Here is a 144,179-nt window from a genome sequence, read left to right on the forward strand (position 1 = left end):
GTAATCCCCAAGCACAAGTTGAGAAAACAGCACATTTTTTACATACACTAATTGTGAGTGCTGGCACAATAATTGGCACTAGGGAAATATCTTTCCCAACATCTGCACATAATAGAAGCCCGAGGACAAGATAAGCACCTCACATTGTTGATGCTTTAAATATTGCTATGTTAGTGCAAACTATGGAGTATGAATCAATCAATCAATCAATCAATCAATCAAAAAAAGTATAGAGCGTGCTACTCACCTGTGAGAGTCAAAAAGGCGCTAGTGGTGGGGGTTGAGGGGGGTTACTGTTCGAACAGCCATTTCTTGAGGTTTTTTCTGAAGAGTAGGAAGTCTTTGGTTTTGCGGAGGTTGGTGGGGAGGGAGTTCCAGGTTGTGGGGGCGAGGTAGGAGGTTCGATGCGGGTGACTGTAGCTAGTGCGAGGTTGGCTGATCGAAGGTTCCGGGTGGGAGGGTGTAAGTAGTTCACTCTTTCGTTGAGGTAGGTCGGGCCAGTGTTGTGGAGGGATTTGTGTGCGTGGATGAGGATCTTGAAAGTGATTCTCTTGTCTATGGGGAGCCAGTGAAGGGATTTGAGGTGTGGTGAGATTTGTTTGTGGTGGGGAGGCCAAGTGTGGTGCCGGTGTAGAGGGCGTTACCGTAGTCAAGTCCACTGCTGATGAGTGCATGGGTGACTGTCTTCCTGGTCTCTGGGGGAATCCATTTGAAGAATTTTGTTTGAGTGCGGAGTGTGTGAAAGCAGGAGGAGGTTAGTGCATTGATTTGTTGTGTCATGGAGAGGGAGGGGTCCAGGATGATGCTGAGGTTGCGTGCGTAGTTTGCGGGGGGTGTGCGGGGCCTAGGGTGGTGGGCCACCAGGAGTCGTCCCATATGGTTTTGTTGGGGCCGAAGATGATGATCTTGGTTTTGTTGGAGTTAAGCTTGAGGTGGTTAGTTGTCATCCAGTTGGGGGTGTCAAGGAGAGCAGCTTGTAGGTTGGTTTTGGCGGTGGTGGGGTTGCGGGTGAGGGAGAGGATGATTTGGGTGTCATCTGCGTAGGAGAGGATAGTGATTCCGTGTGGTTGGAGGTTGTTGGCCAGGGGGATCATGTATGTTGAAGAGTGTGGGGCTGAGGGAGGACCCTTGGGGGACTCCGCAGATGATCTTGGTAGCAGTGGAGTGGAATGGTGGAAGGCGGACTCTCTGGGTCCGGTCGGTGCAGAAGGAGGTGTGCCAGTCTAAGGCTTTGTGGTGAATTCCTATGTTGTGGAGGCGTGCACGGAGTGTGCGGTGGCAGACAGTGTCAAAGGCTGCGGAGAGGTCTAGGAGGATGAGTGCGACGGTCTCTCCTTTGTCAACTTTGGTCCTGATGTCGTCAGTGCATGCGATGAGGGCAGTTTCCGTGCTGTGGTTCTTGCGGAACCCGGATTGTGAGGGGTCGAGAGTGTTGTTCTCTTTGAGGAAGTGGGATAGGCGGGCGTTGAAAGTTTCTCGGCAACCTTGGCGGGGAAAGGGAGGAGGGAGATGGGGCGATAGTTGGAGAGGATCTCCGGGTCGGCTTTGTTTTTTTTTAGGAGAGCAGTGATTTCCGCGTGCTTCCAGGGGTCTGGGTAGGTGGCGGAGTAGAAAGAGGAGTTGATTATGTCACGGATCATGGGGGCGATGGTTGGGCTGGCTTTGTTGTAGATGCAATATGGACAGAGGTCGGAGGGGGATCTGGAGTGGATGGAGTTCATGGTTTTTTCGGTTTCTTCATGTGTGGTGGGGGCCCAGGTGGTGAGTGTGGTGGAGGGGTCATGCGTGGGGGTTGAGTTGGGTAAGTGAGGGGTGTGTGTGGTGGGTGTGTGTGGTATGAAGCTGTTGTGGCTGTCCAGGATTTTGTGGTGGAAGTGGTTCGAGAGGGCGTCACATAGGGGCTGTGTGTGTGGGGTCTATGTTCCTGGCTTTGGGTTTGGCTAGCTCTTTAATGATGGTGAAGAGTTCCTTGCTGTTTTGAGAGTTGTTGTCAAGGCGTGTCTTGCAGTGATCTCTTTTGGCGGTGTGTATGAATTGGTGATGGGTGCTGATGGTGGCTTTGAGGGTGGAGAAGTTGGTTGTAGAGGGTTCTTGTCGCCGTATTTTCTCCGCTTGGCGGCATTTGCGCTTGGAGTCTTGGAGTTCGGGGGTGATCCATGGGGCGTTCTTGATGTTGCGGGTGGCGATGTGTTTTCTGAGGGGGGCTAATGTGTCTGCGCAGGTAGTGATCCATTTAGAGAGGTTGTGTGCTCCTGTGTTGGGGTCGTTGGTGTGGGGGGAAGGTTGTGAGCCAGTTGGAAGTTCAGGTGTTCTGTGGGGATCTTGTCCCACATGCAGTAGGGTGTGGTGTGTTGATGGTTGTGTGTGGGGGGTTTGGTGAAGGAGAAGTGGACGCAGTGGTGGTCATTCCAGAGGAGTTTGGTGGTGTGGGTGTAGGCTATGTCTTGGCTTGAGGTGAAAATTGCATCAAGCGTGTTTCCTGCTGAGTGGGTGGGTGTGGTTACCAGTTGTTTGAGTCCGAGGTTGGTGAGGTAGTCTATGAGGGAGGTAGAATTGTGGTCTTGAAGGTTCTCCAAGTGAAAGTTGAAATCACCGAGGAGGATGTAGTCTGTGGAGGTGAGGGCGTGCGAGCTGATGGTGTCGGCGATGGTGTCGCAGAAGGTGGGGTGTGGTCCTGGTGGTCTGTAGATTAGTGTGGAGGGTGGAGCTGTTGTTAATGTGGATTAGAAAGTGCATGTGTTCTGTGTTGTCGATAGTGTCTTGGAAGCTAGTGGTCACTTTGGTGGTGTCCCTGTGTAGGATGGCTATGCCACCACCTGGCCTGTTGAGGCAGTCTTTGAGTTGGAGTTTGTATCCCTTGGGGGTGGCGATGGCTATGTCGGGTTCTGAGGAGGGGTTGGTCCAGGTTTCCATGAGGAAGGCGATGTCAGGTGAGTGTGATGTGATGAGGTCCCAGAGTTCTATGGCATGTTTGTGAAGGGAGCGGGTGTTGAGGAGCAGGCAGTTGAAGTGGTTGTGGTGGGTGGTGTTGGTGTGGTGCATGAGGGTGTTGTTGCGGGGTGTGTTCTGGTTGTGGGGTGGTGTGCTGCGGGCTGGGTGGTGGGGGCAGAACAGGTATGTATTGCGTTGGGGCTGTTGTGTTTGTTGTCGGGGGGTCGCTATGGTTGGTGTGTGGTGTGAGGGATGAGGAGCAGGAGAAGTGACAGGTGTGGCAGGTGAAGGGGCCATGAGTGTGTGTGGGGCTGGAGAGGGTGCAGGTGGGGCGAAGGCCTGGGTTGAGTGAGTGGAGAGTGAGGGAGGAGTAGACTTGCCTGAGGGGGCCGGGGGGACTGGCGCTGGGCTCGATCTTGGCGCAGATGAGCGCAGACAGGCTTGCATTTGGTGTGCCTTTGGCACACCAGCGGCGCATCTGCACTGCCATAAATAAGGAAGAGGGAGGGAGTGGCAGCTGGGAGGAGGGAGGTCTGGGCGAATGGGAAGGCTGGTGGGGTGGGTCCGCAGGGATTAGCAGTGGCAGGAAAAAACAAATGGAAAATGGACGGTGAGAAGGTGGGGGAGGCGGGAGGGGCCGCAGGGACGCAGCGGCAAAAGCAAAAGAGAGAAAAAAAAGAAAACGGACGCTGAGGAGGTGGGAGGAGGCGGGAGGGGCCGCGGGGACGCAGCGGCAAGGGAGAGAGGAAAAAAGGAAAATGGACGGTGAGGAGGTGGGGGGAGGGGCCACGGGGATGCAGCGGGAATGGCAAAAGAGAGGAAAAAAGGAAAATGGACAGTGAGGAGGTGGGGGGAGGTGGGAGGTGCAGCGGGGATGCAGCAGCGGGGATTTTCAGCAAAAAGGGAACGGCCAAGTGGAGGCAGGGCAGGGCGGCAGACAGAGGAGCGACCAAGGGTTGCTCCTTGTTGCCGCGGCTGCCATAAATGGGGAGGGGGAGGGAGTGGCAGCTGGTAGAAGGGAGGTCTGGGTGAATGGCAAGGCTGGGGGGGTGGGGCCGCAGGGATTAGCAGCGGTGGGAAAAAACAAATGGAAAATGGATGGTGAGGAGGTGGGGGGAGGTGGGAGGGGCCGCGGGGACACAGCGGCAAGGGCAAAACAGAGGAAAAAGGAAAATGGACGGTGAGGAGGTGGAGGGAGGTGGGAGGGGCCGTGGGGACGCAGTGGCAAGGGCTAAAGAGAGGAAAAAAGGAAAATGGACGCTGAGGAGGTGGGGGAGGCGGGAGGTGGCGGAGGGAGGCAGCGGCAAGGGAAAGAGAGAGGAAAAAAGGAAAATGGACGGTAAGGAGGTGTGGGAAAGCGGGAGAGGCCATGGGGATGCAGCGGCAAGGGAAAGAGAGAGGAAAAAAGGAAAATGACGGTGAGGAGGTGGGGGATGCGGGAGGGGCCACAGGGACGCAGCAGCAAGGGCAAAGGAGAGGAAAAAAGTAAAATGGACAGTGAGGAGGTGGGGGAGGCGGGAGGGGCCGTGGGGACACAGCAGCGGGGATTTTCAGCAAAAAAGGGAACGGCCAAGTGGAGGCAGCGCCGGCGGCGGAGCGAGGAGCGACCAAGGGTTAAACTAAACAACGAAGGATGAAACAACACCTCTTCATTGATTATACAGATGTCAGCAACCTCACAGCACCTGGAGCATTCCACGTGCGAGCATATCTGCACATGATAGAAACCCAAGGGCAAGGTGCGCACCTCACAGTGTTGATGCCTCAAATATTGCTGTGTTAGTGCAAACTGTGGAGCATGAAGGACTCAACAACACCTCTTTGTCGATTATGCAGATGTCGGCAACCTCACAGCACCTGCAGCATGCCACGTGCGAACATTTTTCAACAAAGTTGATAAAATGGAGGAGCCCCTAGGGCCTCCTTGAACCACATTAGCATCATTTCTCCTACACTAATGTGTCCCAACGAGGTCAAAATTGCAGCGTCAAATTTACAAAGTGGCGCAATGAATGCATTGGACCACTTTGTAACCCTTTGCACTATATTATGCCTGCCCCAGGCATAATGTATACAAAGGGGGCATTCCCCCATTAGGGGGGCCGAAAAAATTATGCAAAGAAATCAAATCTTTGTGCCATTTTTTTCTTCACTTCTAATGCCTGCTCAGAGGAGGCGTTAAAAGGAGGCAGACCGTTGTTTACAGTGGGCCTCAATGGGCTTTGCAGAATTAGCATCAACATTTTTTACGCTAATCCCGCAAAGCTCCGAACTAGCGTCAAACATTTTGACGCTAGTGATAACGCGTCCCTTTCTAGTTAATTTATTCACTCTGGGACTTGCGTTAGGCCAATGAATCTTTTGACCCTGATTGAAGACACCTTAGGACGAGACAACTAATCAACATGTCAATCAACAAGTCAATAACGTTATCAATAAGACATGAAAATCACCATGACCTTACAATCATGAATAACCACACCAGTTTAGTATGATTTTATGATGTTATTCCCTATCGATTACAATTCTACTAGTAAGTTTATTAGTCTCAAAACCATAAAACACATCAGCATTGTCATAATATGGCAACTCAAATAAGATTTCAACAAGGCAAAGGTCACAAACATTAGAACATAGCACGATGTCAACATGAATTAACCTTAGCAGAGTATCATTAGTGCATCATTCAACAAAGCATTGATTCAGTCATTTGTCTACTTGCGTCCGTTTTAGTGAACCCCTTAACTAACCTCGAATTAGCATTGGCACATGCGGCTTCATGCAAAACAATTTGGTAACACCAATTTGGAAAACATCTAACTATGGTCTCTGTCAAAAGAAGCAGTTGGTACCTAGAAAGGAAAGGCAAACAGACAATTACAATCTCATCATCATATAGTTACCCTCCATAATGGGTCAGCCTACAGAGTCTGTCTTCGTCCTCAGGACATCAGTTGATTTGCCATCAGCCAAGGAATTCAGCAAGACGGGTAAGAAGGGACGCTTCCCTCATAAGGAGGAAAAGTATATAACGGGCAAGATAAGGGCGAGGTCTCTAGGCAGAGTGACAAAGTGTCTGGGTCATAACAAAAGTTTGCAATGGCATCTCCTAATGGATCCTCGTGTCAAAGGTTTTTATCCCTTTTCTGTCGTACATTCCCCCAAGTTCCGATTGGATAGAGTTGGCACCCCATATCTTCATCCAATGGGTTTCCAGTGTTACTATCACATTTTGTCACCCCATAACAGTTCTCACGTAGTTTATTGGTTCTTGTGATTGACGTCTCCAGCAGGTAGAATGTCCGCTATGATTTCATACTCTCATGGTCCTCTCGCATTTTCAGTCAGTAGGTCCATTGTCTGTACCGGTTTAGGCGACCTTGTACCTGTAACTAGTCTACAGTGTTGCATTCAGCAAAAATGTTTCTCTGAGCAAGTCGATTTTCATGGGAACGGATATACTATGGTTACACTCATCTTCTAGCTTTGGTAAACTACGAGTACATGTCCTTCAACAAGACAGCACACAGCACGTTAGAAAAACACATTTAATATGAAACCGGGCAGCTAGGCCACAACTCATGCTAACTAAAGCCTAATGATTTATTAGCAAAACTTTAACACATACCTTTAATATTAGTGCAAAATCATACATTAACATATCATGATGTCATTATTAGTCAGTTTCATTAATCCCCGTATACATTGGCGGCCACTCCCCGTGGGCACATTTCAAGCGCATGTTTAGCAAAAGCACATTAAAACATTTTCTATGCGGCATCATTATGCATTAGTTCATAAACATTTTATGTTAATTTTTTAATATAAGAGCTACGCTCCCTCACTAGTATCCTAACTACCGCCATGGTGCGCCATATCTTAGATACAGCTCACACATGATGGAGTTAGGGGGTCACTAAGAGGAGCAAGGTAAGTGGCGCTGCACTGGGTGCAGCGCCATTTTTCTTAACTTTTCTGGCCCTAATCTTAAGGAACCAAAAGCAACCAAGTTATTTTCAAGTCAGCAGTTGGCTCTGCTTTCTGCTCTTCAGTTGTCTAAGCAAAATACAGTAAGCCGGAAAAAGAACTTGTCATGATAACGCAATTTTTGGCCTTAGCTCCGGTTTAGGGTTTAGGTACTGATGGCACTGTCTGATTTACGCCTTGATTAAGTAATAAATCAGCCGACGCTGTACAGAGAAAGAGGGTGATCAAAACCATATGACGGAGAGTTAGACCTAGCCGGATTAAAAGTAGCTTGTTTAAAGTTTTGGAAGAAGTACAATAATTTCCATTTCTATTTTGTGCTCCTTTTGACCTTGCAGCTGAAACAACACTAAAGTGAATGCTCAAGGACAGTAATGAATCAGAAGAGAGAGATGTATTAGCCCTGGCTATAAATATGCAACAAAATATTGAAATATCCATATATCTATTTATTAGCGCGTTGGCAATAGCATCTCTCTAGTTTATTATGCACACAAAATACTTTTTAATAGCAGGACCGGACTGGCCTACCATTTTTTTTGCTGGGGAACTGCCGGCCAAGTTCCTACTTAGACAGCGCTTCTAGGTAAAGAAAGCAAAAACAAACGTTTTTTAAAGTATACTTTAAGACTATTGTTTTTTGCATTGTTTATTTAGAAGCGCTGCAAACGGGGATGTGGCCGGCAGGTCCACAGCAACAAAAGCAGCCCCCACGACATTGAAATTGGCCCACTAAAATGCCAGGTAACCAGTCTTATAGAGACTATAACTTTGGCCTTCTTCATCAATCCTTACCTAGGACCTGATGTATCGTTTGGCTGAGCACAAAATAGCAGGGGCCTCATTTACGTGCCCCTAGCGGCACACAGCACCACCAGATCGTCATTTTTTTTCACGCTCCAGCGGCACGGTGAGCCAGCCTTATTTACAAGGCCACACAAAGCCACTTTGCATGGCTTTTTATAGCCTTGTAAATATGGCCCCCTTTCATGAATAACACCGCTTGAAAGGGGTGCTCCATGTGTGTTGCTGAGGGTATTCCCACGCAACACCCATGAAATCAGATGCATTCCCAGATTTACAAGGCTAGGACTGTCAGATTCCACTTCAAGGGTGTTGTTAAAGTGGTGCAAAGGAGAGAAATAACATTATTTCGCCCTGTTTTTCCTCTTTTACGTGTGCTGCATTATGCAAAGCATCCTTGCACTTTCAAAATGACGCAGTGCAGCACAGCAAGCTGGATTGCAGCACCACGCTGCTCCATTTCTTTGTAAATGAGCCCGAGGTGCAAATTGCTCACCTACATTTTGCAAATTGCCCAGCATTTTTCGAAGTGACTGGTGTACTAATCAGTCGCTTACCAAATTGTGAATTTTCAGGAAACTGAAAAACCTCATACCTAATTAATAGTAGTTACCAGGAAGCAGATTGTGACCCCAGGTGAGTGACTGAGAATGGGGGAATGGAAGCCTGCAAGGAACAACAGACTTGTATTTTTGAGTGGGTTTTCATGATAGGTTCACTTAGCAGTTTTGTAAAGCAGCCAGAGTTCCTTAAAGGAACATATTGTACAAAAAAATATATATTTACCTGTTTAGAATGATATTGGGAACTAATGGAATGGTCTACTGGGCCACTGTTTGCTCTTGCCAATGCCAGCAGTGATCAGTCCCTAATGGTAAACTCTTCCATGGGCTCCCCCCTTTCGTAGTTATAGACCAATGATACGTATAATTTTGACACAAATTGGACAAGAAAGTCTTATCAGGCCCGCTCCTATTTCTGAGTCGTAAGCGGTTGCAATACTTTTCCAAATTGTAAATGGGATTGTTTGCATAGTAAAGCACACCCTTGCAGTCAAAAAACCTGTATTTTGCAAGTATTGCAACCACAACATTTTCTTCTACATGACACCTCAAAGTTGGTAAAACAGAAATCACATGCTTTCACATTTAAATCATCAAACACTTTTGTCAAAAACATGTGAAACCCACAGACCATCATTTTCCAGATACTGGCATATCATCAATAAATTTTATATTTTGTTCTAGTGCTTTCCTCACAAACCCTTCCAAAAGGTTTTTCAGGGTGTATAACATTGCATAGCCATCTCCTGGAGAAAGGTCTGTGGATTCCACCCTGGCCATTTGCCCATTCACTTGTTGTGACAAAGTAGTTCATTAGCTGGGGTGCATTGGTGTCTACCACAAGTAATAAAGTCAGTATTATATCCAGTCAAAGGCTTCAGTAATTTAAACCTAAGGTCAATCCCTGATAGCTAATGAGCAGAGCAGCTAGGTTTAATTTTGAAAAAATGTGTAAAACATTTAGAAGTACCAAAACAGTTAAAAAGTCAATAAGGTAACACAATAAAAATACCACTCCAATTTACAAAAAATTGAGGATAACTTAATGAGCAAAATAACACCAAAACGACAAAAATACAATAATAAAAAACAGAAATATGAGTTTTAGAAGATTTAAGAGAAAATATCACCATTAAAGCCCTAGATCCTATTGCAAGGCAACTGGTTGGAGTAGACTGCGAACTAGGGGACATATTTTGCTTGTTTTGTGCCGAATCTGCATCATTTTTTTACACAAATTTGGTGCAAAACTAATACTTATACTTTGGCGCTGGACCCGTCTAGTGCCAAATTTATGGAGTAAAAGTCATTTTTTGGACTTGGAAACCTACCTTGCCTTAATGAGATGCAAGGTAGGCGTTCCTGTGCATAAAAATGACTCTATGGCCTTAACGCCATATTTATCCCCTGTGCTAAAATCAGGGACAGGGGGAGGATGGGTCAAATAATGGTGTGAAGCTTGCTTTGCCTCATTATGTAACTCCTGGGTCAGGGCAGGCGTTAGGGGACCTGTGGGCCTATGTCCATGGTGGAACTCCATGGAATAAGCCCACAGGTGCCCTCCCTAGGGACTCCCCCCACCCACACCTGAGGGACAGTGGAGGATGGGGGACCCCATCTCAGGTAAGTATAGGTAAGTACGGACAAGTATTTATTTATTTTTAAAGTGCCATTGGGAGCCCTGAAATGGGACCCCCCTACATGGCCTTGGGTGCAGAGGCCATGCCCAGGGGACCCTGGTCACCTGTGCTGTCCATTTGGGTGGTGGGCATGACTGCTTTCTTTCTTTCTTAAGACAAGAGTCATGTGGTATGGATGGTTTTACATCAGAAAATTACCCTAGGCTGGTTAGAGTAATTTTTTTTTTACTCTGACCTGCCTAAAATCATTTTTGGGTGCAAAACCCCCTTCTCCCATACAGCCATCCCCACCCAGCTAATGTCATTTCTTTTGACGTTAGCCTACCCTTAGCACCGGCTTGCACCATTCCATAAATATGGTGCCTGGCTGGTGCTCAGAAATGGTGCAAGCCGATGCTGAACTTTTTGGTGCAAAACTGCATTAGTGCAGTTTTTTACCGAAAAATATAAATATGCCCCCAGGTGTGATTTCAGGCTGACCACGAAGTAGAGGGGAGTTAGATACTTCAACTAGGTTCAGCCTGGTCAAAGGTTTTACTGCAGGATTTAGGGGCAGAATTATGAAAAGTGGTGCTGCACCTAGTGTGACACCACATTTCTTGCGCCCCTTAGCGCCCCCTAATACCACCACATGTGCACTGTATTTAAAGTACAGCGCACCATGGTGGTAATCAGGGTTAGTAGCGTCATTTTTTTTTACGTTAGTCTGTTGCTTTGCAGGATTAGCATAAAAAATGTTGACGCTAATCCTGCAAAGGACCCAGAGGCCCATTGAAAACAATGGGAGCATCACTTTAATGCCTGCTCGTAGCAGGCATTAAAAAAGCCCATAAAAGTTATGCAAATAAATCTTTTAGATTACTCTGCACTATTGTTTCAGCCCCCCTAGTGCTGGAACGCCCCCTCACATACATTATGCCTTCCACAGGAATAATGTGCTGCAATGGGTTACAAAGTGGCACAATGCAAGCATTGCACCACTTTATAAATATGGCACCACGTGTTTGGCCTTGCAACGCCACATTAGCGTAAAACAAATTACACTAATGTGGCATTGGAATGCCGTCCAAATCTTTCAGTGGGTCAAGATAGTACACTGTATCCGAGGAGGACTCCACAACGTCAGATAGGTGTTGGATGGGGCCCTTGTGAAGCCATTGGCTTTGACAGGAAATGTTCCAGGGAGGAATTTTTAATTTTGCACCCATAATAGTCCTCTTGCCAGCCAGATAATTTTGATGAATGAAAACTACTGAATGCTCCCATACCCATGGCAGAGAAATCCCATGGTGAGGAGACCTATCTCTTTTGTATTTTCGCAAGGATAATCTGGCTCCTGGATTTTGTTTTTTTTAAAATAAAAAGTAAACAGTTTGATGGAAGGCTCTGTCATGTTGACCGTGAACTAAACTTAAAAAAAACATTGACAGGAACCATTGTGATGGATGTTCCTGCCAAACCTTTACAAATGTCTGGCAGCTTGGTGGTCATTTCTAAGTTTGGAGGGGGGAGTAGTCTTGACCTGGAGGACGTTAAATCCTCTCCCAGGCCAACAAAGATTACTCCGTCTGTCATCTTATAGATCAGGCCTTTAGTCTCAGCTCAGATTCCTCCAGTAAGGCAAGGGTGATGACTGTGTCTGATGATGGATCCATGAATCCGAGGTCCTACTGAATGGATTTGATGCTGGGGAGAAGCCATGATAGGGGCAAACCTGTTTCGTCAGCCCAGTGATTTCACAATTTTGGCACATCGACATGGCAAGTTTGTTTCATCCCTCCACAGCCAGGGGTACCAGGACCTCTGCAACAATACATGGGGACAACACTCACTCCAAGAGAGGCCATCTGAATGGTCCAAGTCCGGTTAGGTCCAGTTGGTACTTTTCAGGTGGGCACTTCATGAAAATGGCCTCTTGCAGCTTGTTGTGGCTCTGTAACCAAAATGGAAGATAGCCAATGACCCTTGGAGCAGGTTCAGTCCTTCAGGGCTCCCCTCAAGAATCAGCAGTCTAGCCCACATCTGGTATTCCTCAGGTCCAGCAATGTTTTGAAAAAGTTGTCTTGGGTGGCAAATCTATGACTGCATTAGTTTGTGGGTGGGGTAACAGCTGGTTCCTTCCCAGACAGTAGGGTAACAATTCCTAGGGGTAACCCTACCCATTTTTGCAGCAGTTCCTTTGTGCCCTACTTCAAATAACCCCTCAGTACCCCTCACTCAATAAATCCAAGGAGGAAAAGCCTTTTTTTCCCTGTGTCCTCCAAGAGGTGTAAATAGAGTAATCACACAATCAGGTTTTCATACCTCATCTGGGCTATTCACCAGCTGGGTGACAGTTGGAGGCTGACGCAAATTAACCTTCAAGAGGTTTAGGCATGGAAAAAGTAACTTTCTAAATGATCATTTTCTTAGAAATCCAATGTCACCATTGAGTTGGGCCTTTAATAAATATTACAAAGAGTTGTTTAAACCTGTGTGTAGTTAGCCCTTTGCCTGAAATAGCAGAAACAAAATTGAATATTGCTTTCCAACATTTCTATATGGGCCAATCAGCCCTTCATCTGTACAAATAGATTTTGTTTTCCCATCACAGTGAGGCATGTTTTTCAATGTCCACATGTCCTACTTTTAAATATTATGTGGCACGTCTTGTGGGCAGCGGGGCCTATGTTAGACCTGACATTCTTAGAGTGATATTCACCCAAACATTTGTGTTTACTCCTCCTGTTTGCAGATTTCTTTTTGTTGGCTTTAGAACGCTGTGCGCTTTATGACTGCTAACCAGTCCTAAAGTGCCTGTGCTCTCACCTTTATACATGATAAGATTGGACTGAACCTATTTGGCACATTTAATTTACTGGTAGGTCCCTAGTAAAGTGGTACCACATATACCCAGGTTTTGTAAATTTAAAGCTACTAGCCTGCATTAAAAGCATGCAGCACTCATTGTGCCACACAGTCAGTCAGTCAGTAACATTATTGTGTAATTACTTAATGTTATTGCAAAAATACAAAAGAATAAAATAGAAATAAAACCAAAAATAGTATTTATATAAAGTGTGCAATCAAAATGCATACCATCATAACAAACAATCTTCTACCCATGTATAAAACAAGGTAAAGTGCACACCTTCATTGTGAATCATCTACTAGCAATGTATAAAATAATGATAAACTACCCTACTGTCAGGAGCTATCACATTGCAGTATACTAACAAGACATGTTATAAACAATGTAAAAGAGCAAGATAAAAACACGTAATCCAGATACATACACTCATTACGAATCATCTGCAGGATCAACACACATGTATTTTAACTATATACCAGATAATGTATGACACAGCAGAGAGACTAAAGTATCCTCTACCAGTCCTAATTCATTTTGGGCTTACCACGAAGTCAATAATATATGAGTATTAGGCATTTCATTATTGGAACTCTATTTTTGAGTGAAGGCACCCCCAGTCACTGACCCATGCTGTTCCTGCTTCTCCCAGAGAGCCTTGTCAGCTTCAGCTAAAAACTTACCAAAGCTGGCAAGTTCTATAGGGACTACCTTTGTGAACATACACTTTGGGGACTCTTTACTTCTTCTCAACCCGTGTTTCAAAAAGAAATGTTTTAGAAATGAGCGCTTCTGTATAGAAAGTCCCAGACAGCAGCATACTGGATGAACAACTGGTTTTGTATCATAGTTACACAATCTGCATCGTTTCTGAGAGCCGTGTGAGGACTTCCAAGGGCCTCGATACTCCCGTTTGGGAAGAGTTAAGAGCCACATCTGCAATATGCTTTGGAACACACAGGCACCCAATGCCAGCTTTAGGAATGGTTGGTAGCTGGTGTCCACATGTGACTTCACGTGACCATCTGCGCCTCTAATATTCCTGATACAAGCAATGTCACGTTCCCTTGAGGCCCGCGCCCTATGCTCTTTTAAAATTTTGTTTAGCAGGGCCATCTTGAAAAGGGAAATCCTGCTCGTAAGTTGGAACCAGATCAAAGGATTTCTCCACACTCCTTAAATACCTGGCCCAGTTGCTTGAATTATCTGTGAAAATTGCTTTCAGAGTCCCGCACAGAAGGGCAGTGTTGGCCCTGCAAACAAAGTAATAGAATTTAATTACATCCTTTTCCATTCTATCTACATCCTCACCAAGGCAAATTCCAGGTGTATCACTGTCTGCCTTGTAGGTCTTGGGATCTGAACTATTTTCTAATACGCTTTTAGATGGCAATTCTCGAGTGGCATGGTGAGCCTGCAAGGGTATGCAAGATGGCTGTAGGTAATTGTTGTCAATAGTTGGGCCCTAATACCTCTCCTAATTGCCTCTGCAGTTGGAGATGTAAGCCTGTGGTAGAGTTTGGACAGGGTATAGGTAATTTTCTCTACTTTCCATGCCAACTCTGCTGCCTGATATGAGGTTTTGCCAGTGTTTGATTTCCAAACTCCAAGGTAATTATATTTAGTTGCCATTTGTAATGGGCCAAGGTTCCATTCCATCAGTTGTTTTTTGGTTGAATGTCAAAGATCAGGACCTTAGTCTTAGCCACATTTGCCCGCAAAGTGTGTTTTAGGTTTTAACAGTGAAATATATCCAAACCCCTTTTTAACCCTATCCGAGTCTGGGTGAGCAGGACCATGTCATCAGCATTCTGAATTATAGGGAGAGTTGTTTGACCCAGTCTAGGTGGGGGATGTTTTCCCCTTAAGCAGCACCACCCCCAGGTCAGCAGTCTAAAGAATGAAAAAAGTGGGGGTAATATCACAGTCTTGTTTTAAACCTCTATTGGGGTAAATTTTCTCTGTTGCATGCATTTGAAATATCTTGATTTGTACCTATGTGTCTGTATATGAAGCAATTATGGCCTCCAGCAGCTTTTTGGGTATCCCCCAGTCAGCCAGTTTTTTTTCCAGAGGGTGTTACATTCAACTCTATGAAAAGCAGCAATATAATCTCTAAAGCAGGCAAAAAGTGGAGGGGACAAAAACTTCTGTGCCTTGGCGCCCAAGTATGAGAGAGGAAGTACATTAACCATAGTGGAAGAGTTGGATCTGAACCCGGTCTGATACATGGATATGATGTTATTTTCCGTAATCCAGTTTTCAAGCTCTTGTAAAAGACCTTTTGCAAAAGCCTTGCCATCAACATCCAACAGCAATATTAGCCTATAGTTTGCAGGTCCAATAATGTCCCCCTTTTTTTGAATTGGATGTAGGATCAACCCCTTCCAAGCCTCTGGTAACACAGACATGTATGGACATTTCTTTAATAGGGCTGTCATGGGCACAACCCAGAAATCAAGGTCACCCTGGAAAATGCTCCCCAGAAGGCCATTTGGTACGGGTGCCCCATCACAACAGATGCTCCTAAGGATATTTTGTACTGACTCTGCTGCAATCTTTAAGGAGTTGTTGTTAAGGCCATCTAATGCATGTTACAACATTGAAATGCTTTGAGCGTCTGCATTGTCAAAATCCACATATAGTTTCACAACAATGGCTTTCCAAATCCCAGGCAGAGACCATGCTATCCTTACTGGTAGATGTATGAATCAGGGTGTTGACATAACCCCAGAATTATCTGCTTTTTCTGGGCAACAACAACACATATATTTGTTTCCAGAGTTCCTCTGATTTTAGTTATCAGGTTAATTTTTTATGTTCTTTCCTTGCCTGCTTCATAACGGCTTCCAAGTTGTTTTGTTTTTCCTGTGTAGTGATTCAGCCTTTCTGCACACTTTTTTTCAACTCTGGTGCTCCCAGGAGACAGGAAGTGTGTGGGCCCCACTTCTTTTAACCCTTAGCTGCCAATGCTGACTGGAGCCGGTAAGCACATTGTAGAGCGCAATAACCATAGTGCCCCACTGGTCTACCACCTGGCTTGTCCTGTTTTCAAACTTTAGAGAACCATGAGCTAATTTCCTTTGCACATACTTGTAGGACCAGTCGAGACCCCATTTGATCTGTTTTATCAGTGGACCTAGATAGTGGCTTCCTACTAGTTGTAAAGAACTGATGCTTCATTGCCCTGGGACTGATCTCAATTAAAGAGGGTTATTACCACTTTCGGTTCTGCAAATTACCTGATGGCTTAAACATCTAGCCCACAAGAATGTATTTTTAAAGATGTAATCTATTGTGGAGATGTTTTTAAAGTCTGTGTAAGTGTGCCGACTACGATTTAATTATAATTGGTCTTTCTTAAACCAAACTCCTTCAGGATTTTTTCTAGGGCTGTTCTTATGGGATCCCCTGGGAGCCTGGCCTCTTGAACCAGGTTACAAAGATTAAAGTTTCCTGCCTCCACACATTTGTGATTCAGGTGCTCATAAAGAAATTCCTTTATCAGAGATAAAATATGTCTAACATTTGCCTGTTTTTCCTTCTCCCAGCAAGGGCTGATGTACAAATTTATAATTGAAACCAGGGTTATTTTATCATTAAATACCAGGCCATATATGCTCACAGCTTGAACGTCCCAAGATGATTTGTCCCAGACCTCTACTTTAACAACTAGATCTAATTTTACATATGTTGCAAGGCCTACTATGTGTCTGCCAAAAAACGTTTTCTTGTGTGCTGGAATCTGAGTTGTTAGGAAGCAAGAAATCAAGGAATGGGTAGAGACACAAAATGTCAGTGTTATTTAAAAAATCCCTGATGTTAGGACTTGCAATGAGACAAGAAAGGCCTACTGCATACCAGCTTACTAGTTTAATCATACATCTGTTATTATTAAATTATGATCCTTTATGGCTAAAGATACGGTCTTACTTTAATAGTCATTGTGCCACTCACTAAAGTAGCCTTTTAAAATATGTCTCTGTTCTGACACTGCAACCTATGTTATTGTTTTAAACTGTCATTTTGATCTGGAAAAGCAAACCTTTTGCCAGACTTAAACCTTCCTATTTAATATGTATAAGTCACCCCTAGAGGAGGTCCTCAATCCTATAGCGCAAGGTTCCCTGTATTTAAAAAGTAGGGCATGTCTGCTGAGGTTGTACATGTCTTGTAGTGAAAAACTCCTAAGGTCATTTTTTATTGCTGCAAGGCCTATCCCTCACACTGACTAACACTGGGATACCTTATCAGACTTAATAGGTTTTAGAAATGAGGTTTCTGGTTGGCTAGAGTTTGCACCTAAGCCAGGCAGAACACAGCACTCTAGTCAGGGCGAGTAAGTTATACACAAAAGATAACCTGTTCTCACCCCCTAGTAGCTTGGTGCAGAGCAGTCAGTCTTATCCCCAGAGGTCATGTGCAAAGTGATTGTATAACATACTCACAACAGTGACACAAATAATACACCTCAAATGAGATTCCACCAGATTATATAAAAATATGTATCCATATTGTATATATATATATATATATCACAAGACCAAAAGTGTCATAGAACAAAGTCCCTGGCCTATGGTACAATGACTGGTAGGGTACTCATAGTCCTAACATGACATCCATCACAGTATCAGATCATGTAGTAGAGTACATACGAATCATCCTAGGGTGCAACCCATAGACTACTAGATGTCACTATAAACATCCTAAAATGTTATACATCACAGCATCAGACCATGTAGTACAGTGTATCTAAATCTTCCTAAGGTACAACCCTCACATTACTATATGTCACTATAAACACATGAATCAGTAATTATCCCACTAGTACATATGTTGCAGCGTGCTTGCACTCATATTAGGGGCTAAAATATACTCAGGGTTTCCAAAGTAGGGCATGGAGTGGCCTCCTGTCTACTGGTAGTAATCCGCTAAATTCACACGGGTTGTAGCACACCTGTGCTCTTAGTGTCAACCAATGCACCAGAGCAGGGGCATCCTGCAAGGTCGCAACCCACAAGATTATGACACGGACACCAAGGCTCCCATGGTTTGACTCTGGGGGAAAGGCACCCACGCACACAAAGAGTAACGGGTAGATCCCCCGGTATTCCCACCTCCCAAAACCACAAAGGCAGGAGTTGAGGATGCTGCCCACACTCTCTCTGTAGCCAGGGGCACCTTCTGGACCGTATCCTTCTACTGTTGAGTAGGGTCACACAGCAACCTTTCCTCTTTTCCTCTGCGGCCTCAACAAGGTCGGGAGTCCGGGTTAGCCAGGCGTTATAATCCTGATGCGGGCTTCTCTCGAGAAGATGGCATTGGCACGAACACCAACCTCTAGATTCCCTCAGCTTTCGGAAATGCTATCTACGGTTTGCAAGCTCTGCCCTTCGCGTCCCTCCTGGCAGTGGCGGGCCTCACCAGGGGGACTCTTGAGGAGCTACAGTCTTCTTATGGCCAGCAGGTGTGGACCCAGGGTCAGCGGTCATGTCTCCCCCTCTTAAGGGGTAAGGGTGGCACACTGGAAAGGGATTTCTCCTGAGACATGGCAGCTGGGTAAAGTCTGGTCAAGCTGTAGCTCGGGGAGTGTGGGTCCCACTGCCTCAGGACTCACAACACAGATGCTTGCTAAGATCACATAAACCCCAGCGCTCAGGGACCAAGTGGCAGACTTGGAGCACATGCCAGTCCCAGCTGAGTATACAAGGTTCAAAGAAAAAAGAGCAACCAGGGCACTCCAAAATAATAAGTCCAAGATGAGTAAATTCGCAGAAGATACTTTAATCCTTTGTAATGGGTAGTCGAATGGAAGCTCAAAGATATTCAAGTCCACATACTAGAACAGGTATATACGAGTTTAGAAACAGCCAACACGTGTTTCGTCCTCACAGACTTTTTCAAGGCTGGAAACAGAGACAAATGGGAACTATTTACAAATAATGACACTACCATCCGGTAGGTACAATAAAGAAAGATGTATCATATTAAAGTTAAAAATAAACAGCAATTTTTTTTTGCATAGGTTGAATTAGCCTTTTGGCGTGCATGGATAGTCAAAATAGAGATGACCCATTGTATTAAGACGTAGCACACAAAAGAATGCCACCCTATATAGAATTGGTGGGTATAGGGAGGAGGTGAGAAAGAAAATATTTTTTTTACATTTTTTTAGTTAATTTTTTTATAAATAATGAAGAGTAGGGATGCAGAGGGCCAACACAGGAGAAATAGGTGCAGTGAGGGATGTGCTTATTAACCACAGGGGTAAAGATATTGGCATCGTGCACATACTATATGTATAGGTGAGACAAACGGTGCCCGTGGAGACGTTGATTTACCTCAAAAACTACCATTTGAGTATCTAGAGTACTTCTGTTAAAACTCCAATGGTGATACTTTATCTGAGGAGGAGAGCCAAAGAAAAAAGGGTGGGAACATTGTGATTATGGACAGAACGGACTACGTATCCGAACTGGATCGTCAACTGTCAGATTGTACTGCATACCTCAAACTCACTTCCAACCCCATGCCGGGGGTGAATAGGTGCATTCTACAGAAACTACAAGCTTTCCTGAATCTTGACCTGATATCAGATATGGAGTTTAAATACCTGTATAACAACACGCCTACCACACCATGCATCTATATTCTACCAAAGATACATAAAACAGGCTTGTTTCCCACGGGCAGACCTATCATTTCTGGCGTTGGCTCCCCCACAGAGAAATTGTCAGAATACATAGATATCTTCCTACAGCCTTTTGTCCAGAACTTACCCTCTTACATCAGGGACACGAAAGACCTATTGTGTAAAATTGCGGACTATGACTGGACTGAGGGCCACTACCTAGTTACCTTAGATGTTACTTCATTATACACAAGCATCCCGAGAATAGAGGGTCTTACTGCTATCCAACATTTTCTGGACACTAGAGATGCCTCCCTACTAGACCATACAAATATGCTTATGGACCTGATAAGTATGGTCCTAGACAATAACATCTTCCTGCACAATGGAGGCTGGTATCGCCAGTTACAAGGAGTGGCCATGGGGGCCAAATTTTCTCCATCGTATGCCAATCTATATATGGGATACCTGGAAAAAACACATGTGTGGCGTTCCTGCCCTCCACTCCTGACACAACACATTCTATACTGGGGCAGATATATCGATGACATTTTAGTTTTTTGGTCAGGCGATGCACCTTCACTTATAGCTTTCACGGAGCACCTAAACAACAATACCTTCAATATCAAGTTTACTCATGAGGCCAGTCAATCTTTCATCAATTTTCTGGATCTCACTATTTACATTGAGCATGGAAAAATCTGTACTAAACTGTTTAGAAAGCCTACGGCATGCAATGCTATTTTGCACGCCACTAGCTCACATCCAAAGCCCCAAATCAATGCTATTCCTTATGGGGAAAGTACAAGGATCCATCGTAACTGAAGTGAGGAGCAGGTATTCCAAGAAGAATTGCGCAACATGGAACTACGTTTCAGACATAGAGGCTACCACCCACAGACCCTTAACAAAGCCTGCAACAAGATCATGAAAATCAAACGCCCTAACTTACTTACCAACACTAAGAAGAACAGTTCACAAGAACGTATTTCTCTTGTTATCCAACATAGTGCACTTAGCTCCCAAATTTATAAAACTGTACTCAAACATTGGTCTTTGCTACTAACAGACGATACATAAAAAAATGGTCTTACTGCAAAACCCAGCATCATTTACAAGAGGGGCACCACCCTACGTGACCAGTTATGTCACAGTTTCATGCCACCTGAGCTTAGGGACACTTGGCTGCCTAAACTGCCACCAGGCACTTACAGATGTGGACACTGTAACATTTGTGGGTATATTAAAGACAAGACAGTGAGGTTCCAGTTCAACAACCAGATTACACATGAACTAAAACACTTTATCAATTGCAACACAAGTTTTGTGGTGTATTGCATTGTCTGCACATGTTGGCTCATCTATGTTGGAAGCACCATTCGACCACTAAAAGAGCGAATTCAAGAACACCTGAGAGCCATTCGGTCATCCAACATCAACTATCCCTTTGCGACTCACTATAATGAGACCCATGGGCACAGAGAAGTCTTGGACATCTATATCCATGGTATTGACTCTCTTAACAAGACGCCTCGAGGAGGCAACCGTACTTTGGCCTTAAGATGCCTTGAGAGCAGGTGGATTATTAAACTACGAGGGGTTGAACAGGGCCTTAACATCCACAAGGACCTTCATGTATTTCTCTAAATACAGATGCCTTGCATTTTCCGTTTCTCCTGAATGCACCCTCACTATGTGATCAGGGACATCTCTGTCCATAATGATATAATTTGGGACTTAGCTACTTTTTGCTTATTCCATAATGAAGAAAAAAACAGTAATTATGCACTTAGTAATACACCATTATGTTAGAATTTTGCTACCCATGTTTAACCTTTTTCTTTCCCCTCTCTTCTCTTATATTACATGACTGTATATGTCAAATAGTATGCATTATATTGTACATAATGTTGTCCTATTCAAAAGTCTACTTACCTCTTTTTGTACTATATTCTGATTGCCCTTAATATCCCTCACATCATGCTCAACGTCAGTATCATATATTAGTGTTGTACAAACCTATGTCCCACGTTTAAGGGTTACACGCCGATTTGTGTTTTATTTTCGATTGATTTTCATGCCATGCATATTGTGCTCAGTGTCCTATACTTTTTCTCACCTTTGTAGTAATGTTACAACCTTCCATACGTTCACCTTGTATGCCCTTCCTTCTAAAAACTTATATAAAAAAACCTTTCTTAAAAATAACAACTCAGGTAAAGGGATCTCCTCAACATCACTCTTTATCTCTGTGCACATTTCAAATATTGGGGGCTTTTTTACTCCAGCACTTTGGTTCACGCTATTTCAGTAAACTACATGTAGTCTTGTCCACACTGCAGCTCGGGCACACTCTAATATGGCGCCCATGTAGTGCCTTGGAATACGAGTGTTTTTTGCTCGTTTTCCGCCTTTAAAGTTTTAGTCCTTCCTCTATGTTCTAGAGTGCGCGCATATAGACGCCGACACTCTACGGGAATTGTCTTCTCATAGAACACGGCAGCGTTATCATGTGCTGCGAGTAACTATACACACCGGTTTTTCCTGACTCCCGGATTCTTGGGGCAGTACAGGTAAGGGAGAAGGCTGTCTGCCTTTCTCCTCTAGTTCGCACACAGTAGCTTTTATTATGATTACGGGAGGCGTTAACATGGAGGGCATCTCCATTCTTTCACCTTGTTCCCAGTAGTTTTATGCTATATTTTTTTCTGGTGAACAACTAGTTTAATTAAACTGCTTCCCCAAGTCTGTTGGACTTTCCGTTACTATGTGAGATACCACTTTCATGGTTTTGCTCACTCGTACCAACAGCTTTTGTTTTTACATACACTTTTCCCAATTTGCCTCACGTGTCAGCTTACTTACCCCGTTTTTTCGGCGCTTAGCCCTTTCCTTATATGGAATGTCTTAACGCAGCTAGTATAGGGCCCCTTTCACTGTATAGTCATTATTAATCACTCCTATTATACCATTGATGGTTCTTTCTGAACTTTTTTCACGCTTTTTATGGGGTTTTTCTGTTTTCTCGGTTTAAATCTACAGGCTGGGTCTACTTAGACCTGTCAGACAGTGTTTTCCTACACTAAGGATACACTCCAGGATACAGGACTTTTGCTTTAGAAGAATACCTGTCCCCTTTGCATAAGGGACGTATGTATACCTTGTTGGACTACTCAGTGTGTTGGTAGGTTTATTACCACTTTCCCCCTCCTCTTTTTTCTTATGTTTTTCTTATTGCTTCACCCGCAGAATAGAGAATAATTTTTTAGTAACAGTGCGTTTTTTTCTTTGGCTCTCCTCCTCAGATAAAGTATCACCATTGGAGTTTTAACAGAAGTACTCTAGATACTCAAATGGTAGTTTTTGAGGTAAATCAACGTCTCCACGGGCACCGTTTGTCTCACCTATATATATAGTATGTGCACGATGCCAATATCTTTACCCCTGTGGTTAATAAGCAAACCCCTCACTGTACCTATTTCTCCTGTGTTGGCCCTCTGCATCCCTACTCTTCATTATTTATAAAAAAATTAACTAAAACAATTTAAAAAAAACTTCTTTCTCACCTCCTCCCTATACCCACCGATTCTATATTGGGTGGCATTCTTTTGTGTGCTACGTCTTAATACAATGGGTTATCTCTATTTTGACTATCCATGCACGCCGAAAGGCTAATTCACCCTATGCAAAAAAAAATTGCTGTTTATTTTTAACTTTAATATGATACATCTTTCTTTTTTGTACCTACCGGATGGTAGTGTCATTATTTGTAAATAGTTCCCATTTGTCTCTGTTTCCAGCCTTGAATAAATCAGTGAGGACGAAACACGTGTTGGCTGTTTCTAAACTCGTATATACCTGTTCTAGTATGTGGACTTGAATATCTTTGAGCTTCCATTCGACTACCCATTACCAAGGATTAAAGTATCTTCTGCAAATTTACTCATCTTGGACTTATTATTTTGGAGTGCCCTGGTTGCTCTTTTTTCTTGCATTCTGTACTTTACAACACATGACATAGGTGGTTCGGCTTTCCGCCTCTGTTTGTGTGCATCTCGAAACCCTTGGTGGTTGGGTTTCCTGCACCAGGCTGGCACCCGTCACAAGACTTATTTATGATATGTTACTTTGGAGCTCTTTGTTTCAGATGTGCGACGGTTAGCATCAACCACCTTTTTCAGGAACGTTGACTTTTGGAGTATACAAGGTGATGTGCTGATTACAGGAAAGGGCAAAATCAAGAACTCACCGTGTGCTGATCATAAGGATGGGACAGATGAAGCACGCACCATGTGCTGGGATAAGTGTGACAGAGGGAGGCCGGGCTCAGAGACCCACAGACAATTCTGGGGTAGCCACCAGTCCAAGGGGGGAACATTTAGGGGCATTGCCTGGTGACCCTCAATCAAGGAGCAGGTGGCAGCAGGGCAACAAGCAAAAAAGCAAACCAGTGAGTCCTTTATGCCACCCAGCAGGTAGACGGCAGCAGGGCAACAGCAGAAGAGCAGTCCAGTTGAGTCCTTTAGGGCAGCACATCAATCCATCTGACAGAGGGTCAGTCACAATTTCAAAGTACTCTAAAAACGTGAGGTCAGAGCCCCTGTACTCATACTCAAAAATGTCTTTGTTCAGGGGGTGACTTCAAATAACACTTTCAAGTGGTACACAACCCCTTTCAATCCAATCCTGGCACCAGACATCAGTAGGGGGTAATTCAGCCCATTGTGTGAGGGCAGGACACAGCCTATTGACATATAAGGTGTGAGCAACCCTCCCTCTCCCAGCCCAGGATGACTATCAGCATGTAGATGACTCTTCTGTCACACCCAGCCCCTCCTGTCTTGTGGCTGTCTGGAACGTATGCACCAAGTGGAGCTGCTACTCTGTCCTAGACATAAATTGGAGTCAGGCTGCAAAGCAGTTCAGGTTATAAGCACAAAGAAATGCCCACTTTCTAAAAATGGTATTTCTAAAACTGTAATCCAAATACATCAGCAAGCAGGATTTCTCACTTCCATTCCAAACATATCAAACATGCCCACGCTGCTCCTTCCAGATCAGAAATTACCACTTAACCATATATAAGGGAATTCCCAATGCTTTGCTATGAGTGGAGCAGCCCTCATAGTAGTGAAAAACGAAGTAGTCTGTTTGTCACTACCAGGACATAAACAACATACAAATATATATCCTACCTTTTACATACATGGCACCCAGTTCATAGGGCTATCTAGGGCCTACCTTAGGGGTGACTTAGGTGAAGTAAAAATTGAGTTTAGGCCTTGACAATTGGTTTGAATTGCCAAGTCAATGTGGCAGTAAACACAGGCACTGGAGTGACAGGCCTGAAACAAGTTTGAAAGGCTCCTTCAGTGGGTGGTGCAATCAGAGCTGCAGGCCCACTAGCAACAGACTCTGGGTATATGGTATACCACTTTAAAGAGGACTTACATGTAAATTAAATAGGCCAAACAGGTGTAAGCCAATCACACAAAGTATTACAAGAGAGAGTACATGCACTTTAGCATTGTTTAGCAGTGGTAAAGTGTCCAAAGTCCTAAAGCCAACAATAAGAGGGTCAGAAAAATAGGATGAGAAAAGCAAAAGGTTTTGGGATGACCGAGCAGAAAAGGCCATTTCCACCAATAAGTGATAATGATTGGGAACAGATAGAGATATGGAGTTTGCACTCAAATAGTGGTAATTTTAAATCTGCTTTAATGGTTACAGTCAGACTTTAAGTCACAATTCTGAAAATGCTACTTTCTGAAAATTGGAATACTCTTGCCCTACCTATGTGTGCCTTCTCCTAGTGTGCAGGGTGAAATGACTGTGAATGGCTCTGAAATTAAGGTTTGTGTGTTCCTTCCAGACAGTGACACAAAAGGGGGCTAGGTGTGGCAGGATAGGCCATACTGGCAGGATGGCTGGGGCAGAGCTGTGCCTTGCCCCTCTTACACTTCAAAGGGCTTGCCTCCAGCACATACAAGGGAAACTAACCCTGGTCTTTTCACCCCAGACTTCTTTGAATCTTGACAGGGGAAGGAACGAACTTTCCAGGGCCAGATGTGGGGTTAGTAAAGAGAATTTCTCCACTCCAAAGGCTGGCACAAGGTATAACTATTGGACCTCCAGAGCACAGTACACTCCTGGACCTTAGGACATTACAGGAGAAGGACTGCCTTACCCTAAGAGGTCTGCCCTGGTTCTATTAGTCGTCTACTCCACTGCCCTAGGATTGCCTTGTTCTCTGAGAAGACTGGACCTGCTCCTTTTAGCCCAAACTAACCTGAGTGACTCCAAGGGCGAGTTGGCTGACCTCTTGTCTGCGCTACAGGGACACAACAAGATCCAAAGGCCCTTCTGCAACTGCCGAGCTGATCTACTGCACTGGACCTGCCTGGACCTGCAAATGGATCTGCCCTACGCGATGCCGGCATCTACTGGTGTGAGTTTCTTATTTACTTATTATGGCTGGGATCAGTTGAGCTCCTCCTGTAAAGAAAAGTGAAATGGTGAATTTTTGTCTCTTCAGAAATCCAAATAGACCTGTTTGTGCCGAGACTCTGCTAGTCTGAGGAACCCAACTCTTAAACTGAATGAGCGAAGGTGAACCTGACTCTTCTTTTTATAGCGAACAACAGTGACACCCAGAAACATGAGATTTTCACTTTGCCCTACAGCAGTGACAGCCTGTGGTGACTGCCAGCACGAAGCACCTGCAACAACCATTTATGACGCCCTATCAGATCTTCATGCTACAGCTATGACCATGCATGAGTCCCAGCAGTATTCCAGTGTGCTGAGTCTAAACACCAGTGTTAGACCTGACAGCCTTACGGTGGTCTTCCCCCAAACGTTTTGCCTGTTTGCCTCACATTTTAGCAGATTTCTTTTTGCTGGCCGTAGGACTCTGACTACTTTACCATTGCTGACCAGTGCTAAAGTGCATGTGCTCTCTCCCCTAAACATGGTTTGATTAATACGTCCACAATTGACATATTTAATTTACTTATAAGCCCCTAAGTAAAGTGCACTACATGTGCCCTTGGTCTGTAAATTACATGCTACTAGTGGGACCGCAGCACTGCTTGTGCCATTCACTCAATTGACCCTCAAACATGCCTCGGGCCTGCCATTATAGAGCCAGTATGTGCAGTTTACACTGCCATGTCTACTTGACCTTTAAAACCTCTTGCTGAGACGTAAGTTTTAATTTTATTGCATACGTCACTTGTTAGAAATGGGGTCTTTGGTTGGCAGTCAGGTTACCCCCTGTCCAAGCAAGGACCCTCACTCTAGTCAGGGTAAAGGAGAAGCACACCTGGTTAACCCCCAACCCCTTCTTGGTAGCTTGGTATGAGCAGGCAGGCTGAACTCAGAAGCAATGTGTACAGTATTTGTACCAACACACACAGTAATTCAGTGAGAGTACTACAAAATGGACTCCACACCAGTTTAGAAAAATAGGCCAAAACAGCAAAAATACAATATACACAAGTCAAGATATGAATTTTCAAAAGAATAAGAGTCTTTTACACAAAGTACATAAATCTGCATGGGCGAGTGTGCGTCTGAAAAGTCAGTGATGCACTGATTACTTACTCTCAAGGGAGGCTGTGTGTCGTTTCTTCTCCGGTCGGGTCGGCGATGTGTCGTTTTTCTCCCTTACATGGAAGTGAGACGTCAATTTCCAGGTGGGGCACCTCGGTGCCCAGGGATAATGCATGAGAAATCCGTTTGCACGGTGTTAGAAAACACCGTTGCGTAGGGTTTGCGTCGTTATCAGCAGCCCGCAAGCGGGTGTTGTGCATCAATTCTCCAGCTGTGATGCATTGGTCTCCCAGCTGTGATGCAGGTGGAGCGTTGATTTTAGCAGCAAAGCAGGCTGCACATTGTTTATCAACCGCTTTACAGATGGTGCATTTAAAATTTCCCCAAACAGTATTCTGTGCATGGATTCAGCTCTTCTTCCAACTTCACATTTCAAGGGCCCAGGGACTGGATAGGGCACCTCTTGGCAAGGCAGGAGTCTCAACAGAGAGTCCAGGTGCTTGAAGAGAAAGTCTTTGATGGCCCTGGAACCTCAAAGCAGGAGGCAAGCTAATTTCAGGCCCTTGGAGATTCTTCCCAAGCAGGAATGCACAACAAAGTCCAGTCTTTGTCCCCTTTCACAGGCAGAAGCAGCAACTGCAGGATAGCCCAACAAAGCACAGTCACAGGCAGGGGCAGAAGTTCTCCTCAGCTCTTCAGCGCTTCTCCTTCATAGAGGTTCCTCTTGAATCCAGAAGAGATGTAAAGTCTGGGGTTTTGGGTCCACTACTTATACCTCTTTCTGCCTTTGAAGTAGGCAAACATCAAAGGAAAGACTTGCCCATGCCAGGCCCCAGACATACACCAGGAGGTTGGAGACTGCATTGTGTGAGGGCAGGCACAGCCCATTCAGGTGTAAGTGACCACTCCTCCCTCCACTCTACTCAGATGGCTCAACAGGATATGCAGGCTATACCTCAGCTCCCTTTATATCACTGTCTAGAGGAGATTCACAAACAGCCCAAGTATCAAACTTACCCAGACAGGGAATCCACAAACAGGCAGAGTCACAGAATGGTTTCAGCAAGAAAATGTTCAGTTTCTAAAAGTGGCATTTCAAACTGACAATTTAAAAACCAACTTTACCAAAAGATGTATTTTTAAATTATGAGAGATACCAAACACCCATGTTATGTCTGCTCCCAAAGGGAAACTGTACCTTAAAGTTATTTAAAGGCAGCCTCCAAGTTAACCTATGAGAGAGATAGGCCTTGCAACAGTGAAAAGCTAATTTAGCAGTATTTCACTGTTAGGACATGTAAAACACATCAGTACATTTCCCATGTTTAAGTAACATACACTGCACCCTGCCCATGGGACTACCTAGGGCCTACCTTAGGGGTGCCTTACATGTATAAAAGGGGAAGGTTAGGCATGGCAAGTGGGTACATTTGCCAAGTCAAATTGCCAGTGCAAGACTGCACACACACACACACTGCAGTGGCAGGTCTGAGACATGTTTTCAGGACTACTCATGTGGGTAGCACAACCAGTGCTGCAGGCCCACTAGTAGCATTTAATTTACAGGCCCTGGGCACCTCTAGTGCACTGTACTAGGGATTTACCAGTAAATCAATTATGCCAATCATGGATAAACCAATGACATGCACATTTTGTATTGCAGCTCTTGCCCTTTAGCACTGGATAGCAGTGGTAAAGCGCCCAGAGTAACAAAACAGCAAAAACAGAGTCCAGCACACATCAACAACCTGGGAAACAGAGGCAAAAAGTTAGGGGGAGACCAAGCCAAGGATGCCAAGTCTAACACAGGGCAATTTGTCAATACCCAGATGTTAAGTCAAATGTGCTGAGATATTTTGCAGCCCCTAACCAGTCAATGAGTTCATCTGCTCAGGGGATGGGGTATGTTTCAGTCTTAGTGACCGCATTGAGTCCCTGGTAATCCGCACAGAACCTGAGTTCTGGAGTAACACCAGGAGCAGCAGCCTTTGGGACCAAGACCACAGGTCTGGCCTAAGGGCTACTGGACTACTCAATAAACCCAAAAGCTAACATTTTGGATACCTCATCCTTAATGTTGGCCCTAACCTTGTCATTCACTCTGTAAACCTTATGTTTAACAGGAGGACTGTCCCCAGTGTCCACATCATGTGTATACAAATGAGTGAGCCCTGGTATCAAGGAAAATGGAGGGGAAAACTGTCCCAATACTTGGTGACAGTCCCTCTGTTGCTCTGGGCTCAGGGAGGGGGAGAGGTTCACACCCTACACTGAACCATCTTTCTCTTTGGCAGACAGGAGGTCAGGAAGAGGCTCACTCTCTTCCTCCACCTCATCATCTGTTGCCAATAGCATTGTTACCTCCGTCCAATCAAAATAAGGCTTGAGGCGGTTGACATGTAGGACCCTCAAAGGGTTCCTGGGAGTTCGCAAGTTCACCAGATAGGTGACATCACTCTTGCACTCCACTATCTCAAATGGCCCAGTCCACTTATCTTGGAGAGCCCTCGGCTCTACTGGGGCCATCACCCAACCTTCAGGCCAGGCTGCAACTCCACCATTGTGGCATTCTGGTTGTACCAGCATTTCGTATCTTCCTGGCTTGCTTCCAAGTTCTCTTGGGCGAGCTTCATGAGGCGAGCTGCCTGGTTCCTAAAAGACAGCATGTAACTGAATACATCCTGGGGGGGCTAATGGAGGCTTTCTCCAAGCTTTCCCTAACCAGACTCAAAGGTCCCCTGACAGGGTGGCCATACAGGAACTCAAGGGGGCTAAATCCAAGACCCTTTTGCGGCACCTCCCTGTAGGCAAACAGAAGGCATAGCAAGAGGTTGCCCCACTTATGCCTCAAGGGCTCTGATAACCCCAAGATCATGCCCTTCAAGGTGCGGTTGAATCTCTCAACCTGATCATTACGTGGGGGTGGTAAGTAGTGTTGAACTTATATGTCACCCCACACTCCTTCCACCGAGACTTCATATAAGTTGATATGAAGTTGTTACTCCTATCAGATACAACCTTCTTGGGGAAGCCCTTGCGGGTAAAACCCCCCATCAAAGCATGTCTCACCACAGGGGAGGTGATTGACCTCAAAGGAATGGCTTCTGGGTACCGGGTGGCATGGTCCACCAAGACCAGGATGAACCTGTTGCCCATGGCTGTCTTGGGATCCAGAGTCCCAACAATTTCAATACCAACCCTCTCAAAGGGGGTGCTGACAACAGGGAAAGGGTGGAGGGGAAACTTACATTTACCCCCTCTCTTGCCACTTGCCTGACAAGTTTGCCAAGACCTATGGTGTACATCTGAGTGCCTCCACATTTGGGGCCAGTAAACGTTGTTGACAAGCCACTCAAAGGTCTTGTTCTGCCCCAAATGACCAGCTAAATTCACATCATGAGCTAGACCAAGTAGGAAGGCCCTGAAGCACTGGCGTATCACCAGCACACAGGCTGACCCAGGTTCAGCAACCTTAGGCTCACTATAGAGGAGGCCATCCTACCAGTAGATCAAGTGTGATCCAGACTCTTTGCCAGACCCATGGTCTGCAGCCTGCTACTGCAGACCCTCCAGTGTAAGGCATGTTTTCTGTGCTGCACAGAACACTTCCCTGGTGGGTCCCCCTTCCTGCTGCCACTGAGTCAGCTCATGGACCTCCCCAAGCTCAGCCACATGTTTCCCTGTAGGCTCCACGGTTTCCTCCTCAGGTTCAGCCTCCTCCTGGACCGTGGGAACGTCTGGAGCTGATTTCCCGTACCACTTGCCCTTCCTCCTAGCAGAAACCTGAGCCACTCTTTCAGGCCCCAGGGTATCCTGATTACCCTGACGGGCTGCCATCGACCGGGTGGACACACCCACCCACCCAGGCAGACCCAACATCTCCACATGAGACCTGTGTTCCACCTCCTTCCAAGGGGCATCCTCCAGGTCATTGCCAAGCAGACAATCTACATGCACGGTTGGACTCACAGCTACTGTTAAGGCACCTGAGACCCCACCCATTCAAAGGGAACCTGCGCCACTCTTCACAGGCGCTCTGAGTTGTCTACCGCAACTACTTGGTGAACTACATGGGGATCTATCTGCTCTTCAGACACCAGGTGACTTCTCACTGTAATCATACTGGCATCTCTGGACCACCTACTGTCCCCTGGTGAGACAATGCTCATCTCAGCTGGCTCCCACCCACCTGGAACCAACTCCTCTCCAAGCGCTACACTGGCCAAACCCTGTGACCAAGCACCAGTGGGTGTCTGTGTCCACTTGGGACATTTGGGGTCCCCCTCACATGACACACCTGGTCACCTGCATACCATTTACAGGCCACACCTCAGCAGATTTCGCTTCGGAAAACCAAGACTTCTTTTCAACTGGGGGCTGGGAATCCTAACCCTGGGAACTAACTTGGGGCCCTTTAGAGAGCTTTCCCTGTTTACTCTTCCCCCATTATTCTTCTGAGAGGGACTCTGCCCACCCTTGGCATGGTCTCCCCATGTCTCTTGGACCCTGGTGCTCTCCGAACAGTCCGCTTCCTGCATAAGCGTCCTGGGGTCAATCAGCTTGCTGTCAATCAGGTGCTGGCACAGGTCTGGAAAACAAAGACTAAACAAATGCTCCCAATCAAATTGTACAGCATCTCAAAAGTTGTTACCTTACTGCCCTTCACCCAACCATCCAGTGACCTGCAAAAAGAGTCACCACATTCCAAACAGGTTTGGGAATCCTTCTTTTGGTAAGACCTAAACATGTCCTTGTATGCTCAGGGGTGAGACCATTCCTTGTGAGTAGGGTGTCCTTCATGATATAATAAGTATCCCCCTGAGGATTTCCTAAGGATGTCAGAGTATCCATCTTGTCTACCTCAAAGTGCTTCCAAAGGCCCACCCCCCAATGTGCTTCAGGGACCAGATTAATGTGGAGAGCAGACTCTAGCAAAAACAGAGTCCAGCACACAGTCAAAACATGGGAAGCAGAGGAAAAAAGACAGGGGAGCCCATGCCAATGATGCCAGGTCTAACACCACTCTTATGGAAGGCACTTGGTAGCCAATAGGGCATGGTGCAATGTAATTAAAAGGCAGGACATATCATTTTAAGTTCTACATGTCATGGTAATGAAAAACCTTGTTTTTCACTACTGTGAGGCCCACACCTCTCATAGGAAAACATTTGGGACTTCTTCTTACATTTAAGAAGCTGTGATTCCTAATTGAGAAGGAGTAGATAGGTCATGTTTAGTAGCTATAGAATTGTAATAATAAATCCACTTTAATGGTAAAATCAGATTTACTGCTACAATTTCGAAAATTACACTTTTTCAAAAGTTGGCATTTTCATGCACTTATCCCCGTGAGCCTGCTGCCTGTCTCCCATACACGTCTGGGATAGGTGGCAGCTGGACTTTGTGCATTCCTTCCAGATAGCCACACACAAAAGGAGCTTAGATGTGACTGATGGGCCATCAACATCATGTTGGCCCATCCTGGGCAGAATGGGTGGGAGGAGCATAAACTTACACCTGAATGGGCGGCACCCTGCTTTAAAACAAAAGGCTGCTCAACCACCTGCAGTGAGTCTGGAGCCAGGGCAGGAATAAAGGATCTTTGTGCACTTCAAATACCCTTCTTTGATGGAACCCCTACTTCAAAGGCACAAAGGAGTATAAGTACTGGACATCTGACCCTGGCTATGCCAGGAAGAAGAACTGCTGTGCTGCTACAAGGACTGTCCCTCTGGGCTCTGTGTAGAAGAACTGCTTTTCTGCTGTGCTATACTGCTGCCTGCTGCTCTCTGCCCTGCTGAGGAAAAACTGGACCCATCTCACTTGAACCAAGAGTGACACCATGGGCTTGCTGGCTTGCCTCCTTTTCTTCTGAAGTCTCATGGACACAAAACACTTTGATCTATCATCACCTACAGCACCTGGACTTTGCTTGCTGCACGTCTTGCCCTGTCAAGTGGTGCCAATCAAATCTTGGGCCCATGGAAGTGGGAAATAAAGTGCTGCATCTGCCAGAACCTGTGCATCAACACCATTGCGCTGATCAGTACTGACACATTGCCTACTGCGAGATCGATGTATCACTGCTGTTTCAGGGACTGGCCATGCACACCACACTTGGAACTACCTCATCACCTCCAGAACCATAGCTTCGGAACCAACTCATAACTGCCACTGTGTGGAGAAGATAAATGCATCCCCTTCCAGCATGAATTTACCCGGTTCATCACATTCAGAACCGCCACACTCGGAACCGGCGTTTTGCTCAACAGAACCGATTCAGCGCTTCCATTAAATAGACAAATCTGTCACAAAATCCAAACTGCATTAGGCTCATTGATGTATCTTGTCCTGTAACCAAGGTAAAGGTACTTTTGCTCATCGTGCCCTGCGTGGGACTTGTAGCCAGCCTGCGCTCCATCACAGACGGCCTGAACTCTTGACTTTGTCTCTGTCCAATGCCACCAGAAACCCCAATAGACACACACAGCTTCTAAGTGCTATTCTCACACAGTCTATAAAAAATAATATCTTGATTCCTAATTATTGGATTTTTGTTGTTTTGGTCTTGTTTTATTGATGAAAATAAATTCTGTTTTTTAACGTGGTGTGGAATAGTTTGTGGTGATTTCACTGTGTTACTGTTTGAAATGCTGCACAAATACTTTACACATTACCTCTAAAGTTAAGCCTGCCTGCTCTGTGCTAAGACGAGCACAAAGGGCGAGCACAGTTTAATTTATAGTGTTTAGCTGACTGACCCTGACTAGGACTGCAGTTCCTGTTCATTCAGGGTGCACATCCCTGACAACTAGAAACACCATTTTTAACAAGCAGCATCAAAAAAGTCAGCCAAAAATGGGGGTGGCCACATTTATAGGAGTATTTTCTCACAGTTCTAATCTTGTACAACTAATTGTCTGACACCAGCTTAGCTGATTTTTGTTTAATTTTTGAAGTCAGTAAACTATGATCCTGGGGAAAGCTGAATCACATGAAGACCAAGTCATTATCACACAAATATGTGAGCAGATTTTGAATGCTGTGAATTTAGTGTCTGCAATAAAAGCTGGAATTTGTGCAATGCATTGCGAACTTGTAAGCATCAATGTATTTTTCTGACCCAGAAGTGTATAGGCTTGATCTTTTGAGAGGATTCATTAAAATATTAATGCAGAGTCATATTTTTGTGAATCTAAAAATATAGGTCCAGATTGATGAAACTTTTAAGTGGTTAGAAGCCATGAAATTCACTAAAAATGTGGATTTGCAGCCACTAAAATATTTATTCTGTAAACTAAACCCATTTGAGGTATCAGTAAAGTTGAATAGCAATTCAGAAGGGGTGTGTTGTGGCCATCCCCTCCAAACTTCAAATCTGGGGCATTTGTATTAGTGGTTTACACCCTAATAGCAGTTGCAAACCATTGAAAAGGTACCAATACTACCCCCCAGTAGGGATGGTAATGATTTGCAATAGTAAAAGGGCCGGGTCCCATTAGTGAATTGGGGGAAATCAAGGAGGGAGTAAGCAGTGAGTACTAATTAGGTTGGTTGGACTGCGACAGGACAGGGACTCTGTGGACTTTAAAGGCATCTTGTTGAAGTCTCTCCCACTTCAAAGGACCCACTGAGTATAAGAACTGGACCTCAGACACTACCAAATCAGTACATCTCCGGAGTTGTGGCTACTCTGCAAGGAAGAAGGACTTCTGTGCTGCTGAAAGGACTCTCACTGTGTTGAACTCTGTTGGACTCCTGCTCGGCTTTGCTGACCTGTGGCTCACTGTCTTCTTTGCCTGGTAGTGAGAAAGATTGGACCTGAATCTCTCCAAACCAGACCCAAAGTGACTCCCAGGGCTTGGTGGCTTGCCTCCTGTTCTTCTGAAGTCTCAGGGACATCACAGACTTCTCTTCATCCTGCAACAGCATCTGGACTTTGCTTGCTGTCATTTTTGCCCTGCAAAGTGGTGCCAATCCAGGGCTGGGCCCTTGGAAGTGGGCATAAAGTGTTGCAACTGCCAGAACCTGTGCATCAATGCTGTTGCACCAATTGGAACCGGTGCATCTCCATCTACACCAACGCATTGGTTCTGCTGCTTAGATCAAGGACACTGCATCAATGTTGACTTATTGATGTTGCTATGAGGATCGGAAGCATGGGTCTGCTGACTGCGCAACACATTGTCTCCATTCCCGATGCATCATCGACTTTGCGCAGCTTGGAACCAATGCAACACCTGCATCTTTGTTATTTTCAATTTTATCTCGTCTCACTAACATTGATTCACATACTTGGTGGGGCGTCATTTTTCTATTCTAACTCCAGTCCTACATATACTGGGGGAAGTATTTGTAAACGGGGAAGGGACATATATTTAGTAATCTAAGTGCAGTTGTTATAGACATTGGAGAATGTGCATATATTTCTAACTCCAGTCTTTGTAACACTGGATTAAGTAGAATTACTTGGAGTGAGGTTCGATTTCCTACACTAACTACAAATCTATGATCAATGCATGAAAAATGCATAGAAGTGGGGAGTCAGGCATATTTGCTGCTTTAATTCCATTCCTACAAATATGTGGGATAGTCTATCTATATTGGGGAGTTTCACATTTATCTTCTTAACTCTAGCCCAACTAGAACTGGGTAGAATGATATACTAGAGGAAAGACATATTTACTAGTCTTAGTCCAGTATTACAAACTTTGGGGAAACCACATATATGTGGGGGTAAGAAGTCTGTCCTAAACGTGCATCCGTTTGGGGAATGACAAATTTACTATTCTCCAGTCCTAAAATCATTGGTGAATGGTCATATGTTTGGAGCACATACTATGCTAATTGTAGTCCTACTAACATATTTAGAGGAAGATGCCTTAGTATTCACATTTTATTCCCATAATTATTAATTATTAAGAGAAGTACATAAGATTTGAGGGGGGTACATATTAACTATTCTAGCCCCAAACCCCACAACCTTTGGGAAAAATGTATATAAACGGGGGACAGTGTGCTATATTAACAAGCAGTCCTACCAACTTTGGGGAAAGGACATATATTGGGGGGCAGGATTACTATTCTAACTCAAATTCCTCTCCATTACTATTTTAACTCTAGTCCTACATACACTGTGTATTATTTGGGGGATTGGAATAACTATTCTAAACTCTAATCCCACCAGTAGTGCTTAAAGTGCATTAATTTGAGGATGCCAGATATGCTATTCTAACTCGAATCCCACTATCCCACTAGCATTGGGAAAAATACTTGCAAATGGGGGGAGAGCAGATAGTCTAAATACATCCCTACAATTATTGGGAAACATGCATGCATTTGGGGGTAACCATATTAATTATTATTCTAGCTTTAGGCCTATAAACATTTAGGGGGATGCATATATTTTAGGGAGTCAAATGTACTTTTCTAAGTCCAATCATTTTAACATTGAGGAAAGAAATACGTATTGGGAGGATAGCATATTTGCTATTCTAACGTTGGTCCCACAACCACTGGGGCAACTGCATGCATTTGGGGTGCCAAATTTACTACTGTAGCTCGAGTCCAACTATCATTTGAGAAAGGGCATATACTTGGTGATAAATCTGATTTACTATTCTAACTCCAATACCAATTTCATTTTCGAAAGTGCATATATTTTGGGGATGATATGTTTACTATTCTAACTCTAGTTCTACAAACATTGTGGAAAGTGCATATATTGGGCAAAATATTTGCAGGATTCATAGTTACTATGTTAACTGAACTTCTACAACCATTGGTGAAATGGCATATAAATTGGGGTTGGGGCATTTACTATTCTAACTTCAATCCTACCAACATTGGGATAAGTGCATATATTAGGGGTGTCAATTTAGCTATTCAAGCTCCAGACCGGATAACATTAAAGAAAGGGCATCTAGTGGTGGGGGGGAAATTAACTATTGTAACTCCAATCCTACGAATACTGGGGAAAGCACACCTTTATGGGAGGTGCACATTTACTATCACAACTGAAGCACTACAAACTTTGCGGAAAGTGCTTAGAACTTTCTGGAGGGGGCGCATTTACTATTCTATCTCCAATCCTACCAGCAAAGGGGTAAGTGCGTGCATCAGGGATTTAAATTTTACTATTCTAAATCCTGACCCACTAACAATATAAACATTGCATATAGCTGCTGTGGAAGACAGTTTTACTATTTTAACTCCAGTCCTACAAATACTGGGGAAAGCTTTTCTATTTGGGGGGGTTCGCAGCATTTATTTTTCTAACTCCAGTCTTACAAGCTGTGGGGAAAGTGCATATATTTGGGTGTCAGACAAACTATTCTAACTCAATTCTTACTATCATTGTGGAAAGGACATGTATTCGGAAAAGGACATATTTACTACGCTAACCCAAATCTAAGAAATATTGGGAACAGTGCATGTAATGGTACATGTAACTCTTGTGGGTTTGCATGTACCATTTACTGTTCTAACTCCAGTTCAATAAACACTGGGGACAGAGAGACATCATGCAATGTCATTTGAATTAAGACAAATTAGCCACAGAATCACTGAATATAGTTTGTGTATAACAGAATGATAAGACAGGACAAATGCTGTGTCCTCTTTTTTTAAGCTATAAGAAATCAGCCCTAACATTCCAGATCAACGCTCTCTTCTCCCTTACCATTTCTTTCAAGAGAGAAGTAGTCATGAGTGAGATGAAAGATAGTGAGCCTAACGTGATACAAGTAGTATAGAGTGATTTCAAAAATGCACACTAGGTGCAGTGGATGTAAATGCCAGTGACCAGGGGATGGTGAAGGCATTAATGAGACTCATTGCTATAGCTGTCTACAAAAGTCAGCTATTGTCTTTTTCTCCCTTCCCGATTTCCTTCTGTCTCACCTGTGTACCCATCATATGGCCCGAAGAAGACATAAGAGGGTGTTGGGATCTACATTGCCTGTGCAGAAAGAAACATTCAAGAGCTTAGTTGAATTGTTCTTGTCAAGATAAACCCACATGGAATTCCTGCCTGAGAGATATGGATCTACCTGATGACACATTATCAGATATAGCAACTGCGCAATCTTCTTTGCAGAACAATAATCTTGAATTCTGGTTAGCCTTTTCCAAGTCCGAACACAAAACCACTGCTCTAACAAAATGAATAGACAGCTTACAGGAAAAGTTTTGAGAAAAGGGAGCAGATCACTGGATTTTGCCCTAATCCATTGATACTACTCCCCAACAAGTTTTCCGCCAGATGAACAGTCCAAGGTTGTATTTGTTGTTTTGTTTCTTGGGTGTCTGTGGGATCATGGATGATTCCACTAGTGATTCATGATGACTCATTGCTATAGAGTTTATTGGCATTCGAAATATAAATGAAAACCTATTTGCTAAACACACAGTTTTATGTTTCATAGACACAGGATTATTGAACCTAAGACAGGGGAATTGATATTTTGTGAATCTTTTGATCTAATTTAATTGACTTCTGAATGAAACTTGTTGGTCAGAGGAGAAACAAACTTTATTATTTTAGTGCTGATTAAATGAGGAGACTAAAGATCTTTTAGCCCAAGTGGTAGATCCACCTGAGAAATGCAAAACAAAACTGTCATGAAAATAAGCCATATGTTGTTCAAATACTGCAACCAATATAGAACAGTGGATAAGGTTGTGAATGTGCATGAAAATAAAAATGTAGTGCCTAAGGGAGAGGAATCTGCGTCTGTAAGGAAACATGTCATTAGTTGTGTTGCCTGCATGAGTAATGGTCTACATTCACCCCTTTAGACACTTTTAAGCTTAAGAGGGCCCACAGGGCATTATGGAGTACTCCCTTCTGGGAGCGTAAATATATTTAACAGCTATGGCCGCATTCTTTTCCAATTGGTGCATGGCCTTGTGCCACACTGTTTTCCTTTTTCTTTTTGTTCTTTGTGTTTGGGTTGTGCCCGGTCCCATTCTGGCACCCTGCGTGCCTCACTTTGTTGGGAGCAGCGAAGAAGGCCCACCCCCAGCTGCCCTGGCCAACTCCCAGCACAGGCAGCATCGCCTCTGCTGCCTATGGTGCAGGCAGATCTTCTCCTCTGCCCACTCCTGTAGGCAAGGACGTTGCTTCTGTGGCAACTGCTCTGCTCCCCCAGTTCACAGGCAGCAGGAAACATGCCTACCACCTTATAGGAGGAGCGCACCAGTGCTCCCCCTAGTTCCACTTGGTGCTGGAGCCTGGACCCCTCCTCCTTCTCTTGGAACAGCACACTGCCACTCCCCCACCTTCAATGACATTGGGGGGCCTGGGGTTCGGATCCCAGGCCCCTTTCTGGCTTCTTTTGGGGAACAACAGCGCTCCCTGGTTTCTCTTTGGGGGCAGGGCCTGGAGATGGGGTCCAGGGCCCTCTGTTATACAAACTGGATGGGGGCTGGGATCCTCAGGCTTTCTGTGCACTGGGGAGGGGACACAATACATTCCCCCTCCCAGGGTTGTTTAATCCAAAATGCTCTTGGCATCACCCACCAGGCCCTTGCCCATCCCAGGGTATTTGATTGACTTTGTGTTGGAAATTGGGTTTCTGGTTGTCAGTATAGTCAGGGTAAGTCGGATACACATTTAATTATCTATGGTCACCTTCTAGTAGCTTTGCACAGAGCAGTCAGGCTAATCTAAATAGGCGACAAGTAAAGTATTTGTGCAACACACTCAGTAACACAATGAAAGCACCACAAAAAGACTCCATACAGGTTTAGAAAAATAGACTAAACCAAAATGACAAAAATCCAATAAGTACAAGTTGGGATTTGGATTTTAGCGGAACCAGTATAAACATAGTACTTAGAACCAAATAGTGCACTAGGGGATACTTAAGGTTACACTGTACCAGCAAAGTCAACGGTTCAAGCAGACAGCAAAGGAGCGCTGGCCAGGTACAGGACCCACTCAGGAATGGGGAACAGAATACCTTGAGCCTGGTGGCAAACACAAGATGCCGGGTAGATGCGTCAATGTCACTTCTGCAGTTGAGGGATGCATTGATTTTTCATGTGTTGATGGTGATGCATTGGTTTCACCAGACAAGCATCAAATCCACAATGCATTGATTCCGAAGCCGATGTGCTCGGTTTCTCCACACTGTGGAAGGGATGCGTCAATCTTCCTTCAGGAATGGGGGTGATGCTGTGGTTTCAGTGTTGTGTTGATGCCGATGTGCCAGGTGCTGCTTCCAGCAGGCAGGAGATGCATCAGTTAATGCAGTGGTTAATGCATCCGGAGATGCTGCATGGGTCCCAACTGCAATGTGCCAATTTTACTCCCACAACAGGGTTGATGCATCAGTTGTTGCTTCGAGCACTCAGGAAATGTGTTGATTTCACTAGTGCAAGTATCTGGGCCCAATTCCACTGAACTCGGCACAGGAGCAGGGGGAGAGACATCGATTTTCCCGAGTCTCAACAAAAGGAGACAAGCCAACAAGCCTTCGGTGATCGCTTTTGGGTTGCAAGGCAGAAGCCAGCTCTTCCTCAGCCGGCTGAGGGAGCAGCAGGTAGCACAGCAGAAAATCAGTCCTTCCAGGTCAGCAGAACAGCAGAATAACAGTCCTTGATGCAGCACAAAAGTTCTTCTAACAAAGTCCAGTTGTAGGTCCAGAAGTCTCTGATTTGGTGGGGTCAGAATTTGAGTGCTTATACCCAAATGTGCCTTTGAAGTGGAAGTAGCTTCAAAGAAGGGTCTTTGAAGTGCACAAGTAGTCTATCTTAACCCCTTCTGTGACCAGGACATAATGGTTATGTCCTGAGGCACAGTGCTCGAGTGCCCAGGACGTAACCATTACGTCCTGGGCACAGAGCCCAGAGGGAGCGCTAGCGCTCCCTCTGTAGGGTTTCCCCCCACCCCCCCCAAGGAAGGGATGGAAGGGGAAGACGTTCCCCTTCCACCCGACCCCCCCACCCCCCCTGTGACATCAGCGCGCGATCACACGCTGATTGTCACAGAAGGCCTCCTCCATCGCGCTGGAAGCTCAGCTTCCAGCGCGATCAAAAGAGAAATGCTTTGATCATGTGGAGGAGGCCCAGAGAGGCTTCAAAGGGAAGGAAATGTATTTCCTTCCCTTTGAAGTCTCTCTGAGCATTTCAAAAGCCAGATTGCAAAGCAATCCGGCTTTTGAAATGTACACTATACACCAGGGATTTTTTTTTTAGAAAAGGAAATTGGCATAAGGGAGCGACCCCTTGGGCAAGGGTCACTCCCGGGGGGGTATTTTTTAAATGTCACGCAAGGGGAGCAACCCCGTAGGCAAGGGTCGCTCCTCGGGGAAGGTTGGGGGGGCAAATTTATTTTAGGGCATTTCTGCCCCCCCTGGGGGCAGATCGGCCTATTATTATTAGGCCGATCTGCCCCCAGGGGGGGCAGAAACCTCTAGGCGCCAGGGCAAATTTGTTTTGGGTGTTTTTTTTTTGTTTGTTTGTTTTTTAGAGATGGGAGCGACCCATTAGGCAAGGGTCGCTCCCCTGGAGGGTTGGGGGGCCAAATTTATTTTAGGCCTTTTCTGCCCCCACTGGGGCTGGCTGAGCTAGAGGACAAAATCCACAGGTAGGCACTTTGCAAAAAACACCTCTGTTTTCTGTGAAAAAATGTGATGTGTCCACATTGTGTTTTGGGCCATTTCCTTTCGTGGGCACTAGGCCTACCCACACAAGATACCATTCTTATCGGGAGACTTGGGGGAACGCTGGGTGGAAGGAAATTTGTGGCTCCTCTCAGATTCCAGAACTTTCTGTCACTGAAATGAGAGGAAAAAGTATTTTTTGGGCCAAATTTTGAGGTTTGCAAAGGATTCTGGGTAACAGAACCTGGTCAGAGTCCCACAAGTCACCCCATCTGGGATTCCCCTAGGTTTCTAGTTTTCAAAAATTGCTGGTTTGCTAGGTTTCCCCAGGTGCCGGCTGAGCTAGACGCCAAAATCCACAGGTAGGCATTGTTTTCTGTGAAAAAAAGTGATGTGTCCACGTTGTGTTTTGGGCCATTTCCTCTCCTGGCGCTAGGCCTACCCACACAAGTGAGGTACCATTTTTATCGGGAGACTTGGGGGAACACTGGGTGGAAGGATATTTGTGGCTCCCCTCAGAATCCAGAACTTTCTGTCACTGAAATGAGAGTAAAAAGTGTTTTTTTGGTCAAATTTTGAGGTTTGCAAAGGAATCTGGGTAACAGAACCTGGTCAGAGCCCCACAAGTCACCCCATCTTGGATTCCCCTAGGTGACTAGTTTTCAAAACTGCACTGGTTTGCTAGGTTTCCCCAGGTGCCGGCTGAGCTTCAGGCCAAAATCCACAGGTAGGCACTTTGTAAAAAACGCTTCTGTTTTCTGTGAAAAAAAAAAGGGATGTGCCCACGTTGTGTTTTGGGCCATTTCCTTTCGTGGGCGCTAGTCCTACCCACACAAGTGAGGTACCATCTTTATCGGGAGACTTGGGGGAATGCTGGGTGGAAGGAAATTTGCGGCTCCTCTCCGATTCCAGAACTTTCTGTCACCAAAATGAGAGGAAAAAGTGTTTTTTGGGACAAATTTTGAGGTTTGCAAAGGATTCTGGGTAATATAACCTGGTCAGATCCCCACAAGTCACCCCATCTTGGATTCCCCAAGGTGCCTAGTTTTCAAAAATGCGCTAGTTTGCTAGGTTTCCCAGGTGCCGACTGAGCTAGGAGCCAAAATCCACAGGTAGGCACTTTGCAAAAAACACCTCCGTTTTCCGTGAAAAAATGTGATGTGTCCACGTTATGTTTTGAGCCATTTCCTTTCGTGGGCGCAAGGCCTACCCACATAAGTGAGGTACCATTTGTATTGGGAGACTTGGGGAAACACAGAATAGCAAAACAAGTGTTATTGCTCCTTGTCTTTCTCTACATTTTTTCCTTCCAAATGTAAGGCAGTGTGTAAAAAAGACGTCTATTTGAGAAATGCTCTGTCATTCACATGCTAGTATGGGCACCCCGGAATTCAGAGATGTGCAAATAACCATTGCTTCTCAACACCTTATCTTGTGACCATTTTGGAAATACAAAGGTTTTCTTGATACCTATTTTTCACATTTTATATTTCAGCAAATGAATTGCTGTATACCAGGTAAAGAATAAAAACCCATTGCAAGGTGCAGCTCATTTATTGGCTCTGGGTACCTAGAGTTCTTCATGAACCTACAAGCCCTATATATCCCTGCAACCAGAAGAGTTCAGCTGACATAACGTTATATTGCTTTCAAAAATCTGGCATCGCAGGAAAAAGTTAGCGTGGGTAGCTTATGTGAACAAAAAGTTATGAGGGCCTAAGCGTGAACTGCCCCAAATAGCCAAAAAAAGGCTCGGCACAGGAGGGGGAAAAGGCCTGGCAGCAAAGGGGTTAATCAGTCCTGGCTCCAGACTATTTGTGGGGAGTAACCATCCCTGTGTGTGTGGTCAGGCTACTACTTTTTCAGGTTTGAGTATCAGCCCCTTCCTCCTTTCCTGTCCAGGAAGAACCATCAGAATGCAGATGAATGTAGAACACTCAGACACACCTAAGCTTCCTGTGTTTTTTGTTGTCTAGAGGGAATGCACAAAGTGTAGCTGTCACACACACCAGACATGTATTAGAAACAGGCTGCAGGCACACAGAGCTGTAAGAAAATATAAATGTCCACTTTCTAAAAGTGGCATTTCTAAAATAGTAATGTTAAATCCGGCTTTACCAGTAAAGAATATTTATCATGACCATTCCAAAGATGTGAAACAAGATATAGCTATTCCTTTCTAATTAGGGATTACAGCCTAAGATGTTTTAAGAATTCCCAATGTTATCCTATGAGAGGAGTAGACCTTCCAGTAGTGAAAAATGAATGTAGGTGTTTTTCACTACCAGGACATGCAGAACCTAAATGCACATGTCCTACTTTTACTTACATAGCATACTGCCCAATGGCCTACCTAGGGCCAACCTTAAGGGTGGCTTATGTCTAATAAAAGGGGAGTTTAAGGCTTGGCAAAGGGTTTTAAATGCCATGTAAAACTGCACATACAGGCGCTGCAGTGGCAGGCCTGAGACATATTTAAATGGCTACTTGGGGTGGCACAAGCAGTGCTGCAGGCCCACTGGTAGCATTTACTTTACAGGCCTTGGGTATATGGTGTACCACTTTACAATGGACTTACAAATAAACTAAATATGCCAATTGAGTATACTCCTATATCACCATGTTCAGGGGTGAAGCACATGCAGTTTAGTAGTGGTCAGCAGTGGTAGAGTGCTTAGAGTCCTAAGGTCAACAAAAAGTGTCAGCATAAACAGAAGGTAAGCAGGCAGAATGTTTGGGGGAAGACTACCCTAAGGATGACAGGTCTATCACTGAGCAATGGAACTCCATAAGCTCTGATCCTTGACTGCAGAGGTCACTGGTCAAATCCTTTCTCCTTGAATATCTGAAGCACCATTTGGCCATGTCCTGTGACTTTGCGCTCATTTTGTTTCTTTTGGCAAGCCTTAGCCCCTCGAGCCTGTTGCTTAGGCCTCCCAGCCTCTGATGTAGCACACCTTGACGGACTGCTGGTTTCATTTGCTCCCTGTGCCAGCTTTTGTCCTTTTTCTCAAAAGGGGATTCTCGCCTCCTCGGTGAAATTGAAATCTTCCCCAACTAGTCCTTAGGAGGTGGAAGGCCAGCCTCTCTGGTCCTGAGGAGAGAACTACTGGTCCTGGGGTCAACTGCAGGAAAAGCCCTTAGTCCAGGTGGACCTCAGGGGGTTCCTCCTTCCAGTTGCCCATGGCTGCTACCTCCAGTTCCAATGTCCAGCTCCAACAAGAAAACACACTCTCCTCATTGTGTAAGTCTTTTTAAATGGGGGAAGAAAGTTCTAGAAGCAAATCCTCAGGTGCCACATCACCTCTACACCCCTGTCCCAAATGTCCTACACAGCATTCTATGACAATTAGAGATCACATCATCCAAGTGTCCATGGTCTCATCTCTTGTGTGGGCCTCAGCTCTACCCATTGACGACATCACTACCAGGGCATTTCCGATCAAAACTTCAAAGAGCAGCCCCCTCCTGTGTTGACTCCAGAGGTCTGAGCTGGGTTCTTTGTTTAGCGGCCTTGGGATGTCCCATCACTCTGTACAGTGTGACAGCTAACTGATGGATGAAGACTTTTCTCTGCACCCCCTCCTCCTCAGGAGCTCAGTGAAGCACTTTTAATTGCTCCCTTTGTGTGGGGAGGCCATAGCTTCTGCTGTTGGAGAACAATGCAATTAACCTGGCCCAGCAGGGTGACAAAAGCCCTGGGCTCTGATAATGAGCTGAGTCGGAGAAATTTGACAATTCTGAATGGCCCAAAATATGTACAGATACCATCTTGAAACTTGCAGATTTCCCCCATGTCTAGAATAAAGTGTTACTGTAGACTAGATAGTAAACCACAATGAATTTCACTATGAGTGTCGACTAATATTACAAGGACTACCCCAGGTCAATATCTAACCCTGAAGAGTCCTCTCTGTGCCAAGCTACCTGTGCCCAGTTACCAGGCTGTGCACAACAGTCACCTCACTCGCACACTTCTCATAAATGTGCACCCCTGTGTACACATGTGTTAAGCAGCCAAGTGCCCTTTACCCTTACTCCATCACAGCAGCCTTATCTTAAATAACAGATATTGGTGGTAAACACACTAAGGGGGTCATTATGACCCCGGCGGTCAGAACTAATGTGGCAGTAGTACCACCAACAGGCTGGCTGTACTAACCGCCACATTATGACATTGGTGGGTTGGCTGAAGCCAATCCGCCAATATACTACTCTGATTGATATGGCGGTAGCAGCCGCCGCGCTGGAGATAACAATCTCCAGCCTGGCGGCTGCCATTGTGCCACCAACAGTATCATGACCCTACCTACCGCCATGGTTTTCGTGGCGTTCGTAACGCCACAAAAAACATGGCAGTAGGCCCTATCAGTGACAGGGAATTCCTTGCCTGTCACTGATAGGAGCCCCTCCCCCCAACACTCCCCAGATACCCCCCACCCACAAATATCCATGCCCCCAGTCACACACACGCAGACACACACTCATCCACACTAATGCATTCATTCATTCACGCACACACATCAAAACATACACGCATTCACATTTCCATTTGAACACACTCGCACACATTCATACACGCACTCACTCACACACATGCATACACGCACGTAAACAACACCAAACACACACTCGCATTTACGCACACACTCACACATACATGCAAACCCCCCCACACACACACACAACACCCCCGCCTTCCTCTCCTGTCAGAAACCTGGCTTACCTGGATCCAGGGGGTCTTCCACCAGGGGACAGTACGGGGCTTTGCTACCACCAGCAGGGCCCGCCAGTAGAACACTGCCAGGCCATATTATTTGTCATAATACGGCTGGCAGCGGTCTACTGGCGTGGCTCTGCTGGTGGTAGCAGCGCCACCTTACCGCCATACGCCAGTATGGCCACAGTCAGATTTCCGCCCTTCTTGTGGTGGAAATCCAGCTGTGGTCATATTATGGCGAATGGATGGTAGCCACGACGACGGTCTTTTGGAGGCCGTCACCACGGCGGTAGGCGGTTTTTACATCCATTGTCATAATGGGGGCCTAATTCTATTTACTTTGTGTTTACTGTGCGTAAGTCACCAGTTGTGAGGCTCACTCACAGTAAAAAATCTGAAAAAATAATCTGGTGAAAAATGTAAGAAATCTGGGTGGATTGCATGGGCAGAACCCATTTCATTGAGGAGTCCATGAAAACTGGCAGGATGAGAGGATCACTGTCCAATGAGTAGTGGAATCACTGGTGCATTCTGAACATCATCCTTTTGGAGATGAGAGATCATTTCCTTAAGGACTGTCCAACCAAGCCGAAAAGCAAACCCAACAGCACAGGAACAACCTAGGAAAGTTTGCAAAATTACATACTGTGATAGTCACAGTGACTACATTGCTGGGTTTGTCACCATTTCCGGTCTCCCATCTACCAGCTAATGTGTATCAGTTAACTATTTATAAACATTTTCAGATTCTAGCAGCTGTGGCTCGTTCAAATGGAGAAAATGTAGCAAATTGAGTTTATCGACTTAAAGGCAACAGCAGTGTTTAATTTGAGCCTGTGGTTTCTGGTGCGGGGCACCAGCACTCTTTTTTGAGGGCCGGCACATATGTTTCTGCCTCAAACATATGCAACACATATGGGAAAGGGACAGGGAGAAAGCAGGAAGCTGCTGAAGTGAGCTGAAGGGGCAGGGAGTGGCTGTAAATAGATTAAAAAGGCACAAGATTGATTCACGATTACTATGCCTCAGCAGCCCCGTGTTTCAGAAGAGAGCTTTGGGCACTGGCAAGTTTTTATTTACAAACTAAGCACTGTGCAACAGGCAATTATTTAGACATCTTAGCTGGTCTAACAGCGGATGCCATGGTACCTGCTATGTTTTTTTAACTTTAAAAAAAGGGGGGTTTTACCAGGGATGGTTTTGGGAGAGAGGTGGCACACCCGGTGCTTTCTAAAAAATATTTTGGTGACTGGCAGTGTCGGTGGCACGGCCAAAAATCTGCCAAACCTCACACACCGCCAGGGCCAATGACTGCAGAAAGGCAGGAATCAGCAACCATCACTGCCACGCTATCGAAATTCCACCCACCAAAATATGATCCACAAATCATCCCCACAGTCATTCAACAGCGGTACACCATTGGTGGTATGGACCACTGCAGACAGTAATGGCACCCACCAACAACAACCTCATGAATTGGGTCATTCAAAAGCCCCTCACCTGAGACACATATACACACACTACACACACACACCCCTATAAACCACACACACACATCCCACAATCCTCTGCAACACACACTCTGCAAACCTATTACACAAGTCACACACACACAAAACAACACAAACTACACAACCACCACACACCCACAACCAGGACCCACATGTACACACACACACCATACCACCCCCATCAACTCACCCTCACAACACCACGCACATCACACACCATGGCACGCCCTAAGCACCCACGCTTCACTGACAAGGAGCTAAGGACAATAGTGGACAAAATGTTCAGAGTCGAGCTGCAGCTGTTTGGGGCACGGGTACAGCAGACATCCATCGCCAGGAAGATGGAGCTATGGCAGAGGATTGTCAACAAGGTGAACACAGTGGGAAACCATCCACGCACAAAGGACGACATTAGGAAGAAGTGGAACAACCTGCAGGGGACGGTACGTTCCCTGGCATCACAGCATCAAATTGCAGTACAGAAGACTGGGGGTGCCACCCTCCACCTCCCGAATACACTGACTAGGAGGAGAAGGTCTTGGCTATCCTGCACCCGGAGGGCCTTACTGGACTCACTGGAGGACTCAACTCGGGTAAGTCATATATTCTCCCCTACCATGTATCCCACCTGTAATGCATATCTTTCCATACACCTCTCACTACCACTAAACACCCTATCCCATACACATCCAACATCCCAAATACAACAGTGCCCAGAATCCTTGCATGCCCACAACACCCCCTCCAACTCACAACTCATCCTTGTGAGCACAATCATCAACCTCTGCATGTTATGTATGGTGCACGACATCACCCATAATGCACCACCAATGCCTTAACTAAAAATGTATCACACCTATCCCGAAGGGCCCCTGCATGCAAGTGACTGGGAATGGGAGCACAACAGACAGGTGGCCTGTGCTGCAAGGGATATGGCAATGACAGCATAGGGGGCAGAAAACAGTAGAAAATAATGACAATGGTAAAAACTATGAAACAAACACATATAAAATGACGAAAATACTCAAGGACAGTAGTGTCAATACCACATCTCTTCCAGCACTGACACATATAAAATGATGAAAATACTCAGGAACAGTAGTGTCAATGCCACATCCCTTCCAGCACTACCACTGCACTAACACCCAGTAGTCACAATCCATAAAACATTGCAGGAAACCAAATTCTCATTGATGTGACACACAGGTACTACAGCCCATGCCACCCGGCCTGAGATGGCAGGAAGAAGATAGCCCCAGTGAGGCGAGTGCAGCTGGATGTCTGGACCAAGAGAAATACCCTCGCCCATCCCACAGCCCTGGGCAGTCAGCTTCCAGAAGCCCCACCAAGGATACCACTAACACCCCCACCACTCACCACCATCAACCATGGCCCAATGTCCCCACACCACTGTCTCCAGGCCAAGGACTGTCTGCCCACCTGTACAGGGATTGGAGTCACCACTCACTACCAGGCAGGACGATGAAGGCCCCAGTGCAAGTGGGACTTGGCCATCTGTGGCAAGGACACAGGCACGGGGGCTAGGCCCAGAAGGAGGGTGTCAGTGGCCCAGTGGGGTGGGCCAAGAAGGGATGCGGCTGCCAATGAGGCCATATCAGAGGCCCTGGGGGCATACCACCGTTCCCAGGACAGGATGGGCCAGATCCTGGCCACGTTGCAGGACAACCAGAGGCTGCATGTGTCACACCACCAGAAGGCCATGGAGCAATGGAAACAACTAAATGCTACCATGGCCTCCATTGGAGGGGTGCTGCAGAGGTTGCTTACATCTTGCCAGAGTCCACCACCCACCAGCAGGCCCCTTCTACTAGCCAGGACACAGCCAAGCCATCAACATCTGCAGCAGCTAGTGGAATGATGGTCCTGCCAGAGGACTCACAGGGCTCCAGCACCACTTCCCCTGTAGCCCAGGAAGTCCCTCACAAATGTGTCCGGAGAGCCAGACAACCCAGTGACTCTGTAGCCAAGACCAAGCCCACCGCCAAGAGGTGACTTTGCCCTGAACTGTCTCCCTTGTGTGCCACTGAGCCATCTTGTTGACTATCCACTGCCTTTTGCCCATTTCACATTGGCCCCATGGAATCTGAACTGTGCAACCAACAGCTGTGTAAATGAAACAGAGTATTCCGTTCAACATGTGCCCAATCCCTTTTGTCATTCACACAATCAAGAAACAGTGCCTGATCACACCAAAAATGAGTTATTGTTTCATACCAATGAATCAAATAGCAATGTATTCGACCTCATCAAACATGAACCTAAGTACATACATCTTGCAGGAACACATTGTACAGAGAGTTGAATGGCAAGTATGTGACACTGCACACTCCAGGAGTGTTAAATAGATCCCTTCAACATCCATGATGTAGTCATATGTCAGGGGTAGAACACCATAGCAGCATTTGCCAGCAAGATTTTACTGGACTGTACCAATACAGCAGAAGCCACACTTGCTGCCAGAAATACCCACATCCCCCATTTCAGCATATAAAAGTAGGTTATAGTTAGCACCTATTACTAAAGTGGGCTATGTACTGCTCAGATGTGTAAATATACATTATCATGGATATGAATGTAGAATGTCTGATGAAAACTGAACATTACATCACCCACCGTAATGTCTAGGATTGCTAACCTGCCAGGACAATTGTCAGCCCTTGCCCCTCCACAAGTGTCACATCCATGAAAAATATCCAGATGAGCTCCAGACAACAGCGCAGGCCGAGGTATGTGGAGAAAAAAGTGATCACAGTGGCATGCAGGTAATGATGATGTGTAAAACTACTGTGACCACTCTGTTCAACACTCAGCAGATGGCCAACAATGGATCCCCAAACATCCACACATACACATACTCCTGTCCACACAGCACTATGGAGGTACAGTCACCATCTGTCACTGACATCCAGCCCAGTGTAGCTAATATCACAGTGCAACATGTACCTGAGAGTCATTGGAAGAAGAGCAGTATTTGCTGGATCCTGGAGCCAACTTCATCCCCCTCATCTTCTCCATCACTGTCATCCATCCCCTGAGATCCCATGGGTGGCAATGCAGCATGCTCCTCCTCCAGTAGTGGAACATGGTGCCTCGGAGCCAAATTACAGAGCATGCAGAAGGCCACTACAATCTAACACACCTTATCACAGTCATCCACCGGACATGTGCAGGCAGCGGAATCTGGCCTTCAGGAGCCTAATGGTGCACTCAAGCACCCTTCTTGTGCGACCATGGGCATCAGTGCACCGTTTTTTTGCATCTGTCCTGGGATTTCTCACAGGTGTCAGGAGCCACTGCATGTTAGGATATCCTGAATCAGCTGGGAAGAGGGCTAAAAGTTAGTTCAAAACACACTTTACTGCAATGCAAACAAGCTGACAGTCATGTGTGACTGTAAATCTGTGTCGTACAAACCCACCTATTAGCCAGGCTCTTTCCCATGTAGGTGTGTCATCATGTGTGACACACTACTGTTCCTCAGTATGTAGGCATCATGGACAGATCCAGGGAATCGTGCATCCACCTGTGAGATGTACTGATCTGCAAGACAGACCAACAGCACATTCAGTGAGTGGTAGTTTTTGTGATTCCTGTACACCTGTTCATACGCCTCGGGGGAATTAGGGGTATGTGGGTGCCATCTATGGCACCAATCACATGTGGTATGTTGGCAATGGCATAATAATTTGACTTGACAGTAGTGAGATCAGGGCTTTGGGGAAACTGGATGTAACTCAGAATGTGTCGTAAAAAGCCACTCAAGAAATTATTTGAACATTTGCTGTGACACACCGGATGGCATGCCCACTGTCACCCGAAATGAGGCAGTTGCAAAGAAATGTAGGACTGACAGTACCTGCATGTTGGAGGGATAGCATATGGGTTTCGTATTGCAGGCATGAGTTCAGGCTCCAATTGGGTACACAGCTCACAGATTCTGTAATAGTTAAGGTGATAATTGAAGATGATTTGGTGCTCCTCCATGGTAGCCAGATCAACCAGAAGTCTGTAGACAGATGGAGCCCTCCCTCTCCACATGGGTCGGAAGCTATGGGGAAAAAAGGTAGATACATGTTGTGTAGGTCTAATTAATTTCCATTTAACTCTCACCTCCATTGCATGTGTATTCCACACACACTTTACAGTATCAGATCCAAAGCAGGATCAAACCCAGAATTGGCAATGTGTTGTGATTGCTGTGGAACAGTGTCGGTGTACTTGCAACCATGATATGGGTATAGGCATTTGTCATGTCATCTCTAGCTCCCTGATGATAGATGAAATGGCACCATATACACTGCCCCTGTCCTGTCTGGGTGCACGTTTTGTTAATAGAATGGCAGCCTCCATTCATACAGTTTGTGGGGAGTAGGAAGTGACATCATACCGCTGGCGTATGTCGTCATGGCGATGTTCACCGCCATGCAACTGCTCATTCATTAACATTGTTGTCTATGGGAAATAGGGGCCAATCAAGATCACCGTCGGCGGTGACGGTGCACACCGCAGCGGTCTACACCGCCATTTTGGGTTGCCTATGCCACTTGACTCCTACACCTCAAGACGGCCACTACTCCACTGTGTGTGCTGCTGTGTCCTGACTCTGGTTCTGGAAATGGTGCGGGCTACAGAAGAAAGGCCCACGGCCCTCACATCGGGGAGTTGGAGAAGCTGGTGGACAGGGTCCTACGCCTGTATGTAAGGCTGTATGAGCAACCAGAGAACCAGGTGAGTGGCATTCATGCAGCCTGGAAATGTGTGTCAATGCATCAGAGGGTTGTGCCTGTGACTGAAGAATGTGGGCATGGATAGGTGCAGTGTGCCAAGGCGAATGTGTGTTGGCTCATGGATGACATTAATTTAGCATAGTAAATTTGCAGGTGCTGTTGTATTCCATGTGTTAATGGTGCGTCTCCACTTACAACTATATTTTCCTCTGTGTTTTACATGCAGGTTAGCGCCCATCAGAAGAAGGGATACTAGTGAGCCATCGCCAAAGAAGTGCAGACCCTGGGGGTCTACAGCCAGTGGAGCATCCACTGCAGGAAGCGGTGGGAGGACCTGAGAAGCTGGGCCCGGAAGACCGTAGAGGCCCAGCTGGGGACGGCCTCCCAACGAGGAAGGGGTGCCCGTCGGACCCTGACCCCCTAATGGCCCGAATACTGGCAGTGGCCAATCCGAAGTTGGATGGGCGCTTGAAGGTAGAACAGCAGCCACAAGGGGGTGAGTACCAACACTGTTCAGATTGCTTTTTGTGAAGTATAGCTGGGTGCAAAAGGGTGGTGGGCAAGTAGTGGCTAGGTCATAAACAGGTGTGTCCATGCAGGGGTCCCCCTCTCCATCAGTGGGATTGTGATTTCTGCTTTGAAGGGGTGGGTAGTTTGCCATGTAACATGTCCCATGGGTGGGCTAGTGGGTATGATGTATGTCCTCTGAGACTGGACACATTGTGGTAGGACAGCATCCCTCTCCGTTGGGCCATCTCAATCTATTTGGAAATTTAGGGAAAGGATGGTGATGTAGTTTACCAATAAAGTGTAGGTAGATCAGTGTAGAGTGGGAGCTAGACAACCAATCAGAGGTACCTACCTTGATGAAGTGGGTGATGTTGAGGGATAGTGTCTGGGATGGGTGGTAGTGCATTTGTGCCAACATGGCATTCAATCAAGTATTGAAAACCCACTTTGTTTATTTTCCAACCTCCCTCTCTGTGTTCTTGTGTCCTTGGGTGCATTAGCATCATCTGGCGAAGGAGCAGAGGCACTGGTGAGTGGGGATGCAGCTGCCCACAGGACCCAGGAGGCTGAGACCACTGACGCTGAGGGGACCGGTAGGATGGAAGGCGAGGGGAGCATCACATGGAAGGCAACTACCACTGCAAGTAGTGACTCTGACAGCTCCTCTGATGGCAGCTCCCTGGTGGTGTGGGACCCTACTGGGACCACTGGATCTACAATATCTTCCGCCACCCCAGTTCCTCACCGCCCTCCCAATACCTTCCCCCCAAGTTTCCTGTGCCTGCTCACCGAGGAGGTGGGCGTCTCCTTCACCGCAGGCACCTCTGCCCCTGCCCCAGTCAGCCCTGCTGCCCTCAATGAGGAGGCTATTGACCTCCTGAGAACCATCTCTGTAGGGCAGACAACCATTGTGAATGCCATCCATGGACTGCCATCCCTGATGCAGCAATGCAATGCCTACCTGGAAGGCATTCACTGCGCCAATTAGTGGCATACAGAGATCTTTTTAGGCTCTGGCCTCCTCTTTGATGGCAGCCAGTGACCCTGGTTCTTCCGTCCCCCTTCCCACCTCCTCTGCCCCTTCCAGCATGCTACTCCCTGCACTCATCCCAAGCACACATACAGACAAGCAGGCACCCAAGACAACACACAAGAAACTCAAAGAGGAGCACAGGCACCACACGTCCCTCCAAAACCAGGCACACACCCAACATCCAAGTGAACACAAAACAACATCCACTTCCCCCACTGGGTTGCCCACCCCGCCCTCCATGTCACCTCACTATGCACACCCACATGCTCTGCATCCTCAGTCACTGCTCCTGCCCCATTCTCACAGTCACCACAACAGCTGACATCCACTCATGCACCCCAGACACCACACCCGCACTCACCACGACAACTTTCACAGACACTTACTGCACACTCACCAGAGTGACCTCACTCACCTGCAGACACCCGCATAACATCCATCTACACTAAGGGCCTCATTCTGACCCTGGCGGTTTGAAACCGCCAGGTCAGAGGGCCGCGGAAGCACCGCCAACAGGCTGGCGGTGCTTCATGGGCAAATCTGACCGCGGCGGTAAAGCCGCGGTCAGAAAAGGGCAACCAGCGGTTTCCCGCCGGTTTACCCCTGCCCAAGGGAATCCTCCATGGCGACACTGCTTGCAGCGCCGCCATGGGGATTCCGATCCCCTTCCCGCCAGCCTGTTTCTGGCGGTTTTCACCGCCAGAACCAGGCTGGCGAGAACGGGTGTCGTGGGGCCCCTGGGGGCCCCTGCAGTGCCCATGCCATTGGCATGGGCAGTGCAGGGGCCCCCTAACAGGGCCCCATTAAGATTTTCAGTGTCGGCAAAGCAGACACTGAAAATCGCGACGGGTGCCACTGCACCTGTCGCACCCCAGCAAATCCGCCGTCTCCATTCGGAGCCGGCTTCATCTTTGCTGGGGCTTTCCCGCTGGGCCGGCGGGCGATCTGCTTGAGATCGCCCGCCGGCCCAGCGGGAAAGTTGTGATCACCGCCGCGGCCATTTGACCGCGGTGCGGTGTTTGGGCGGTTTCCACCCGGCGGGCGGCGCCCGCCAACCGCCGGGATCGGAATGACCCCCTAACTGTCTGTCTTCTCCCACTGTTTCCACTACTCCTCCCAGTACACGCAGATGCACCCACCCATCCATGCAACAGCCAGACACCAAACATCAGCAGACGAAGCATGCACCTGCATCCACTGACAGCATGCCTACACCACACACCTCCATCCCCCAACCCCTACTCCCAAACCTGTCTACAAAACTCCTCCATCTGCACTTTAGAAGCTTTTCCTTTCCTGTGTCGACCTTTTTGAACCCACTGGCCCACCCCCCCTTGTCCCTAAATGCTCCCTTGGCCTCACCAAATCCACTACTTTCTCATCAGATTCCTCCCCAGTCCTCCCTTCAAAGTCCTGTGCCTCTTCACCAGGGAGGAAAAGAACATGTAGGAGGCATGATCCCACTCCCCGGTCCAAGTCCACTCCCACTACTTCCCAGGGCAGGACCAAAACCCCACCCACTCCGAAATCTAAGCCAAGGAAACCCCCTCCCAAGCCTGAGTCCCCACCCTGACACCCCGTACCACTGCTCCCTGAGGTGCCTGCCTGCCCCATTTATGCCCCTTCCCTGTGGAGGCCATGGTCGTGGTAGGAGTCGAGTGAGGGCCTTGTGGGCCCAACAGGACAATTTGAATGCACCGACCCATAGCCTTGTCTGTCCTTAGTTTTCTGCCTCCAGTTTCTGGTTTAATATATCTGGCCAACAGGCATGTTGGTGCAATGTTCTTCCATAGTTCTGCATTTTAATGTGGAAGGGTCGTGTGCACAAGTATGTGCTTTGTATTTTCTTTCTGTGTATGTGTCAGGTAAGTGTCTACCTGTACAGATTGTGTACCTAATTTAGGGATGTGTGTGTGTACGTTGGGGTGTTGGTGGTGAGGGTGGGTGTGTTTAAGGGTGTTGGTGTGCATGTGTGTGTGGGCGTGGTGATGTATGTGTGGGATGCTTGTGGCATGTGGGGGGGTAATTGTCCCCTTCCCTCCCTTGTTTGCTAGGTGGATATACTCACCGTTGTTGTCTTCGTTGGCAGTCACAGTCCTGGAGGAATGTCGCAAGGATCAGCACTGGAAACAAATTTCAGTTCACGCTCCATATCGGCGTTGTCTGTGTCCCTACAGTGAGTGTTTCCTTATGTATGATTCCTTCTGCCAGGCATTGTGTGGCAGTGGTTCTGCCCCAGAAATTGTGGCGGTGTGGTGTGTTGTAATACCTTTCTGCTGGGCTGATGATGCCCACCGCTGTCGGTGGCGGCTTTCCCGCTCTGGCGGTAGCAGCGGTGAAGTGGCAAGTCCGCTCACATTTTCTCGCCTGAGTCATAATACGGCAGTCTGGACCACTACCCTGTCAGCGGGCGCACCTTCACTGCTGGTGGGGGTGGTCCAGCACCGTCAGACTCATAATGACCACCTCAGTGAGGAAACTGAGATGTCAGCCCAGGTTTTCCATTTCTGAAGTGTGCAGTTCAGAACCAAAAGTTACCTTCTCTTGTCTATAGCTTCATACACAAGGACAACGCTTTGTCCATAGTTGTCTTCCAAAGGTCAAATCAGTTAACAACCTCCCTTTCTTAACACACAAAATTGATTTCACAATAAGTACCTCCCTCAATAGATGCAATCAAATAAGTCAACAAGACTTTATAACGTAGCAAAAGGTAGATAGGGCGTGCTTGCAATTCTATGGAAGGGGAGTAACACACACTCATATGCAGTCATACCTCATTCCTCCTTCTTTGTGCAGGGTGCTCCTTGTGTTTGTTATCTTTACCCTGTTGCTCATCATTCAGTCAGGTCCCAGAGTTAAGTGCGTGAGAGTGCTTTGCCTGGAGACAGCCTTAAGCCTGCCTTTGCTCACCCTACTACAGAGGATTTGTGGGGACTTCCCAAGCATCAACCTATTCACCAGAATCTATCTCTGGGACATGTCCTGTGCACTAAAACCATCTCCATCTTCTTATCACTCTGAGTTAAAACAGCAGTTAATTCAAGTCTGATTTGATTCTCTCCATTTGGATGCTTCGATGAGAGAGAATTAACCAAAAAAGATAATTGTTCTTTGCTTTATTTGCCTAAAATTCCATGCTGTGATCTATGGGTCTTGTTCTAGTCTTTGCAAACTGCCATGCATACTCTGTTTAGAATGAAAGTGGTTGCAGCCAGAATTTTGAATGACCAGTCCAAAATGGTCCACTCTAAATGCATACAGGCATATTCAATGTTTGGCTGACTTTTTTATCAAATACAGACTGTGAGAACCTAGTGGCCAAAGTTTATGTTTGGTGGATATCAGTGACAATCATAGACAGCTGCTGACATTTCATTGATTTCATGCTTGTTAGACTGGACAAAAATGAACTGCATCCTCTTGTGACTAGAATCTGTATTCAGTGGACGAGTCAGGACAATGTCAAATTGTACCTAGCTTTAGTTCTAATCTGAGTAACACGTATTTGATGAACAGACCAGGGCCATATGTCACTATTAACCACATTTGTTAACAGGACAGGCAATTGTAGACTGCGGTGCCATGTCTCTGATCAAGGATTTGATGACACCGTGAAATAAGCAGTGGAAAACCCAATAGATCTGAACGTAGCAGACTGGTGCAATTGTTAGTAGTATTGATTTTTACTGCAAGCATATGCCACACAAATAGAAAAATGAAAACCTGTAGCTATCTAAATATGGCTGCCATATGTTTACTATGAAAATGTAAAAAATAAAATAAATTCAACACTCCATGTAAATACTGTAAAACGGTAAATTTTAAAAGGAGACAGAAAATAAATCATCATTTAACTAGGCAGCTGAAGTACGAGCAAAATAACTCCATGAGCATTTAAAGGTATTCTTACAAATAAATAAAATAATAATACCTTTGACCCAGATGTGTCAGTTCAGGGAAAAGAGCTATAGTTCAGTGTACCTGAACCATGTGCAAAGGCTTTGTGTAGTTATTCAAAGAGAACGTTTTTTTTCTCTCTTTGAATAACTCCACAAAGCCTGTGCACTCTGGGCAAATAGGCCTGACCCATTGTCCAATGCTGTATAAGTGTTGTCATGAATGCTACGGTTTCACATGCAATAAGTCATGTAGTATGTACAAGCGTATAACCAGTGCATGGAGAAGGAGCGAGTTGTAGTTAATGTTGTGTGACGAGCGAGGTTACAAGACTATGTACAGAGAGGTGTGACTTTTTGTAATTTAGAGGTGGAGTTTGACTGGTTTAAGTTGGCTAAGTCTAGATTGAATAAAGTTTTCCTAACTATAACTTATTGTTAGCTTTGATTTTTCATTGAAAATAATTACATATTTATGTATACATACATACATACATATGCATCCATACATATATACATATATAAATATATTTTACAATCCACTTTAACAAAGCCAAAGCAGAAACAGTGTGGGCACTCTAGAAGTAGTGAATCAGTAAGAATCATATTCAGGAGCACAGACTCAGCCACTCCCAATAGGTTTTGGATGACCACATCCTTTCTCAAGGAGAATGTGCTTCATTTCCCTCAGAAAGTAAGTACCATACAACAAAAATAACCACTAAAAATATACTATGGAACTCATTACAACCTTGGCGGTAGATCCCACTTACTGCCTTGCAGAAGACCGCCAACATACCACTGCAGCCACGGAATTGTTCCACAGGTATTACGACCCACAGTTCGGAATCCGCCACAATACAGACATCCACACAAGTCCGCCACACCTAAGGTCAGTGATAGCAAAACCGACACCGTCATGCCAACACGAATACGCCCACACTATCACGGCCCACGAATCAACGGGGCGGTCATTCAACCGCAGTAAACCATTGGCGGTACACACCACTGCGCTCAAAATACATACACATATACAAAACACCACCACATTGGAGAATTCGAAATACACACACCTGATACACATACACCCACCACCCCCACGCACCCAATCCAATATAAAACACACACCCACATTACCCACAAACCCTTACTACCAGAAATTTGAAAGCAGGCCAGAGAGAGACACTACCTTAAACAACACCAGCATCCACAGACACACAACACCACCACTTACATGCCATCCACACATCTCAAACAACACACACCAACACATCCCCTCACACATCACAACACACACCACCTCACACATCACCCACACCACACCACATCACGGCACCTCAATGACACCCCAGGTTCTCTGAGGAGGAGCTCAGGGTCATGGTGGAGGAAATCGTCCGGGTAGAGCCACAGCTATTTGGAGCACAGGTGCAGCACACCTCCATTGCAAGGAAGATGGAGCTATGGCGGAGAATTGTCAACAGGGTCAACACAGTGGGACAGCATCCAAGAACACAGGATAACATTAGGAAGAGGTGTAACGACCTACGGGGGAAGGTGCATTCAGTTGTCTCCAGACACCAGATTGCTGTACAGAGGACTGGCGGTGGACCCCCACCTCCTCCCCCACAACTAACAACATGGGAGGAGCAAGTCTTGGCAATACTGCATCATGAGGGCCTCGCAGGAGTAGCAGGAGGACTGGACTCTGGTAAGGCAAATCTTTACTACTTTATCCTCCACCCTACCTACATGCCATCACATACCCCACCCTTACCCTCACACCCATCACCCCAACAACCCACAGATACCCCACCAACACAACCCACACATCCCAAAACCAAGCCCTGCATGTAACACCAATGCATGGACACCCATCACCAAAGCATGTCCACTACAGAGACTCAGTCATGCCCCAAAATCACCAATCACACAAGGGCCAAGCCGATAATGCAAGCACAGGAGTAGACGGTTACTCACCTATTGCACCCAATGGCACACACAGATGCAATAATTATGCTTTTACACCCCTACAGGAACCCTATTCAACGTCACCGGATAGGAGGTGCCAGACCTATCCAGTCCCCCCACAGAAGAGACTCACAGTGATGACAGCAGCTCTGCACAACTGGATCAAGATGACCAGCCCGGCCCATCTGTGACCTCGGGACAGTCGGTTCCCCTGACACTGTCACAAGCCACCACGGAGCCACCCCCCTCAGGAAACACCAGCACAGCACTTACCCAGAGGGCCCATCCCTCTTTCCCCAGGACACGTCAATAAGCAGTGTGTCCACCACTACAGGGAACCCAGGCAAACCCACCAACCCAAGAAAATCAGGGACCTGGGGGCAGTGGCAGTGGGCACACGGTTCAGGGGACAGAGGCACATGATAATAGGGAAACTGGGAGGTCTGCTGTGTGACAGGGGGAGGACAGGCCCAGGGAATCCACTCTCCACGAGGCACTCTCCAACATCATGGGCGCTTACCATCATTCCCAGGAGACGATGGCAACGGCACTGGCCAAGTTTCAGGAGACCCAGCGGTTGCAGGAGGAACACTACCTTGGGATCAGGGAGGACTTGAAGTCCATTAACAACACCGTGATCACCATTGCAGGGGTGCTGGCAGACCTTCTCAACACCAGGAGGGACACAGTGGCACAACAAGGGGTCCCTGACACAAGCCTGGACGATGAACAGCCCTCCACCCCTGCTGGCGCTAGTGGACAGGAGGCACCACCACAGGAACACGACACCAGCACCCCACCCCCTGCAGATGTAGAACCACCCCTCAAACGGTCCCTGAGATCCAGGAACAAGACAGAGAACATTGCCAAGACCCATGCCAGGAAATGAGACCCCCCTGAATGTCACCCTTCTGTCCCACTATGTCACCCTGTCCATCCTTAAACTGCCATTGCTCCACTTCCTATGCCCCCTTGGACAATGCACCTGTGAAACAAATAGACTCGACCCTGCCATGGACATTCCTCCACCATCCCCCCTGCCCATTTTACAACCCCCTCCACTTATTAGCACAGAAATAAACACACTTCATTCACCAAACAATCTGGAGTCATTCTGTGCTTTCACAAATGTGTAATAGCAATAACCATGGAATATAGCAATGTCAATTTACTTGTGCACATACCAATGTAACAAAGCTGTAGGCCAGGAGGAAACATAGCAGGGGGCACAAAGTGGGTCCCACATCTGTGAAATGGAAAGGAAAAGTGACAAGTCAGGGTCCATACACTGAGTGAAATGACAGACTTATTCTAGCTCCAACAATAGTATGAGATGTGGGAGACAGTGATATCTTCTTATCTGTGTCTCACTGGAAGTATTGCATGATTATGTTGTTTTGGTTGTCGATATCCTCTTCTTCTCCCTCCTCTTTTTCACTGTCCACAGGCTCCAAAGCTGCCACAAGACCACCATCTGGCACATCCTCCTGCAGAAAAGGCATCTACCGTCGCAAAGCCAGGTTGTGCAGCATACAGCAGGACACAATGATCTGGCACACCTCCTTTGGTGAGTAGTAGAGGAAACCACCTGTCATATGGAGGCACTGGAATCTGGCCTTCAGGAGGCCGAAGGTGCGTCCCATCACCCTCCTAGTTTGCCCATGTGCCTCATTGTAGCGTTTCTCTGCCCTTGTCCTGGGATTCCTCACTGGGGTCAGTAGCCATGACAGGTTGGGGTAACCAGAGTCACCTGCAAATATCGAGGGACAACTGTTAGACACACACTAACCCTTAGGGACAACCCAATACCCAGACACCTATTCACACTGTATTGGGTCCTTGGGCTCACCTATTAGCCACACACGGTGCCTCTGGAGTTGCCCCATCACATAAGGGATGCTGCTATTCCTCAAAATGTAAGCGTCATACACTGAGCCAGGAAACTTGGCATTCACATGGGAGATGTACTGGTCTGCCAAACACACCATCTGCACATTCATTGAATGGTAGCTCTTCCGGTTTCTGTACACTTGTTCACTTCTGCGTGGGGGTGCTAATACCACATGTGTCTCAGCAATGGCACCAATGATGTTGGGGATATGTAGGGCATAGAAGTCACCTTTCACTGTGGGTAAATCCTCCACATTTCAGGGAAACCGGTGTAGCTGCGCATGTGTTTCAGCAGGGCAGACAACACTCTGGACAACACGTTAGAGAACATTGGCTGGGACATCCCAGATGAAATGGCCACTGTTGTTTGAAAGGAACCACTTGCCAGGAAATGAAGCACTGACAGAACCTGCACCAGAGGGGGTGTCCATGTGGGATGGCGGATAGCTGACATCAGGTCTGGCTCCAACTGGGCACACAGTTCCTGGATAGTTGCACGATGAAGTCTGTATGTGACTATGATGTGTCGTTCTTCCATTGTCGACAGGTCCACCAGGGGTCTGTACACCGGAGGATGCTGCCATCTCATCACCTGCCCCAGCGGACGTGCCCTATGGAGGAGAACAGCGAGCAGAGGGTCAGTCAACACTGAGGTATCACAAAATGTAATTTGCAGAATATTTATTATTCTGCAATGTGCCTGTAACTGTGTGTATTCCCGGCCTAGATAGGTTTGACGCAGTTATTTTAATGCCATGTGGCCCCAAGAAATGGCGGCTGCCTGACCTGTAAGGTGGGACAAGGGGATATGAGGTATCTGCACTGGGTTGTACACCATCGCGGTGGGCAGTCAAAGACCGCGTCGCAACTCAGCATTGGTTAACATTGGGCCCTATGGGTCCAAGGAGCCAATGACGATGTACGCCGGCGGTGATGATATGCACCGCCACGGACGTGACTGCCATTTTCTGTCTGTTCACTCAATTGATACCTGACCTTCAACAGAAGAGGACCTACACTGCAAGTGCTGCTGTGATCTGTGTCTGGAAGCAACGATGGCTACAGTGTCTGGGGAAAGGGCCCCTGCCTTCACTTCGGAGGAGTTGGAGAAACTAGTGGATGGAGTCCTCCCCCAGTGAGCATGCTGAATGGGCAATGCCTGCTTTGAGTCATGTGGCTGGAAGAAATGGGGGTGGGCAGAGGCGTACATGTGCGGATGGTGAGTGTATGTGCGTCATGGCATGGGTGGGAACTGGTGGGCAATAAGTATGACGGTCCGGCTGGGTGAGTAATGTCCTTTCCCCCTGTACCATTTCTCTAGGTCAGTGCCCACAAGAAGAAGGCTATTTGGCGTGCCATCGCCAAGGACGTCCGGACCCTGGGGGTCTACCACAGACGGAGCACCCACTGCTGTAAAAGATGGGAGGATCTGCGCCGCTGGAGCAACAAGATGGCGGAGGCCGAGCTGGGGATGGCCTCCCAATGTGGAGGGGTGCCAGTCACACCATGACACCCCTGATGTTCTGGATCCTGGCGGTGGCCTATCCAGAGTTGGATGAGCGCTTGAGGGCATCACAGCAGCCACAAGGGGGTGAGTACACTCTGATTCAGCTGACTCTGTGCGCATTACTAGGTGTTTGGGCGGGGGAGGTGGTCAGTGGGTTCCCCTAGGCCGGGGCGATCTTGGTAGGCAAGGTCCCTTGAGAGGCAGGCTATGTGGCACCCCAACTCCACTAGTGGTAAGAGCCATCTACACCTAGTCAGGCTCTTGTGACTTTCAGGTGTGCAGCAATTGGGCTTAGGCCTTGTACCCCATGGGCAAGTGAAAAATCTAGGACCTATAAGTGCATGGCGTAGTGCAGAGGGCTGCTCACTGTCTGTTATGTACGCCAACGATTGTGGTGTTGCATGCACTGAACATGTTTTTTTTCTGTCTCCCCCCCTTTTTGTGGTCTCCCTGTTCTTGTGTGCAATAGCATCATCAGGCGGAGGAGCATTGTCACTGGAGCAGGAGGGAGCTGCATCCCACTTGGCCCTGGAGGGTGAAGCTACAGAGTCTGAAGCCACCAGTGGGACTGAGGGCGAGGTGAGCTTCAAGGCGGGGACAGGAGCAGAGACCAGCGACAGCGACTCTTCCTCTGATAGGAGCTCCCTTCCCTTGCCCCTCTGTGCCCACTGCACCAACAGGTACAGCCGCCACCCCCGTACCAGCACCGCCCTCCCAGCAGCCCCTCAGCGTGTGTCCCATGCCCGCTCACCCAGGAGGGTGGGCATCTTCTTTGCCCCATGCCCCTCAGGCCCTGCCACAGTCAGCCCTGCTGCCGTCAGTGAGGAGGCTATTGACCTCCTGAGATCCCTCACTGTTGGGCAATCTACCATTTATTTTGAATGCCATCCAGGTTGTTGAGAGGCATTTGCAACAAACAAATGCATACCTGGAGGGCATTCTTTCTGGCCAGGCTGCCCAACAGAGAGCATTTCAGGCTCTGGCCTCAGCACTGATTGCAGCCATTGTCCCTGTGTCCCACCTCCCACCTCCAACCTCCTCCACCCAGACCCAATCTCCTGTACCTCAGCCTATCCCAAGCACACCATCAGACTAGCATGCACACACATCAACACACAAGAGTGGCTCAGGCAAACATAAGCACCACACATCCCACAGGCACTCACACAAGCAACATACCCATGCACACATACCAACATCCATTTCCTTCACTGTGTCCCCCTCCTCCACGTCTCTCTCCTCCCTCCCAGTCTCATCTCCACTCACACCTGCATGCACTACATCCTCATCCACTACCTCCATCACCAGCACGCCCATTACCACACACTGCTCACGTGCAATCACCACCCCCACTACTATTCACACATCACCAGTGTCCTCTACCAGTGTGTCTGTGAGCCCTCCTCCCAAAGTACACAAATGCAGGCACACACACACCCAACAGCCAACCACCTCCAAACAGCCTGCAGCCCATGCACCTTCACCCAAATTCAGCAGACATACACCTCCTACAACCACTACCTCTCCCTCCACTCAAAACCCCCTCCATCTACCCGTCCCAGTGTGTCTAAAAAAGCTTTCCTCACTATCATTGACCTCTTCCCTATACCTCCCCACCCCGTCCTTCCCCTAGGGCCAGGCTTTCCAGGTCCCAGCCCAGCACCTCAGCCACCACATCCCCAGGCACAGTGGTGCCAGAAACTGCGGGGTCATGGAGTGCGCCAACCATCAGGGCTGCCAGTGTACCACGTAGCGAGGGCAAGGACATTCCGCCACCTGCCAAAGTGAAAAAGGTGCCCGCATCCCAGAGGGAGAAGCCGAAACCACCAGCCACCAAGGGGTCAGCTAAAACAAAAGGGGATAGTGGAAAGACAACTGCACCACCATCAAAGGTGGGGAAGGGCCAAAAACAGAAGGGCAGCTCAGGAGAGGGCATGGTGGCACCGACTGAGGGACCAGTGTCACACCTTCTGTCCACGTCCACGCCAACCTGTACGGCGGCAAACACTGCCACCTGCACCGCCACCTGCACCGCCACCTGCACTGCCACCTGCACTGCTTCCGGCACGTCTACAGCCGCTGCGACAGTCCCCAGCCCCTTCCCCGGTGGGCAGCCATTCGAGGCTGCAGGAGACATCCTGCTTTCTCCCTCAGCAGGTGCTGAAAGATGCACCGCCGACAGCCCTGCCGCCACAGACCCCGCCGCAAGCACCGCCACCACAGACACCGCCACAAGCACTGCCGCCACAGACCCTGCCGCCAGCACGGCCACCACAGACACCGCCACAAGCACCACCGCCACAGACCCCACCGCCACCACAGACACCGCTGCAAGCCCCGCCAGTGGCCCTGCGACATTCTCGGACAGTGGCACCACCGCTGACATGCCTACCATCCCCAGTGGTCAGCTGTCCGAGGCTGGAGGAGAGTTCCAGGACCCTGGGCAGTTCCATGAAGCATTACTGTCATCACTGTTGGCACCTGCAGGTGGAAGGCAAAGCCGCAGCAGTGTGGGGTATGTCGCTGCCTCCGTGGTGTATCATGCTACCTGTACCTCACCAATGTCGTGCCACACACACCCAGGTGAGTGAATTGTATCGGCCACACTGCACGTGGAGCACACTGGGCACCAGGCCCCCTCCAGAACCAGTGGAGAGATATATCCACTACCTTGGTCCTTGGCAGAATGAAGCACTCTGGGCACAAAGCCCCCTCAAGAACCAGTGGAGAGCTACATCCAGTACCTCAGTCCTTGGCAGGATGAAGCACTCTAGGCACAAAGCCCCCTCCAGAACCAGTGGAGAGATACATCCACTAGATCAGTCCTTGGCAGGATGAAGCACTCTGGGCACCAGGCCCCCTCCAGAACCAGTGGAGACTGTTATCCACTTGAGAGGCTGTGTCTATGCACTCCCCAGGATAAAGCAGTGGCCAACCCACCCAGTGGAGAGACTTGAGAGACTGTGGCTTTGCACTCCCCAGGATAAAGTAGTGGGCAACCCACCCACTTGAGAGACTTGAGATGCTGTGGCTTTGCACTCCCCAGGATAAAGCAGTGGGCAAACCACCCACTGGAGAGACTTGAGAGACTGTGGCTTTGCCCTCCCAGGATACAGCAATGGGCATGGATCCCCCTCGTGCAGCAGTAGCGTTGTGCGTTCATCTGACTGAGGTGCCCTCCTCCCCCTGAGGTGCCTGTTTCATTTCGATCTAATGCCCCTGCAGTGTTCTCTCTGTTTCCATTCAGGTATCATGTGTGGGTTTTGCCCATGCATTTTGGGCCCAGTGGTCCACGGACAATGATTGGTGCACTATCCGGACTTGTGCAGTTGGTGTACATAATTGTATATACAGGAATTTGAATTTTGATAATGCTATTTCACATGATTACATTTGTTCAACTCATTTCCTTTTGTCCTTGCGTTCTTCCAGGGGGTGGGGGGAGTGTATATGAAATGTAGCTGCATGTATTTGTGTCTATTGTGTTGTGGGTGAGGGTGGGGGTGTTGCATGTTGCGCATATGTGTCACTCTCTTTTCCCTCCCCCTCCCCCCTCCCCTGTGTTGTAGGTGCAGTACTCACGGTGGTCGTCGCCACTGTCTTTGTTGCTCCTGATAGAATAGAAGGAAGACCAGCATCGGCAGTATCTGCAATTCGGGCTCCATGGTGTCCTGGTTCCTCGTGGGGTGTGGAGAGGTGAGTGTTCTGCCTTCTGTGTACTGTTTCTGCCGTGTTTTAGTTTGTATTGGTTCCGCCCCGGAAAAAGTGCCGGATAGGCCTCTTGTGATAGGGTGGGCGGTACATTGTCTTCCGCCTGTCTGTTGGCGGTTACCGCCGCAGTGTTTGTTTGTACCGCCATGGCGGTCTGAGTGTTAAAGTGGCTGTCTATATTGGCGGTTACACCCATGGTCATGATTCCATTTTTTTCCGCCGGCCTGTTTGCGGTCTTACCGCCGCTTTAACACCGACCGCCAGGGTTGTAATGAGGGCCTATAACTATAACAATACGTGCACCACCACAATTCATCTACATCAGAAAATTACTTTCATCATTTATCACTTTGCCACAAATGCATTAATCAAACTTCAAGTATTTCACTGTTCATATGTTTGAAATTAAAATAATTATCAATGGATAAACCAAAAAATATAAATCTCAAGTGTTGGATTCACCATTTTCACAAACCCAACCTACCTCAAATACCTGTCTAAGGGAAAGATTATCAGAGGTTGGGAAAGTATGAACTCTGGGGTGATCTTTCCTAAGGAAGGCATATTCATCATCATCGAGGACATCCCGATCCCTCCAATCGTTAAAGAATTGTAATGTGTTGAAACTGCTTTTTTATATCTGTCAAAGCTGATGACTTCATAACACTCTGTTTGACTTAGTTGTCTCATAACTTCCTAACTTTCCATAACTTTCATAGTCACATCCATAACAACCTCATTACCCCCTTTGTCAGAAGGTTTAATGACTATCTGATTGTAACAAATGGAGATCCTCCCTTTGTTTAAATGACAGATTATCGTGATAACTCTTTGACCATGATATCATGAAAAACATTGATATTATCATGGGGAAGGGGGGCTATCAACCTCGATTTGGGTTTAAACCCATTGCAACTTGGTATAGTGGTATCCACCCCAAGAGAATCCAGCAGAACTGATAAATCTACATTTCGATCTTCCCTGCTTCCTTCTCTCTACAGGGAGTTTAATACCAACAGATCCCCCTTGTCCCTAATAGATAATTTTGATGGGGAAGCCCTAAACTGACCGTCTGGGATATTGCATTTCAAAAGTTTGTGTAATTTAGATAGCTTCAAGTTTATGCCTTTTCCTGCTCCTCTTCCCCCACCTCTGGGACAGAGATCATTTGGCCTGACTCTTTCTGCCTGGTGCAACAGCCAGTATTCATCTTGAAACCCTGATTGAACTCCTGTTTTGCCCATGCTACTCCAATCAGCACAGTCACATGCTCACATCTGAACTCGATCCTGATGAAGCAGAAAAATAAAGACTAACAAATATTCATATATCATGTATCAAAATCGTATAATGTAGTGTGATTTAAGCAAAGAAAAATAATGTACGTGGGAAAATGTGCCCACGAGGTAGTTCGCCATTATTATAAACGAGCTTAATTAATCATGAAGAATCGACAAATGTAGTAATCCGTCATAATTGCAAAAGTATTCTATGATTTTCTTGTTGAAACTGTTTTATGCGTAGCTTAAATTTAGCAGAGGCTTTGGCCTAGTTTGCCTGGTCTCAAATTTAACTGTGTGGTTTTCACTTGTATTAACAAAGACACATTTTATTTTAAGGTTGTATTTTTCCAGTAGAAATGACTAATACACTTATCTCAAGGTTTCGTGCTAGGCCAGTTTCATCTCCTTTGAAGCAAGGTCAGTTCCTACAGGTGCAGACAATAAAGACTCTGGTATAGAATTAATTGGCAAACTTTGTTGCCACTTGTGTTCCAAGGCTCCAAGGACACCTTATGCATAAATGAGTACTAAGAGAAAGACACTATTCATTGGTCAAAAGGAAGCCACCCTATGAACCCTCCAATGGAAGACCCTGAAGAATTTTGAACATTTCTTACTTAAACCCACCGGACAAAGAGAAGTCAGCCATTTTCTTTGATGCCATTTTGAAGTCTGATTCAAGACGCCATTTTAAATGACATTTTAATGCCTTTTCTCTGTCGCAGAGAAAGAGACTTTAAGAATTCTCACCCTAGAGACTTTAACTTTAATTTTGCCCCCGTCCTGTCTATGCAGTAACTTTTGCCCCATTCTCCTTGCTACCACAAGGAAACTTGCCTTAACTCTGCCCCTTTGAAATCTGCCCCATGCTGATCGAACCGGTGCCTGAAGGACGAAGCCTTTTCCTTGAATGCTGATTGTATTTAGTAAATATGAAAGGATAATTGTATTATGCATTGTGTTTTCCTTCTTAGGTACCAACTGCTTATTTTGATAGGTCCCAAGCTAGAAGTTTTCTAAATTTATGTTGACTAAATTTGTTTTGCATGAAGTCCCACATGCCAATGCTAATTAGAGGCTAGTCGAGGTATTCATCTGATGCACCATGCTAAATTGAAATCTTGTTATGCTGACAGATGTATGCAATTAGTCAAATTCAGTTGCTTATATTAGTGATTTGCAGTGCTATAACCAAGTGCATTATAATCCAGATATTGCGTAGATTGCATTTCTTCCGTCGCTATGGACAGCTAGTAATGTTCTTATACATATATCATTTGATTTTGAGACTTACTTATATTGTTCTAGCTTTGTTAATATAGGGAAATATACTCATTAACTTTCAATAAACTGGTGTGGTTATTCATGACTGAAAGGTCATGGTGTGTCAAATACTGATTGTTATCGATTCCTAATGTGTTGATTGATTATTAATTGATTATTGGTTATTGATTATAATTAGTTATCGATGATTGATTTGAGTGATCCGACTATTCTTGGATGAGGAGAGCCCAACTAGGTTAAAAGGTTCACCGACCTCCAGCGTGTCCAAGTACAAGTAATTTATAAAGACTGGACGCGCTATCAATCCCATCGAGATAACATCCTGTTTTTTCTACATGCCTCCTGCCTCATCTCCTTCCTGTAAACATTCTATTTATGAGCAAATGTAAAAAATGTCCACTCTGCATAATCATACTTATTGCTTTCACAGTTCTACTGCTTTTTCAATTTGACGGCTCCCTCATGTTTTGCTAACCTTTCTTTCATTTTAGCTGACAGTTCCTTTAGTTGCTCCTGGTCTGGTTCATCCTGTGAATTATTTCTGGCCTCCATAATCTCATTGTGTATGCATTGCAGATCTAATTCAGCATATTTTACCAAGATCTGCATCATGCCTTTACTCGATTTAGCAATAAAGCTAGCACACGCCTCCCACAAACCAGGGGGGGGATTTTCATAAGTCGGAATAGTAATTATGCGGAGGCCCCTGGAAACCTAGTTTACCTCCATATACCTGTTCAATAAGGTCAACTCTCGCCATTTACTTATTTCTTTCTTCATTAATTTTTCCAGGGCAAACTGTTTCTGATTCAAAGACAAATTACCTGCTATACTAGTCAATGCAATGCCAGCATAGCTTACACTGGTCACGTCGTCATTATCGCAAAAAATATGCTTTGCAGTCTCCAACCTCTCTAAATCACCTTTGGTCACGTCCGCCACCATTCCTGCTCTCTGGCAAGCAACTTCACTCTCCTGGGTCTGTTCCAAACAATCAATACTGTCCAGAACAGGCACATGATACTGCAGCTGATATAACAACTCCAAGTAAGTTACGCCTGGAGACTCCCATTATGGATGAAGCTACTTGCTCATCCAACTGGCTCTTGACTTGCCCACTCTAGAGCATCAATTCAATCTAGCAGCAGCAGGGACAGACATTTCCTCCAAGTGAACACAAAGGGGGTTATTACAACTTTGGAGGAGGTGTTAATCCGTCCAAAAAGTGACGGTAAAGTGACGGATATACCACCAGCCCTATTACGAGTCCATTATATCCTATGGAACTCGTAATACGGCTGGTGGTATATCTGTCACTTTACCGTCACTTTTGAGACGGATTAACACCTCCTCCAAAGTTGTACTAACCCCCAAAATGTAGCAGATGCCTTTACTTCCAGCTATGTTCGGGTGCTCCGTGACTGGTGCGACTTGCAATCTAAATATTTTTACAATCCACTTCAATGCACCAAAGCAGAAACAACATGAGAACTCCAGGAGTAGTGAATCAGTAAGAATTTTATTCACAAATGCGGACCCAGCGGCTCCCAACGCTTTGCGGCTGGCACAATTTGCACCTGATACTGAGCCCATCTAAGAATGAGGGTCCAAACATTTATGCTTGAAAGATGACAAGGGGAAATACAGATGCATCATGCATAGAGTGAATGAGCTTTATACATATGTTCTCTCAAGTATACTCTGAGTAATGGCATGGAAACCATGCCATAGAAGATAACCCTGACTGGAAAAATAACTTATATCAGTAGTAAAGGGTCAAACTATTCACCTGGTGGACAGTGGAGTAACGAAACACCAGGGGACTCCCCTGCAAAGTACCTTGAGGGGGCTCCCTTCCCCCTCGACCCAGTCAGGGTGTTGCGTAGGTTCTCATTATCCTAATGAGACTACTGGATTCAGGTGGCAGAATCACCTGTACTGTGGGGGCTGAGTCTGATCTTGCACCATGTGACACCTGTCGGCCTAATCCAGGTTTATTCCAGCTAACTAACAGTGCCTCATCTCCACCCTAAAGCTGGGATGATGGGAGCAACCAAGTGCATGACATACAGTACACGACTCCTTAGAGAAATCGTGGTCACTCATATCTCATCTGTTTCTCAGTTACATTAGTCTCACGTATGCAAGGACAATCAGAGGCTGAGTAAAGTTCAATAAGGTTTTATTGAAGTAACTGTATCTTAGATAATAAAGCATGTATTGCAATAACTAGGACGACAAAGCACACTAAGATTGAAATTGTGACAAGGAGAGTAAACCACAAGAATAACGCTACCATAATGTCACTAAGGTTTGAAGGGATGGTTCCTACCTAAGCTATGTTAGAGCACAGCTTGTTAAGCTCTAGTTCTGCTTTCAGGTTCCCCCTGGGAAGACATCATCCCTCATACCTGAGCAAGAGGCCTGTAGTCTACATAGGCAGCTGTAGCGAAGCAATCAGCATACAGTCGTGGTCATCTGGCTGGACTCTCTCTCTAACGTACATGGGTCAAAACAGCTTTTTTATAAAAAAAACAACTGATGTTCCAAGAAAGGATCCCCATGTAAGAGTGTGTATGTTTCTGTGAACATCGGAGACAAAGTGTACCACTTTTGCCGGCAACCTATCTTACTACAGCCTTGAGAAAAGCACAGAGTGAAAGAAATGTCTTGTTTAAGAACTAAGGCGAAGAACAGCTAGATAGAGAATATAAAACAAGACCTCAAATGTGGCTAATGTTAAAATAATATAACAAAGCTGAATAAAATATATCTAGGCTAAAGTGCACAGTGGCAGGTCTAGTTTGCTAAAATAACGTGTATAAAACTATATCTAAAAATGGCTACACAACAAAGAGATTGCCACCAGTGCACAGTGTACTAGGGACTTATAAGGAGGGGACCAGCATGCCAATTTGGAGTGAAATACTGAGTTACCTGTATGTAAGGACGAATTTGGAAACAAAGAGAGCATGAGCACTGGGGTCCTGATTAGCAGGACTCCAGTGACAATTTAGAAAACAGTGAAACATACTGACAAGCAGGCCATAAACCATAAGAACTGGTGTCCTGACTAGCAGGATCACAGTGACACAGTTAAAAACACACTGACATCAGGCATAAATTGTGGGTAACATGCCAAGTAGAGGTTACTTTCCTACAATTTCCAAGAACGATTGAAGTGTGGCTTCACTCTCCAGTAAAATTCAGATAAAGAAATTTCTTATTGACCTAAAATAGACAGTTGGCTGTAAAGGGAAAGTCATTCTTTGGATGCCTATATGGATAAGAAAATATTTCCTAGAATCATCATTGGAGGCATTGCTCTGTGTAACACTTCACTGACATTTGGCTAGGTTCGTGCCATACAATTATCACATGCATACATATATACATTCATTAAATTAAAAAATCAACACCAAAAGAGTAGATAAGGTTGGCAAATGTTCACAAAAATCATAGGCTTCACAAGATGATGTCTCTATAACACTTGGGGAGAAATGAAAGCTTAAGCAAACCCCACATCTGCCTCAGGTAAACTATCACAAACACATCATGATTCGGCGATTGTATCATAATGTAACATGCTTTATCATTGTCCACCTCATTCCACCCAGGTAAGATAATACGATCAGGGCAGAGTCAACCTCAACAGGGACTACCTTGAGGGAGTTCTTCTAGATTACTTGTCTGGATATTTTTCTGGGATCCAGTTAATCGACTAAAATGACCTTGGAATAAACCACAAGGGTTACTTTGTTTGGTGGCCTCCCAGTATGGATACAACTACTAATAAAACGTATTAATTTGGGACATTAAGGGGTATCATGGCCCCTGTGTCCCACAGTAGTGCTAACATGTTTCTACACCTCTACAAAGCCTATACTAGATCTCAGGCATTCATCAAGTCTAATAAGGTCCCTCTACTACTGCCAATGGTGAGTATAAGTAAAAAGTCCTACCTCCCCTTAATAGGTCAAAGTAGGTACCCTAGGTATCGGGAACATAAAACACAATAGTCAAGTAGATAGTATGTCCAAGTTACAAGCAAAATGAACTATAACACAATAAATAAATGACAAAACACCTGTGACACACATGACAATGCCCATAAAGACAAACATGCTTGACTGGTGTAAAACATGTGCTTGCAAAACCATGATATGTCTAGGTGTGTTGCTCCTTTCTAATCTTTTTTACTTAAGCCAGGTGGGCATCTTTCCTCATGGTCAGTGTGGGTTGGTAAAGTCAATGCTGATGCACAGAATGATGCATCCACATATAAGAACAAAATTGCATCACTATTATTGAATTCACCCCTCATGAACTCTCCATCAACTCTGCCTCTGAATTACGTGTTCAGGCAGACTCTGAGACCTAGTTCTGAGGTTACTGATTGACAGGTCACAGGTGGGGGGGCACATAGGCTGCAGACAAACGCTTGAACAGGAAAGTCAGATCAATCCCACAGATAGGTACAGAAACACCACAATGGTCCAATGAAATTGGCCCCAATAAAAAACACATGGCCAGAGGGGTGCGCTCATTTCTGAAACACCATAAAGTCAAATGTCACATGAATTTAGGAACACTTAGTCAATCAGAACACAGTACTCACAGCAACATACAATGATCTCATGCTCTTCAGGCTGGACATCTGGACACTACCCACTGGCCCTCATTGTGTCCACGCAAGGTTGAGGCCCAACTGCATATGTTATGAGGACATTATGTACGACTCCAATACAATGACCCACATTCTTTACCTGAAAAGAATGCTGTAATTGTTTTATAGTACCCAGAGAAATGTATAAAACACAGTCCAGATCAATTGTACTTTGAGACAGTCCTCAGACCTCGTTTCTGTAATTGTTCTCCCAGCCGCAGTGTTTAATTAAACCAACTGTTCCTGTTTTGGTAAACACCTCTTGTCTTTTGTTTTTTCAAGGTTAATCACATTTGAGCAACATTTTCGCTAGCCAGATAGGAGCTGATGTACCTCACACCTGACTGTGGCTGAAGGAAGGGGACCCCACCCTGGCAAATTCACATTTGCGCAACAAGAAAGGTGAGCAAATGCCGCAATCACTTGGGAGTTCCTCTGAATCCACAGGGCAGAGGTACAACCTTAAGCCGCCATCAGAGGATGAGACAAAAATGCCTACATCAGGGACTTAGTCCAGCATTTGCCACATGACAAACTAGAAAGAAGCGCAAACATTTACCCTGAGTGCTCTGCCACTGACAGAAATCTTGCATGTTACCTATTTTATGTGTCCAATCTGAGTAGTCTCAAGGCTGCCTTGAAGGCATTCCCTCGGAAGTCACCTTTTTTTACAGCAAAATGCTAGGAAATGTGTATATTGTTTGTTTTTGTTTGTCTGGACTCTTGGGTGTGACACAGATGTTACGCTTGTCCCCTGGGTGTGATAGTGGGTTGAGGCTTATTCACTCGGACTGCTGGGCATGACACAGATGGTACATTTGTCCCCTGGGTATGATACAGCATTGAGGGTTGTTTGCTTGGACTGCTGGGTATGACACAGATGGTACACTTGTCCCCTGGGTGTGATAAAGGATTGGGACTTTATTGCTTGGACAGCTGGGCATGACACAGATGGTACACATGGGTCCTGGGTGTAATAAAGGACTAGCACCTCAATTTTGAGAGGTGCAATTCGCTTGGACCACTGGGCATTACACAAATGATAAGCTAAGGTGCTGGGTTGATAAAGGGCTGGCACCTCAATGTTGAGAGGTGTCATTCTCTTGGACCTCTGGTTGTGACACAGATGGTATGCACAGGCCTTGGGTATGATATAGGGCCTGCATCTCAATCTTTTGTTTTATTCTAAAAGGGTATTCTCAGTGCCACCAGATTCTTAACACTGTTGTTATCTGAAATAAGTGAGAGGTATTGTTCACTTAGACCGCTGGGCATGGCACAGATGGCACACTTGACCCATGGGTGTGAAATAGGGTGTGATTCGGATGTTAGGGAAAAAAGATTTGGATCTGGGAGATTAGGTGTAGCTTGTGTGTGACAATTAAGGGCCTGTGGTTGTTGAGTTATTCCTCTTCTCTGCATATTTTGTTACTATCTTTGTCCTGGAGCCGATATTGACAGACAATGAGAGTTACTTATTCCTGCGTACCGCGCCAAACTTCCCCTGGTCACAGGATAGCAAGTGCTAGGAGCAGAATAAGGTACGTTTGACAAAGTCATCAGTTTTTCTCTGTCAGTTTTTTCTGTTTTTGAACGTTGATAAAAAATGATGTATCTTTGATTTTTTGATGCTGGTAAATTAATGCAACTGTATTTTGTCTTGAGTGTTGTATTAGTCTATGACTCATGTGCTATATGAAGGTGTTGCTATTTCTCACAATCACTATTTTTAATACCAAAGTAAAATTTGCTAGTTGATGCCAAATTTCATAACGTTTGAATTAACAATTACACTTTCTTCTAGGTTGTAACCATTCATATGCATTACTATTTGTGTTTGTAAAATGTTCATGTTGATGCATCTGTAAATAAGGCTGAGCTCATAGTAAAGTAGTTAGAACTAACAATCCGCATGTATATATTTCCCCACTACCAGAGTAGTTTAGTTTGGTTCAGTTTAACAAAGTTTTAGACTGCATGTCTACATGGAGGCTTCCCAGCGCTGAAGGTAGACCACCAAACTCAGAGATGCCTATGCTGTGAATAGAAATGTCTTCAGGTTCTTATGAAAGGAAGATTCTGACTGTTCTTGACTAAGACCCAAAAGGGAGTGAGTTCAAAAGATATGCAGCTTCAACTGAAAAAGAACTACCTCCCCATGTTGCTTTCCTGAAACGGGGCGTGTTGACCAATGACGCGATAGAGGATATAAGTGCCCTCTGAGGGGTATAGGGTGTTATAAATTGCCTGAGAAACAGCAGACCCTTATTATGAAGGGCTTTATGTGTCAAGCAGATGGCCTTAAAATTGATACATTGTTCTATGGAAGCCAATGAAGTGAAGCCAGACAGGGTTTGGCAGACAAATGTCTGGGTGTGCTCATAACCTGTAGTGCGACGGCATTTTGCTCAACCTGCAATCTGTTTCTTTCGTGGCCAGGAGAGCTAAGGAAAGGAGAGTTACCATAGTCTAAACAAAATAGTATCAGGGCCTGAATGATGAATCTTCTGACCAAAAAAGGGAGGACTTTGAGAATTTTCCTAATGGTTCTTAATAAGCTGAAACAAGTTGCGGCCACCTTTTTAGATTGGCAGTCCATCGTAAGACGGGATTCCAATACCAGGGCTGGAGACATAAGAAGAGCATGATTTCCAACTATCATTACTTCCGATTTTTCATCATTAAGTTTAAGTTTAGAATTAGTCATCCATCTAGCTACATCAGCGATAAGAAGATAAATGGGTTTGAACAATATTACTGGTGCTAGAAAGAGAAACTACCAGCTGGGTATCGTCGGCATACGATACCAAGGAGAGGCTGTGAGGTTCAGCAATTTTGACTAATGGGGACATGTAGATAATAAAAAGTGCGGGGCTCAACAATAGCCTTGAGGGACCCCACAGGTGAGGGAGAATGTGTTAGGAAAGAAGGAGCGATGAAGGACTTGGAAAGTTCTATCTTTCAGGAAGGAGGAAAACCACTTTAATGTGGTGCCTTCAATTTCTATTACCAAACTTCTTTGTAGTAGTTTATTGTAGTCTACAGTGTCAAATGCAGCACTGAGATGTAAGAGATCGATGGCTGCGTGTCCGCCTAAATCCAATCTTTGGCGAGTTTCTTCTATAAAAGCTAATAGAGCTGATTCTGTGCTGTTTGGTGGTCTGAAACTCATTTGTGAAGGATGAAGGAGTTTATGATCTTCAAGAAAGCACATTAGTTGATTGTTGACATGTTTTTCAAGTATCTCAGATGCAATAGGAAGGAGAGCAATGGGTCTAAAGTTACTAAAATGGGTTGCATTAAGTTTAGTTTTTTATTTGAGTCTTTACAACTACATGTTTCCAATGTTGGAATACAAGACCAGATGTTAGGGAATGGTTCAATATATCTTTTAGTATGGGCGAGATTATGTTCGAACCCGGGGCTAAGACATAAGGGGGGGCGGGATCTAAGAGGGAGCCAGACTTTATTGTGTGCAAATATTTAGTAACTAAGGCTTCTGTTAGAGGTTGAAGGAAAGAAAGTGTAGCTCTAGGACATTGGAAGTTATGGTGTAGATGCCAATCTATCTTTTGAGGGAGGTTGGACGGGAAAGTTTAATAAATTTCTATAATTCTCTTTTGGAAGTAGCTTACCAGGTTATTACTACGGGCTATGGAGGCCTCCACAGGGCTGTCCACTGAGGTGTCCATGGAAATTTGTTTAAAAATCATAAAGATCTCTTTGGGAGAGTTTGCAGACTGTTCGATTCTAGATGTATAGAATACTATTGTGCTGATTTAATTTCTGCATGAAACGATCGGATCACCTTCCTATATTCTATCTTAAAGGTGTCATCATAGTCCTTCCTCCACTTTCTTTTGAGCTGCTTGCACTTTTTCCTTTGTTCAAGCAGTTGAGGCGTGAACCATGGTTTGATTAGTTACAACTAATCCTTCTGATGGCAGTCTTAATTGGTCATATGGTGTCTAAAGAATTAAAATTAAAATGTTCATCTGTCAAAAACCAGACTCATCACAGATAGGATGAGAAAGATGTAACGTATCCAACCAATCTTTATGGTTCAATTTCGACCATTGATGAGTAGTCAATTTTATGGGGCTTTGGTGAAGGGGAGAAGAGGGACAGGAAAGCGAGAGTAGCAGTAAATAATGTTCGGACCAAATCAGGGGGAGAGGGGCATGAGAGAATAGGTTAGGAAGGTTACTAAATACCACATCGATAGTATGTCCTTTAATATGAGTGAGTCCCTTGATCAACTGTGTCAGATCTAATGAGGCCAGGTCGGAAAGTAAAGATTTGGTAAAAAGGCAGTGTTCATCATCTGATGGATGTTAAAGTTGCTGAGGATGGTAAAACTGGGAGTTTTACAGGACATGTCTGCCACTAAGTCAGATAAAACTTGTAGGAATCTCTCATAAGGTCCCAGGGGGCGATAGATAAGTAGTCCAGAGAAGGGTGAATGTGGCATTTAAGGATACAGAAAAGAACAAGCTTTCGCAGTCAAGGATATCAAAAGGTGTGGTGAGGCATTTAATTGAGCTCTTATAAATTATGGCAATACCCCCACCTTTAGCGTGAGGTCTATCTAGGCCGTGAATTGAATAGTCGTGCAGTAGTGCATCACTATGTCCGGAGAGGAGTCTTCACTGAGCCAAGATTCGGTTAGAAACAAGGCATTTGAGGGGGTGTTCTGGTAACATTGAAAATATTTGTAGATTGTGGGCTGGCAAAGAGTGACAGTTGACCAATAACAATTTGCCAGATTGCTCTTAAGTTTGACTAAGTGGGGACGATACTGTGAGTTGTGGGGTCCGAGTACAAATGTTACAGGCCATGTTGGGAGAATCAGGGAGTATAATTGGATGTGCTATATTCAAGCGTAGCCAAGAGTATCTAAAACTCTATACAACATTGAAACCTACTATCAGCCTCTAAACATGGGCGTCAGGAAGGGTCAGTTAGTATTACAACATTATAATATAAACATTATACTAAAAACAGCAGTAAAATGGTCCAGAGTTCAGGAATACCTTCACTGATCATTTGATCAGCCGCGCACCCAGTGCATGAAGCCCTTTATAATGGGCAGATACTCATGAATGAAACAGCTAGACCACTTACCAAAATGGTGGAAAGAAAGGAGGTCATAGGGAAGGTAGAAAATGGTGGCAAAATCAACCTTAAAATATTTCAGACATGCAGAGAAATGGAGAGCGCGGCACAGATAGAACAAAACACCAAGTAAAACTCAAAGATCGCTGAAATCAGAAAAGCTAGAGGTTTATCTACCCCATAAAAAAAACGGTCCAACTTATCATGAAGTTGCCATTAAAACACATGCAAACTAGGTTCCCCACACAGGCTAAAGAAACTTAACAGATTTTGCAACGAATGGCACACACAGACTAAGGCACACCTATTTCTTTGGCCAAAGGCGGGAACCTTTGACACTAACATAATCAAACACATGAGGTCACAAATACAGACCAAATATATAGGTCAAAAGGATAGGAGAGGAGCACTCTTAGAACTATAGGTCATCAAAAGGATGCTCAGATGGATAATCCTATTCCACAATCAGCAAGCAAGGCATCCGCACCTCCCCCGCATTATGGAGAAATGGAGGTGCTCTCCCCGCTGCATGCTGCCCCCGCATTAGGTAATACCAATCCTCCAGTCGAGGGAGCCAGAGGGTCCCCTACATAGTGATGAACTGTTAGGTCCAGGCATGACCTTCTAACAGGTCATCAGGCCCGGGCAATCCCAGCACTACTCCAGTCCAGTGCTACAGCTCCCTGAAGTCTGACCCCCCTCATGCATCACGGTCAGCCCATCAAGCTCCAGTGGCAGGGGGAACACGTACTCCCACTCATCCCGGTGGACACACTTGAATGACAGGGAGATTCATAGCAGTACTGGACAGTGACACAACAACCAGGGGCGAAGGAAAGGGGTCCCTGTCCCACAGAATCCAATGACAAGAGGGGTGCCACAGGGTCTGCCAAGAAGCCGGATAATCAACAGAAAGTGAGTTTAGGGAAAATCCCATGAGTGGTCGTGAGCTGTACAGAGGGAAGAGACCATCACGACAGACCCTGGCCAGAGAGCGGAGAACCTGAAGACATAGCCATTGCGAAAGACTGCATCCGGCAAGGAGGGGGATATCTCAAGTGGAACTTCCCCTACATGCAGGATTGTCTAAGGAGAGGGGAATGCTATGTTAGGGAGGAACCAGGTGAGCTACTGCAGAAGGGCATATGAGGGACCATCTATGTGCCCTGGGCTCAGGTGGATTATTAAGGTCTATAGACCAAATTGTCACCATTGTTGGATGGGCGGGAAAATGGATCTCATGTTTTGAGAAGAACACTGGGGAAATACACCTGGCAATTTGCAATATCAAAGGTCTGCTAAGTAGTCTTATCTGAGAGCAGACTAACACGGTGTTCACCTGAGCTCGGTTTTCAGCAAACATACTGACAAATACAAAGCATAGCGGGCCACATTCAGTTTGTAGAGGCACTAAATATGGATGGCTCTGACGGAAATATTCCATGACTACCCAGATGTAGGAGGGCTAATAGCAGAAACAATGAAACCTGGGGATACTATAACCAATTTTCTGGATAGGATGAGGGGATGATAGAGACAAGAGACAGGACAGCCACGCACTGATATGTGCCCCCAGTTCACATTCTTTTACAATATTCTCAAAAGAGGTCTGTCCACTGAAATACAAAGTGGGTTGGACAGCGTAGTGGGGCTATATACTAAACCCTGGTGGGAGATATAGTCTTGCATATTATACTTTCACACAAAGAAACAAGGAAAGGACAGAGAAAGACAGGAGCAAGCCCAGAGAGACACCGTTTAGTAGGTCCAGCACATATTGAAAAAGATGGCCCTCGAGGGGCCGGAAGTGTACAAATGCCACCAGTTCTGAAGGGAGCTCCACCACAAAACCCCAGAAGGTTTCAACCTAGCTACAGTGGTGGAAATCAGGGAGGTTGGCAAAAACCAGACCTTAAAGAGTGTTATTATTGCCACACAATTGACCACATGGCCGTCAGATGCCAGATAAAGGCATACCACGAACAGAGGTCAATGAGCCGGGGCCAGGCCCTGCAACATCTCCATCCCCAAAACCAAGACTAGGGACACCTGAATGATCCTTACACTCTGCCACAAGTAATTAATTCCACCACTTGACCACCACAACAGGGGTCAGGTGGTTTGACAACCACGTGGCAACAGCCACCACAGAAAGAGAACCCAGACCAACAAAGACCAGGGCCACAACCACGACATGGAGGGGAACTGTTTGGGGAAGCAATGCCTTCACACAAATGCAAAGTCCAAATGTGCAGGAAGTTAAAACCCCCAATGCGAAACATCCATTTCACGCACAACACAAAATTTACTGTATCAAAATTCAAAAGAAGGACCAAGACACCATTAGGAATTCAAGCCTTTACTTGCGTTCTGGAAGCTCACTGCTGCTGTTCGTGTTCTGTTGATTGGCTATCCTCACTAGAGTCCACAATTCAGGGTGCCTGCAGAAGTTCAGGCCCCACTGTGCTCCTGATCTCCCAGGGTGAGTTGGCTGGCCACACCACAGGGGGAGGGCAGTCTGACTGGGGGGTCAGGGTGGCTCCCCGGAAATTGCCTAAAACCAGGCACCCAGGTCCCTGCACACACAAGCCAACTGTGACGGGTTCCAATCACCAAGTCAGAAGGTCCCCATTTTTAGGCACCTAGCCAGGGACCACAATTCCTTTAGGGTGTCTAGTTCCAACAGCACCCCCAGAAAGTTAGTGGCCTCAAGCCAGTTTGCTTAGTTTCAAAACCAAGCTGTCCTCCAGTGTCTTGAGCCAGGTTTCCCGTATGCTTGGGATAGGGACGACCCCATAACCTCGACCGCACATGCATGAAATCTGACAGATTGCAAAGCACCATATGGTGCTGAGTTGGTAGAGAGGGTTCACCAGAACAAACAGCCATCCCAGTTCATTACCATAATTTGTGCAAATTTCGGTGAGTTTTTGGCCTTACATCGGACTCGCCATGCAGCAATATTTTGCCTCCTCCTTTCCCTCAAATTTTCCAAGTCTGGGAAAAAATGTGGTTCAAGGGAGAGGCGGATGCTGGGGAAAGGGAGTCTGAAAAGATCCATCATAGCTCTGAGCGAGAATAGATTGCAGAAATATGCTCACCCCCATATCAGGCCTAGAACTCAGTCAACACACAAGACCTTACACGCACCATTAAGAGGAAGCAATTGTCTCAGTATCAGACACGTCAATATTAGAGGCACATGAGGACCACAGATAACAGATCATGTGAAGCACCCAAAGAAATATAAAAAGAAGCCTAAAGCTAGCCCAAAAGTAGTCTCTAGAAAAAGAGCTTAGTCAAGACACTTGGCGTCATTAGAGAGGGTCATGTTGCACGCAACATGCCGGGTCAAGAGTGGTATACACATGACCTCAGGGCACATTGCGATCGGCAAACAACATTCAGTTGTGACACACATCCTCTGTTTACATCCCCCCTCGCACTTGCATGTCAAAAGACACTGTCGGCACCAATGACACCCTCATACACACAGTGGGAAGAACAGGACACTGGAGGGCTAGCAACACCTACAGAGCACTAATTAATAACTGAAATGCCTATATGCACACAATATTACCCATAAAAAATGCTTTACCGATGTACACCCAGTCAGTCATGGAGAGGGAGAAGCCCAACAACCCATAAAATGAATGCACCCTCAAACAATAACCCACTTTTTTTCCAAATAGGTAACACGAGTGGGACCACCTTCCAGTGCCTCACTGAAAATTGTGCAAATGAAGTACAAAAGAAACAGACACCCAAGAAAGGCACAGGAACCCCTAAGAAATGATTGGTGATGACACATGCAAGGATGTAATGTTTTTCTAAAATAACAAACCAAATCTAGCTCTTATCCAACAGGTCTGCAATCGAGCCCTGAAGTGCACCACCTTTACAGTGGACCATAACTTTATTAGCGACCACGTCAACAATCACAACGAGATCAAGAACTGCACCACAAACCTTTTTTGAACTGTTAAAAACTGAGAAATACCCAATCACCAGAGGACTCCCCTGGATTCATTTCAAGACCTGCAATGTTCAAGACGTTATGTGTTGTTGCACATTTGTATACCCTCTATTTAATATGGCTTCTGCTGCATCCATTCATTGCCAAAGCACTGCCGAGTCTAAGGGAGTCCATTCAGATATTGTCACAGCACTCGCGTAAGGACCTCTCCCATGTTACCTTTAATTACACTGCACCCAACACTAGCATTCCACATGAGTTATGCAGTGCCTTCTTCTACAAGACATGGTATTGGCACATGATTGCTGTGGTCTCCAAGACATCAGCAAGGTCATGTTATGTCTGTTCACAGATACTGCATGCAGAAGGTGTAGACAGGCTTTACTTGTTCGAAGAGGTAGCCCCTGAAAAAGCTATATGCCTTCTTCATCTATACCTATGTTGGATTAGGGCCAAGCTACAAACCAACAGAGTAGAACCAAATATAGTAATGGTGAATGTGACCAGATGCAAGACCAATCCTACAGCACGATACCTTCTCACTGGCCTCTGCTTTTTTTGGCACCATAAACACCCTGACTGTAGTCATTCCTGAAGATCTGTAAGAGTTGTAGGAAAAGCCCTCTAAAGAAGAAGACAACTCTGTTGCATTAGGCTCGAGAAAAAAACCTGCCGATTATTATGGCTGAGCTCAGTTCAAGGACATTCCAGAAGAATTCAGACTGTTTTCTTATGCACAGATATCAGTGGGAGGGTCCATACCCTTCTTCGTCATACAAACAAAAGCAAACGCTGGCTTGTTACAAAGAACCAGGAGGGAAATGCTCAAGATGATGAACAACACTTAGCTTGGCTTTAATTCAATCATGGAAGAACCTAGAGGCATCAGCCTCATGGTGATCGAACATTGATATGTGTTGGACTTAATGACTGCAATGGATGGTGGGGTGCGTGCCAGGATCGGTGCATGCATCTGCATGTTCATATCAGGCAATGACATAGACAATGGGACTCTGACTCTTGCCATTTCAGCATTGCACTGTTTACAAAAAGAGACGCATGAGGAGGGAGGTACCCCTGAGCAGGAGTGGTTCACAAACTAGTTCCCCTGGCTCCCACCGTGGCTGACTAGTCTTTGCACATAATTGTCGCCCATTTTCAGTTTATTATTGTTTTTCAGTGGTTTCCCTGAAGTGGATGATTCCTTCTGTAAAAACACAGTCCTCAAATTAGGTAGAGTGCAAGTAGCTAGGGAAGCGACAATAGACAAAACTGAAGAGCAACAAGCCCCCAATAATGTGACCGTCAGGAGGTATGGATTAGATAGTGTACTTGAAAATTCAACTAGAGGGGAGAATGTTAATATTGGAAAAATCGATGTTGATGCATATAATGATACATTCATATATAAGAATGAAATCACACCAGTATTGTCAAATTCACCCCTTACAAACTCTCCATCAACCCCGACTCAGAATTATTTGTTCAGACATGCTATGAGACCAATGCTTGAGGTTACAGATTGACAGGTCCCAGGTGGGGTGGTACGTAGCCAGCACACAAATGTGCAAACAGGAAAGTCAGATCAATCCCAAAAATAGGTGCAGTGACACCACAACGGTTCAAGGAAATTGGCCCCAATTAATCACACATGGCTGGAGGGGTGCGTGCATTCCCAAAACACCGTAAAGTCAAAAGCCTCATCAAGTTAAGAACACTTAGCCAATCAGCCCACAACACACACAGCAACACACAACGATCACGCACCCGTCAGGCCGGACTTTCGGGATACGTTACCCACTGGCTCTCATTGTGTTCATGGAAGGTCGAGGCCCACCTGCACATGTTATCAGGGCCTTATTTACGACTCCCAGACAATGACCCACAATCTTTACCTAAAAGGGAATGTTGCAATTGTTTTATGGTACCTAGAGAAATGTATAAAACACTGCTCAGATACATTCTACTTTAAAACAGTCCCCAGACCCCATTTCAGTAACTGTTCTCCGTGCAGCAGTGTTCAACTAAACCATCTGTTCCTGTTTTACCAAACACCTCTTGTCTTTAGTTTTTTTCTCATGGTAAGTTCACATTTCTGCAACATAGGGCTCAAGGTCGAATCCTGTGGAACTCCCACTACCAGTTTACAGGATTCAGAAGAGAAGGGAGGGATCCATACCTTTGTACTCTGCCCTCCAAAAAAGAGACTAGCAAGTCCAAAGGCTTCACCAACTATTCCAATAGATTGGAGATGCACTAGGAGTTTGGCATGGCCATATCAAAGGTAGCTGACAGATATAACATGATCAGCACTACCTTCCCACCAGCATCCAAGGTGCCTCTGATGTAATCAGCACCCTCCTCTAGCGCAGTCTCCATGCTGAAATCGGGCCTAAAACCAGACTAGCTTGGGTGTAGCAGGTTTTTTAGTTTCCAAGTACTAGGAGAGCTGCTGATTTACATGTTTTTCCAGCACTTTAGACAGGGCTGGTAGTAACACTATAGGTCTGTAATTGGATTGCTGTCCCTAGTCTGCTGAAGGTTTCTTGAGCAGGGGCAAGATTTTAGTCTGTTTCCAGAAACAGGTTACTGTTGCTGTAGATAGCGATTTGTTAAGCAGCTTATTATCCACTGGGCCAATAATGCTTGCCCCTAGTGCTATAGGTTGGGAAGGCAGGGATCAGGAATTAAACCCGATTTGAGACTACATTTCACTGCTAATGACTCCTCTAAGGAGATGTGTTTGAAACTAGCAAGGGACACTACTGTTGTCATAGCTATGTTTTATTGCATAACATTCATCAAAGCCACTTCAGACTGAGAGCAGGAGGAAAAACTGGCTTGGATGAGTGAGATCTTAATGTAAAAATAGAAGGCCAGTGGCTCGCACCACTCAGCTGAAGGCTGTTGAAGTCTTGAACAAACCTCAGGAGACATAAATCTTTTAACAACTTAAAAAAAAATGTCCTGGATTATTTTCCTGCTCTCTCTATTTTTTAAGTGAGCCTTCTTGGCTCTCTTGACTTCATTTTATTACAGCTACCTTGTATCAAGCTTAGGCATTGTGGTTGTAATTCTCCGCCATTGATCGTTTTGCATTGTTTCTTTCAATCCCTGAAACTATCTGTGTACCAGGGGTTGCATGGCTTAAGGGCTCATTTACAAGCCCCTTGTGCCACTGTAGCATCATTTTTTTTACACAATGGCAGCACAGAACAGCCTCACACCCACACCATATTTGCAAACTGTCCCAATGGGACCCTTTATAACTGTGCCTTGTAAATGTACGCAAGGGAGGAGTTCCCCCACTAGAAGGCCCGCAAGAAAAGCACAGTGAAATCTACAAGATTTTGATGCGTCATTCTAGTGTCATTTTTTAACACTTGCTCAGGGCAGACGTTAAAGTGACGCTGTGTTGTTTTCAATGGGGTATCTTGGCATTGTTGGACAGGCATCAAAATATTTGACGCGAGTCCAGCAAAGCACCACAACTGCGTCAGAAATTCTGATGCAGCTGTGCTAACGAGCGTCATGGTGCATTGTATAGTAAATACAGTGCTACCGTAGTGTTATTAGAGAGGTGCAGGGCGGTGCAAGCAAACTGACGCATAGTGATTGATGCACCAGTTTGTTCTAAATGAGGCCCTTAGTTCTGCACCATGTATGATGTGTGACTGGTGTGAGCCTATAGGTAGTGTTGCGGATCCAGTTGTCCAGAAGACAAGCGTCCTGTTCCACTACGACCGAAAAAGAGGAAGTGCTCTCTTCCAGGGACCTAGTGAACTATTTAGTCTGGACTTTATTAAATGTTCTGGAAGCACATAGGGTTTTACCTGTTGGGAAATACACTTTTACTAAGACCTGAACAGTTAAAACTAATCACGGAGTGGTCTGTCCAAACTTGCAGAATAGTTTCATCCATTACCAATGTAACATTGTAGAATATTTGGTCCAGTATAAGACCTGCTTGATGTGTGCGGGTGAACACATGTTGAGTAGGTTCCAGGGAAGACATGACTTGAAGTAGTGTAGCCACCTTCCTATCTTCTGTTTTGTCCATGTGAAGATTAAAATCCCCAAGTATTATTAAATGAACATATCTTAGTGTCAGATGTGTCAAAGCTTTGTTCTGGGAATTGGGGAAAAGACTAGCAGGGCCCAGATTACTGTATATTAGTACCACAGCCATAGATTGGTGGGGAGACAGGATGAGGCAGAAACCAAGAGTTTCAGCTCCTTCCAAATCATGAATAGGGATTGTTAAACAGCTGTACTTTTCTCTGTATATCATGGCCATTCCCTCTCCCCTTTTACTCAGTTGATTCTTTTAGTGGATTTTGTAAACCTTTGGAATAGCTGAGGCTATGAAGGGATTGGATGTCTCAGATACCCATGTTTCTGTCATGAACAGCATGTCCGGAATTTCCTCATTCAGAAAATCAAAAGTATTGCAGCATATTTCTGCAGAGAGTGGACATTGATCAGGGCTGCAGAGAGCCATGTATTTCTACTTAAAACAATCTTTGTAGTGAGTGTGAGTTCTTTGTCCTGTAGTGGAGGTTTTACTTGGAACCCACATTGCAGACCATAGGAACGATAATTTACCAAGTGTGATGGAGGTTGTAAAGTACATATAAGTGCAGGGGCTAGACTAAGCAGTTGTTCCTTGTTATAGCATATATGATGTTTACTTTCTGGTGAGCCTCAGGCATAGTGGCTGGTGCTGGTGATGGTTGCTTACTGAATGCTGACAGATCGCAGCCGGGCTTGCCTTAGGCACGCCGGTGGTGTATCTGAGCACCATCCCCAGTCAAATACCCATGGCCAGACAACAAGCTAGAGCGTCCACTGCCCAAAAACGGTGGCTCTAACTATCTCCAAAGTGGGAAAATGGCCAAAAGTTAGAGAAAGGTAATTTTGGCTGCTCCCAACCTCCCTCATAAACAGCCCGGAAATTGCAAAGTAGGGCAATGTGCAACCATTCAATTCAACACAAATTAAAAGATTAGCTATAAAGAAACAAGTAAAAACAGATTTACTGTAAACTGAGCAGGACCTTTAGTGCAGCCGCACCACGCACACCGTCCCCGTTAAATGCATATGGCTTTGAAAAAAGCTAGATTGCACTGATCAAAGGTGGCAACTCCAGCTGTCTCCGAAGTGGGAAATGGCCGAAAGAACACAACCAAATGAACTTAATAAGAAAAACACATAACCAAATTGTCAACTAAAACAATGGGCCCCGGTTGGGGGCGTGGCCTGACCTGTAGGGATGGGGGACGCAAAGGCACTCCGCTCCGTCTGGGTCCGACAAACATCCTTAATAAATTGCCCCGGCAGTGGTCTGAGACGGTCATCAGACACAGGGTGCAACAGAGGCACAAAAGAGGAGCCCCCAACATCGGTTGGCTCGAGTTTAAAGTCAGCAGCGGAGACTACGGGAGACCGACGCACTCTGCAACGGCTGTATAGCCATTACAGGAGGCAATAGACACGTGAAGGGAGGCGCCGTGGATCACTGCGGCTCGGAGAGCTTGAGGATGCCGCTTCTTGTGCGGGGGAGTGCTGGCCGGTGGGGCACCTCTGTGAGCGTTGGGACCCAGGCGACCCTGCCGCGAGGCACCCGAAGTACCAACAGAGGACCTGGGGGAGCCAACACACGCCGCGGATCGCTGTGGCCCGGAGAGACCAAGGACGCCGCCTGTTACATGATAGGACTCCGGCTGGCATAGCACCACCATGAACATTGAGGGCCCTGGAGGCGGAACTGAGGCAGTGTGGAGGCAAAGTGATGATGGAGGACCCGGGGGAGCAACCACACGCCAGAAATGGAGCTGGGCCACCATACTTGATGAACATGCAGCACAGCGAGAGGGAGGGAGTACCTATACCGGAGTGCTGCCCAGCCAATTTCAGAGCGGTGGAGCATACTGGCAGGGCCGGAGAAGCAGTGCAAGCCACGTAGTCCTCACAGAAGGCCCCTCCCAAACCGTGACCCGAGCTGGGCCTCTGAGGACAGCACGCTGCGGTTGTGTACCCGCGAGGGGCAACAATCGGTCCTAAAGACATTGCTGGCCTTGGACTGTCTTCACGCTCCCTCAGCCTTGGTGACTGCATTGGAGGAAGGTGAATGGTGACTGGTGGTGGTCTGACGCTGGGCCCCCTATTGACCGGCCTCGCTCCGGGGAGCGAGCGAATACCCCTTGGGATGGATGCTGGAACTACAACCAACCCGCTGTTGAAAACCATCATTGGTTGGTCCGCATGACTACTAAGGGATGGAAGTCAAAAGGGGGCAATGCGAAAGTGACATGGCCCAAATGGACATGGCAAACCCAGTGCAGCAGTCATTGCAGGACATGCTGGACAAGATCCTGGGAGCGATAGAGGAATCAAAAACTACACTCCAGCGGGAGATTGGCCTGGTGTCTGTGGAACTGAGTCTGCTGAGAGCAGACCACCAGAAGCTGAAGGATAGGGTCCAAGGCACGGAGACTGCACTCACGGATTTGGCCCCCACCCAACAGGAGAATAAAGCCACAATTATGCTGTTGACTGGGCGTGTCCAATGACTGGAACGACGGGCTGAAGATGCTGAAAGCCGTAACCGGAGGAACAATGTGCAGGGAGGGGGTCGAGGGTAATGATATGGTGACCTACCTAGAAAAATGGATAAGGTCGGAGGTCGCCCTGGAGTAACTCACCCCCTTCTTTGCTTTAGAGAGAGCTTACCAAGTACCCCGTCAAGTCCGTTTTGCCCAGGGCGGCCACCACGATTGGTGGTGGCTAAACTACTGCACTACATAGATAGGGACTTCTTGTTGCAGTGAGCCAGGGAGGCCAAGACCTTCTGTGTGGAAAATGGAACAGTGACCCTCTTCCCCGACTTCACCGCAGAGGTGCAGTCCAGAAGGGCCTCCTATGCAGCGGTGAAGAGGGCAATGCAAGACGCAAGCATACAGTACTCGCTTCTATTCCCGGCCAGGCTGAGGGTGATCATGGATGGCCACACTACTTTTTTCAAACTCCTGAGCAGGCGTGGGAATGGTTGGAGGCACATAGGACATGAGGGGACCCCTGTGCCACAAATACATTTTCGTCACGGCGAGGTCCCAGGAAAATAAGGAGACAACAGAACAGATCCCGTCTGGGAGTGGGGCCGACCCCAGCACAAAACGTGCTGGACAGGCGGGCTGCCCTGGAGGCAGTTGCTTCACTGAGACAGGCAGAATCGACTTGCGAGGTCAGCGGAGGTGACTCAGATCATCGGATCCACTCCACAGACTCAGAATCTTGCCACTCCGATGAGGCTTCAAGAGTGACACCCCAAACAGCAGACGATCTAGAATGATCCTTATTTGATTACACTGTCCTCATGCCCGGGGCTTTAGCCTGAAACGGGGGCCACGGACCCCTATCTAGATTCTCGACCGCATTTAACTGAATGGCGAGAACACTATCTGACTTATCATTGTTATTCTGTTGGTTTTGCACATGCTGGACAACCGCCTGTTCCAGTGCTGCCCTGGGAAACGGGATTTGGGGACTAAGGTTACTTGTTTTTAGCACATGTAGGTGTTTAGATACTCAAGAATGAATGCTGACCATGGTGTCGTGGGGCCCAGAGATGGCAGTGAAGTACAGATGTTACCGAGGGAGGCGGACATTCCTCTTTGTCCCAGTCGCCCATCAAACGCCACAAGATCCTAGCATATCTAAAGAGAAGAGGGGTACACATAGTGTTACTACAAGAAACACACCTCACTTCCCGGGAAGTAGACAGGATACAATGCAGATGGAGAGGGCAGATATTTGCCACAGCGTATTCAGCATTTTTACGGGGCACCATGATATGGGTAAGGGCAGGGGTTCTATTTGAGCCAACATACATAGACACAGACCAGGACGGCAGATATGTCATAGTAGAAGCCAGGCTGAACGGCAGACAAATAGTGCTGAGCTGTGTGTATGCCCCTAACCAGGAACAGACCTCCTTCTGGCAAGCCATGATGGGGCGCTTGGCCAGGTCCTCGGGTGGGCGACTGCTGATTGGGGGAGGCTTCAATTGTGTACTGGATACTGTACTGGACCGCTCCGTCCCTCCCTTACCTGGGGCGACAGCACACAAGATGTCGAAGGAATTGAACGAATGGATGACACACTAGGGGCTGCAGGACGTATGGGGGGTCCAACACCCCCAAGATAAGAAGTAATTATATTACTCAGGCCTTCACCAGCTCCACACCAGAAATGATCGGGTGCTGTGCACCTGCACAATTACCTCTGAGATAGCATACTCTGAATGTCTGGGCCAAACCCTGTCGGACCACAGCCTGTTATTTATCGCCTGCTGGGACGCAGGGTTGAAGGCCCCACCCCGTTATGGAGGCTTCAACTAACAACCCTGGAGGATGCAGTATACAGAGAGGGACTTAGGTCCCACCTCCTAGAGCATATTAGTATTAATAACGGATCCACTGAATGGGAGACTCTAAAGGTGGTGACGCGAGGCCACTGCCTTGGACAATCAGTGGAAATCCGACGCACCCTTGAGATTGAACTAAACCATTTGGAAAAAGATATACATGATAGGGATAACGAGCAGGGCCCGGACCCGACAGCCGGGCAGGGACTCCTTAAAGCAAGGGAGTCATATAACCAAATACTCGAAAGGCTACGCTGTCACGACTACCAGAGGCACCTAACATCCTTACATGCAGTGGAGGGCAAGTCCGGTACACTGCTGGCATGGTTGGTGCGTCCCGGAGGTGAGAGAGCTCTGTTCATAAGTGTGCTGGGGCAGATGGGAGACATGTGTTTGCCCAACATTAAATAAATGAAGCTTTTAAATCATACTACATGACGCTCTATAGACAACCCGAGGAGGACCTGCCACTGTCGCTGGGACATCGCTTACAGTCCCTTCCACTTAGAGCTCTAGAGCCTGAAGATTGGGGGAGACTTCAATTGTGTACTGGATACCCCTGGGTGCACCAATTACCCTAGAAGAGGTAAAAAACACTATTGCACAACTGGCAGCAGGAAAGACGCCAGGCTTGGATGGACTCCCAGTGGAGTTTTACAAGACATATGCAGATATTCTAGCACCCTCACTGGTACACTGAGGCATTTGCCAGAAGCATACTCCCTGCGACACTACGGGAGGCATTAGTGGTCCCCTGCCCAAGACCAAAATGTGCAAGCTTCAGTGACTGACTTCAGACCTCTGTCCATGTTAAACTGTGACTTCAAGATTCTGAGTAAAATCCTAGCTAATAGGTTGTTACAACACGTAACCCAACTCATACATGAAGACCAGAATGGCTTTGTACCAGAGCGTAACACCTCCCTGAACCTGAGATGGCTATTCATCCTTTTACATATACCACGTGAGGAGCGACACCCTGGGGCTGTCCTCTCGGTTTATCTCGAGAAAGCATTCAACTCATTAAGGTAGGATTATCTGTCAATGATGACTCGGATGGGCTTAGGGGAGAATTGAACAAGATGGTTAGCACTGCTGTACTGGAAGCCGGTAACGAGGGTGAGGGTGGGTGGGGTGGTGTCGACCACTTATCCCATATTTCGAGGCACCAGGCAGGGATGCCCCCTTTCAGCTCTGCTGTTTGCACTTGCCATCGAACCTCTCGCAGCACAGTTTAGAATGGAGGGGCGTGGTAGAGGGGTGCAGTGGGGACAGGTGGAACATGTCAAATCGCTCTATGCAGACGACCTACTCATTTACCTACAGGACGGCACATCAGGAATTCCCTGGGCGCTCACTCTGCTTGAGGAGTTTGGTGGTTCGTCCAGTCTCTGAGTAAACAATAAAAAGACATACAACATCCCACTGACCATGGGCATGGAGCGCCTTTGACCGCCAGGGTTGTAATGAGGGCCTATATGTCCTACTGTAACCATACACTGCACCCTGCCCTTGGGGCTACCTAGGGCCTACCTTTGGGATGCCTTACATGTAAGAAAAGAGAAGGTTTAGGCCTGGCAAGGGGGTACACTTGCCAAGTTGAATTTACAGTTAAAACTTCACACACAGACACTGCGGTGGCAGGTCTGAGACATGATTACAGAGCTACTTATGTGGGTGGCACAATCAGTGCTGCAGGCCCACTAGTAGCATTTGGTGTACAGGCCCGGGCACCTCTAGTGCATTGTACTAGGGACTTACTAGTAAATCAAATATGCCAATCATGGATGAAGCAATTACATACACATTTTGTATAGGAACACTTGCACTTTAGCACTGGTTAGCAGTGGTAAAGTGCCCAGAGTAACAGAAACAGAAAAAACAGAGCCCAGCACACATTAACAACCTGGGAAACAGAGGCAAAAAGTGAAGGGAGACCACGCCAAGGATGAAAAGTCTATCACGTGTCCCCCGAGCTGAAAGTGGGGAGCAACTACCCAACCTCATTGTAGTTCTCATCACTAAGGTGTAAGAATCTGGAAAGAGCATTGGTGTGTTCTGTACCAGGACGGTGTTTCACCGTAAAGTCCATCCCCTGTAGGGTTTGGATTCTCACCCCTCATCTGCATTAACCATCTGAGGGGCCTGTGGTTGGTCTGAACCCAGAAGTAAGTCCCAAACAAGTAGGGTCCTAGCTTCTTCAATGCCCAGACCACAGCAAATAAGTATTTCTTTTTTATGTCATAAGAGATTATTTTCTGAAATAGCTTTGAATGGAGTTTTGAATTTGAAAGGTCAACATATTCTGTAGAAGCACAGTGTATACAAAAATCTACATTCTTTTTTTATAGGAACAACTATTGATGTTTGCCAAGGCAATATGTTTTATTTATTGTTTATGATACCTCGGAAAAGCTCATACAAACATTTAAAATTCTTAAAAAAGGAAATGTTTGCATCAACAGAGCATTACTCGATTAAAGGTTGACTGTCTTCTACCTTAAAGATCCTACATAGTATATCTGACAGAATGTGTGATTCTGCCTCTCTGCTGCAGTCGGAAAAGACCCTCGGATTGTGCTGTTCAACATAGGAGACACAAGAAAGAATATGAAGAGGCTGTGCAGTCTTAAATAGAGCTAAGCCATCCCTTTGTCTACCTACAAGAACATGAATATGAAGTGATCAGAAATGTGGGGCCAGATAAACTAAGATATCGATCTGGAATATCAAAGACGGAATATCAAAGGGTCACAGTATTGTGACCAGAATATCCAGGGACAAAATATTGAAAGGCAAGTTCATATAAATTCAATTTTATTAACTCCACATGCAGGTCCCTATGTGACATATATATCTTCAAGGTAGGTAGATGTATAGCGAAGAATAGAAAATCCATGCCTGGTGCTCTGTACTTACCTCTTCGATATTTTGCCCATCAATATTCTGGTCATTATATTGTGACCTTTTGATATTCTCCCTTTGATATTGCCTACCACAACTGTGTAATAAGCATTTTAACATTTTCAAACTCTCTGATTTGGCATTTGCAGATGTTAGAATGCATTTCCATTGCAATAATCCCATTTTACGAGTCCGAGCAGTTTTTCAAACTCCTACAATGGGATTCTGAATGGATACCAATCAATATCTGGAAGGGGTGTGTTGTAAGCGCTCTTTCCAAAAACCAAATCAGTATTTTATGTATCAATGTTTTGCCACTGTAATCCGATTGCAAAACATTCACAATTACCAACACCTCAAAGAAGGTGGTATCCCATTCACAAACAGGAAGGGATTCACCATTCCCTTTGTAAATGTAAAAAAAAAAATGTTTTATAATGCAGCATTAAGGAAAATGGACTACATATAAAAATAAAGGTTTACTTTAAATAAAATCAATGATAGACACAGTGGCCCACTGATCCTTGCAGGTCATCAACCCTGCGCTTTATGTCCAATCAGATTGAGTTGCAGTTTGTCAACCAACCTAATTAATTTTAATTAGGTAGGTCAGATTGCAACTCAATCTGTTTCTGTTTATTTAAGAACCAACCGAATGGTACATAGGTTAATTTCTAAAAATATTTACTGGTCACAAGAATATTGGTTGCAAATTTCAACCTGTATTTTGAAACCAGTAAGGGTTGTAGTGTGGAATATTGTGAAGGAATATTGAGTGGCCAAAATATATCATAACCAAAAAGTAGAAAATCAAATATCGAGAAGGTAAGTGCAAAGAGGGAGGTATGGATTTACTATTCATAACTCCATATTTGCATAACTTGAGAATTTATAGATGCATCAAGGAAGGTAAGAACAAACAACCCCATCTGCAGAGACAGCACGAGGGACTTCATTAGGTAACCGGGGATGTGCATTGCTGCGCCAAAGCAGTAGCTTTGCTCAGACCTTCAGGTCTCGCCAACTCGCCTGCCTCAAAATGCCAAAGTGCCCCACTAAAAGCGTCAGAGCTCAGTCAGGAAGACACTCTGTGCTCCTCCCAGGCACACAGGCAGAGGCTTTCTTATCTCCAGCTGTTCCTGGTGCTATTGCAGGCTGCAGTTAAGTGGAAAACTATCAAGGATCCTGGGATTTTTCATTTGCTCACCCACATTGTTAATGTTCAGCTGCCATGTGGTGATTCCTGATGTTGGCTTGTAGTCAACTTCTTAAAAAATCAATAATATGGCTATATGCAAAAATAAATGAAACACTTTAGCTTCCCAGTGGAACTTGAATGCTTAGGTCCTGCAACAAGCAACAATGTTCTAAGACACAATCCCCACAATGGTTCCCAGAACACAGAACAAAGGGTCATAATGTCAGTGAAGTGAGGAAGCCCTGTAGAGCTAAAGAATCTAACCAATTCTGGAGCTGGTCTCATGCAGATTTCAGCATGAGAGCAGTCCATGATTGGTTGGAGCAGGCTAAGGCAATGCTCCTTTTCAAACTAAGGCCTATATTTATACTTTTTGACACAAAACTGTGCAAATGTAGTTTTACGTCAAAAAGTATAGCGCGGCTTGCGTCATTCCAGAGTGCCAGCCAGGTGCCAAATTTATGGAATGCCGCAAGCCAGTGCAAAGGGTGGGCTACCGGAAAACAAATTATGTTAGCCGGCTGGAGGTGGCGGTAAGGGAGGAGGGGGTTTTGCACCAAAAAATGATGTTGGGCTAGTTAGAGGCAAAACAAATGCCTCTAACCAGCCTAGCATCATTTTCTGATGCAAAACCATCCATACCACATGACTCCTATCTCAGAAAAGACAGGAGGTATGCCCACCACCCCAATGGCCAGCACAGGGGACCAGTGTCCCCTGCGTTTGCCATTAAAACCCTGTGCCATGCAGGGGGCCCCAAGTTGGACCCCCAATGCCACTTTAATTTAATAAATAAAATACTTACACATAATTACCCTACTTGCCTGGTATGGGGTCACCCATCCTCCGGTGTCCCCTCTGTTGTGGGTGGGGGTGTTCCCAGGGATTGAGGAGGGCACCTGTGGACCCATTCCATGGTGGTCAACCATGGAAATGGGTCCACAGGTCCTCTAATGCCTGGTCTGACACAAGTGTTAAAAAATGGTGCAAAGCAAGCTTTACACCATTATTTAGCCCCTCCTCCCACTCGTGCTTCATTTTAGGACGGGGGATAAATATGGGGCTAAGGGGTTAGCACCATTTTTTAGATGGGAACGCCTACCTTGCATCTCATTGATGCAAGGTAGGTGCACGCATCCAGAAAATGGCGCTAACTCCAATATTTTGATGCTAGACATGTCTAGGGTCAAAATATAAATATGGAGTTAAGTTTGCATAAACAAAAAATGACACAAATTAGGCGCAAACATAGTACTAATATGCTCCCAAGTGTCTGTGGATGCATTCTGTCTGGCTGCTGTTCAGCTCACAAATTGCTGTGTGTGAAGTGGGCATGTTGGTATGGCTGTCGCGAGACAGCCTGACAATTCAACATGTGCACTTTATGCTCTAGGCAACAGTCTGCAAGCTGGAATGGCCCCACCATCATACTCAACTGCATGGTGCACTTAAATGGTAATGACCATTAACATTTGCTTGCTTCAGCTGATGCTCTCACATCAGGCCGGGCGACGCTCCCCTGCTCTAAAGGAAAAACCACCACTGCACCCAGGGTAGAAGATACACAACAGAGCACCTGTAGGCACTTTTACAATATAGTGTTCCCCTCAGCCAAAGGCATCCATCCACCCAAAAACAGTCTCCTGCTGACCAGCTGTATTCTTGGGACAGGCAGTAACAGCACTAGTAAGCCTGGGTGAAATTTAAATTATGCCAGAGTAATCGAAGACATTTTGGTAATTCAGAGTTACTGTTTGACGTGCAATTGCTGCTAATTACGTAATTTCTCCTCTTCATGTCATTAAGTGTAATTTTGGGGAAAAATCCTAATGCAGGAGCACATTTAGTGAGCTTGAGTGTCTGCTCAGGCTCTCTATTTCTGTTCTGTGGCATTTAGCGCTGTTTCTTAATGCAAAATACATCTGCTTGTCCATTTTTGACATAATGGTGCACTTTGCAGGAAGAAAATAGCACTAAGTGTTGGTAGTAAATTGGGGGAAATTTCTACCTCAAGAGCACATTCAGCAAGCGCAAGCACACACCACCCCTAGGCCTGGGTGGAATTTCAAATATGGTAGAGGAATTGGAGCCATTTTGGTAATTCGGCATTACTCTTTGATGCGGAATTGTCGATAATTACACTATTACTCCTCCTTGCATAATTAAGAGTAAATCTCACTTAACGTGAGAGCTCGTTTACCTAGCAAAAGCGGCCGATCATGCGCGCTATTTGTGTTCTGTTGCATTTAGTGTTGTTTCTTAGCCCAAACTGCATACTTGTGTCCGTTTTGGACTTGAGGAGGCATTTCTGCACTAAGAAATAGCACTAAATGCAAAATTACTCTTCTCACAAAATTCAAACATGATCTTGCTGAATTTTTATGTACTTCCGCATGATTATGCAACACTGAATGAAAGTTATGCTCATCCTTAAACACCCCTGTCTACCAAGTCATCCAGCACTAATACCACTGATTTGGCTCACACATCCTATTTCAGACTCCAGTGATACCAGTATAGCTGCCACCTTAAATCCCTAGGCCCTAGAATTGAGACAGTCTGCCCAGTTTTTCACACATGGATAACCAGATGCCAACGAAGAATGTCTTGCCTCATCAGAAGGACCAGATATAGATGGGTGGGTATAGATTTGCATGGTAGCAAATACTGAGGCATGACAGCAGAGACAGATTTGTGCATGTGTCTCCTTGTGGTAGTGGTTGATAGCAGGGTGTTTTTTGGAGAAGGTAGGGGTGATTTTGTGGATCAAGGAGCCAGGAGACTTGGAAGAAGAATGACTCAGTGGGGACTGTGGGGTACCATAGTTGCTATAGGAGAGATTGCTTCATTGGTGCCAGCAATATTGGTGGAAAGTCTTGAATCTAGTCTACTAGTCTATGATGAGTCCAGATTACCTAGGGAAGTGGCCATATTAAAAGCACGGCTCACTAGAGTACAAGAACCAATATTTTGATCACAATAGGAACAATACAACATAAAACGTACAATAAACAAATGCATGGGCAGACACCTCTGATTTCTCTGTCTGCCCTGGAAAGCCCTTAAGTTCAAGAATGAATTATTTATAGAGTGCACAGTTACTTTGAGGAGTGTCAAAGTGCTGCAGCTGTCCAGCAGAGGTTGTCACTTTGACTCATTAACATGACGCAAATAGGTGAACCTAAAGAACATTTCTAAATGGCAATTTGTGAGAAACAGAGCAGATAGACAGGGGTACTGATTGCATTCTTAGAGTGCTAGAAGCAAAAAAGGCCGGCCACTAGTCTGACTCAGCAGAACATTGAGACAGAAACTAATAGAACCGATGCAGAACTGATATTGTTTATCAGTTGGTAGTGGACAATCCTGTTAATAAGATAGATAGGGCTGCACTTATAGAAGGGATGGGGAATGGAAACAAAGGACTTAAATAAAATCCTTTATTTGATCAGAAGCTAATGTAGGTCTTCAAGATGTTGTGAAATTGAGTCCTGTTCAGGTGCATCCAAGGTGAGGCATGTAGCCACATTTTTACCAACTCAGGTTTTGTAATCCATTTATCAGGAAGACCAAGGTACAGCATTTTTAAATAATCTAGCCTATAGTTTATGAAAGCTTGGACATCTGTTTCACAAGTAGCACATTGGAGGAGATGGAGAAACGTTCTTAAGGAGTATGGTAAAGCAAAACATGTCTTATCTGTTGCAAGGATCTGGGGCTGGTAAGGGAGATTGTGGTCCAATGTAATACAAAAGCTATTAGCCATTATAGTAGAGCTTTGGGGGATTGGAGGTCATATGGCGAGCAGTTGTTCAGCCAGAGTTCTTTTGCTTGCCCAAACAGAAGACTCTGGCCCAGATATAAGAAGGCCAAGCGCCACTTTAGCGCAGCCTTCGTGTAATTTTTTGATGCTAAGGTGACCTTCTCCCCGCACCACATTTACAGAGTGGCGCAATGCATGTATTATGTATACAAGTGGCGGCCGAAAAAAGGTGCAAAGAAATCTTAGAGATTTCTTTGCTTCATTTTTCGGCACTTTTAACACCTGCTCAGAGCACGCGTTAAAAGGGGCACACCATTGTTTACAAGGGGCCCTTATGTACTTTTCAGGGTTAGCACCCCTGAACAGTATATCAATAGCGTCAAAAATTATGACACTATTGCCCCCTACCCTGCATCATGTTGTGCTGAATCTTAGATACTAAGCAATCATGGTGGCAGTAGGGGAGCGCTAAGGGCCACAATGAAAGTGGCGCTGCACTGGGTGCAGCGCCACTTTCCTTAAATCTTCCCCTTTGTTTTTTACTGAATTCTTTTGCAAATGACTCTCAAGCAACCAGTGCAGGACAGCGTACAGGCAGGATTTAAAAGTCACAAATGCACCTGTAGATGTATGGTCAGAGGTGAGAAGCATAAAAGATGATTTTAACACCATATAAGTCTATCAATTTAGCTAAGGGGATCATATAGATGGTAAATACAGTGGGGATCAAAGAGGAGCTTTGAGGCACCCTAAAAGCTAGCTGTTTACGGGTCAAGATATAAAGCACAAGTCAGACTGTCTTCCAAAACTGATTTTAACAAGCCCCAAACAGAGCCTACAATGCCTATCTCAGCAAGGCGTTGAAGAATGGAGTGAGAGACAGTATTGAATATTGTTGTAAGATCTAAGAGTATCAGGGCAGCATTCTTACCCTCACTCTCTAAAATGTTGATTGCCTCAGAGGGCTGTCTTTGCACTATAAATGGATTAGAAACTCAACTGAGTAGGGTGTAAAAGTTTGTTATCTTCCAAGTAGGTAGACAGCTTGATGTTATCTTGCCTCTTCAACATTTTTGAATGAAGTAAGGAGATAGGGCAAAAGATGGACAGTACAGACAGGTTAGCCGACAGCTACCTCGAAAGAGGGATTACTTTAGCCCTTTTCCAGCAAGAAGGTACTAGGGCTGACCCAAGTGAGTTGGTGAAAAGTTGGTAAAAAATCTGTACTGTAGACTCAGCTCAGATGACCAGTAGGGCGGGAGGCCACTGATGACCCATATTTGCATTGCAGGAAAGCCTGATGAGTTTGCTAATTGAAAATAGGGACAAACGATTTTAGAAAGCGCACACGGTTTAGAAGTGCTGTGAATTGTAGTTGCCATGGGTGAAGTAACCTAACTAGCTGTTGGCAGGGAGAAGCAGACTTGAACTTTAGGAATCTTATTTTCAAAAAATGTGGCCAGCTGATTGCAAAACTCAGCCTAAGCAAGAATTGTATGGCTCTAGGCTTTTGGGTTAAAATAAGATTTAGCAACTCTAAATATTTCGCAGAGAGTGGTCTCTGCTTCAGAGATGCACTGTGATACAGTGCAGTTTAGGCCATTTTAATAGGCATGTGGTACAATTCTAGAGCCGAGTTATAAGAATCATTATCATCTTTGTCGTAGTGCAACTGCCATTACCCTCCAATTGTTTCCAGCCTTTCTTTAAGGCAGATATTCTGATGAGAACCATGGAGCAAATGGACCACTTCTCTTGGTTGTAGTAGTCCTAATAGTGGTTGACTCAAGCTCATGATTCATATAGCCAAAGAGCGGTGGACCTGTTCATTGAGTAAACTGCTTTTTGCTGTTTAATCTATTTTTGTGAAACCTAATGTGAATCTGCCCTCATGTAAATTGCTTGGATGCAGTTGACATTGTAAACTGTCTGAAATTCATCAGGTCATGTTCACACTACGTAAAAAGTCAGAATGAAACAAACAAACAAACAAACAAATAAATAAATAAATACATTATAGAAGGCTATGTACTCAAGCAAGCTTTATCTCTCATTTGATCATTTCCAATTGATTCCTGCTTTATCTCTCCCCAGAGAGGTAGCTAAAATCTGTCACCATATCTTTAAACTCTGGAACTTCCTAATAAGCCAGGTTAACTCATTAAGGATATATTGATACCTGGCAGGAGGAGTTTTGGGGCCTGATTAACAAAGGTAAAGTTACACTTTTGTGTAAGTTTACAATTGTTTGCTATTCACACTGGTACGTTACAAGTAGTATCTTTATGAGAAGACAATAGGACAGTTATATCTTTTTATGTGTGGAGGCTCTGCTGTCATAAAGATAATATTTGTAAAATACCTTTGTGAATAGCAAATAATTGTAAATGTTAATTAATAATTAATTTTAAAGAAACAAGTAAAGGCATTTATAACAGATGAACAGCTATTGTTTAAAAAGTGAATCTTGGAAGGAGTGATTTGTAAACACCTGAAACAAGGATTGGTAACAAGGTGAATACCATCACTAGGAACAATGTCAATCAAATTATCAACTTGCCTAAGCTAGCAAAGGTACTGGTAAAAGTAATGGCTCTTCAGATGCTGAGGGTTTTGAAAACTAATGTTTGGCAGGCTTACTGCCTGACAGTCAGACTTCTGCCTTGGGAGACAGTCTATGGGAGACAACCATGCCAAAATACACCTTGGGCAAACTAGTCTGGGGACTGCATAGCAGTAATTCAATAGTTCTGGATACTCTTTGTTTGTCTGATGCCTTTGATTCTTTTGGCCACCATGGCCATTTGGACATGATAACTTTAATGAGTGAGTAATGAAGACAGTTGTGTTACGGGATGAAGATCTTGAAAGAAGGTGGTCACCTTTGTGAGCAGGGTGATATTGAGTTGACCCAGAGATTTGCCATGGAGGTGGATACCTCATTATGGTTACTTAAACTGACTGGGTATAACTGATCTTTGTGACCCCTGTAGGTGTGCTTGAAATTGTTACTTCGCTTTGCAACTGAGAATGCTTCTGGCTCATTTTCTGAATTCTCTTCTTTTGACAGACCTTTTTGAGAGTTCTGTGAGGTAAAGGGAGTCATAGTCAATACTTCTAATCAATTAACAGGGTAAGCTATTCGTTCACACATTATAGCTCAGGGTCGGAGATTAAAGTGCAAAGGTTTATTTCAAATTGAAGGCTTAACTTACGTAAATGAGTCTCATTTAAACCTTAAACTTAAACCTGAAGCACCCAGGTCGAAGTCAATGAGTGACGCTTTCCTCTTCACCCAGGGGAGGACCTCGAGGCACCTTTACTGAGCCGAGGAGGTCATGCCCATAGGAGCTGTGACTTCCTCAGCCCAGCAAAGTTCAGGTCAGGCAGCCAGGAGTCTACGCAAATCGTGCATGTCTATTCCTGGCTGCCTGACCTGAACGTGAAGAGTGTCTGTCAGGCTGATCTTTGTTCAGCCTGACAGACACTCTTCACGAGGGGCAAAAGGTGGGGGGGGCGTGGCCCCTCTGCCCTAAAGGATGGGCCGCACCTGGTGAAGATGTCTAACGCAGTTGTTGACGCAGATATGCTAATTAGAAATTATTAATAATGCGTATATATTATGATTTACAAAAGTTCATAGAGGAATTAATTGTTGAGAAAATCAATGTGCATTTTTTTGAAAATGTGCCCCTGGGGTATGTCAGCCACTTATACGAACTTGTACTAAAAGAACTAAAAATGCCATAATGAGATGTATAACCTATGTTTCGCATTATATCGTAGAAGCTAACTTAGTCGAAGTCAGGGCCTACTTGCCAGGCCTCAGGCAGAAGCAGAGTTAATAAACGAACGACGTAGAAGTTGCTGATGCCTAGGATCTGATCGTGAGCTGTGTGCTTAGCTAGAATTTTCTACAATGTACCGAAGAATAGGAGTTAAGGGACTAGGAAATGTAACAAGTTTGATGTAAGACAGATTCGATGTACTTTCCCACCACTTGAACAATAGAAGCACTGAATGGAGAAGAAGATGCAACATTTTCGATACCTGATGAGCCGGATGATGAGAGCATTGTACAGCGAACCAATCAACTAATTGGGGATGGAGAAATATCAGAACTAATAGATTTGTAAAATTAATATTATAGGTTAGAGTCATATCTGCCGATTAACTGACCATTTAGGAATTAGGGGGATACACTGAAAAACTCTAATAAAAAGTCATGACAAGGGGTTAAAATTTTAGATGCGAGAGGAGAAATGCTGATGCCAGAAGACGCAATTTGAGATTATGTCATTGGTCTCATGCTCTGGAGAGCCTGATGCATTACTGATCGATTGCTGACCTGAGGATGAAGACTGACTTTGTTTCTGATCCATTTTGTGGATAGGTAGCTATGACAATGTGACTGATTAGCTTTATGGTTTTCTTGCTAGGTACCAACTGCGCTGTTTTATAGTTTTTCTCCTATCTTACATTTATCTTTGTTGGCTTATGCTGAAGCATTCAAGCATATGTTTTCATAAGTTATGATTAGATTGTGTTATTGGTGGTCGTTAATGAACTATTTCTGAGTTGATTGAATAAAGTTTGATCTAACCTGATGACCTAGTATTGTAACTAATAGGGAATAAAATTGATATAACGTAAAATTGAGTTGTGGTTATTCATGTAATGTTGATATATCATCTCAGGCTTAATGATCCTCTTAGTGGTTATTAATTGATTACATTGATAATTGATGTTAATCGATTACTGCATAGCTAAGATACTCCATGCGATCCACAAGGTTCATTGGCCTATACGCATCCCCTTGTAAGTTTACTTTCTAAGGACCAGGAGCCTTCGCAGTTTTTGGGAGCAGCTTGATGGTTAGTTTCCTTGGAGAACAAGTTATGTGATGACCGATGGTTATGATGGTAGTTTAAGTTAGGGTTAGTTGTTCATTTTTATGAGGTGTGAATTTTGTTTTTCTGAAATGGCAATTGTAACAAACATGAAGTCCCCTTAAGCCCAGAAATGACTTTCACAGATCCTGGATCCCGCTAGTAAAGTTGGGTATGTTCTTGGCGTTCTCGTGACAGTGTGAAAGTGGTAGGTTGCGCTTGCAAAGGTATGCAAATTGCAGATAAATTGTAATGTATGTGAGGAAAGTAGGGAGATTGTGTACTCCAGTTGAGGTTTAGTAGGAGTGTACGTACTCCGCAGTATGAGAGTAGGAAAGTCGTCGAACTTCATATGTGTGTGGTGCTTTGGGCTCAAAAATTGTCCACGTGGTTGTTGGTGATGTACGGATTCTGCATGGTCTAGGACTCCAGAGTATATTGGCAAGTGTAGGATACACTTGCTTAAATGTTGTTCTCTGTCTGGTTTAGTAGGTTGATCAGGCGTGGTCAACAAGCCTGTGTGTGAGTTAAGTGAGTAGAAGAAATTTACGGCTGATATGTGGTGAGTCCTATGGGCACCAGGACAGACCCATTGATCAGTTGAGAACAAAATTTGCAGGTCGAATTTTGCTTGCAAATGTGGGAGACTGAGAAAGAGGAATAGCTGCATGAGTGAAAGGGCCATCAGTGAAAATCCGTAAGTCTCTGAAGCGATTGTGTACCTTTCCAGTAGTAAACCAGCAGGTTTGTTTTTGGTTATTGGTTTTGGTTAGTGCTCGCAATAATTTTGCATTCGTTTCGTGTGAATTGGAATTTAGGAGGACACGCCACCAGGCTTTGTCAGCTGCAGTGTGTGAGTGTGACGTCAGAGTGTGCAGCGCTGGGATAGGTTGGTTAGTGAGAAGTGTTGCAAGCGTATTGGCAGCTGCCATGAGGGACAATTGGTTGAGTAAGCGGGAGAAGGGAATCTTCGGAGTAAAAGTAATTTCCTTATTTAATTGAATACACAAAAGATAGCAAGATTAAGTTTTTCAAAGCGTTCAGAAGTGCCATGAAGGGTGATTCTTACATTAAGGTGACAGTTGGGGAGCCAACCACACCAGAAACTTCTCCGCCATTTATTGTGATGGAGCAGCGACGTGTCACGCCATGTCTTTGGTTAAAACAGTGGTTCAAATTGACAACGAAACAGGGAGCTTTAGCGTTTCTAGGGCATGGAACGTTTAATTTGAGAATGTTGGATCAGTTGCGAATGACATTATATGAGATGTACCCACTTCCGAGACCAGCACAGTTCGAGGCTTTAGCGGTTTGGGAGCTTGTAGCCAGACAGCAAAAAGAGATGAAGTTCCAGAGGACATAATAAGGAAGGTAGAAAAGTCCTTGGCAGAAGCAAGGTGGTATTGGGAACAGAAGAAGTGGAGAGTGACAACATAACAAGGTGCTAGATTGTTTCCTGCTATTGCAGAGGAAGGTGAGTCAGATGAAAAAGAAGATGATGACAAGAGTGAAAAGGGTTCAAGATTTAAGAAAAAGACTTATGTAGACGAAGAAGATTCAGATGTTGAGGATCTCATTACACAGATATTGAGGGATCGACCTCCGCCATATGCAGTGCATGAAAGGGGTCTAAGTACTAGTTCTGTTCTGACTGCTCTAGCACAAGTGTCAGGAACAGTGGGGCCAGTGCAGACAGCTAGTGGAGAGATACAAGGGGTAGTGCAGAGTACTCCTAATGCAGTGACTTCTTTGGAGGTCCAAGCGCAAATGCACCCACCATCGATGCAAAGGATTTATCCAGATGTACCAGTTCTTGAGACAACTTTGAACTTAGTGGTGCCATCGGAGCAAGTGGTTCAGAGGCCAATGCTAGTTCAGACTGAGCCGACTCCAATGTTGTTGCCTCAGGCACAGACACAGGGTTTGCCGAAGTTCACACCAATGATGGGACACAGTCAGATATGACACCAGTGATGAGTCAGAACATGGGAGTAATCCTTCCACAAAATGCAAGTGTCAGAGCAGCACCAGATGCAATATCACTGCCGATTACCATTGCTCCAGCAGTACCATTGTTTGCACAATAGAAAACGATTACAGGAGAACAGGGTGAAATGTCACAGAGCCTTGTGAGGAGGGGAGTGAGTGATCATGTGCTGGTGGTATCGTCTATGGGTCAGACCATTGATGGATCTAGACCATTAATCGATCTTAGTCCACTTGTTGCGCTTCCAGATGCAGTAAATGGCCCAAGTGCAAGTCAGAGCTTGAAGCTTTTGACACCGCAGACTCCAGTTGTAGCGGTGCACTCCACTCTATGCTACTGTACTCCATGCAGCTCTACACCACTCAACTATACTCCACACCACTCTACTCCCATCCACCCCATCCTGTTCCACTCTACTCTATGTCACTCTACTCTGCATCACTGTATGCTATTCCACTCTATACAGTACATTTCTACCCTATGCCACTGATTAGGCCTCTCTATTCTATGCCACTCTATGCCCCTCCATTACACTCCAGTCTATGCCACTTCACTCTATGTCACTCCACTCTACACCACTCCACTCTACGCAATGCCACTCTTCAGCACCCTCTGCCACTCCACTCCATGCCACTCTACTCTATGTCACTATACTTTGTGGTACTCTATGCCACTCTATGCCACTCTATGCCTCTTTGTTCTATGCCACACTACTCTATGCCACTCTAGTCCATGGCACTCTACTCCGTGCCACTCTACTATAGGCCACTCCACTCTCCGCCACTCAAGTCCACTCTACACTACTCTACCTTATGTCATTCCACTCTACCCTACTCCACGCTATTGCACACCACTCAACTCCATGCCCCTCTGCTCCATGCCACTCTATGCCGTTCTTCTCCACTCTGCGCTATGCCACTCTCTCCTATGCCACTCTACTCACTGTCACACCACTAACTTTTAGTCATGCTGATCAGAAGCCACGCTGCTTTACAACATGGCTAAAAGACATTTGCAAAGCCAATAGCTCTCACATAGGCGAGACCTACTGGCTTTCCCAATGCTTATTCATTTCTAAAGTTTTAGAACCTGTGGTTTTATACTTCAGACCAGAAAATGTGAGCTTGTTTAAAAAACTGTCTCAACTGACAACTGAAGCCCCAAATAAAGTATATACTTTTTTAAAGATAACCTATTTGTGATTTTGCCATTAACATTCTAGCCTGTAATCAAGCAGCCATCTCCAAAAATATAGTCAGCAAACTTGTGCCACTCATGCAAAGATGTGGTTTTTAAAAGTAATCTAAAAGTTGAAAATGCTAGCAGTAAATAACACAAGATTTTATCAAATATGAAAAGCACGATTTTTAACTTTTATTTAGCTGTAAAATGATGCTTCTATATAAGGCTACCATTCCACCACAAAAACTAGCTAGTAGGTTTTAAACTTCTCTTGAGAAAAAGGTTTTTGAGGGAGCATGATGGTAGCTATAAACTGGAGCCCTCCTGCAAATTGCATGTAGTGTCACAGATAGTTTTTTCTATAGAGCAGCGAGCAAAGAGACAGTTGTCCCCGGAGTTTTGGTCTGGTTGATCTTCACAGGTGGCGCAAACTGTACATCTTGCTTTGCTGATTGTTGTGGCCATTCTCTCTCGGGGTGAAAAACATGTTCAGTTGGAGCTTCATGCTGGCACAAGTGGTCGATTCCTGGCATAAAGAGGTAATTTTGCAGTTGCAAGTATTTAAAATTCCTAGATTTTCAACTTTTCTTGAAAAGGAGCAGCAGGCTTTGGCAGGTCCAGACAGAACCATTTGGTGCATAGCAGCTGGACAATACCATGGAGGCCTCTGTAACCTTGTGTCCATGTAGCTCACACAGGTGGTCAGCCAACTGACCTTTGGAATACCTCTGGATGGCATGAGAACAAGGCAAGCATGTTCAATCTTCATTCCTCAGACAGCAAGGCAGTCGTTCCAACAGTAGGACAGGCCTTCTGGCAGCAGTGCAGTTTTTCTTCGGAATCTTCCACAAGAACAGGAGTGTTCTGATGAGAGGTTCTGATGGTCACATTTTTATACCTGGTGCCAGCATTTGTTTTAGAGAATTCCATCACCTATCCCCAAAACTGGTTCTGGTCAGTTCTCCTTTTCCCCTGGTCCTGGCTCCATCCTGTCTGGGGTGATAACAGCAAGGGCAGACCTAGTGGCAGGTTTCTTTGGGTGCTGCACATAGAGTAATTTGACATGGAATCAGGGCAGGGAGCAGCTCCTTCCAAGCCATCATGTCAGGGAGACACTTTCTCCTCACGCCTAGACTTCCCTTGTTCAACTGTCTGGAAGCAATACACAACCCACAACATCAAAGCCGTGCACAGTCAAGTGAAACTAGCAGAAAGGCACAGTTAGTTGAGACAAGAAAATGCCATCCATCTAAAAGTGGCATTTTCAAAATTGCAACTTAAAATTTTAGTTTACCAATCAATTAAAATTTGTGTGAGTGAAAACAGCATACCTCTAAGTGTTCCCAATCTGAAGTTAGCACTCTGTTAGACATGACAGCCTTAGGGTGCTCATCCCCCAACTTTTGCCTCCCTTCCTCTACTTTTCTGACACTGTTTTTGCTGGTTTTAGGACTCTGTGCACTTTACCATTGCAAACCAGTGCTAAAATGCATATGCTCTCTCCCTTAAGTATGGTAACATTGATTCATCCCCAATTGGCATATTTGGTTTACTTATAAGTCCCTAGTAAGGTGCACCACATGTGCGCACGTCCTGTAAATTAAGGCCCGTATTTATACTTTTTGACGCTAAACTGCGCTAACGCAGTTTAGCGTCAAAAAAATTAGCGCCGGCTAACGCCATTCTGAAGCACCATGCGGGCGCCGTATTTATAGAATGGCGTTAGCCGGCGTTAGCCGACCGGCGCTGTCTGGTGTGCGTGAAAAAAAACCACGTACACCAGGCAGCGCCGGCGTAGGGGAAAATGGCGTATGGGCGTCTCAAAATGGGGCAAGTCAGGTGGAGTCAAAAAAATCGCCTCAACCCGATTTACGCCCATCCCCCATTAACATGACTCCTGTCTTAGCAAAGACAGGAGTCATGCCCCCTTGCCCAATGGCCATGCCCAGGGGACTTTTGTCCCCTGGGCATGGTCATTGGGCATAGTGGCATGTAGGGGGGCACAAATCAGGCCCCCCTATGCCACAAAAAAAAATAAAAAAAAATACTTACCTGAACTTACCTTAATGTCCCTGGGGTGGGTCCCTCCATCCTTGGGTGTCCTCCTGGGGTGGGCAAGGGTGGCAGGGGGTGTCCCTGGGGGCAGGGGAGGGCACCTCTGGGCTCATTCTGAGCCCACAGGTCCCTAAACGCCTGCCCTGACCCAGGCGTTAAATTCAGGTGCAAATGCGGGGTCTTTTGCCCCGCCCACTCCCAGGCGTCATTTTTGCCCGGGAGTATAAATACCACGCACATGCCTGGGAGTCATTTTTTTAGACGGGAACGCCTACCTTGCATATCATTAACGCAAGGAAGGTGTGCACGCCAAAAAATGACGCTAACTCCATGAACTTTGGCGCTAGAACGGAGTATAAATATGCCCCTAAATGCTACCAGTCGGCCTGCAGCACTGGATTGTGTCACCCACATAAATAGCCCCTTAACCCTTTCTCAGGCCTGCCATTGCAAGGCCTGTGTGTGTAGTTTCACTTCCACTTTGACATGGCACATAAAAATACTTGCCAAGCCTTAAACTTCCCTTTTCCTACATAGAGGTCATCCCTAAGGTAGGCTCTAGGTAACCCAGGTAACCCAGAGGGCAGGGTGCTACGTAGGTAAAAGGCAGGGCATGTACATGTGTGTTTTATATGTGCTGGTAGTAGAAAACTCCTACATTAATTTTCAACTACTACGAGGCCTGCTCCTTTCATGGGATAGCATTAGGGCTACCTTCATGTACTGTTTGAGTGGTAGATTCTGATCAGAGAGGGGTAATCAGGTCATATTTAGTATGACCAGAATGGTAATAGAAAATCCTGCTTAGTGGTGAGGTTGGATTTTATATTACTATTTTAGAAATGCCACTTTTAGAAAAGGAGCATTTCTCTGCACTTAAAATCCATCTGTGCCTTACAGCCTGTCTCCAATCAACCTCTGGGCTAGGCTAATTGACAGCTTCCTTGTTCATTTCACCCAGACAACCACAAACACAGGATACTCAGTCACACCTGCACTCATCTGCATACTGAATGGGCCTTCCTTGGCTGGAAGTGTGGAGGCCCTGACACTTACATTTCAAAGGCTAGTGGCCAACCTTCCCACAATGGACTGCCAGACACCCTACTGGGGCCCGGGCAGACAGGCCTGTACTGAAAGGGAGCTTGTGCACTTCAAAACCACTCTTTAAAGTCTCCCCCACTTCAAAGGTGTGTTTAGGTATATAAACTGGGTCCTAACCCCACCAACTCAGACACTTCTGGACCTGAATCTGCAACCTGTCAAGAGGAACTTCCTGGCTGCCCAAAGGACTCATCTGGACTGCTTAGCTGAGAGGGACTGCTGCCCGGCAGTTGCCCTGCTGCCTTGCTGCCCTCTGACTTTGCTGAGAAGTGCTCTCCAAGGGCTTGGATTGAGCTTGCCTCCTGTGTTCTGAAGTCTCAGAGCAAAAAGACTTCGGCCCATATTTATACTTTTTTACACAAACCAGCGCCAGTGCTGGTTTGCGTCAAAACATTTACCGCCATTCCAACGCACCAGGCGGGCGCCTTATTTATGGATTGACGTTAGCCAGTGCTGCGGCCTGGGTAGAGTAAAAACATATAAGACTCTAACCGGGCAACGCAGCCGTAGGGAAGAATGGGTTGTGCGTCAAAAAAGTGCAAGTCAGGTTAGTGTAAAAAATCATGGCTGTAACCGGACTTGCCATTTTCTGACGCATAACTGCCATTGAAATGACTCCTGTCTTAGGAATGACAGGAGTCCCCTAGGCATGGTCATTGGGCACAGTGGCATGTAGGGGGGCCCAAGTTAGGCCCCCCTATGCCACTAAAAAAAAAAAATACTTACCTCTACTTACCTGGGATGGGTCCCCCCATCAATGGGTGTCCCCCAGGGGTGGGCGAGGGTGGCAGGGGGTGTCCCTGGGGGCAGGGAAGGGCACCTGTGGACTGCTTCCATGGTCAGAGACCATGGAAATGTGCCCACAGGTCCCTTAATGCCTGCCCTCACCCAGCCGTTAAAAAACTGCACAAATTGGGCTTTACACCATTTTGTAAGGCCCGCCCCCTCCTGTGCGTCAAAATGGCGCAGGAGTATAAATAAGGCACACATGCCTTAAAATCATTTTTTGGACGGGAACGCCTACCTTGCATGCAATTAAGGCAAGGTGGTTTGACGCATCCAGAAAATGGGGCACACTTTTATGTGAATTTTGATGTCAGCGGGGTTGGGCGTCAAAGTATAAATATGGTGTTAGGTTTGCACCGAATTTGCATCAAACATTTTGACGCAAATTTGTCGCAGAGTATAAATATGCCCCTTGATCTCTTCAGGAAATTCCTTGTGTGCTGAAAATCGACGCACAGCCTGCCGGAAACAATGCACAGCCATTTTGCAACTGAGGAATCGCCTCACAGCTGAACCAGAATGATGTATCCTGACTTCCCGAGTGAAGAATTGATGCAGTGCCTGCCTTGATGCCGGAAATTTGACGCAGCGCCTACCGGACTGATGCACAGCCAAACCGAAACGATGCAGCCCGACATCCTGAATGAAGAATCGATGCAGAACCTGCTGTGTGATAGAAAATTTGTTGGATCGCCTAACGGATCGACGCAACACCTGTGACTTCCTCACACATGCCCAGGATTTCCCCACATCGTCCCTGGGCGTCAAAGAGATCCCCGCGTCGCAGTGAGGAACCAAGACTGCACACCGGAAATCGATGCAAAGCCCATTGCGGCGTGGAAAGAAACAATGCATCATCTGTGCTGTGTCAGAAAATCCGATGCACACCCTATTTTTCCAACACATCTCCTTCTCTGCTGTCTCCGTGCATGTTATTCTTGACGCAAACCAGGTACTTGGTGTAAACAAGAAACAACTGTAGATTTTTAAGATTTAAGACTCTTTCTAAACTTGCAAAAGTGATATCTCAACTTGTGCTTATTGAATCTTTATCGTTTTGACCTTAATTTAACCAGATAATTATCATAGGTTTTTCTAAACCTGTGTGGTGTATTTTTGGGGTGTTTTCATTTTCATTTATTGCACAAATGCCTTACATATTGCCTTCTAATTTAAGCCTGACTGCTCAGTGCCAAGCTAAAAGAGGGTGGGCACAGGATAGCTTGGATTGTGTGCGACTTACCCTGACTAGGATTGTGGTCCCTATTTGGACCAAGGTGTATACCTCTGCCAACTATAGACCCCATTTCAAACACACGCATTACATGGAAGAAGGTATCCATGTGTTATTCTATGGGAAAGATAGGCCTTTCAACAGTAAAAAAATGAATGCCGGAATTTTTCACTCTAAGGAAATGTAAAACTCAAACACACATGTCCTACTTGTTAAATAACATGCACACTGCCCGAGGGGTGGTTAGGACCTAGCATAGGCATGACTTTAATGTTTTAATAAGGATTTTGTCCTTGCAAGGATTTAATTTTGCCAGGTGGAAATGGGGGTTTAAAACTGCACTATGGGCTACAGTGGCAGGACTGAGGCACGTTTTAAAGAACTTCTTAAGTGGGAGGCACAATGAGTGCTGCAGCCCACTAGTAACATTTATTTTACAGGTCCTGGATACATATAGTACCACTTACTATTGACGTACAAGTAAATTAAATGAGCCAACTAGGTGTATGTCAATTGTACCATGTTTAAAGGAGAAAGCACAAGCATTTTAGCACTGGTTAGCAGGGGCAAAATGCACAGAGTCCTAATGCCACCAAAAACGACTTCAGCAAAGTAGGGGACTGAAGGTAAAACATTGGGGAAATACTGCACCAAGGATGTCAGGTCTAACACTAACTTTAGCCTAGATTCAGTACATTGTCTGTTAAGAATGTATGATTTTAAAATACAGCTGTGGCATCTGACTATTTGTGTTTGAGGCTGGGGCAACAGTGTCAGTGGATACAAAGGCTAGGGGTGGGGTACGATGTGCAGAGCTCAGGTACTGAGCCTGCAGAACGCCTGTTCAACAAAAGGGTTTTTGAGAGACCCTGAAACACATTAAGGCCCTCATTACAACTTTCCGCCTGCCAAGTTGTAACCGCCGCGCGTCCGCCAATGCGTCCGCACTTCTGCGGTGGCCATTTCAACATCCCGCTGGGCCGGTGGGTGGAAACTGAATTTCTGCCCGCCGGACCAGTGTGGATGTCGGCCGCAACACGGGAGCTGGCTCCAAATGGAGCCGGCGGTGTTGCGGCGGTGCGACGGGTGCAGTTGCACCCATCGCGCTTTTCACTGTCTGCTATGCAGACAGTGAAAAGCTCCATGGGGCCCCCAGGGGCCCCGCGACTCCCCTTTCCGCCAGCGTTTTCATGGCAGTTCCTACCACCATGAAAAGGCTGGCGGGAGGGGGACTTGTAATCCCCTGGGAAGCGCTGCAAGCAGCGCTGTCCTGGGGGATTACAACCGCCGGGACCAACGTGGCGGTAAGCCGCCGGTCCTGGCGGTTCAACCGCAGCGCTTCCGCCACGGTCGTAATACACATGAATGCACTGCCAGCCTGTTGGCGGTGCAATCCGGCGAAACAGCCCTGGCGGTCTATGACCACCAGGGTGTAATGAGGGCCTATGTCCGTGCTCCGATGTTCTATTAGTACATAAGCAAGGAACACTTGTTACTCATTTGGGAGAGCAGCTGTGGGGTTATTATGGCCAATCGAATGCCACAGCTAATGCTAATAGCAAACAAAGGAAAGGGAAATGTATAGTGACCTGGCCATTAAACATTTGTTTGTTGCACAACAATCTTAATGGACCGAGAATTGATCTCTAGTCAAACGCATTAGTAAATTGAAAATTGGCAAAAGTCAGAGTCAGACCAGAAAACAAGGGCTAATGTACAAAAAGGCTCAGAAGGAAATAGGACCCATGTCGTGTGTGATACCTTCAGCTTGTCTTAGCTTACTCAAAGCACAGTTACATTTCTGAGGTTTATAGTTTTGCTTTCAGGAGTTAGAGTACAGGACTGGCAATCATAGAAGGAGCCCTACCTCCCTAATAAAACGCATTCATTTACCACATCTAATGTTATTTCTGTGATCTAAAACATTTTTCAGAATTTACATATTTGTATTTTTTTTGGCTTATCCTGTGCCTCAGCTGTTAGAGCAAAACCAGATCACTGGCTCTCAAATTGTCTGACTTGCCCACCTCTTTTGTATCGTATTTTTATAAGTGATTGTATGCATAAAGGAGCCAACAGGTGCATGAACAGATGCTTCCAACCATGCATTCACTCTCTTATCCTTCACTGTTCTGCTTACCCCATTCTCATAACCAATCAGCCATCCACAATACCACACATACAAAGTCACCATTCAATGAAGAGGCACTTTCAATTACAACCCATCCCTACTGACTTTGTCAAAGCTTGTTTGCATTGCAGCTATAAATATCTATTGTGCTAGCCATGACCCTTTTGCATCTTGAATTGAAAGTCTATAATGACAGTATTCTCCTGCATTTTTTCTTGTGCGAAACTCCGTGAACCACATACTCAATGAATGACTGTAAACAACGTGTAAGACTGTGAAGGTAGTGCATAAAGGGACATATTTTAATGAAAATGAATGCCTCATTAATTGTCATCTTTTGTAGTGTACTTTGTGAGTGACTGAATGCATAAACGAGTGAACAGGTGGATGTTAACAGGTGAATAAAAAAGCTTTCAAGCATGCCTTCATTCACAAATCATTTACTGCTCTCATTGATTCCTTATTTCATTTACCTACTCGGCCCCCCACAATACCACACACACACACACAGAGTCACGAGTTAATGAAGAGGCGTAAGACAGCCCCATTGAACTTGTCAAAGTTTGTTAACATTGTAGGTAGTGCGTACTATGAATTGTTTCAATTAAAATAATGCACTACTGACTGATGTGTATTCCATCTATTAATTATTGACTTAAATGTATAGTTTTATCGGTAATAATATCTCTTAAACATATCCGAGTTGTATTGATCCTAGCCTTAAACCGCATATGTACCCGTGTCTGTAACCACAAATTAGATAATAATAGAAATAAAACATCCAACAAAATTGTAAATATCAGCATTTGTGTAACGTTGAAATATCCCATCAATGCCCGATAAGGTTTCTATTTTCTGAACTTCTTTAACTTTTAACTCATGAAATATATTGCCCCAATTGCAGAACTTTAATTGCTTTCCTTTGAGTCCTGATTACTTGCTTTAAATTCTTATAGTCTGAGGCAGCTCTGCCTCACCAGACACTAATCACCAAGTTGTTACTATAATGAAGTGCCCTTTTTCCCTCCAATTCTCCTATTTGTTAAAAAAACACATAACTTACAATGCTTAGTTGGCCTGCACCAATCAGAAAGGAAGAAGGAAAGTAAGTATTTAAAGTGAGGGATTAGGACTCAGTAATGCAATTACTTGTCAGTAATTAGAACATTACATCCTCTTCCGTCCCTCGCTTTAGCTCCTTGCAGTTTAAGATGTACAAAGCAAGACCAGGACAACTACGATTGCATGCTCAAAAAATGAATTTATTAATGAGACGTACAAATCTATAAAGATACACATTCTATTGCTTTAAAGAAAACAAAACTCTCGAACCAAAACTGTCCTCCAACTCAACCTCCTGAACAATTCTGTAGTGATTAACAAAAGTAGAGAGAGATGCGCATGTGGCAGCCCTACGAATCTCAGGTGTTCAGCCATCCTAGTTGACATCCCTCTGGTGGACCTACCATGGACTTGTACAGGCATAGATTGACCAACTGCCCTTTAGGGCAAAGCAATGGGGGATCTTATGCAGCAATTTAACTAAAGTATTGCCAGCTTATAACCTCTCTTTGATGGACCAAAATTCACAGAAGTGGACTTGGAAATCCTAAAGGGAGTCACCATCCTAAGCTAAATTAGGACAGCTTCACTTATATTCAGCTTATGGTGTCCTATTTCCTCTTCAGTTTAAGAAGAAAAAACATAGTAAAGGCAAAACACCTCCTGCTCCTGTTTACTGAGCAATTATTCTTAGGAGCCACAGAGGGATGTGGCTTCAGGAGCACCCTGAGATCAAAAATATGACAACAAGGATACCTTCATGAAAAGTAACCTAGGTGTCATAACCCGCTTGTACACGTGAAAGTGACTAAAAAGAACATTTTCATGATTAAGTTCTTAATGTGGGGCTTTGTGGAGGTCTTGCAAAGCATACAAAACCAATAAAAGGCATCAACAAGGAAACTGGCAAGGACACATCAGAAAGAAATGGCTTAATACCTTAAAAAGACAAATCACCTCACCATCACTGTCAAGCAGATTGTCACAGAAACATGTAAATGCTTCTATTGCTGCCCATGATTCTCAAAGCCAATTTGGTCCCACCATGCCTAAAAGTCATCACCTGAACCAAATCACTTGTAGTGGGATCCAGGTCCCTCAAGCCACACAACTCACTAAATGTTCCCTAATGCCTAGTGTACGCATCATTCTCTCAAATGCCTTCAAAGTTATTGTGACTGTTAGGACCTGTTCTACTTCTATTGTCAAACTCTCAATCTCCACACTGCTAGTCTGAGCCTCTTCAGAGCTTCCTGCTGTAGGCTTGGGCACAAAAAAGGGGAGGGGCTGGTAAGGCATATTCATCCCTCTGATTCCCTCATGGATGTCAGAAGAGGAAACCAGCTCAAGCGGGGCTGTGATGGTGCTATTAAGATCTGCGAGACCTGCTTCCTCTTATCCCTGAGAAGAAACTTGGGGATTAGGGCAAATAGAAGAACTGCATACAAGACACCCTGAGACCAATTGCATAACAGGACATACAATGTCCATGGCTGTTGTTCCTTCGTCCTGGAAGAAAACCTGTCCTCAAGCAAGTTTGTCCTGGAAGCACACATATCCATCACTGGAGAACCCCATCACTGGACAATCTCAGAAAAACTGAAGGGTGAAGACAAAAGCTCATCGAAGACAGAATCCTTCTTTTGAAATGCTCTGTAATGGTATTCACTACCCCTGAATGTGAATTTTGAAGACTGAAGCAATCATCTTCTCTACCCAACAGAAGATCGAGTCTGACATATTTGCATATTTGCCAACAAGGCAGATCTGGTTATCCACACATGTTGATGAATGTCATGTTATGTTATGTTACGTTATGTTATGTTATGTTATGTTATGAGATAACACATTATTCATCATTCACAGGAATCAAACTCTTAACCTAGGTTGACTGACCTTTTGACCCAGAAAGAATGTGGTGAAACATACCCAATTTTACACTAACACCATCCAAACAATTCAAACATCAATGTATCTCCAATCAATGAAAAGTATCAAAGCTTTTTTTTAACCACAAAGCTAATGTCATGAAAATGGTGTGCAAAATGAAACTGAAGATTTATTTTCATTTCTGCTTCAATTAAATTGTGTCACTGCAGTACTGTGCACTGTAGTACTTCGTCAATTGGTTTATTATCAGATGGTGCTGAATCATGGTGCTAATCTTGGGTTTTAATCCTTGCACAAATCTAAACACAAAATTCCTCATATCTTTTGACTCAATAGTTTCAGAACCACTGTGCTGTTTGAACACTTGCAACAATGTCTCACAATAGACATGCATCAACTCTTTTGTTTTCTGTGCTGTCCTGTCAATCTTTTGCCAATCAACCTCTTTCGGGAAAACTTTGCTCTTCAGGAATTCTAACACTTTTTAGTTCCCCTTCATCGCCTCTTCAGATGGCACACCTGTTACTGGATCTCTAATCGGTTGAAGATTTGGCCAATCAACACTTCGCTTGCACTCAACCCACAAATCAACTGGAACCACAATGTCAAACAATGTTTTCAAATCATCCCTCAGGCACTTAGAAAGCTTTGCAAATATGTCTGTACCACTCTACTGGCTTCTCTCTCAGTCTAGGGTAATCAATGGTGAATGACAATATTTACTTCAGTTCTACTGGACACGTATATAACTTTCACCTGTATTTTCCATCATTAGTATCATCCTTACATTATCATCAAATTGATTTGCTCAAGCCGGAGAAAAATTCTGTTTTGCTTTCTTCTGATCTCTTTTCTTTGCCCATCTGCCTTCCAATTTATCTAATTCACACCATGTTTGAATAAATGTAATTAACTCCTTTATATGCATTCTCATTCCAATTATCACATGTTTGCTATGTCTTTGGTACTGAACTCTAATCTGCAAATTCTTCCTAAGAGTTTGGATTTCCCTAAATCTACTTCATATTTCTTGTCCAATTCTGCTTACTTGGCATAATCCAGTTCTGCACACTGTGTAACATCCTTTTCCATGAATCACAATTCGTCTTCTGAGTATTCTTCCATTCGCTCCATCTCAAGAGGTCCCATAATCTGAACACATTCACTGTTCTGGCCTTTTCTGGTGACTCTTCTGTTCTAACATTGCCATTTATTACACCTGTTGCTCCCTTTGGGCTCATATTGACTAACCACTCGGTTAACTGCTCGGCTGAAAAAACTTGCAAACTATTATTATCTCCCTGTGCCATATTTTGTGGGGTACTGCAATGTACTTTCAAAAGCTGACCTGGTGTGGGCATGTAAGGAATTGAAGTTCCCTGAGGATAACTCACATCAAAAACTGGTCCTGCTTGATTTAAAATCTGGTTAGGTTCTGCAATGCGTGCAGGGTTCAAAATTGGGACACAAGAAGCTAACCTCTCCATCTCCTAATTGTTTGAATATACTGATCCCTTTATACCAATTGGTGACATCCCTGCAGATACTGGGGTTTCATGAACTGCTGAAACATTAATTGACTAGACATTACTTCCAGGGCTGCCTGAAGCATACAATGGAACGTGACATAAATTTACTGGAACTATTAATGCATCAGGTCTTATCAAATGTTTCTGATTCTGGGGAATCGTCATTTTAGCACTTTGACCTGTTAAAACAGTACTGAAAGTGTATCCTGCTTGACTCTGGCCAACATTTGGCATTGTCTGCACTGGTGCATACATAGGCATAGTCTGATTCTGAATAAAATCCAGCACAGGTGGAGTCACATTAGGTGTACACACCATCTGATTCACATAAGGAATTGGCACTACCTGATTCATAACTGGGCCTGCAATATTTCAAACTACACACACACCCCACCTGTCCAACACAGACCCTCCTCTCACCCCCCCAACCTACTAACCACCTGGGCCCCAACCACCAATGAAGAAACGGAAAAATCAATGAATTCCATCCACTTTGGATCCCTCTCCGACCCCTGCCCCCATCGCATTTACAACAAAGCCAGCCTAACCATCGCCCCCAAGCTTCGAGCCATAATCAACAGCTCATTCGACACCGCCACCTTCCCAGACCCCTGGAAACATGAAGAAGTCATCGGACTCCTAAAAAAGCCCAAAGCTGACCAGGACGACCTCTCCAACTACCGCCCCATCTCTCTCCTCCCCTTCCCCGCCAAGGTCGCTGAGAAACTAGAGAACACCCGCCTATCCCACTTCCTTGAGGAAAACAACACACTCGACCCCTCCCAGTCTGGGTTCCGCAAGAACCACAGCATGGAAACCGCCCTCATTGCATGTACTGACGACATCAGAACCAGAGTCGACAAGGGCGAAACCGCCGCACTCATCCTCCTGGACCTCTCTGCGACCTTTGACACTGTCTGCCACCATACACTCGGCACACGCTTCCACAACACAGGGGTTCAACAGAAAGACCTAGACTGGCTCACCTCCTTCCTCACCGATAGAACCCAAAAAGTCTGCCTCCCTCCCTTCCACTCCACTGCCACCAAAATCATCTGCGGAGTCCCCCAAGGATCCTCCCTCAGCCCCACCCTTTTCAACATTTACATGACCCCGCTCACCAACACCCTCCAACCACATGGGATCACCATCTTCTCCTAAGCAGATGACACCCAACTCATCATCTCCCTCACCCGCAACCTTACTACCGTCAAAACCAACCTCCACGCTGCACTCCTTGACACCGCCACTTGGATGACAGCAAACCACCTCAAGCTCAACTCCAACAGAACTGAAATAATTTTCGGCCCTAACAAAACCATATGGGATGACACCTGGTGGCCCAATGCCCTAGGCCCCGCACCCACCCCCGCAAACCACGCACGCAACCTTGGCATCATCCTGGACCCCTCCCTCTCCATCAAATCAACGCTGTCACCTCCTCCTTTTTCAACACACTCCGCACGCTGAAAAAAACCTTCAAATGGATTCCCATAGAGACCAGAAAGACCATCACCCATGCACTTATCAGCAGCAGGCTAGACTACGGAAACGCCCTCTACGCCGACACCACACTCAAACGCAAACTCCAGAGAATCCACAACACAGCCACTCGCCTCATACTGGACCTCCCTTGCCATGAACACATCTCATCACACCTCAAATCCCTTCACTGGCTCCCCATCGACAAGAGGATCACCTTCAAAATCCTCTTCCACTTGCACAAATCCCTCCACAACACCGGCCCAACCTACCTCAACAAAAGAGTGAACTTCCACACTCCCAACTGCCACCTCCGATCTGCCGACCACGCACTTGCCACAGTCCCCCGTATCCAAAACGCCACAACAGGAGGCAGATCCTTCTCCTACCTCCCCCCTTCTGGAACTCACTCCCCACCAACCTTCGCAAGACCCAAGACCTCCTGCTTTTCAGAAAGAACCTCAAGATATGGCTGTTCGAACAGTGACCCTCCCCCCAGCGCCTTGAGCCCCTCACGGGTGAGTAGCGCGCTCTATAAATTTATTTGATTGATTGATTGATTGATACTGTGCTGTATTGACAGTCAGAACTGGTAAATAAACCACAGAGACTTGTTTCACTGAATTTGCAGGTGTACTTGGAACTAACTGAGTCGGGCTCTGTGTGACTGGAGGAGATGGCATAATCAGTTCTACATTATGCACTGCTTCCTCATCTGAATGATATGGTGGGGGATGATCCATTGAAAGCTGATTCATGAACTCCTCTTCTGAGTCACTTTCATATGTGGCTGTATTTTTACCCTCATCTGCTATCTGTTGTGCTTTAACTGTCTGGTGCTAGAAACATTCTCACTCCATCTAATATCTCAGTCCTCCATGTTTTTTGTTCATCATCCCACCTAGCTTCTGCTAATGTCTTAACTAATTTCTTCATTATATTCTCAAATTTTGCAATTTCTTTCTGTCTTGCAACAATCTCCCAAAAAGCAAGGGCTTAAAATTGTGGGGGTCTTGGAGGTGGCTTTAATTCGCACATTACTCTTCTCAATTTTTCTAAAAATTCTCAACTAAAAGGTTCCGTAAGAAGGAAAAGCTATTGAACCTTCTTTCTCAGTTATCTTGTACCATTTTTTAACCCAATTGCATGCTGAAACTCCTTTAGCCTCTGATACTTCGGAAGCTAGTGTTCCTTCAGGTGCTACCTGTTCACCCTCTCTAACTTAATAAACACATCTCTTCTCAGCACACTTCTTATAACTTTGAAAAATGTCATTTTCACACAATTTAAATTATCAACAGCAATTTTCAATGAAACCAGGAAGTAAATTCAATCCAACAATCCTTTTCGCATTCCGTTCTCAATCAATAGCAACACTGTACTGTCCACCAATACAAACCCAGCTTTCTTACTAACCGACCTATCCCAACGCGGTACAAATCATGTCACAATCACTTCACTCTGTAGCTGCAGCAGCTTCACAATTGTCCCTCACACAATCGCTCACACATACACTAAATGCAAAATATTGTGATCAAAAACCAAAAACCTGTCTGCACACTATGGGAGGGCTCAAACGCTTTAAAACCTGTACAGCTTACACATCCAACTGTGGCTTTCTCAATTACACAACAAGTAAAACTTGGCCAGCAATTCTCACCCTGGTTGATAAGGATCCTCCCTAGGCCTTCAAGATTTTCCCAGTACCTCCAGCAACTCACAAGCACTCAGGGAAAACTAATGGCACTGTCAATGTTACTGCATGACACATACCTCTCTGCAGACAATAAATTAACCAAGGGCCAGATGTATCAAATTACTGTTTTTCATTTCCTAAGTAACAAAGTTAAAAAGAAAAATGCAAAATGTATTTAGGAAAATAGCGATTCCCTAATAGCGATTTCCACAGAGCTGCAATCGCTATTAGGGAATCACTATTAAGAAATGCAACTCCATTTGTTCCTAACAGCCTTCAGGCCCATAGGTGCGAATGTTTTTGCATTTCCTAATTTGCAATTCCTCATTAGGGAATCGCAAATTAGGAAATGCAAAACCACGGGTGTCGAGGGCCTAAGGCCCCTTGGATGCACCCCAAAATTAAATTGTGCACATGTGAAGTGCACACATGCCCTAGGGGCAAGTGTGCTCTATGTAGCACTCTTAAAAATGCACATGATTGCCAGGAACTTGGAGTTGATGGTAATAGCATTTCCTAAATGCCCAGTTTGCATTCTTCTACACTCAACTGACCCGTCAACAACAACAACCACAGACAAATTTTTAGAACAAAGTGCTACAATCACTTTGAGCACAATAACTATGCATAACACTTCACAATATCACACTTCATCGCAATCATCAAGCAAATTCATCACACGTGTAAATCTATACTTATACTTACACAACACGACACTTGTAGACACTGCACTGGAATTTCATAATTCTCCCAAACCAACCATAAAATGAACAATAAGGTGGGCAAATTTTGGACTGGGCAATAACATGCCTAATACTGAAAATAATATGGTTATCCCTTTTATATGATGTAAACCACTTTAGTCAAAACTGTGAGTCTTAATTTCCTAACATTAACCTAAAATGTTGTTCTCCCTCTTATGGGACAGAACCGTCACTCTGCTACCAAACTGATAACATGTTTTTCATCATTCACAGGAAACAAATGCATCACCAAGTTCAACAGACCTTTTGACCCAGAAAGAGGTTGGTGAACCATACACAATGTTACACTAACACCACTCAAACAATTTAGACAGCATGATCAATGTAGCTACAGAAAGAGACTTCAATCAATGAAAAGTTTCAAAGCTTTATTTTACAACCACAAAGCTAATGTCATGAAAACTGTGTGCAAAATCAAATTGTAAATATAAATCAACACCACTGGTTGCCCAAAGCGGTGGAACAAAATGAATCTAATTAGCATGAACACATTTAAGCATTCAAGAAGAATAATAGATATAATTATGGAACTAATTTGTATCACAGAAACATTTCTCAAATCAACATTAGTGAAGCTCAATTAAGCAGAAGTTGCAAATTTGGGTTGGCATAGGATGTCCCTACAGTAGCCAAATTAAGACAAGCATATGTGGGGATGGGCTAAAACATGTGGACAAAATACAAAAGAAGGCAAAAATAATTTGCAAGAAAATATACCTAGGGTTATAGATTACCTACTTGAAAAAATAAAAAGAGTGCATGTCAGCATGTTAGCCTCTAAGCTAGAAAAAAGGAAAACATGCCAAGGAAAATGGCAAACAGCAGTGAGATATACTTTTTCTAAGGTCAGCATTTGAGGATTGTTCATCAGCAAAGCATCAGATCAGCAGCATAGTCCACTAGGAGCACCATCAGGGAAGTGCAGAACACTAGCTGCACAGAGAACAGCGGGGTCAAGGGCCAAGGAAAAAAGAGCAATTGTCCCTGAAACTTACAAAGTCAAATCCGTAAATCAAAAGGAATAAGACTTTCTGATTTGCCATTTCAGCGGTCCCACATCACCTAAAAGAGGCATCATCTAATCAAATATCAATCAAATGTCAGGTTGCAACAATTTGGTATTTTCTCAGGTTTGGTCTGTACTCATCTCCTCTTTTGGTGTGAATCCAAGCAGTTCAGTAACAATGTATTTTTAATGGAGACAATCTAGTTTCTTCCCAAGGTGTACAATGGACTCGTCTCAAAACCATGTAATCTGCGTTAGTTGAAACAATTTATTTCATTTTATGTCCACAGGCGTACATGTTCCCCAACCAAGGTCATTTAACTACAAGTCTCTGTATAATTAAACAGAAGAGTCTCTTACTACTTACAAAGCATATTATGAGAACAGAACCTAGAGAAAAATGTCATGTTAAAGAGAACAATGATTCATCACTTTTACATGACTGCAAATATGAGTTCTGCTAACATAAGAAATATGGGTGGTCATTACAGGCGGACTGTGTTAAAGCGGCGGTAAGACCTTCAACAGGCCGGTGGTAAAAAAAATTGAATTACGACCGTGGCGGAAACCGCCAACAAAGACAGCCACTTTAACACTCCGACTGCCACGGCGGTACAGACAAACAGGTTGGCGGTCACCACCAACAGACAGGCGGAAGACAATGTACCGCCCACAGTATCACAACCTACCAATCCGCCACCTTTTCTAGGGAGGATTCACCGCGGACAAAAACACGGCGAAAACAGGACTTCGAAGGGAAAACGCTCACCTCTACACATCCCACGAGGAACTCGGATGCCATGGAACATGAGCTGCACATTTTTTCAGCCCTCATCTTCTTGCTCCTCTACCAGGAGCACGAATGCCGGGCGCGAAGACAACGGTGAGTAGTGCACCTACGACACATGGGAGGGGGGAGGCAAAAAACAGGGAGACACACACGCAACACCCCCACCCCCACCCTCACCCACTACAACACACACACTAATACAGCATGATACATTATAGTTACACCCCCAACCCCCCCGGAAGAATGCAAAGACAAAAGGAAATGAGTGTAACCATTGTAATATATTAAAATCAAGTATGCAAAAATATATATATATACACCATAAACAAAATATACACAAAGCTTAGTAGTCCAGGTAGTGCTCTAATGAAGTCCGTGGAACACTGGGCCCACATGGTATGGGTGAGGCCCACACAAGATCGCCGACCATGACGGAGAGAACACTGCAGGGGCATCAGAGAGCAAAAAAACAGGCACCTCAGAGGGATGGAAAGGGGCGGCACCTCAGCCGGTTGAGTGCACAACGCCAAATCCACGAGGGGGCCACATGCCCACTGTTCAATCCTGGGGAGTGCAAAGCCACAGTCTCTCAAGTCTATACACTGGGTGGTTTGCCCATTGTTCAATCCTGGGGAGTGCAAAGCCCCAGACTCTCAAGTCTATACAGTGGGTGGTTTGCCCACTGTTCAATCCTGGGGAGTGCAAAGCCACAGTCTCTCAAGTCTCTACAGTGGGTGGTTTGCCCACTGTTCCATCCTGGGGAGTGCAAAGCCACAGACTCTCAAGACTATACAGTGGGTGGGTTGCCCACTGTTCCATCCTGGGGAGTGCAAAGCCACAGTCTCTCAAGTCTCTACAGTGGGAGGGTTACCCACTGCTGCATCCTGGGAAGCGCAAAGCCACAGTCCCTCAAGTGGATGTGATACTCCACTGGTTCTGGAGGGGGCCTGGTGCCCAGAGTGCTTCATCCTGCTAAGGACAGCGGTAGTGGATGTGATACTCCAATGGTTCTGGAGGGGGTCTGGTGCCCAGAGTGCTTCATCCTGCTAAGGACAGAGGTAGTGGATGTGATACTCCACTGGTTCTGGAGGGGGCCTGGTGCCCAGAGTGCATCATCCAGCTAAGGACAGAGGTAGTGGATGTGATACTCCACTGGTTCTGGAGGGGGCCTGGTGCCAAGAGTGCTTCATCCTGCTCATGACTGACTCAGTAGCATCAGTGCCCTTGGTGTTCATGGCCCAGCAGTGCTTGTGGCGGCAGTGCTCTGTTCAGTGGTGCTTGAGGCGGTGGGCTCCTTTGCAGTGGTGCTTGAGGCAGCGGTGCCCTGTTCAGTGGTGCTAGAGGTGGTGGTGCCTTGTTCAGCGGTGCTTGAGATGGCGGTGCCCTGTTCAGCGGTGCTTGAGGCGGCGGACTCATTTGCAGCGACTCAGCTGCTGGCGGTCCTCTCTGTCCCAGCGGGGCTTGTGCTGGTGGTCCTCTCTGTCCCAGCGGGGCTTGTGCTGGCGGTACTCTCTGTCCCAGCGGGGCTTGTGCTGGCGGTCCTCTCTGTCCCAGCGGGGCTTGTGCTGGCGGTCCTCTGTGGCCCAGCGGGGCTTGTGCTGGTGGTCCTCTCTGTTCCAGCGGGGCTTGTGCTGGCGGTCCTCTCTAGCCCAGTGGGGCTTGTTCTGGCGGTCCTCTCTGGCCCAGCGGGGATGATGGCAGTGGCCTCCTGGGCAACGGGGATGATGGCGGCGGTCTCCTGGGCAGCGGGGATGATGGCAGTGGCCTCCGTGCCAGCGGGGATGATGGCGATCTCCTCCGCCGTGCTGCTCTTCTCAGACTTGCCGGGTTTCTTTTGGCCCTTTCCCACCTTTGAAGGTGTCGCAGCTGACACCACACTCCCATCGGGACCCCTGGGAGCGGCTTTGGTGGCTGGAGTCTTCCCCCTCTCCCGCCGGGCACTGGCCTACTTCTGATGCTTGACAGGTGGGGGACTGTCCGTGCTGTGGCTCTGTGCCACACTGGCTGCCCTGGTGGCCGGTTCCCTCCAGATTCCGGTGACTACAGGCACCACTGGTCCCGGAGATGTTGTGGCTGAGGTGATAAGTCGGGACCTGGAGAGTCAGGACCTAGGAGACGGACGGGGTGGGGGAGGTGTGGGAAAGAGGTCAAGGTTGGACAGGAAACGTTTTTGGGAGACACTGGGACGGGTAGCTGGAGGGGGTTTGGGAGTGGAGGAAGAGGTTGTGGTTGTAGGAGGTGTTCGTTTGGTGACTTTGGGTGAAGGTGCATGCGCTGGAGGCTGTCATGAGGTGGATGGCTGTTGAGTGGGTGTGTGCCTGCGTTTGTGTATCTTGGGAGGTGGCGTCACAGACACACTGGGAGAGGACACTGGGGACGTGTGGATGGTAGTGGGGGTGGTGACTGCACGTGAGCGGGGTGTGGTGGTGTGTGTGCTGGTGATGGCAGTAGTGGCTGTAGATGTAGTGCATACAGGTGTAAGTGTAGACGAGACTGGGAGGGAGGAGGGAGACGAGGAGGAGGGGGACACAGTGGAGGCAGTGGATGTTGGTGTGTCAGCATGTGTGTGATACTTGCGTGAGTGCCTGTGGGATGTGTGGTGCTTATGTCTGCCTGAGCTTCCCTTTGTGTGTTGAGGTGTGTGCATGCTGGTCTGAAGGTGTGCTTGGAATAGCTGGGGTACAGGGGATTGGGTCTGGGTGGAGGAAGTTGGAGGGGGGAGGCTAGAGACGGGGACAATGGCTGCCATCATTGCTGAGGCCAGAGTCTGAAAAGCTCGCTGAAGGGCCGCCTGACCAGAATGAATGCCCTCCAGGAATGCATTTGTTTGTTGCAACTGCCTTTCTACACCCTGGATGGCATTCAACATGGTAGACTGCCCAACAGCGAGGGACCTGAGGAGGTCAATGGCCTCCTCACTGAGGGCAGCAGGGGTGACTGGGGCAGGGCCTGAGGTGCCTGGGGCGAAGGTGATGCCCACCCTCTTGGGTGAGCAGGCACGTGGCAAAGGCTGAGGGGCTGCTGGGAGGGCGGTGCTGGGAGGGGGATGGCGGCTGTACCTGTGGGTGCGGGGGCACAGATGTTGCTGCCACCACAAGGGAGCTCCCATCAGAGGACGAGTCCATTCCGCTGGTGTCAGCTCCTGTCCCCGCTGTGGAGCTCCCCTCGTCCTCCGTCCCACTGGTGAACTCCGAGTCTGTAGTTTCGCCCTCCAGGGCCATGTGGGATGCAGCTCCCGCCTGCTCCGGTGCCACTGCTCCTCCGCCTGATGATGCTAATGCACGCAAGAACAGGGAGACCACGAAAGGGGGGGGGACAGAAGAAAGACATGTTGAGTGCATGCATTACGGCTACCGTTGGCAGACACGACAGACACAGAAGCCCCCTGCACTACGCTGTGCTCTTGGGCTTCACTGTGCAATCCCTGGGTCATGGCCTACTAGGCTATGGATGACATCTGCACACATGGATGACACAGTGGCATGACTAGGTGTACTTGGCACACTAGGTGGGGTGGGGTGCCACATGGCCTGCCTTATGGAGGGACCTTGCCTACTAAACTCGCCCTGGCCTAGGGAAACCCACAGCCCACCTCCCCCACCCAGACAACTCCACTGCGCGCTATCTCAGAAGGATGAGAGTGTACTCTCCCCCATGTGGCTGCTGTGATGCCCCTCAAGCGCCCATCCAACTCCAGGTATGCCACCGCCAGGATCCTGAACATCAGGGGGGCCATGGTGCGACGGGCACCCCTCCCAAGTTGGGAGGCCATCCCCAGCTGAGCCTCCGCCATCTTCTTGCTCGAGCGGGGAATGTCCTTCCGGCAGTGGGTGCTCCGTCTGTGGTGGACCCCCAGGGTCCAGACGTCCTTGGCGATGGTACTCCAAATTTCTTTTTTCTGGTGGGCGCTGACCTACATGATTTGTACAGGGGGAAAAGAAACTTATTACCAACTGCACCGTCACAGTCATTGGCCCCCATCCCTACCCTTGGCATGTGGCACATGCACTCACCGTTGTTTCATACACAGCACACTCTCCCCCCTTCCTTCTGACATCCACCCCTCTCCATACAGGCATGGCCCATACAGCATGCTCCCAGTGTACTTACCTGTTTGTCTGGAGGACTGTAGAGTAGCGTGTACTGGGGGAGGACCCCATCCACGAGTTTCTCCAATTCCTCCGATGTGAAGGCAGGGGCCCTTTCCCCAGACACTCGAGCCATTATCTCTTCCAGACCGAGGTCACAGCAGCACTTGCAGTGTAGGTCCATTCCTGTCGAAGATCAGGCATCGAGTGATTGAACAGATAGAAAATGGCGGTCACGTCCGCGGTGGTGCGTACCGTCACCGCCGGTGTACATCGTCATTGGCTCCTGGGACCCATAGGCACCAATGTTAACCAATGCAGCATTGCGACGCGGTCTTTGACCGCTTACTAAAATGGTGTACAACGCCAGCGCAGTTACCTCACATCCCATTGTCCCACTTTAGAGCTCAGGCAGCCGCCATTTCAGGGGCCCACATGGCTTTATTTGTAACTGCGTCACACATACCTAGGCCTAGACTCTACACACATACAGGCCACTTTTCGGATTATGAATCATGTTCTGTGTAAGCTGTGGGTACGTACCTCTGAGTTGGTTGACTCTGTGCTCGCTGTTGTCCTTCATAGGCACCTACCGCTGGGACATGTGAGGAGATGGCGGCATCCTCCGGTGTACAGACTGCTGGTGGACCTATCGACAATGGAGGAAAGACATGTGATCATCATATACAGGCTTGACCGTGCCACAGACCTGATGTCAGCTATTCACCATCCCACAGGAATTCCCCCTCAAGTGCAGGTGCTGTCAGTGCTCCATTTCCTTGCAAGTGGGTAATTTCAAACAACTGTGGCCATAGCATCAGGGATGTCCCAGCCTATGTTTTCCAACGTGTTGTCCAAAGTGTTGTCTGCCCTGCTGAAATACATGCAGAGCTACATTGTTTTCCCTCAGGTGGAGGATTTGCCTACAGTGAAAGGTGATTTCTATGCCCTGGGACATATCCCCAACATCATAGGTGCCATTGATGGGACACATGTGGCTTTGGTCCCCCCCCCGCAGGAGTGAACAGGTGTACAGAAACCGGAAGAGTTATCATTCCATGAAGGTGCAGATGGTATGTTTGGCCGACCAGTACATCTCCCATGTTAATGCCAAGTTCCCTGGCTCAGTGCATGACGCCTACATACTGCGGAATAGCAGCATCCCTTATGTGATGGGTCAACTCCAGAGGAACCGTGTGTCGCTATTAGGTGAGCACCTGGAAGCAAGTCAGTGGGAATGGTTGTCTGGGTCTGGGGATATCCCTACAGGTTAGTGTGTGTCTAACAGTTGTCCCTCGCCATTTGCAGATGACTCTGGTTACCCCAACCTGTCATGGCTACTGACCCCAGTGAGGAATCCCAGGACAAGGGCAGAGGAACGCTACAATGAGGCCCATGGGCGAACACGGCAGATAATCGAGCTTTCCTGAAGGCCAGGTTCCAGTACCTCCATATGACAGGTGGATCCCTATTCTACTCACAAAAGAAAGTGTGCCAGACCATCGTGGCCTGCTGTATGCTTCACAATTTAGCTTTGCGACGACAGGTGCCTTTTCTGCAGTAGGATGGTCCAGATGGCAGTGTATGGTCACTGAGTTGTCACTTTTCCTTACGATTTCACAGATGTGGGTCCCACTGTGTAACACCTGCTTTGATTCCTCATGGACTAGAGCTGTGTGACATAGGTATGCTGACATTACAAATGTAAGAACTTTTTACCACAGTAATTAATACACTAATTCAAAATCACAGACTGACTCCAGATTGTTTTGTGCTTCAAGGGTGTTTATTTAAGTGCTCAATATTGGAGGGGGATGCAAAATGGGGAGGGGTGATGGTGGAGGTATGTCCATGGCAGAGTCCAGTCTATTGGTCTCACAGGTACATTGCCCAAATGGGCATAGGAAGTGGAGCTGGGGCAGTTTGATGATGAACAGGGTGACAAAGTGGGACAAAAAGATGACATTCAGGGTGGTCTCATTTCTTGGCGGGGGTCTTGGCATCGTTCTCTGTCTTTGTCCTGGATCTCAGGGACCGTTTGCGGGGTGGTTCTCCCTCTGCAGGGGGTGGGGTGCTAGTGTGGTGGTCCTGTGGCAGTGCCTCCTGTCCACTAGCGCCGGCGGAGGTGGTGGGCAGTTCATCATCCAGGCTAGTGTCAGGGGCCCCTTGTTGTGCCAGTGTCCCTCCTGGTGTTGAGTACTTCCTTCAGCACCCCTACGATGGTGCCCAGGGTGGAATTGATAGCTCTGAGTTCCTCCCTGAAGCCCAAATACTGTTCCTCCTGCAGGCACTGGGTCTCCTGAAACTTGGCCAGTACTGTTGCCATCGTCTCCTGGGAGTGGTGGTAGGCTCCAATGATGTTGGAGAGGGCTTTCTGGAGAGTGGGTTCCCTTGGCCTGTCCTCCCCCTGTCGCACAGCAGCCCTCCCAGTTCCCCTGTGTTCCTGGGCCTCCGTCCCCTGGACCGTGTGCCCACTACCACTGCCCCCAGGTCCCTGTTGTTGTTGGGGTGGTGGGTTAGCCTGGGTTCCCTGTAGTGGTGGATACACTGCTGATTGACGTGTCCTGGGGACAGAGGTATGGGCCCGCTGGGTGGGTGCTGTGCTGGTGTTTCCAGAGGGGGCAAGCTCTGTAGTGGCCTGTGACTGTGTGATGGGAACCGACTGTCTCGAGGTCCCCAATGGGCTGGGCTGGTCATCTAAATCCAGTTGGACAGAGCTGCTGTCATCACTGTGGGCCTCTTCTGTTGGTGGTGTGGACATGTCTGGACCCTCTTGTGAGGTGACGTTGGGGTGCAAAAGCATGATTATTGCATCTGTGTGTGCCATGGTGTGCAATGGGTGGTTGGCCGTGTACCCCAGTGCTTTCATTCCTGTGTGGGACCTTGTATGAGGATGGTTTAGGGGGCTGTATGGGTTTGTGCAGTGGGCATGCTTTGGTGTTGGTTGTCCATGCTTTGTTGTTGCATGCAGGGCTTGGTGTTGGGATGTGTGGTTTGTGATATTGGGACATTTGTGAGGAGTTGGAGTGATGGGGGTGAGGGTGGGGGTATGTGATGGCATGCAGGTTTGGTGGGGGATGAAATAGTGAGAGATTTGACTTACCAGAGTCCATTCCTCCTGCTACTCCTGTGAGGCCCTCAGGATGCAGAATCGCCAAGACCTGCTCCTCCCATGTTAGTTGTGGGGGAGGAGGTCGGGGTCCGCCGCCAGTCCTCTGAACCGCAAGGTGGTGTCTTGAGACCACAGAACGCACCTTCCCCTGTAGGTCATTCCACCTCTTCCTGATGTCATCCCTATTTCTTGAGTGCTGTTCTTTGCCATAGCTCCATCTTCCTAGCAATGGAGGTGTGCTGCACCTGTGATCCAAATAGCTGTGGCTCTACCTGGACGATTTCCTCCACCATGACCCTGAGCTCGTCCTCCGAGAACCTGGGGTGTCTTTGCCGTGCCATGGGGTGGTGTGGGTGATGTGTGGGGTAGTGTGTGTGGTGATAAGTGTGCTGATATGTAGTGGTGTGTTGTGTGAGGTGCGTGGAAGTTATGTGGGTGATGGTGTTGTGTGCCTGTGGATGCTAGTTTGTTGATGGTGGTGCCTCTCTCTGGCCTTCTCTCTGTGATTCTGGTCGTAGGGGTTTGTGGGTGATGTGGGTGTGTGTTTTATATAGTATTGGGTGTGTAGGAGTGGTGTGGGTATGTGTATTGGGTGTGTGTATTTAGATTTGCCCAATGTGGCTGTGTTTTGTAAATGTGTGTGTATTTTGAGTGCGGCGGTGTCTACCGCCAATGGAATACCGCGGTTGAAAGACCGCTGCGTGGATTCGTGGGTCGTGATAGTGTGGGCGTATTTCTGTTGGCATGACGGTGGAGGTTTTGTTTTCGCCAGTTTATCACTGACCTTTGGTGTGGCGGACTTGTGTGGGTGTCTAAATTTTGGCAGATTCCGTGCTGTGGGTCATAATAGCTGTGGCGGATTTCCGCGTGCACGGCGGTGTGTTGGCGGTGTTCTGCACAGCAGTAAGCGGCTTTTACTGCCAATGTTGTAATGACTGCCATAATGCATTCATATATTTGTTAATCAAAAACACTTAGGCGGTCATTATGAACATGGCGGGAAAGACCGCTGACTGCCGTGTCGGTGGTGAACAGAATCCCGCCATTGGCGGCGAATGGAAACCCGACATATAATGAATCAAAAACCCAACCCCGCCAAAAAGTCCCAGACCACCACTCCCCGCCAGGACACTGTCGGCAGGAATCCCGGCCCACCCGACCCCACCTCCGCCAAGCACACCCACATCCCGCCCTCCAAATAATGATGCACGAATCACCTCAGCGGACAGTGGTGTCCGGACGACCATTGGCAGCTGCGACCGCCACGGGCGGCAAGTGGGCCCAATAGCTAGAAGTGCACACATTGGCTAGGCTTATCACCCACACCCCTGACACACATCCTGAACACCATAAAACACCCCCATACACACCCCACAATCCCTTGCAATGAAAACAGGTCCAGAAGAAGGAGAGCACCAGAGCCAGACAGCGAACGCCAGCATACAGAACATACATATCGACCCACACAGGAGCACCCATACCCCGTCCCCAGTCCTGACACCATCCACCACCCTCACCATGTCCCCCCCTAAAAATCCACACCTCACCGAAAGGGAGCTAAGGACCATGGTGGACGAGATCCTAGAGCCACAAATCTTCAGGTCCGAGGTGCAGCACACACCCATTGCGCGGAAATTGGAGCTGTGGCAGACCATTGTCAACAGGGTGAATGCAGTGGGACACCATCCACGCACCAGAGACGATATCCGCAAGAGGTGGAATGACCTGCGGGGGAAGGTCAGGGCCATGGCATCCAGGCACCACATTGCAGTGCAGAAGACTGGGGGAGGACCGCCACCAACACCACCTGACTACACCGACTGGGAGGAGAAGGTACTCACCATCCTGCACCCAGAGGGACTCACTTGACTCACTAGTGGAATGGACTTAGGTAAGTCATCTACAATTATCCCATATACAACGCATCTGCAATGCATGCACCACCCCACCCTACCCACACCCACCAGGACCAACACCCCACCCAGGCATCAGCCACCACATTCACCACCCTTCATTACCCACAACTCATTACCAGGCCCACATCACTCCCACTGTACACAGCCACCCACCCCTGCACGTAACCACAATTAAATAATACCCCTCACCACAATGTAAGCCCACCACTGCCACTAAATGCAATGTCCACCTCACAAAGGCACCCTGGAAGGCCACTGAAAGTTACACCAGCACAGAATTGCACAGTTCTGTACATCTCAAACCCTCAGGCATATAAAACAGACATGTCTATGTCCCCCGACAGGCACCACCACCCATGCAACCCTAATGGAGGAGACAAGGAGTGCCACAGCACTCCAGGGAGACAGAGGCAACTCACGGGACACTGGTGAAGGATCCCTGGACCCTGATGAGCAGACAGGCCCCTCACACAGCCATGGATGCTCACCATTCAGCAGTCCCACCCAGGAAACCACTGTCATCCCTAACAGCCAGTCAAGACCAGCAGGCCAGGGTAGGCATACCCACACCAGTGGACCCAGGGCACAGACAGGTGGAACACAGCAACAGAGGCCACAGTCTCCCACTCCCAACATGCAGGAAGGCGGGGGCCCCAGTACAAGTGGCACATCAAGACCTGAGCAGGGTACACAGGCACAGGGGGCTATGGCAAGGTCAAGTGCTCCAGTGTGTCAGGGGTAGGGCACCGGATGGATGCAGCAGCCCAGGATGTCATTGCAGAGGTATTGGGGGCCTACTAACATACCCAAGACAGGTTGCCACAGATTGTGTCCACCCTGGAACAAAGTCAGAGGATGCAGCTAGAACAAACACCAACAGGCCATGGAGCAGTGGAAAGAACACAATGCCACAATGGCCACCATTTCTGGAGCACTGCTGCAGTTAGTCAACAAACAGTCTGACACCCACACCGGACAAGAGGCCCCCACACCAGGCCTGGGCAACTAGTAACAGATTACCCAAGCAGCAGAAATAGCACAGGAAATACCCTCCCAGGAATCACAATGGCCAACCATCCCACCCCAAGAAGCTCCACAGCAGGCGCCCAAACGTAGTCTCAGGCCAATATATGGCACTGGAAACCCAGCTAAGAACAAGCCCCACTCCAACAATTGACACTGCTACTACTGCAAATCAACCATCCCACCCATTCACCAACTAGACTCAGCTGAGGGCAAAATGAAGCACTATAGTGCAAATAAGACCCACCTATGACATCCAACAGAGCTGCCCCCAAGTCGGTTTGAGGACACCCAACCCTTACAACTTCCATCACTGTATATAGCACAATTCACTGTAATCGACCAATAAAACACAATTCTCACCTATAACACGGTTCCCTGTCTTCAATGTTGAACAAATTGGAGTATGGATGCAACTGGCAGAGAACAACTTTATTGTCAATTTGTGCTTGGTGGTGGTAATGTGTGTTTCAAATTAGGGAAGGAGGGAATGCCGGGGGTCTACAACCAGTGGAGCACCCACTGTCGAAAGAGGTGGGAGGACCTGCGGTGCTGGGTGCGGAAAATCACTGAGGCCCAGTTGGGGAAGTCCTCCCAACGTGAAAGGGGTGCCCGTCGGGCACTGACCCCCCTCATACGAAGTATCCTGGTAGTGGCGTACCCAGACCTGGATGGGCGCTTGAAGGCTGCACAGCAATCACAAGGGGTGAGTAGTCACAGACCATACTTCTGCCTGGAAGGATGAGTCTGTGTGCGATAGGGCTCATGGTGCTTAGAGCAGGGATTTTGACTGGTGTCCATCTGCTGTATGTTCCCCAAAGGGTGTAGGGGTGTCCCTGTCAGGTTTCACACCCCTCAGCTCCAATATTCTTTCAGGGGATGGGTGTAGGTCAGTATTCTGCTCAGTAGTCAGGGGCATGGCCATGGGCATAGTGTACGGTGCTGTCTGTTGGGTGTGTTTGCTGGGTGGGAGTATGTCTGGCCATTGTGTATCAGCATTCAGCTATTTACAAGTGTCTCTCCTGTTTTGTCTCAACATCAGGCAAGGAAACTGAGGCACCGGCAAGTGGGGAGGCAGCGGCCCACGGATCCTCAGAGGCAGAGACAACGGACGCCCAGGGGACCAGTGGGTGGGAGGGCGAGGGGACTTCCATGGGGGAGGATATTACCACGGGAGGTAGTGACTCTGAGACCTCCTCCGATGGGGGTTCTCCATCGGTGGCGGACCCTAGTGGACACACTACTACCGTAAGATCTTCTGCCACCCCATACCATCACCGCACTCTCTTCTGCTCCCCACTGAGTTGCTTGTGCCCGCCAACCCAGAAAGGTGGGCATCTCCATCGCCTCAGGCACCTCCTCCCTTGCCCCAGTCAATCCCTGCTGCTCTCACAGAGGAGGCTATTTACCTCCTGAGAACCATCTCTGTAGGGCAGACAACCATCCTCAATGCCATCCAGGGTCTGGCATCAGAGGTGCAGCAGACCAATGCCTATCTGGATGGCATTCATAGTGCCGTGCCTGCCCTACAGAGATCTTTTCAGGCTCTGGCCTCCTCTTGGATGGCAGCCAGTTTTCCAGGCCATTCCGTCCCCCCCAACCTCCTCTACCCCTCTTCCAGCACTGCACTCCCTTCACCCGTCCAAAGCACACAATCAGATCTGCTTGCAGGCACATCAACACACAAGAAGCACACTTTCAAACACAGATACCACACCTCCTACCACAAGCATTCACACAGCCAACAGACACCTGTACACACAACAACGTCCACTTCCCCCAGTGTGCCCGCCTCTTCCGCCTCCTTGTCTGTCCCCTCTAGATGCACACCCTCATGCACTGCACCTTCACTCACTGTTACTGCTCCTCTTCCTCCACTCACCACGATAGCAGACAGCCATACATGTACCCCATTCACCACACCTGCACTCACCACCTCTACTGTAGTTGACACATGCAGCATACCCAGCAGACTTGCAGACACCCACCCAACATACATCCACACTAGCTGTCTGTCTTCTCCCACTGTGTCCACCCCTCACCTCCCAAAACACACAAACGCACCAAGACACCCACCCATCAGACATCCACCACACCACAGCATACTGAGCAGTCACCTCCACCCACTACACGCACACCTATACCCCATACATCAACTCCCTCTGCCTCTACTCCCACACCCTCATCTACGCCCACCCCAATTGCTCCCAAGAAACTTTTCCTCTCTCGTGCAGACCTGTTCCAACCCACTGGCCCACCCCGTCTTGTCCCCAAATGTGCCCACCTCCTTGCCCTTTCCGCTCCTTCCACATCACAGCCCACCATAGTCCAGCCTTCCCATTCCCTGCCCCTTCCTTAGTGAAGAAGAAGGCCCGGTCTGAGCCTAGACCATCCAGCTCCACCCGAGCCAAACAGCCCCCACCCCCTTCAAAGGAGAAGCCCATCCCCCCTCCAACCTCCTCACGCAAGTCAAAATCCCACCCCCATCTGAAATGCCCACCCCCAGGACCCTTCCGTGAGGTGACTGAATCCCCATATGGTGCTCCATTCAGTGGAGTACCCAGCACTTGTGGGAGTCAGGTGTGGCCAGTAGTGGCCAAGGACAATTTTAATTTTATGGAATGGCCATTGACCCTGTTGCCACTGTTTTCCTCAGTGAGCTACAAATTAAAGTTTCTGTGTGGCCTGTGTTTGGGCTGCACGCAGTTCCACCCTGGTGTTTGTTTTAATTGTTAATAGGGGTGGGGCAATTGTATGTACTATGGTCAAGTTGCTTTCGCCTTCGGACGGGTACGTACATCTTGGTGTGGGGTGTCTGACTTGTGCTGCTGGGAAGGGTTGGGGGGCATTGCAGAGTGGGTTGAGTGGTCGGGTATGTAACTGTGCCCTTTCCTCCCTTGTGTCATAGGTTGCGGTACTTACCGTCGTCGTCTTCGTCGGCTGTCTCAGTTGTGTAGGTATATGGCAAGGTGCAGGGCTGGCATGATCAGCAGTCCATGGCTGTCGCTGCACGTTTTGTGGAACTCTGGTGAGTGTTTCCTTCTTTTTGTTTCATTTCTGCCAGGCTTTATGTGGCGGTGGTTCCCGCCCCGGAACTGGCGGCGGAATGGTGGTTCCTAATTTGATGGGCAGGTTGGGCCTTTCCGACGGCCTGTGGGCGGACTCTGCCGTCGTCAACGGGACTCCTTTCCTGGTGGTGGGTGGTGCGCAGAATGTGTGTGTTTCGTTTGGTTCATTATTTGGCGGTCCGGACCGCTCCTCTGTTGCCAGTTTCTACTGCCACCGCCGGCGGAGCGGAACAGACCGCCATGTTCATAATGAGGGCCATAATATGCAAACTTATAAATTCAGCAATATTAATATACGATCAAAAAGAATAAAACATTCCATTATGAATTGCAAACTTGTCAAGGCATCATGTTAAATATGATAAAGAAGTGCATCTATTTTTATGCACCCGACTATGTAAAATCATAAATCACACATTAAACAGTAAAAAACAAAATTTGTTTCAATATTAGCAGTTAATCTGAGTCTAAAATATACCTTGACATTATTTAAATCTTATTAGTGCATTGTTAAATCCGATAGGCACAATGGTGACCACCACAAATGAAAACATGAGCACTTTAAAAATACATGTCAGTGCAGCTTTTCTACGTTAAGCTGTTAATCCTGAAACCTTCTTTTGATGTCTGGGTCACTAAAAGCCTTACTAAAATGTACTCTCCAACATATATTAGATTATGTTATGTTTTTAAGTTCTGTAGATCTGTAGAGCAGACTATCACCCAGGAGGGTATCCTTGTGTTGAGCGGTTGTGACTCTAGCCAAACCTAGGGCCTAGTCGAACTACTTGAAAAGCCAAGTCTTCAGAGTGTAGCAGAATTCAAGAAGTGAGGAGGAGGCTCCTATGTGTAGCGGCAAGTTGTTCCACATTTTAAAAGCAATGTAGGGGAAGGCACAACATCTGGATTTGGTTTTCAATACATGTGTACAACTAGGTTTCCGACAAGCAGAGGTATCTGCAAGTTTCTTAAAAGCAGATTCTATTATTGAGGCATGCTGGACCAGTGTTCTGTAGTGCCTTGAATTTGCCCGTGAGGAGTTTAAACTGTGCTCATTTGTGTAAGGAGAGCCAGTAGTGCTCCTCCAGATGTGGTGTCATGTGAATGTGTGAGATGATCTGGATGGTCAACTGCCTTCTGGTGTGACAAGGTGTGCATGAAGGTATTGTAGATATTGATAGGGATCTATTTTAAAATCTTCATCAGCATCCTCAGGGTATGGAAGCATGTGGCATTGACAGCATTGGAATGGGAGGTCATGTTGAGTTTGCTGTTGATGACAGCCCTGAGATTATTGCTGTAGGTGGTGGAGGTGGGTGTCCATCCTAGTTCTGTTGGCCACCAGTTGGAGCCTCACAGTGAATTCTCTTCCTGAAGATCATGATTTCTGTCTTATCAATGTTCAGCATGAGACATTGGGCAATTTCAGTCATAAAGGCATTGAACATGGTTCATATTCAAGGCTTCTTGTCAGTGAGAGAGAGAATGAGTTGCATACCATCAGCTTAGGAGAGGACGTTAATGCCAGAGCAGATGATGCTGGCTATATGGATCATGTAAACTCTAAAGGGTGGGGCCCAGGCCTTTACTGTAACAATGTCAGTTCTGACTAATGCAACCCTTCCTGCCACTTGGTGAAAAAAGGTTTTCAAGGCCTGACAAACCACTTCAAGCACTCTCCAATTAGAAGACCTCTGGCTCTGTGAAAGAGACCATGACCCCTGAGTTTGATGGAAACCCAACCAAGTTCTCCATCCCGTTAGGCTGACATCCATCATAATGACCAGTGAAACTGGCAGAGACAGTGGCACACCCTTTAGCAGGTTTGCAAAGTCCAGCCATTGATGAAGCTGGTGACTCACATCCTGAGAGAGTGGCAGCCTTTCAGTTAAATCCTGAGACAGAGGACTTCTGTTCACCAAAAAGTGCCTCATTAGCTTCGGAAGATGGATCATGACACTGGGTACAAGAAATATTATTGCAACCAGATCCCCCTATACCTGAAGCCAACAGGACACCCTTAGTATAGATTGGGAAGTAGATTCAGTATGTGAGGTTACATCTTGATTACTTTCTCTTGCAAAAGAGTAGCCTACTGCTGATCTGTCTGTTAAGAATCTCGCTCTGATTAGGAGTTTGCCTTGTGGGGGCAACAATCTCAACTTGTCCTAATTTATTAGGAAGCCACATTCTTGCAGCAAGAACAGGACATTTTGGGGGTTATTCCAACTTTGGAGGAAGTGGTAATCCGTCCCAAAAGTGACGGTAAAGTGACGGATATACCACCAGCCGTATTACGAGTCCATTATATCCTATGGAACTCGTAATACGGCTGGTGGTAAATCCGTCACTTTTGGGACGGATTACCACCTCCTCCAAAGTTGGAATAACCCCCTTTGTGTTCACTGTAGAACTAAGGGGCCCGCCAGACTTCCCCCCTCCAAAATACCGCTCCGCGGTCGAAAGACCGATGAGGGTATTTTGGCTTTTGCACTGGGCTGGCGGGCGACCGCCAAAAGGCCGCCTGCCAGCCCAGTGCAAAAGAGCCTTCCCACGAGGACGCCGGCTCAGAATTGAGCCGGCGGAGTGGGAAGGTGCGACGGGTGCAGTGGCACCCGTCGCGTATTTCAGTGTCTGCAATGCAGACACTGAAATACAATGTGGGGCCCTCTTACGGGGGCCCCTGCAGTGCCCATGCCATTGGCATGGGCACTGCAGGGGCCCCCAGGGGCCCCACGACAACCCATACCGCCATCCTGTTCCTGGCGGGAGAACCGCCAGGAACAGGATGGCGGTATGGGCTGTCAGAATCCCCCATGGCGGCGCAGCAAGCTGCGCCGCCATGGGGGATTCCCAGGGCAGCGGAAAACCGGCGGGAGACCGCCGGTTTTCCACTTCTGACCGCGGCAAAACCGCCGCGGTCAGAATGCCCTGCGGGGCACCGCCAGCCTGTTGGCGGTGCTCCCGCCGACCCTGGCCCCGGCGGTAAGGAACCGCCGGGGTCAGAATCAGGCCCTAAGTCTGTTTATGAAGCATGGATTAGGCAGTCATTTTAGTAGTGGTGCAGAAAGATGTATTCCTAATGTAGCAAGGCTGCTAAGGAAGCTAGTGTATTTATAAATACCCTTGGGGCAGATTTTAGCCCAAAATAGAATATTATAAATGAAAACTATGTTTTCCCACAGCAAAGCACAAGAACCTTTGGTACCCCTCAAATATTGGTAGATGGATACAGGTGTCTTGCAAGTCTATTGTAGTCAAAAAATCTTTCACATTCACCATGGGTAGGATGGATTGCAGAGTCACCTTTTTGAGTTTACTCTCTTCAGGTGGCGTACAGGCATAATGGAATGCAGATGACTTGTGAATCAGGAAAAGAATGGAGTGAGCTGCCTTGCCTTGGTCGGAAGAGGGAACTTGAAGAATTATCTTTTTCTTTAACAAGTCTAAAATCCCTGCAGATAGGGCTCTCTGTCACACTCATTCCTTTTGCACATGAGTAGATCCATTTCTGGGTGTGATTCTGCAAAGTCGATTAGACAACTTTTCCTGATAATTCTCAGAACCCACTGATCCATGATGACTTGTTCCCAGACCTATCTGAACTTCTGAATTCTTCTTCCCACTGAGTCTGGGTTGACCAGTGAGCTATAATTGTCAGGACCTTCTTTTGGAAGACCCTTCCTGGTTAGCTAAATCATTCTTATTCCTTGACTTCTTGGGCTGGAATCTCTTCCTCCAGTAGGATGAAAATTTATAATCCTTTTTTGGCGAATCGTGTGATGAGCAACACCAAAATTCCTGTGAAGTGGAAAACCTCCCCTTGTATAGGAAAACACTTTTTCTCTCTTTGAATGCTTTGGTGAACATAGCATCAAATTTGTCTCCTATCAGCATTTTGTCATCAAAAGGTATTTAAAAAAATGCAGCCTACTCAGAAGGCTGCCAGAAACTTAGGCTTTTGTTGCATTGCAACTAAAATGTCTGAGCAATCTGTTTTGTTATTGAATTGTCAATGCCAGCTGATCAAACTTCTTTACTAGAACTTGTGTAGACTAAGCTGTGCAAGTGGTGGTTGTTATGGAGAAATTGTGTGCTGCAAAGGCCTTCTTCAATACATTTCCCATCTTCTTACCCATTGCATCAGGTGAACAATCTTCAGGGTTTAATAAGATTCTTCCTATTGACATGGCCACAACAGCATCCATCTTTAAACTGTGCTGTATACTTTCACTGGGTTCCTCCAGCGTATACAAATGCTGCAGAACTCTGGGTACAGTAAAGTGATCTAACTCCTTCCACTCTCCAAATAGAATTAAATTTTAGCATGAAGCGGCCCAGAAAATATCAGAGGTTTGGCATATTGTGGGAATAAACCTTCCTAGTTCTCCTGAGAAGGGGAAGGAGAGAGACCCAGATTGTTTCTAATATGTCTTAAAATCTCTGTGACTTCATCTCTTTTGATATATTTGCCAGATAAGGTAGATGGAGTTTCTACCTCAGAAGTTAAAGAATCCGCTAGGGATGCTGCTGCTGGAAGTTTAGACCCTCTTCGTCTATGCCTTAAACTATCCTTGAGGGCCTTGGAAACAGCCACTTTGATCATGTTTTGGAACTCAGAGGCTAACATGAAGGACTGCAAACCCTCAGACGCAGGAGGGGATGCCGACAACCTGCTTCTCTTAGCTGAAATAGGTCCTTCATCAGGATATATGTCCTCTCTTGGACTTCCTCTCCACTTCTATCATGAATGAAACACACCAACGCACTTGAAGGAATGGTTAAAATACCTTTACCAGCCTGTGAAATTTCAATCAATAAGCACTGGTCACAAACAATGCACCCTATCAAATTGAGACAAATTTGGTCCAATAGAAGGACAGATAAAGGAGAACAAACGTTAGCATAAATAAAGAAACAAAAGGTGTAGCCCTATAGGGTGACTTACATTTTCTCCTGTGTACCTGGCCTCACAGTTCAGTGTGTACAGTTTGTGTGTACTCATGCTGTAGGAAGTGCATCTCTGCCGCTTGAGCCAGGTAGCTCAGCTCCAGACTCTCAAGCCTGGCCAGCGACTGTCAGGGTCAGACTAGGAAGAGCGTTGTAGGCGCTGCCCTGCAGCCCATGAAGCAACGTTCCACACTGGCCCGAAAGGTCTTAGGGCTACACTGCACCAGGCCATCAACAAGTAAAAAAGAAATACAAATGAATATTTTAATTCTGCGAAGTCCTTGACGTGACCAAAGCTCCTCACATGGCTGCAACCTGGTGAAATCAGGTAAGAGAAAACGAAAACAGGAGAAGCTCTTTATTTTGGTAACAACTTGATGTTTGCTGTCTGGCGAGACACGACTGCCTCAAACAGTAAGGAATTAAAGCGAGGTGGGAATTCTGTTTATAACTTGTGTGCATCTTCTTTAATGCCAAGCAGTCAGCAAAACCAAAGAAACATATGTTGCAGTTGATTAAAAATAAGGTGCAAAAGATATGTTGATATTGTGAATTAGTGGACTAAATAATTGTACTGTACTCCCGTCTCCATTCCCTAACACTTTCAAATGCATGCATTATTTTTCTCCATATTATTACATTTTCTATGCAAATTCAACACTCAAAATACGTGAATATTCATTAGTAAAAATCAGTGTTAACACACATATGAACTTAATACAGTCCCAAGAGGTCAAGGTAGGGCACTTCAAAATGA

This window comes from Pleurodeles waltl, chromosome 8 (assembly GCF_031143425.1).
Source record: "Pleurodeles waltl isolate 20211129_DDA chromosome 8, aPleWal1.hap1.20221129, whole genome shotgun sequence".
NCBI lineage: Eukaryota > Metazoa > Chordata > Amphibia > Caudata > Salamandridae > Pleurodeles > Pleurodeles waltl.